This window comes from Hakea prostrata, chromosome 4 (genome assembly GCF_041222555.1).
Source record: "Hakea prostrata isolate BN-2017 chromosome 4, UWA_Hpros_2, whole genome shotgun sequence".
In the NCBI taxonomy this organism is placed as follows: Eukaryota; Viridiplantae; Streptophyta; class Magnoliopsida; order Proteales; family Proteaceae; genus Hakea; species Hakea prostrata.
Genome location: NC_142603.1, coordinates 6,644,793 through 6,753,820, shown reverse-complemented (window position 1 = coordinate 6,753,820; position 109,028 = coordinate 6,644,793). Strand labels below are relative to the sequence as shown.

The 109,028-nt window shown below is 38.5% G+C and overlaps 13 protein-coding genes, 2 non-coding genes and 1 pseudogene across 17 annotated transcripts in view; 7 read left to right on the top strand and 9 right to left on the bottom strand.

The window, feature by feature from the left end:
• The window catches only part of LOC149017456 (plastid developmental protein DAG), a 4,409-nt gene extending 1,368 nt beyond the window's left edge, over positions 1–3,041 (bottom strand). Inside the window, exons 1-3 of one of the 2 annotated variants that reach the window (XM_089151793.1) lie at positions 2,618–3,041; positions 2,265–2,362; positions 2,111–2,176 (exon numbers count right to left, since the gene is read on the bottom strand). In XM_089151793.1, coding sequence (XP_089007919.1) covers positions 2,111–2,176; positions 2,265–2,362; positions 2,618–2,922 — 469 coding nt within the window. In that variant the 5' untranslated portion in view covers positions 2,923–3,041. The remainder of the gene's footprint in view (positions 1–2,110; positions 2,177–2,264; positions 2,363–2,617) is intronic. The other variant, XM_089151794.1, reaches the window with a different exon arrangement.
• Positions 3,042–18,208: 15,167 nt separating this feature from the next.
• LOC149017455 (serine/threonine-protein kinase STY46-like) lies at positions 18,209–38,624 on the top strand. The gene is made up of 17 exons (XM_089151792.1): positions 18,209–18,780; positions 19,364–19,478; positions 21,602–21,696; positions 21,921–22,040; positions 28,158–28,212; positions 29,163–29,273; positions 29,575–29,625; positions 30,287–30,462; positions 30,838–30,945; positions 33,982–34,055; positions 34,215–34,390; positions 34,755–34,850; positions 36,879–36,959; positions 37,152–37,205; positions 37,355–37,489; positions 37,582–37,691; positions 37,949–38,624. Exons 1-16 carry the CDS (start codon positions 18,587–18,589, stop codon positions 37,642–37,644), a joined length of 1,704 nt encoding a protein of 567 aa, XP_089007918.1. The 5' UTR covers positions 18,209–18,586; the 3' UTR covers positions 37,645–37,691; positions 37,949–38,624.
• Positions 38,625–41,062: 2,438 nt separating this feature from the next.
• On the top strand, positions 41,063–44,239 carry LOC149017454 (mechanosensitive ion channel protein 6-like). The gene is made up of 5 exons (XM_089152972.1): positions 41,063–42,861; positions 43,033–43,156; positions 43,250–43,543; positions 43,616–43,818; positions 43,939–44,239. The coding sequence occupies exons 1-5, from the start codon at positions 41,063–41,065 to the stop codon at positions 44,237–44,239; spliced, it is 2,721 nt and encodes a 906-aa protein (XP_089009098.1).
• Positions 44,240–45,835: 1,596 nt separating this feature from the next.
• On the top strand, positions 45,836–47,062 carry LOC149017453 (glutathione S-transferase-like). Its single transcript, XM_089151791.1, has 3 exons — positions 45,836–46,151; positions 46,242–46,290; positions 46,400–47,062. Exons 1-3 carry the CDS (start codon positions 45,996–45,998, stop codon positions 46,855–46,857), a joined length of 663 nt encoding a protein of 220 aa, XP_089007917.1. The 5' UTR covers positions 45,836–45,995; the 3' UTR covers positions 46,858–47,062.
• A 1,411-nt stretch (positions 47,063–48,473) lies between these two features.
• Positions 48,474–54,281, bottom strand: LOC149017452 (thiosulfate sulfurtransferase 16, chloroplastic-like). Its single transcript, XM_089151790.1, has 7 exons — positions 53,979–54,281; positions 53,814–53,900; positions 53,529–53,642; positions 53,301–53,374; positions 50,897–50,973; positions 50,757–50,810; positions 48,474–48,979 (listed from the first exon to the last, which is right to left on the bottom strand). Exons 1-7 carry the CDS (start codon positions 54,188–54,190, stop codon positions 48,902–48,904), a joined length of 696 nt encoding a protein of 231 aa, XP_089007916.1. The 5' UTR covers positions 54,191–54,281; the 3' UTR covers positions 48,474–48,901.
• A 1,491-nt stretch (positions 54,282–55,772) lies between these two features.
• GGR (geranylgeranyl reductase) lies at positions 55,773–57,402 on the bottom strand. Its single transcript, XM_089151789.1, has 2 exons — positions 56,831–57,402; positions 55,773–56,654 (listed from the first exon to the last, which is right to left on the bottom strand). Exons 1-2 carry the CDS (start codon positions 57,170–57,172, stop codon positions 55,941–55,943), a joined length of 1,056 nt encoding a protein of 351 aa, XP_089007915.1. The 5' UTR covers positions 57,173–57,402; the 3' UTR covers positions 55,773–55,940.
• Positions 57,403–60,750: 3,348 nt separating this feature from the next.
• Positions 60,751–63,573, bottom strand: LOC149017450 (high mobility group B protein 9-like). 2 transcript variants are annotated; one of them, XM_089154174.1, is made up of 6 exons: positions 62,881–63,573; positions 62,714–62,792; positions 62,453–62,594; positions 62,173–62,316; positions 61,289–61,659; positions 60,751–61,193 (listed from the first exon to the last, which is right to left on the bottom strand). In XM_089154174.1, exons 1-6 carry the CDS (start codon positions 63,042–63,044, stop codon positions 61,062–61,064), a joined length of 1,032 nt encoding a protein of 343 aa, XP_089010300.1. In that variant the 5' UTR covers positions 63,045–63,573; the 3' UTR covers positions 60,751–61,061. The 2 variants fall into 2 exon arrangements, with proteins under 2 accessions (XP_089010300.1, XP_089010299.1); XM_089154173.1 differs by having other exon boundaries at positions 60,758–61,193; positions 62,432–62,594.
• Positions 63,574–64,462: 889 nt separating this feature from the next.
• On the bottom strand, positions 64,463–66,613 carry LOC149017449 (Tetratricopeptide repeat (TPR)-like superfamily protein). The gene has a single exon (XM_089154172.1). It carries the CDS (start codon positions 66,487–66,489, stop codon positions 64,591–64,593), a length of 1,899 nt encoding a protein of 632 aa, XP_089010298.1. The 5' UTR covers positions 66,490–66,613; the 3' UTR covers positions 64,463–64,590.
• A 27-nt stretch (positions 66,614–66,640) lies between these two features.
• LOC149017448 (U4 spliceosomal RNA) lies at positions 66,641–66,792 on the top strand. Its single transcript, XR_016173316.1, has one exon. It is a non-coding gene; the product is annotated as a U4 spliceosomal RNA (small nuclear RNA).
• A 3,216-nt stretch (positions 66,793–70,008) lies between these two features.
• LOC149017447 (uncharacterized) lies at positions 70,009–71,290 on the bottom strand. Its single transcript, XM_089151786.1, has 3 exons — positions 71,110–71,290; positions 70,725–70,989; positions 70,009–70,627 (listed from the first exon to the last, which is right to left on the bottom strand). The coding sequence occupies exons 1-3, from the start codon at positions 71,192–71,194 to the stop codon at positions 70,408–70,410; spliced, it is 570 nt and encodes a 189-aa protein (XP_089007912.1). The 5' UTR covers positions 71,195–71,290; the 3' UTR covers positions 70,009–70,407.
• Positions 71,291–75,281: 3,991 nt separating this feature from the next.
• LOC149017445 (acetylserotonin O-methyltransferase-like) lies at positions 75,282–82,594 on the bottom strand. Its single transcript, XM_089151787.1, has 3 exons — positions 82,418–82,594; positions 76,892–77,519; positions 75,282–75,767 (listed from the first exon to the last, which is right to left on the bottom strand). The coding sequence occupies exons 1-3, from the start codon at positions 82,570–82,572 to the stop codon at positions 75,471–75,473; spliced, it is 1,080 nt and encodes a 359-aa protein (XP_089007913.1). The 5' UTR covers positions 82,573–82,594; the 3' UTR covers positions 75,282–75,470.
• TRNAG-GCC (transfer RNA glycine (anticodon GCC)) lies at positions 75,854–75,924 on the top strand. Its single transcript has one exon. It is a non-coding gene; the product is annotated as a tRNA-Gly (tRNA).
• Positions 82,595–83,808: 1,214 nt separating the features above from the next.
• LOC149017444 (acetylserotonin O-methyltransferase pseudogene) lies at positions 83,809–87,810 on the bottom strand (annotated as a pseudogene).
• Positions 87,811–88,566: 756 nt separating this feature from the next.
• On the top strand, positions 88,567–94,391 carry LOC149017443 (F-box protein SKIP23-like). Its single transcript, XM_089151785.1, is given in 3 exon segments — positions 88,567–89,392; positions 89,394–89,927; positions 93,421–94,391. Coding segments are annotated over 3 exon segments (1,230 nt in total). The 5' UTR covers positions 88,567–88,729; the 3' UTR covers positions 93,454–94,391.
• Positions 94,392–97,417: 3,026 nt separating this feature from the next.
• LOC149017442 (diphthamide biosynthesis protein 3-like) lies at positions 97,418–99,711 on the top strand. The gene has a single exon (XM_089151784.1). It carries the CDS (start codon positions 97,532–97,534, stop codon positions 97,778–97,780), a length of 249 nt encoding a protein of 82 aa, XP_089007910.1. The 5' UTR covers positions 97,418–97,531; the 3' UTR covers positions 97,781–99,711.
• A 903-nt stretch (positions 99,712–100,614) lies between these two features.
• LOC149017441 (uncharacterized) lies at positions 100,615–105,358 on the bottom strand. Its single transcript, XM_089151783.1, has 2 exons — positions 103,895–105,358; positions 100,615–103,806 (listed from the first exon to the last, which is right to left on the bottom strand). Exons 1-2 carry the CDS (start codon positions 105,229–105,231, stop codon positions 103,515–103,517), a joined length of 1,629 nt encoding a protein of 542 aa, XP_089007909.1. The 5' UTR covers positions 105,232–105,358; the 3' UTR covers positions 100,615–103,514.
• Between the last annotated feature and the right edge of the window lie 3,670 nt (positions 105,359–109,028).

The following is a 109,028-nucleotide window of genomic DNA, read 5'->3' as shown; positions in this document are numbered from 1 at the left end:
AGCGAGGAAGGCCCTGTCAATCTCCAGTAGGACTAGTTGGCTGTCTTCCACCCCTAGAATCTTGGAGCTGATCGCCAAGATACCTTGTGTTTTGCTGGTGTTTCTCAATGAATTTCAGTTTACCAAAAAAAAAAAACAAAAGGATCTGTAACATCTGTGAGACAAGACAAATCCATCTCAAAGGTAGAGAAGTCACATTTTTGTCCTGACATTGGGGTTCACAATAGATAAGAGCCAAATTTAGGATTTGATTTATCAGTGGAAAAATGGTTAGGGTGAAAACTTTCAGCATCAATTAACACAAAAGAGTCAATATGGCTTCAGGAAGCTACAATGGAATTATGACTCCTCAACAATCCCTACCGCTTTTTGCAAAAACAAGCCTCAAAGCCATAAACCACCATCAAGTTACATTTCAAAGATCAATCTATCTAACCCAACAAGCTTTCAGCCGTTTTCCTTCTTAGCCCTATATAAAGTTGGGCATGTAATATCAATAAATAGCTTAAAGTACATACGAATAGGCAACCTAGTGTTGCCACTGTCAAAGCCAGTGTATTAGGAGGATATCTTTCACAACTAGGAATGATAAAATCTTCAATTCATTCATGAATCAGGAACTTTCTTTCAACAAAAATTTTCAGCCTCTGAAAGGACCCTGGAAGCTTAGGAAGACAACTGTAGATGAGTGGCACCCCAATGCCATCAATCCCAAGGGATACTACATAAAGAAATTATCATAATTCTACAGTAAAAACTTCTGCTGTCTATTACACTTGGAATCTTCATGGTTAATGACCTTAGCAAGACCCTTCGTTATGATATAGTGCAATCATAACAACAGTTAATGTACTACTACTAGTAAATGGGATCCTTAGCATTCTTTCTACTTCTAACTAGAATTTATCACTTCTAGTCTCATCACCAAATGAGTACACAATGTGACACTTCAACAGTGCAACCTATACTTGTCTAGCCTCATCCATAACTTTGAAAAGGTGCATGCTTAAAGTCCCCTGAGGATGCAAAAAGATAAGAAATCACCCATCCCTCTAGTACAGTACAACCTTTTAAATTTAAACACCAACTAACCGTCATACATATTGTTAAATTTACAATAACATATCTACTTGAAAAACATTTCTCTGCATAAACCCATCAAGTAATATATTTTGGTACCCAATAATATATGCCTCGGGTGTAAGGAAAGAATATGCAACTATTTCTCTTCACAAAGGTCCAATCACCGACCTACATATAATAGACCCAATCCAATTTTCTGATACTCCAATTCCACGAGTCTAAGAATAGCTTACAAGTTAATTGAAAATCAGGTCAACTTCCAACATATTCCAGGTGTACAGATGGACGACAATGCACAACTTTACTCCCTCCAAGAATCTAGCATTCTCATAATTTAACCAAACAGTATAAAAAACCAAGATTATCCAACAATCCTCCTTTCCAGGAAACAAAGCTCAATTGGGACTATACTTGTCAAAGTGTCACCTAAGTATCCAAGCTCTTTGTTGGATCCAAGGTGATTGATGTTTGTTATTTCATTTTTACATGAAGATAAATGGATTTTCATTCTATGCAGCATATAAGCATATAATTATATAAAACTATCACTTATATTACATATACTACAAGAATGCACACAGGGCCCCTAGGCAACATTTAGACAGGGTCGCCTAGTCCATCGAACACCCTCCAATGCCTTGGTCGCCTAGCGACCAACTATGATTTTGAATGGAAATTGTTCCAAAGGATTCCACTCTTTTACAGTTAATGATGTTTCATTGACCTCAGTACTACATTTTAAGGAAATAACCATCAGCCATCAGCCTTTTTTCTGTAACTTGCAACTATGAAAAGCCTGTATAGAAGAGAGACACTCCATTATCAGCATCAAACACAACAGCAATTAAGTGAATATTAGCAATGGGTTTCATATGAAAATTCCTCTACAGTTGAAGCTCAGGATATTGAAAATATGTTCGACAGAGTCAACCTTTCAGATGTCAAAAGGAAAGAGCAGTAATAAATTACGAAGAAGTACAGCCTGATATTTTTCTCCACTTGCAATAATGTACAGGAGAAACCCTACCTCCATAGTCATTCTCGTCGGCATTTAGGTAGGAATCGGGTAGAACCCATCTCACATTTGGCAGTGCTGCAGAGTACAATGAAGTTCAGAAAGAATTATCAAAATTCAGTAAAGGATGAGGAGAAAATAGATGTTAGAAAAAAGGATTTCATACATCTGATCTTACAGGTTAGCTTCCCAGGTACTCTGCACCCGAAAGCATAGTAGTACTTTGTAGAAACCGAATAAATAGATTGCTTGGCTGCCTCCACGCTGCTAAATTTATAACTCAAAATCAAACTAAGAATAGATATAACAAATATAAAGACCTTAAGTAAAGCCACTCATAAGAATCAGGATGAGCTTCTATGATTTTTTTTTCAAACTTTTTCTTTGAAAAAAAAAATCCCATTTAAAGCCCATATACAATCTTTAGTGACTCAGAAATTTGAAAACAGAAAATCAGGGGATAACATAAAGAAACAGGAATGCCTCGGCGATTCAATCAGATATTAGTTAGGGTTTTACCTTCCCAAGGCCATGGCGAGAGTTTGAATATAACCTTCAATGATTTCATGTCGAAGTGGGTATCCCTTGGGAGGTTCCATAAGAACGAACCAGTGCTCGTAGTCGCAGCCCTCTGGAAAAGTAGCATTGGACGACGACCCAGTAGGATTCTGAGTCGGCGACGAGTTGTCAAACTCTGGGTCTTTGGAGAAGTATCTAGCAGCTAAAGACGAAGAAGAGGAGAAGGACGGTCGGAGCGAAGGGAAAGCCAATGGGGGAATCGATAGTCTGCAACAACGAAACATCGAAATAAAAGAACCGAACATGAGCTCCTGAGATACCTGATTCTACTTGCTCTCTCAGTCTTAAACTTTCTGAATCAATCAAAGTTGCAATTCTTTCATTTCTCCAAGAAAAATCAAAGTAGTATTTCTATTATCACTGTTTCTCCATAGAAGATTCACAGACTAAAATTTTCAGCTTTGTGTTTGTTCTTCAAACCCATGTGGCTCAGGTGAGACGTGAATCCTTTACTTTAGACACTGACTTGGGCTACTCCGACATGGGCCTTAAAATATTTTGCTTTCTGGATTTGGGCTACTCATACATGGGCCTTTAAAATATTTTGCTTTCTGGATTTGGGCTACTCATACATGGGCCTGGTCTGGGCCTGTGAATCATAGACAAGTTTTTTTTTTTCCATATTCTTGGGCTTTGTATGGAAAATTTGAGCAGCTCTTGTGTAAGAACAAAAATATAAAAAAAAAAAAAAAAAAAAAATTTTTGGTAAAGACAAAAATATAAATTTTGAAATGTTAAAATGGGATCTCATGGTCCCATGGTCTGAGAATAATCGACTTCAAGAGTATTTTTCAAAAGGTCCGATTCGAGCTAGCTGAGTTACCGAGTTCTGTCCCTCGTTGCACTTTGATTTATGCGCTGAGGGCTCCACCGACCAGCCTCTGTTTTTCTCTGGTGTCCAGCAATATCACTGATGACAGACACGTCGCATTTAAAGTTTTCCAGTTCAAATGTACTGGTAAAGCGGTAGGGCAAAGTAGGTATTAAACAAAAGGAGCTTTGAAAATGGTCTGGGCCGTGCCTGCGGACTGAGCCCATCCCAACCCATCCCGGCCCGTATTTTGAACTGATCACCTTATCTCCAGAGTGGTAGTTAGGTTAAACACTGAAGAACTGATAACATACTTATTGCAGGTCCCATTCGACAAGATTATACCAATCCGACGGCTAAAATTTTATATGAGTACAGCACAAGATGCAGATCCTAAGATGCGAGAAGCCACTGTTGATCTCGTGAAATCATTCATTGATCTACGTCCAAACGCTACCTTCCTTCTGGATTGCATGCATGGTTGGTTATAACTTACTCCATCTTCTAATTCTGATTCTCTCTCTTGGGGAGAGAGAGAGAGGGAATATAATTGCAGGTTCCCTTATTTATGTTGTGGTCTGGTTTTCTGGTTTCGTAGCCCTCTCACCTGTCTTTCTGATTTAGTGTATCTGAGAGAAGTAGGGAATATTATGGGTCGGCACCTTATTAATGTTGTTGCCTCTCTTCCTGCACTGCTGGTGGATGGACTCGAAGAAGAGAGAGGGAGAGAGAGAGAGAGAGAGAGAGAGAATATTATGGGTCTTGCATTACTATTAATGCTCTGGCCCGTTTTTCTGGTTTGGTAGTCGAGGGTTTTAAATGCTTTCCAAACCCTCAACCTTCTTAAATTCACTCAAGACATTCTTCACTCTTCCCATCATTCCTCCTTCTAAGCTTCTCTCTCTCTCTCTCTCTCTCTCTCTCTCTCTGGTCTTTGCTATTCTGTTAAAAGAGAGAGTTCCATCTCTGTCTCCGATAGTTTTCTTCCTGGTTTGTTGCTCGGAGATGACTGAAGGTTCACAAGAAGGCTAGGAGATGGGTTGGCTATCGTTATTGAAATAGTTACTGTGATGTTGGCTCGGTTCATTCAGAAAACTATTCTTGACCGGGTCTGGTTCTGATTGAGCCGTGCCAATATCTTAGTGCTCTTTCATTTTCCTTTCCTCCCTTTGCTACCAAGGTTTGCAATCTCCTTACACACTCACACACACACAATCTTCTTGTTCTTGATCTCTTTTTTTTTCTCTCCTTTAAAATGGTTCTTCGTTTTTCTCTCCCAGAAAACCTTTCTCCTGGATAGAATACTATTCCATTGTCTTTAGTAAGAACTGGTCAAACCAGTTTCGTTTTCCCGGCTGACCCACCAAGAAATTATGGATTCTTTCATAAAATTGTTGAGATTAATCAGAACTCTCTACTGACATCAGTAATGCTTTAGGACCTTAGCATAATGGAAAAAACATTTGCTTGCATAACGGGTTTTCCAGAGGAAAAACTACCTTATTGCATAATAGGTTTTCCACAGAAAAAACTCGTTTTTTTAACTCTCAGTCACACATGTGAACCATGAACACAGAGCTATTAAGTATTCAAAATTTCAAGAGTGCAGTGAAGTTCAAAACAACAATGTTCCTGTAATATATTACTTGTTTGTTGATTGTTTGGGTGAAAGGAAACATACTTATAAAAGTGAAGTCTATGGCTGTTTAGGGTTAGTTGAGGAAAGTAAATGTGGGAAAATGGTGGGTGAATGGCACTGATTTAATAATGGTAGTAAATAAAAAATGGCCAGATGAGAAGTAAAAACTATATGCATAATGCGTCTGTGATCCCTCTCCTTTTATTTTGCAGAAAGACAAAGATTCCCTCTTTAATACTTCTCGCGTGCTCCTGCTGCCTATTTACTTTCTACTGCTCATCCTCTTACACTACTGAGCAGTCCTTTCAAATATCATTCAATAGAGTATTTCAATCTCACAAACCAAGAGAGCCTTTTTAAGAGAATCTGTTGTTAGGTTTGAAATATGTGTTCTCTTTACGTCTCTCTATCAGTTGGTTTCAAATATGTGTTCTCTTCACACCTCTCCACCACATATTAAGACAACATGAATCAAATGTAAGACCCAGTAAACTTTATCTTCCTAACATGTGGTGGAGAGGTTTGATGGAGCCTAGATATCCACTCTCATGAATTGAGGATTTGGACTTACTGTAGCCCTTGTATGCAAAGTTTAGATTGTCACGATAATTTACAATACAGGTCAATACGAATTTATATTGGACACAACCAATACAATACATCTCGATAGGTCTCTCTATGAATTGCACTAAATGCATTAGAGAGTATGATACAATACTTGATACGAGAAAATACATCTCTTAAAATCACATATCCGATACGATACTGGATATCAATACTTAAAACATTGTAGTTGTATGGATGTGTGGAATCTAAGTTTCAAACTACAATTTGAAAGGTGACCTTCTTCATAAAGACAAGCCAAGTACTACTAATGATGATTAGATTTCAAGCATAATTGAGAAAGAACAGTACTAAGCCAATGGGGGTTGCTTTTTCACTATACTCTTTAGAGAACCTTTTCAAGTATGTATTCAAGGATTTGTCTTGTGATGGATGTTAAGGTCTAAAATTACATAAAAACTGGATTTTCATGCCTTTTGACATATGAACACTGCCTCTCCATTTATAGATCCTTATCACATAAACAACAAACATGGGAAATGGAAAATTCGTTTATGATTTTCCATTGGAAAATGGATGAAAGATATAAATAGGGTTGAGACAAGTTACATGTGCCAACATTGAATGCAATAGTGAGAATCAAGATTCCCTTCATTTACTGCTGGGATTTGGAGAGAACAGAGGTCATGGCATTATGTTGCAGGAAATTAATGGAGGTTTGGTAGGGCAGGGCGAACAACGAAACAAGAATGTAGCTGTAGGTGTGAGGTTGTGGTACTGCATGCCTTAACACATGTTTGGAAGGTTTTGGAATCTGTTATATTAATTGATCAACACGAACCTTAATTATAATCCATCATTACTTCTTGCTGGAAACTAATCCAAGATTTTTGTGATAATTATAATTTTTTTTTTCTTCCAAATATTTTGTAAACCAAATTTTAACTATTTTTTAATTTTTTCTACTTATTTGCTATCGAACGGCTAATAAAGTGACTCTGGAATCTCACCAAACCAAAGGACTTTGGACAGTTTTCATTATTATTTATGGGCAAGAAGTGCGAATCTCTAGGCATTAAAGCCTGAGCTATCACCATGAATACAAGACCCACTTAACTACTTGGTATCTTTGTAAATAAGGGACTTGGGTCACCCTAGGGGATCAACCGAAATTTATTAGGTCTATTTTTTAGAGGAAATTTCTTTCTGGATGAAAAACACATGTACATTAATTACAACCAGAGGTTAAGATTAAATTAAAATATTTTTTTTATCTTTTAAATCTTATCTTAATCTTTAGATGTGACTGATGAACAAGTGTTATTCATCCAAAGTCTATTTCCGTAATGGACCTTATAAAATTTCGAGAGCTTGCTAATGTTTTGAAGATGGAATTAAAAGTGATTCTCTGTAGCCTTACTCAAGCTGATTGCCATGGTGTGTCGAAGCTGCAAATTCGATCTGACTCCACAATGGCCATTCGAATCGTTATAGAATCGCTAAGCACTCCTTGGGCAGTGCAGGGTATTTTTGATGATATTCAGGAAATCAAACAAAGATTCCACATGGTTGTATTTCTCCATCATATCCGTGAGTCTAACATGTGTGTTGATTTTCTTGCTAGTTTTGTTATGGTTCCTTCGGAAACCCTATTGGACCCCTGTGTAACCTCCCACGTGGCTTGTCCAATCTAGTTTTTGAAGACACTCACTCGCGGGAAACATTATCAGAGTATGTAATCTCTCTTTCTTTCTAGTTTCACATTTTACCAAAAAAAAATTCCAGATCAACCTATGTCACTTTTAGTGGATATATAGGATGGGCTGCTGGGCTTTTCAGTTTAGGAGATGTTGTGAAACCCAGGCCCAACATTAATTTGGGCTTCGCTGGGCTGGGCTTGGATTAGGACCCTAATGCTAACCTACCAAAGACAAGCGTATAGGCAAGAAGCCATCAAATCCATATACTCCAAAAAATGAAAAACTACAAATTTCCTGATAGATAGAGATTCCATTTGACAAGAAAAGAATAAATTTATATGGCCCACTATGAAGCCCACTTGATTCCTTAAATTATTGGTGTCACAAGTCACCCTTACAATACATGTGATGAAAATTGTAGATATTAATTATAGAAAGAAAAGAAGGAAGGCAAAAGAAAAACATTTTTCCTCCTTTGAAAATGTCAATAACATGTAATAATCATGTCAAAATATTTTAAGCGTATCAACTAGCATTAAAATTTATGCTTAAATAGTAATGAAATAATTAAATTTAGAATAATTTATTAAAAGCGTATATAGAGAAAGAGAAAGAGGATATCAAAATTTATATTTAAATATTATTACTTATCAATTAAATATTAATCAAAAGCATGTGTGTTTGTGAGAGAGAGAATATTAAATTATTCCAATAATGCTGTGATAAACATGTAAAATTAGAGATTTAGATGATAATGCATAACACATGCATAAATACAATTATAAAGGAGAACATTGAATATAGAAAGTTTAGTCTCATTAAATTTAACTTCAAGATATACACTTCCTCAACAACTAATGAAAAAATTGAAAATTAAATTCCTTAATTAGAAAAAATATCATCCTTCTTTATTAATTAAAAAAATCTGATAAAAAAAATTATAGACTTCTTTACTCTCAATTTAGTATTCTTGAGGTTCAACCGCTTGACCAATAATTTTCAATATGATTTTGCCTTATCACGTGGATCCCTTCATATGTTTGCTTTTGATAATTCAAAACCTATACACACCAACCATGCACTGCGAGTTTGGAGGCATGTAGGTCGAGGAGGTAGCGAGGATATTAAGCTTTTAATCCACATTTGGACTTCAAATCTGATTCTCGATAAGTGATCAATGATATCAACGGCAAGGCCGTGTTACTTTTCAATTGAATCAATCATCTTAGATATCTATTTATCGAAAGGTCATTTTGATGAATGTAACTTCTCTTCCATTTCCTAGGGAGGAACATGCTATGAATATATTGATATGAATTATATTTTGCCAAAAAAATAATGTTTTTCACATGACTTGAATGAAGTTTCATGAATCCTAAATATGTTGGTCGGTGTAACAAATGATATGAAGTCAACAACAAAAGAGAAAGAGGACCACTATTCCTTCATAATCACTTGTTGAAAATGTCAACAAACATGTAATAATCGTGGCCAAAACATCTTAACTGTATCACCTACCATCAAGACTTATGTTTTATGTAATCACTAATTAATTAATTAATTAATTAAACGCTGATAAAAGATATATCTCAAGCTTATATTATAGGTAAAATTAAAATATCTTTAAGATGAATATATGGATAATATTGAATTATCCCACTAATCTCTGGATATGTATATTAGATGCTCGGATAATAGTATATAAAGAAGAAGTAGAACACTGAATTGATTTTGTCTAATTAAACTCAACTTAAATATAAATTCGAATAATTTATTCTTATCACTTCAATTGGCTATTCCTTCTCACTCCATGCAATGAATCAAATGCCAATGCCAATGTGGTTCACATTCTCAAGTTTCTTAATGGAAGAAATAAGAAATATGCAAATGTTGTACAGGGGTACGTTCATTTAGAATGGCCAAAACGTCCTTTCCTAAATAAACGTGACCTTCCTAACCAAACGGTTAGTCACACTATTACCTAACCTGGAAACATAAGAAAACTTACAGTCCACAAACGACATGCCCAACTGGGTAATGTGTGATACAACCTCTTTTGCTACCACAGCCATCGGTGCACCCATATTAATGAGATTTATGAATTTCAAGTTATCAGACTTAACAACAATGTAGTCGATCCCTTCACCAATGGCCAAGATAAGACTCTCTCTCATTACTAAGGCTTCCGCCAGTAAAACATCACCAAAACAGACTAGAACCATTAGAGTTTAAATTCACAAATGAGTTTAGCTTGAAGTAAAGTTACACTGGGGTCCTCCACTTGGACTCAGTTCCACTTTTCTCGTCTGGACCACTACACTTGGACTTGAGGTTAGGTTGAGTTGTTTGGCCTATGGGAAAGTCTTCCATTCCTGTAATTCTATATGTGTCGTCATATTAGGCTGCAGTGATGACCCATCGAACATGAACCTCATCACTACTATCCTATGTGCTTACATTTGAGAGTCAAATATCATTTGGTATTTTAATTTTTATCTTTTATATGAAATAAAATATCAAACAAAAATAAAAATAAACCCTAACCCCGATAAAATACCATGACTTCTTCAACCAAAATGGTTTGAGGAAAAGGCCTCTTAATAGTTTAAGCTTTCAAGACCCCTAATTAGTCACTTTGAAACTCCAATTAGCGAACTAGTGATTTGGTTATATGGTTAATGCCATTAACTCTCAGAAAGATTCCACTCATAATTTTTGAGACAAGGACTAGGGTTTTTTTATATACACAACCGGATAACTTATGAAAATGAATTGCAGTATAAGAATTTGAGAATGGCTGAATGGAAGTATTTTGTCCTCCTTATTGATCAAAATCCAAAATATTCTCAGGATTATTCCTACAGTTCAAGCTGACCAGCTCTTAGATTAAGGGATATTATTGTCATTGTGATGGAAAAAAATATAGATTGAATAATGTTAATCGATCACGCAATTAGTCATCGATTCTCACTCTTAAAGGATAAATCATCTAACCAACGGGGGTTGGTCCAAGTGGTAAGCAGCTTGGTTCGCTTAAGCAAGATTCCAGTATCGAATCCTTGTGGATGCAAAAAATCCCCGCTGGGAGACTCACCCACCGCAGCCAGGTGTGCGACACGGGTCGAACCACTGGTTTATAAAACCGGGGTTGGCAAAACCAAAAAAAAAAAAAAGGATAAATCATCTCAACACTTTGAAAATGACAAACCACGGTATACACGGTATGATGGTAGTTTCTGATAGCATTATCATTACACTCCTTCACCATGCATTTAAGAGGGAAATCTACTTTGTAACTGTTTAAACGTGGGCCCCACTCCTAAATGTGTGATGAATTTAAATCTCCTACTAGTTACCTGTTAAAAATGATTGCATTATCTTATTTTCAGTTGATACAAACCATCTGATATGACTTAGAGTCTGGATCACCTCTCTGTCAAGGGAGAACAATGTGCTCCCCTGATATTTCACCATTAAACAATATTGGTGGGGCTCATTGGAAACACATATGATTTATTTTATTGATATTTATAGGTGGACCCACTACTATTGTATAATTGTGAAATGTCAAGGGAGTACATATGTTCTCCCCTGACAAAAAGGTGATCCAATCTCTCCAACTCATATGGTTTATGCCATTAGTCTTCAAACAAGATTCCACTCATAATTTTTGAGACGAGGACCTAGGGTTTATTTTATCCACAACCGGACAACAAATGAGAAGAAATAGTAGTATGACGAGATTTTGAGAATGGCTGAATGAAAGTCTCCTAGTCCTCATTGATCAAAATCCAAAACATTCTCCGGATTATTTGTATAGTTCAAGCTTACTAGCTCTTAATTAAGGGATTATCGTCATTTTGATGAAAAAAATAAATATATCGATTGAAGAACATTAATCGATTAAGCAATTAGTGTGAGTGCATCTATTCCCACTTCTAAATCATAAATCATCTAAACACTCTGAAAATGACAAAAATCAATGGTAACACGGATCTGAGTCCGATTTCTAATAGCAGTTGATAAGGGAGAAATAAACTAGCTCCAACCAGTTTGGATAAAACCCAGGTCGGTTAAACCCAGGTCGAACCAGGTCGGTTAAACCCAGGTCGAACCAGGTCGGATACACCCAGGTCAAACAAACCAAGTCAAGGTCGGTTATACAAGCGTAAAGGCAGGATAACAAAGTGAATCCTAGTAAATTGATAACCGAAGACAAAGTATTCGACTGGGACTCAATAACTCATATTTGAGTAGGACTCAATCACTAAAGTTCGTATTGTAGTCCAAGTAATGTTTTAGTTCGAGACGAACTCATACGTGAAAAACCTATAAAAAGGTAAGGGAGCACAAGAGAAAGGTACGCTGAATAGAACTATCACTATTCGAATCATTATTCATTACTTTCTTGTCTTCCTTAGTCGAATTCCTAACTAGATCGTCGGAGGTGAAAACTCGACCTCCACGGTCGAGCTCATTCTTGCAGGTTCAACCGGCTGAATGGACGAACAGGATTGTGCAGCAACAGCAGTACTATTACGCCACTTCATCATACATTTTGAAGGGAAATTTACTTGCAAAATATCTCAACGTGATAAATTAACAATTTCATACGGTCCCTCATGTCGGGTTTTGAAGAACCCACCGAATAGAACAATCAGCAAATAAAAAAAAAAAAAAGAACACAATAATAACAACTAAGAGAAAAAAAAGACACAATAATATATGGGCAAGAGAGAAAATTCCACTATAAATAAAAAAATATCCAAGAGAAAAGATATTTGGGATGATTAAAGAAGAAGGAAGAGGCATTCTTTTATAGCCTCTTCCTCTCCACATATTCCCACATCAGTCGATGTGGGACTAATATTACAACACCTCAAATCTAAATCTTCCACCCACATGAATTGGAATTAACATAAATAAACTTGCAGGTGTTAAACACCGTTAACTATTTTTTTCTAATACAACAATACTAGCTGATTTATTTATGTTAATCTTACTTAGAAAGAAGGATCGCGATTTTCAAAAAAAAAAAACAATTTAAAATTAATTATCTAACTTCAGACATAAGATAAAGATATGGATAACATTAAATTATCCCCATAATCTCTGGATATGTACCCAACATTAGAAGCTCAGATAATAATATATAAACAAGAATATTAAATTAATTTTGTCTAATTAAACTCAACGATATATTTTTTTCTTCACTTCAATCGGCTATTCCTTCTCACACCTGGGAAGCTCACTGTGACCGGTCGCCGCTTACATTATTAAAATCTATTATATATAACTCGTACATGAGAGTCAAATCATTTGGTTTGAAGGAAAAAAAAAATCATTTTGTTTTTTTATTTTTGTCTTTTATATAAAGTAAAATATTAAAGAAGAAAAGAAAAGAAAAGAGGAAGACTAACCCTGAGAAAATACTATAACTTGTTCGCAATACCAAATGATTTTGTTTTTAAAACTTGAAACGGACTCCAAAATATTCTTAATTTACAAAACTAGTATTTACTTACAACCTTATGCTTCATTTCTTATTATCGGTGCATGTCCTCTGGTGCAATAAATGTAGACATAATATTCTTAGCATATCCACACAATAAGATAGTATATCATATTCCATGTTGGCTTTTTTTGGGTGACCATATACCATATTTGTTACTGTAATATGGTTTATGCCATTTAGGCTCCAAAATAGATTCCACTCATAATTTGTGGGACAAGAACCTAGGATTTATTTTATACACAAGCTAGTGAAAGAGAATAGTAGTACGAGACATTGAGAACGGCTAAATGGAAGTTTCTTGGTCCTCCTTATTGATTAAAATCCAAAATATTCTTGGAATCATTCCCAGGGTTTAAGCTGATCAACTCTTAGATTAAGGATTATCGTCATTGTTATTAAAAAAATAGATCAAAGAAGAACATTAATCGAACACGCAATTAGTTTGAGTTTATCGATTCTCACTCTTAAATCATAAATCATCTAACCACTTTGAAAATGACAAACCAATGGTGACACGGTATGAGTTTAGTTTCTAACAACATTACTGTTACGTTTTTTTTACCACACATTTAAGAGGAAGATATACTTTACGAGGTAGGCCATCCTTGTAAATGTGTGATGGATTTAAATTTCATAGCAGTAAGTGCCACTTAAAATTGATTGCATTATATTTTCACTTGATACGACCCATCCAATTTAGGGTACGATCACTTACCCGTCAAGGGAGAATAATGTACTTCCCTTACACTTCTTCACCACACAATAGTGGTGTGAGGTTATGTAAGATCCATGGGGGACATACTTATGATTTATTTTATTACTATTTATAGGTGAACCCCAATACTATTGTGTGATTGTGAAACGTGAAGCAACACATTGTTCTCCCCTGTTAGCGAAGTGATTTAGACTCTCTAAGTCATATGGTTTATGCGATTAGCCTCCAAAAAAGATTCCACTCATAATTTTTCTAGTAAAGTTCTTAGGGTTTATTTTTTACACAATTGGATAATTAATGAAAAGAAATTGTAGTAGGAGAATCTAAGAATGGCTGAAGGAAAATCTCTTTGACCAACTCTAGGTTAAGGGATTATCATCATTGCGATGAAGAAAAATATACATCGAAGAACGCTAATTGATCACGCAATTAGTGTGGGTTCCTTGTCTATTCTCACTATTAAATAATAAATCATCTAACCACCTTGAAAATGACAAAACCCAATAGTAACGCGGATATGAATCTAGTTTATAATAGAATTATTGTTACGCTCATTCACCGTATATTTAAGAGGGAGATCTACTTAATCAATGTTCAAAGGTAAGCTCAACTCTTATATACGGGATGAATTTAAACCTTGTTCCAATAAATACCGAGTAAAATTGACTACTCTGTGATATCGGTTGATACAACCACTTAGACCCTCTCTACTGGGGTGTCTTCAACTAGGATCTCTATGAAAAAATGTACATAATCATCAGGTTGATTTTTCAGCCCCAAATTAAGGAAGATCGATCCAAGTCAACTCCCATAAACTTACCATGCATTCAGAAGATACATTTGCAAAATATCTCCACGTGACAAATTAACAGTGTCTTACGGTTTCTCTGCTCCGCATATGCATGCAGAAAAATAAAAAGTCAACAAAGACAGTTAGAAATTTAGAATTACATAAAATTCCCTGCATGGATTAATCTAGAGTCTTCGAAAGAAATAAAAACCTTCCCCAGTTAGCTTATTCTGTTATTATATCTTATCTTATTGGTTATTATATATTATATCCTATCCATGCATCCATTTAATATAGTCGAGAGTTGCACTAATCTTAGTAATTCCATTGTTTGCAGCCTTACCATCGGGGCCCACTCGGTACAACTGGTATGGTTTTCTTGGTCTCACGTGGCAGTGGCACGGAAAACGGTGCGCCACAAGAAACATTGGCTTTTGGTTGTTACGAAGAGCCGTTTTTGCCATATAAGGAAAGTCCAGCCGTCCAGGAGATCCGTTTATTCGAAATTTCTCCTCCTTCAGTAATACTTATCTTCTTATACTTGTGTTACCAAATCAAACGATTTATAATTCCACTCGAGAATGGAAAAATAATAATAAATAAAGAAAGTTAATCCAATTTCGCGCAGACGTTTTCGAGTCCAGATTCGCAATCACCAAGAAAGTAGGAAGCTTCCTTATTGGCTAGCTGACATGGTGAAATAAAATGGAAATGAAACAAAAACTTAACAAATTTTGCAAATTGAATGTGTTATTGGGCAAATTTAAGAGACATTTTGATTGTTGTTATTGATTTGATATGTTTTTTGGGGGTGTTTGTGTTTTTTATTTATTATTTTATAGTGTTCTTAAAAATTAACGCATCATTGTGGGTTCGGTTTACGGTGGTGACACTTTCATTAAGATAATAGACATGTGTTATAATGTAATATGGGTTATTTCAAGTCTTCTCCATAATGAAAACCCTCTTAAGTTTCTATTGTATTTATTTTACTTTGTTATTGGCGTATGCTAGGATATCCTTGGGTTGCTGAATCTATATCAAATACAAAATCACACACCATATTCACACAAAGAAAATATAGATAATAAAACATAATAGTGTATGGTAACTAGAGTGGAAACATTCAAAATCAATCCACAAAACATAGACATTTCAATGCAATATATTTACACCAAATTAATGCAAATATACTTTTTAGAGCAATTGTGTGCAAATGCTTACACTACTTGCTATTGCACCATGGGTGAGATTCAAGAATCAAGAATAGGATATTGTTACATTGGTGCCATTTTCATCACACATTAAAGAGAGGAGGTCCACCTTAGAACACTGATAAGGTGGACCACTCCTCTTAATGTATAAAAACAAGTAGCGAGAAGTTAGAGCATTGTAAATTTGTTGCAATGTCAAGGTTAGTTTTACTTTTAAAACGGCTCTTGCAATGTCTTGGAAGAAACCGTCTCTTAGTTGGATGTCAATTTGTTGTGATGGTTTCGTGAGGAATGAGATGGATGGCTATGGCACTATAGCCAGGGACTCGCAAGGTCAATGTATTTTTGCTATTTCTGGTTCCTTGGTGGAGGACAATATTATTTTGATGGAACTGCAAGTTATTAGAAAGGGGCTACTACAAGCTATCCAGTTACACATACCCTGAGTGATTATCTGTTCGACTCTGCTACAACAATGGAGATGGTGTTGAGGAAGTCCTCAGTTCCGTGGAAGGTGATAGACATTGTGGAAGACATCAGAGTGATGACGTCGCAATTTCAAGAGTGTTTATTCGAGCATAATTTTCGGGAGGTCAATACTTGTGCTGATTTTTTTGTTGGATTTCTTTCCGTGCCGGGGAGGTGGTTTTTGATTGAATCTTTCTTCCGCCCAGGTTGGCTGAGCTTGTTTATAGTGACGCCTCTACAGAACTTATTACCGTCTGTAATCCCATGTATAGTAGTCTCTTATTTTATTAATATTATCAGCTACTTCTACCAAAAAAAAGAAAAAAGAACATCGTTAGATGATAGAGAATCCAAACTTGAGATTTACAGTTGCATTATATTTGATTTATAAGAATGCATTATGAATCAAGATTGCGCAGCTTGATCTCCACATTAGATAGAGTATTGTTAACTTAAATATTAGATCAAATAAGATTCATCTTTCATCTCTAAATAGAAATACTTAAGAAATCAAATAAAGAACAAACGGATCACCTTAAAAATAAAAATAAGAAAACTTACATGGCAATCAAATCCACTATTTTCATTATCAAGAGAAAATAAGCGTCTTTTTTTTTTCTTAAAAGAAAGGGAAAACTTTTCCCGTTGAAGTCGCACTTAAAAATAACACTCTTTTCCCAACCCAAAAACAAAAATATTGTCTTTCTTTTAACACCTCTCTTTTTTATTTATTTATTTTTTTCTAAAGTTTAATCCTCGAAATCAAATTAGAAATTTCTCTGATTTTAAAACCCTAAACCTTGCAAACACTGAATTAGTTCAGTTGTAATCACAGGTGTCATCATCTTGAATTCTGCTTCTAGCAATTCAGCTCTAACTGACTCTATATTGTGAAACACTGCGGGACCAAACAATACCAAAAATTAGGAATTCCATGGAAATGGGGAAAGTGGAAACTTGAAAATGACAAATCAAAAAAGAAAACAAACAAACCAGATAGATTCCAGAAATAAAAATCACCAATACTTACAAAAAAGATGTAGATCCAACTACCAGCCTTTTTGAGCTGGTATCATAAGTTCCTATAACTTTATTTCTTCTCTTTCATGATTTTCCTTTTTCTTTCCACCAAGATTCATGAGACGTCGCCTTCTTATCACTATGCTCACTCCAATTCATTCTCAGCCCCAAGGGGTTCCATCTGCAATGCATCCCTTTTGAAATTACCCAAATAACCCTTATGTAGTGTCATAATGTGAACATTTACCTTGAACCAGGAACAAGACCAGATCGAATCGAATATGGACAGAAGTCGAAACGGTTTGGATCAAGCTAAAAATAGCATCTGTAACAAGGTTTGAAAAATCGCTTTGTGTCTATGGCTGGCGACACCACCAACCTGCTGACATATCGCGATATGTCGAACAACATTTGGAGGGGTATCGATGAAAATTCAACCCTAGTTTTGAGGGGGTATTTGATGTCATTTTAGTCTGAATTTTGTTATGTAGCCTAACTTGAGATGTCACATAAACTAATGTTCACAATCAACACATGCTCGGCTATATGCGGGCCAAACTGGAAGTCTGAAAACTTGTTGATTTGCATTAAATTCCTTTTGATCGATACAAACAATGTAATAGTCAGCGATAACGAAACAAGACGTATTCGTAAATGTCGAAGCTCCGAGCAAATTAGGGTTAAAATGCAAGAAACAAGAAAAACAACGACATATATTGGTGACATTGACAAAATATCGACCACATTGATGACATATCAGCGATATATTGTGCCGACACTAACTATGATCTGAAATCGTTTATTAGCACTATTTTTAGAATGGAATATTACAACTGTGATACCTTTGTAATATCACAATTCAGGAAAGGATTAGTGATTACTTTCCAGAATTTTCATTAATTAAATAAGATAAATACAAAAGACATAAAAAAGCGAACGAGGTAGGGAATCCACGTCAGCATGAGTCGGTGAGATCTGAGAAGATGGATGCGGACTCCGCCAAGCCTCGTAACGGTCTGCTTGATAAACGGCTTAATAGATGAGCGGCAGCGTACCCTCTCCGACGCCGCTGCCATGTGCTAGTGAGTGTCACACTTGGTGTAGTTAATTGGTGGGGAGTGTTTTTTCCTTTCTCATGCACCTTCAACCACCGGAGGCTAAAAGAAATTATAAATAATTCTTAATTTTCTCTTCGTGTTATTTCCTTCTTTTCCTACTTCCGTCTTTCCACCTTTTCGTTGTCTCTCTGTCTGTGCCGTCGTGGCTTCTCTCTTCGTTGTCTCGTCCTCTATTCTTGAGTTTTATATATAACGGCGAGCCATGAGAAGCAATCGTAGGTTGGCGTTGTTGTTTCTACTTCTCTGGATATAAGATTATGATATGATCGAGTTCAGAAAGAAACTGAGTCCTTGTTCGAGTTTATTCTGTTTAATTTCTTCTTGATTGGTTGGTTATCTTTCCTTTTTTCCTTTAATGGCGATGGACAATAACGAGAGTAGTGGTAGCAGAGCTGTGGAGTCGTCTCCAAAGCATTCTCGTCAGCAGACTCAGAAGATTGAGGTGTATAACGAGGTGCTTCGTCGACTCAAGGAATCTAATCACGAGGAGGCTAATCTTCCTGGTTTTGATGATGAGCTCTGGTCTCATTTCAATCGACTACCGACGAGGTACCCTAACCCTAGATTGTTTCTGCTCCCGTTCAGTTACATTTTTTCCCGCTCTTTTATCATTACCTGTTGTTTGCCAATTCTTTGCCTTGGTTTTGTTTGATGAAGATATATCATTCCTGTGTGGGAAATCGGCGTCGTAACATTTATATTCGAAATGTTGTACTTTTACCAAGCTTTGTTTCTTGGTCTGCGACTTCTCTTCTCTCTCTCTCTCTTTTTTTTTTATTTGATTTTTTTGGCTTTCCTTAAGGTCGTGTTCGTAATGCAGTCCGGTATGTTTCCTTTTCTGATTTAAATACGGTTTTAGCTTCTCTCTCCTTGTCTGCAATTTCAGACTGAGAAATGGAGATGTTGAACACAGCAACTGTATTCACTTATGCTAGTAATAACGCATCTGCGAGGCAATTTGTTATTATGTTTTGTGTCTGAGATGCCTGACGCAATGTTTTAGTATAACGATGCTTGCTGTTACAGCCTGGCTTGCTATGGTTTTGAAAATATTTTTGCTTTAATTACTTTCTTTTTACTGGTTCTGTTTGTTTTGTGGCTGTCTTGAAGGAATTTATTTGCTGCATTGCAGGTACGCTCTGGATGTGAATGCTGAGAGGCCAGGAGATGTTCTCACACACAAAAGATTGCTGCAACTTGCGCATGAGCCTGATAACAGACCAGCATTGGATGTGCGCCTTGTTCAGGTAAGAACAATCCATTTATTTAATCATTTAATTGTTGAACTATTTCATCAGTTAGCGGCTGTTGAGGAATTACCTATCTCAATCATGCTTCAAAGCATATTTCTCATCTTGTAATATCAACAAATAAGTATCAGTGTGTCGGTAGGTTGAAATGGATATGGATTGGTTGTATCTGCCAAAAGTGGTCCATTATTTGGCTTTTTACTGTGGTAATGGTCGACACCGGTATATGGACACGGACACTGATAACCATAAGCTTGATCTCAATGTTTGCCTTGTATTATTTGATTCATTGTTGTTAAATGTATTATAAATAAAGTGATTGTCTACTACTAAACTTGCATTTTAGTCAATTTTTGTTATGACATGAATAAAAATGTCATGTGTATCTCTATGTAGTGGCATATATCTTTGAGACAGCCTTCTGTGCACAAATAGTATTCTTTTTTCTCGATTTACTATTTTCATTTACTGAAATCAGCTCTAATATCTGGAGCAATCTCCAATTATTCAAGTACTGCTACACCAGTCTCTGTATTCAAAATTTTAATGACTCATCGTTCTTTGTTTTACAAATAGGTCGTAAAGAGAGGTTTTTTCTTTCTGTTGGCCATGGTTAGATCTTAATCATGAATTTTCTTTCCAGCAGATGCTTAGACTGGCATCAACTGATGGATTAAAGGAATTAAGGTGGAAGAATGTGAATCATGAGTAATGAAGAAGGATAATCAATGAGTGACACCAGATTTTCTAGACATAGAAGTTCTGGTACATTCTCCCGAATTGCCTTTTATGCAAGCTTGCCAGTGGTTAAATCTAAAAATCACTCCCTCAAATTGCCCAAGTGACAGGGTAATTGGGTTCGTATAACCCTGGCACGAACATCTGTTTGGAATTTACCATCCTTTGGATCTGATATGTAGCCTACATTACTTTCCCAGAAAATGTGAGCTTGACTATAAAATTTGGTTGTCGCCTTGGTTCTTCCATGGCTGCTGGCTATTGCCTTGGTGCCAAGACAACTATGAGTACTAAAAATGACTTGCTTTCTCGGTGCATTTTCTTAGAGCATTTTTAAGTCTGCTTTTGAAGATTATTCATTTGTATTTAATTGAATGAGGATATTCATTTAACAGTAGTCTCTTTTTCTTTTGTATTTTTAGTACACAAGGTCAGTGCCTTGCATTGCTAATGTGGGTGGTGACTTGTGAGGCCACAAACAGTTGATGGCAGAGTGCCAAGAAGATGATCCAAATCCAGCATTTTGCTGTTTGATTAGGGGTGAAACTGAACCTAGTATCGAATGATAATGTCAGATTTTCCCTATGTTGGTACAATTCTGTAGCTTGTAGATTAATTTGATGTAGGTTGGCCTGTTACTGACCTAGATCTGCAAACTGAATGTGAGAATCCTTAATTGGGGAGTTACTGTGGTGCTTGGCATGGTAGATTTGCAGTGGGATTACTTGACTTCTAAGAGGATACGGCGTTCATAATTTTCACTTTAGATCCACCTATTTTGTCACTCATTCCTTGGTTTGTCTCCCCCTAGATTAATTAGTGCCGTTTTATTTGGAACATTCTGTTTTAAACGAGTTGTGTCTTCCCATAATTTCCTTCATTGTCAAAAACTGTTTGGGGTTCCGAAGTTTGGCGCCAAGTTCTGAATTTAGAACCTGGGTGCCATTATTTGAATTTCAGGATTTGGTACTGTATTGTTTTTTTTTTTTGTGGAATCGTACTTAACCTATTATTGTGTTGATTCTTTCTAGTGCTTGTAATTTGCATCTACCTTGTGGATTCAAGGGTGGTTTGCTGTAGAATGCTCTCTAGCTCCCCCACCCCCCTAAAGGAAAAATTTATAAATAGATGAAATAAAAAAAAATTGCTTCTACTCTGGCTTGTTTCATAGGCTGAAAAAGCCGATAGGTTCTTAGTGGATTGGACGGATACAGCCTGATGGGAATAGCCTCTGGTGTGTGTCATTGGTTTTTTCAGATGATTTCATTTTGATAAACATTTTGTGAACTTCGGTTTGACCTGATTTTCAGTTTGGTATTTTTTCCTGGGTCTTGATAGTGGAACTTATATTAGATGCATTTTGTCTATCCTTTCTTGTGAAGGTTGCACATAGTGGGAATTCAGTTGATTCCATTCAATCTAACTCTTCAAGAAGTGAAGATGTTCAGAATTCTTCCATTCAACACACCAGATGGAGGTCAGTTTTCATTTTTCTCTTTATTTTTGAGTATCTTCACAGTTTTTTTCTCTTTATTTTGAGTATCTTCACAGTATGTGGTTGTCTACTTTTATCAATGTTCTCTCTAGGATGCTTTTCTGTGGATGCAAATGCAATGCACTCATGAGATCTTGCTTTAATTTTCATTCATTTCTTTTCACTTTAACTTTTGTTGATTGTTTGTTCTCCTTTGAATTCTTTAGTGTTCATCCGCCTCCTGCATTTGGCTCGTCACCTAATCTAGAAGCCCTTGCACTTGAACCAAGCAAAGAACTTGTTGAAGATGGAGATAAATCTGTACATGGCAATCCACACTTTTCACAGTAAGACAGATGAAAATTATCTTTTTGAAGTTAGCTTATTTATGGGCTCTCTCTCTCTCTCTCTCTCTCTCTCTCTCTCTCTCTCACACACACACACACACACACACACACATTTTTATGGATGTGTGTGCACATTGTAGATCTCCTGTATTGAATGATAAAACAAGGAAATTTCTCAATGTTTGTTTTAGTTGCTATCTAGAAAAGACAGTGAATAATATTGATCAGTATATTTGATAACCTCGTATTTTGTTCACGTATTCTGTTTGACATGCATACTCTTCAGTATGTTGTGGATGCTGTAGAATGGAAACAGTGAAGTTGGGAGATTTGGTGATTACTTCTTGGTTCTGTTCAAGTGATCTATGTATGCAATGGGCATAATCTTCAGTGTTTGATGATCCTTGATAATTGTTTTTTTTGGAAGATATAGTGGCAAATACTTATTGTCCAGCTGATTCCAGCCGAGCTGTCTAATGATATGGTTGATCACATGATAGAAACATGTTTTTGATATGGTTGTTGATGGAAAGAGGTGTGCTTGTGCTAATGAATCATGTAGGAAGTTAGGGATACACTGCACTTTGCTTCACATCTTGGCTATTTTCTTAAGTTCCTTGTTGCGTAGTTTTCTTTGTTTCGGCAATGAATCTGAAGCCTCAGAAAATTCCTCAAGTGAAAAGCTTCTGAATATGATTTAAGTGTATATTGCATTACAAAATCTTTTATCCCCTAATTCTTATTTCTTGTTACGTTTCGTGAAATAAATGAAAGGCTACAAAATCAAGTTCCTTCTATTACATGTTCAAGTCTGAAAAATGTTGTTTTCTCCTGTATGCTTTGTTTATATTTTTAAAGTTTTTATAATTGTTTGGCACATGGTACCATGTTATTCATATGAAACGTATATCATCATTTTCCCACTTTTGTTAACCTTCCAAGATTATTTTCTCCATCTTCCTTATGGAGACCAAGAAAGTGACTCAGATTGACCAGCAGGTACCTGGTCCAAATTCTGGGTTGGCTCGGATCCATTGAATTATGCCTCGGAGAGGGGAATTGTCAAGCAGCTTTAAGGGGGATTTCCACCTGAATTAAAGAGGAGATTGATCGGTTATTTAAGAAGAAAAGTTCTATCATATTTCCTATGATATTGAGCAGTATGTAGTTTTATTTGGAGACTGTCATTTGCAGTTGGTCAGCCTGGCATGGAAGGTTTATTTTTCCAGAATTAAATAGATATTGTTCAGCTCTCTGAGGAGGAGATTTCATGATCATGGGACCCACAGCCAGCTGGCTAGTGAATTCAGATTGAAGAATGAATTTGCTAATCTGTGGAGTTACGGATAGATCCTACCACTGTTTTATAGTTGACTTATATGTGATCTGAAATTATAAGGTTTGTTAGATTTGATTTCTTAGATATGGTGCCCCAGAGCAGGAGGCTTCTGCCATGGGGTCTAGAGGATAATGGCATATGCTGCCTTACTCCTGGTTTTGTTGAGGGGCTATTTCAAGACTCAATCCCATTGCCACTTTGGTCACAATGGAGCATCCTTACTGTTGCACCAAGGCCCACCCTCTATTTAATTTCCTAGACAGATTTTATCAGGCTTTCTTTAGATACGTTTATAATGTCTATTATCTGGGAATGATTGGGATTATTATTATTTGAAGTTTTCTCATGAAGCTGTGCAATTTAGTTGAGGTGAGATGCCTTGAGAAGGTGAAAGGCCTGGGAGGGGGTGATAAACTCAATCCAAACCTGTCCTGTTACCTTACTTTGTTAATTGATTCACTAAGCGAAATCTATGTCATTAATCTATTGCAGTCTGAGATCCATTCGAAGATCTACTTTGGCTACTGCCAATAACATAGTGACCAAGCTATGAATTAGTTCCTAGTTGTGGAGTTATTCTACATTAGAAATTGCAAGTTATTTCACTAATAAATGGAATCCATAAGGGGAGGCCATGGCTAAGGACACATTTTCTTAGTATTTGAATTAATTCAAGATTTTTTGTTTGTAAGTTTAGATGGGGGAAATGAAAGATCCAAGCCTTCTGTCATTTTTCCCTGGGTCCTTATTTTTGAGGAAGAGATTTGTGTGGTGTTGGTGTCTTTTCAGGATATAATTGTCTTGACCTTTGTTAATTATCCTCCCTTTTCTTTATTGAAGAATTTTGTCTTCACTAGAGGATTTTATTATTATTATTTTTTCCCCCTGCTTTTTTTTTTTTTTTTTTTTGGGGGGGGGGGGGTTGCTCCACCATGTTTCAAGGATGAAAGAGGCATTAAAACATTTGGACGGTTTTGTGGATGCAATTAGGAACAGTTCCATCTAGACTTAGATTGAGAGCAAAGCAATGTGCCCACAGGAGATTGTTATGTTTTTATCTTATTGCCACCCAGTTTTGATGTTCAGATTTGCAGATCAGCTGTTGACTGTGTGAAGTTTTGATACAGTGTAGTGCTTAGTGGCTTTGGAGCTTGAATCTGACCTTTTAGACTTGTGTAAAAGCTTTAAGCATAGTTATAAAAAATACTGAAGAGTCTGACATGGCTATGACCATGTTTGTGAAGGATACAAATCTTAGAGCTGGTTAAGCTAACGTACTAAATTTTATTTTTCTTTTTGGCTTTTTTTTTTTTTTTTTTGGGGGGGGGGGGGATTGTTGGTTGGCTGCATCTTCTCATGAAGAACTTTTTTGGATATACTTGTTTTTTTTTTGGGTGAATGAATAATATATTAAAAAACAGCAACGGCACAACAGAAATTAAAGAGCATACAAGAAAGAAGGAAAAAAAGGGGGGAGGGGACTCAAGAGGGGGAGATGAAGGAGCAGCTGAGACCCCAGAAGCTAACAATCAACCTATCTCTGGGGCTGTCATCGACCGGGGGATGGGGGAGGGATAGCAATCTAGAGGAAACATCAAAGAAGATGGCTTTCCAAATCAGATCAAAGGATCGCGATTTGGTGGTCCATCTTCTAAGGTTACGCTCCCACCAAATGTGATGGACGGTGGCACAAAAGACTAGCTTGCCAAGGCGGTCGCAGATGGAGAGACCGGCATAATTCCTTGAAATCCAAAGCCAATCACGATCAAACCCATGTGAACGCCTCGAACGGGGCCAAATGGATGCAAGGGCTCTATCCCAAAGGGGACGAGAGAAGGGACAAGAGAAAAATAGGTGGTCAATGTCCTCAGAACCATTCCAGCAAAGGATGCATCGAGGGTTGGCAGGGATGTGGCGGCTGATGAGGAAGGATTGGGTAGGGAGGGCATTGTTGAAGGCTCTCCAGAGGGTGAGGGAATGACGGGGAATGTGACCTTTGAACCAAACCAAGTGGGACCAGGGGACAGGGGGATGGGGGAAGCGGAGGAGATTCCAAGCGGATGAGGAAGAAAATGCTTTGGAGGGAGATGGGGACCAAATGGATGAGTCCCGGGAAAGGTTAAGGATCGGGGGGAGAGCATTCCAAAAAGGAGAGAGACTAGGGTGGGGGAGAGGAGCCCACTCCCCAAGAGAGATGAAGGAGTCCAGGGAGGTAGATTTGGGGATGCGGGTATCATAGACTGCGCGGGGACCAAGAAGGTTGTAGAGAATGCCCATCGGATGCCAAGGGTCAAGCCAGAAAAGGGTGGAAGAACCATTCGCGACTAGGGTTGAGATGGCAGAGAGAGCACGGGGACGAAGGAGAAGGATTTTCCTCCAGATCCAGGAAGGATTAGAGGGGCAGGAAGCAGTCCAAAGGGAGTCCTGACGGAGAAAGTAAGAGTAGACCCAGGAGACCCAGATGGAGTCATGCTTGGACGCAATTTTCCAAATGAGTTTGAGGAGACAGACCATGTTAACATCAAGGATACGCTGGATACCAAGGCCCCCCTCAGATTGGGACAACAGACAGCTTCCCAGGAGATGGGATGGAGGAATCTGGAGATTTCTTGGCCTTTCCAGAGGAAAGCAGCGAAGAGAGACTCCATGGCCTGGATGATGGATTTGGGGATAGAGAAGATGCCACTCCAATAAAGGTAAGAAGATTGGAGGACAGATTTAATGAGCACCACTCTCCCAGCAAAAGAAAGAAGCTTGCCTTTCCAAAGCTGAAGCTTTTTTCTAATATGGTCGAGCATAGGAGAGCAGTGATGACGAGTGAGCCTTCTGGGGATAAGAGGAAGACCAAGATAGGTCACAGGGAAGGAGCCAGGGCTAAACCCTGAGAGCTGAAGGAGAGAAGCTCGGGTAGCATCCGAGACACCCGAGAGAAAGAGGGTGGATTTGTTGAGGTTGACCCGAAGGCCGGAAAGGGATTCAAACAAAGAGAGGGAGGAGAGGATAGTAGAGATGGATTGGTGGTCAGCTTTGGAGAAGATCATGAGATCATCAGCAAAGGCGAGGTGGGTGAGGTTTGAGGATCTGCACTTAGGAATGGGAGAGATGAGGAGGAGATCCGTATTTGACTGGAGGATCCGGGAGAGGACCTTAAGGGCCAAGGTAAACAGGTAGGGGGAGAGAGGGCAGCCTTGGCGGATTCCCACCCCTGGAGGGAAAGAAGCCACTGGGGAGCCGTTAGTGATGATGGAGAAGTAAGGGGTGGAGATGCAGATCTCAATCCAGTGAACAAATGCAGGGGGGAAACCCAAGGCAGATAGGACCTCACTGATGAAATCCCAGCGGATAGAGTCGAAGGCTTTGTGGAGGTCCACCTTCAGGAGAGCAGCAGGGGAGTGAGAAGACCTGTCAAAGCCTCGAAAGATTTCCGCACATAGGAGAATATTGTCCGAGATGCTTCGACCCGAGATGAAAGCAGACTGGTTGGGACTTACAAGAGAGGGGATAACCTTCTTGATACGGTTGGCAAGTATTTTGGAGATGAATTTGCAGATGACATTGCAGAGGGAAATGGGGCGGAAGTCAGACAGGGAAGAGGCACCGGGCTTCTTAGGAATGAGGCGGAGGAAAGTTTGATTGATGGAAGCGAGCTGGGAGGGATTAAAAAAGAAACTGCAAATGGCATGAATGAGATCGTCCACAATAAAATCCCAGGAAGACAGAAAAAACCCCATACTAAAGTCGTCTGGGCCTGGGGCTCGATTAGCTTTGTGGGACTTGATTGCAAGGAGGATCTCATCAGGGGAGGTGATAGATCGAAGAGAGTCCAGGTCCGAAGGAGAAACAAATTTGTTGAGAAGAGAGGTAGGGAGAGGGGGCCGGGAGGGGAGAGAAGAGGGAGAGAGCAGGTTGGATATACTTGTTTGGTACATTGTTTGTTTATTTTTTTTATCTGGTTATGTTGTTTATATGTTTCTCGTGTTATGGATTTCCAAGATCTTTAAAAAGAATCATATATGCTGATTTTAAGGTGGTGCTAGAATTTGAAACTGCTGAGCACATTCTTCTTGTTCAAGTATTATGACAAAAAGTGTTTGATTACAGTTTGCCCTTTGAATGCAATTTAAGGTGTTTGTGGTTATTACTCTTCCAAGCACCCTTGGCAGCAGAGTTATCCAGCTGTGCATATGTTATGTCTTTTTCTGCTTCTTAGTTAGATATATGATTTTCTTTTTTACCTATTATATAACCTTGCTGTCTTACAGTTGGTTGTTTCCTTATGTTAGATCTTTAGTCTTTTGGTTTCTCCTTGTCTAGTCCTGATAAAATATTTCTATGGTAATATTGATAAAATGGTTCTAATTTTATAATGCTCAAAATTTTTGGTTAGGTTTAAGTAAAAGTTTTTTGAGGTGGCAAGACCACGTTCTGGAGGCTTGTAAATGCCCTTGTAAGGAGAAGCAATTTAATTCAAATTGAAGGAATTAGAAGAATTAGGTGCAGACCTAAGATAACCTTAAGGGAAGTACTGTGAAAGGATATGCATAGCAAGACCTTGTACTCTAGTGTGGCCTCAAACGGAGCTGATTGGGAGGTTAGAATCCATGTAGCTGACCCCATTTTGTTTGGTCAAGGCTTGTTGTGTTGTTTCAGTAAAAGTTGTAATTCTTGGAGGTTTTGTTTTGTTTTTTATTTATTTATTATTATTTTTTAATAGTTCATTCATGTTTCTGCTATTCTGTAGTCTGGAACTCATGGTTTTTGTATATTGGAATATATAGGCCCATGCATGAAATTACTTTCTCGACCGACGATAAGCCAAAACTTCTCAGCCAGGTAATATCACTTAATGATTTGCACAGTTTTAAAGATCTAGGATCGTACAGTTTCAAATCTTGTTGTGCTTGATGAAATAGTATTAGATATAGAGATACTTTGTGCTCTATTGGTATTAATGCAACTTGGGCTTGTTGGGAGCCAACTGAAGCTTAACCTTGACTCTTGACCTGCCAGACTCTGACCTCATTCAGGGAAAAATTTCTGGTTACTAAGATTCAATTGGTAAGCCAGTGTGTGTGTGGGCAAAACAATGCTCCATGAAAAGCAAATACACATCAGTAGCATCTAACCTGATATCTGAAAGGAGTGCATTTCCCAGCCTCCTACTTGGCCTATAGATTCCCTGCCTAGCCACGAAGTGATAATCCAGCATAGTGGTTGGTTGCCATCGGTGTCCACCCGGATACACAATCCTGGAATCAATGGATTCTGTGTGCCAAGTATATGAGTGATTCTCAAAGGCCCATTGTCGTTGGACTGGTGGGGTTGTAGTAGAAGCATAATAGGATTTGTTGGGAACTTTTGACAGGAATATGTTTCCAATACTAATGCTTTCTGTCTTTTCCTCTTTCTCATTTTGCTTCGTAATTTTTTCGGATCATCTCCATTCCTTGCATTTGCAGGGCTTTTCATGCACTCTTCTTGTTTCTTTTTCAAATTGTCCATTTCTTTTTGGCAAAATAATTTTGTTGAAATCAACTCTTATGTGGATACATGGGAAATAAACAAAGCATTTCTATCAAAGGATTATTTTGTTTCTGGCAGTGAGGGCTGGAGTACAAATGCTTGCTCCCCATTTTTTCCCTGTCAGGCTGGATTACTGTTTGTGTTTCTTTCCTAATAATCCTTGTTTCCTTGCCTGCTATACCCCTGTAGGATGTTGTATTGTTATATTTCAATGCTTCTGATTTATGTTTGTCACATTTGCATTTATTTTAAATTTCCAGTTGACTTCATTACTTGCTGAGCTTGGATTGAACATCCATGAGGCACATGTTTTTTCCACAGTAGATGGCTACTCCTTAGATGTCTTCGTTGTTGATGGCTGGCCATATGAGGTACTTACCCCTTCTCACCGTTTTATTATGAGATGAAGACAATTTATTATTATTAAGAAAGCAAATGTAACACTTCTCCTTCGTGTCTTAATATGCCCCCTTGCCTAATATTGCCGCATTATCTTTGTTTTTCTGGGCCATCCTTTTACTGTTAATTTTGAAAAATCTGCATTTTCTCTTGCGTTATCTTTTGGGTCTACTTTGATTTTTTTTCATTGTTGACTTGTATCTATGTTTATTTCTATTCTTTTGCCACTAGTTTGTCCATAAATTGCTGGGCTTATGTTTGTTTGAATTTTAGGAAACTGAGGAGCTTAAACATGCTTTGGAAAGAGAGATTCTAAAGATTGAGGTAATTGTTATTCTTTTACATTTTTCTATGGTTACAATCAAATTGAACAAACTCCGTTTCGATAGCCTACTGTAATGGTGGTCCTTTCAAATTTACAATACAGTTGTTGCTGCTTTCTTGTTGAACTTAAAGGCTCTTGGAATGGATTCTTATTTAATCTATCAAAACTGAGATTTTAGAGCATAGGGATTAATCACATGATGTATCTACGTGTCAGACATGGAATCCATGATTGATTGTGTATTCATACGTGTAAATGGACGAGTGTTGATTGGTAAGACCGATCCAACCCAAGGTTTTGGACTTACATTGCTGGAGTTTCAGGCTTTATCTGTCTATAAAATACTTCACCTTAAGATGAATACTCAATCTGTGTATGATGGAAATAATTGAGCCTACATAAAGAATATGTTCTCCTGAAAGGATTTGCATACAATTTAAAAAGATTTAATAGGCATGAACAAGGTAATAAACTTAGTATAAATTTAAGCACATTCTCAAAAAATAAATCAAATGTGATAATATGCTTAAGGATTACACACTTTCTTCAAATTCTGTTTGATGCTGTGAGCACTGTGAGCTTGTGCCTTTTCCTTTATATTCATTTTCCTCTGTTGGGGACAAGTGCGTTGAAGATGATAATTGAGTATTCCTACTGCAGAAGAAATCTTGGTCGATGTCCCGTACTTTGTCTTCTATCTGCCAGGATGCACAAGCTGCTTCTGATTCCATTACTGATCATGTAAAAATACCTACTGATGGGACTGATGTTTGGGAAATTGATATGTCAATGTTAAAGTTCGGAGATAAAGTGGCATCTGGCACCTATGGTGATCTGTAAGTTCTCATTATTTCAGACCCCATTTCTGATTGTGTATGGATTTTAGTTTTGTCAATTAACAGAATTATGATCTTGAAACTAATATGATTCAATCCTATTAAATTGGATTGGGTTTTGGGCCATTCCTTGTCAGATTTAGTACTTGTGAGCTTCGTTGGGCTTTAGTAGCATGGTTGACTTTTTTCATCCTAGTCAACCAAATGCAATCAGAGTATCATAGGCTTTGTACTCGCATCCAGTATAATGGGGTAACTGATCTTGGATTAAATTCAGATCAAGTAAATATGTAATAGGATGAATACTTAAATCGTATTCAGTCTATTCCATTTATCGAGTCTGATGATGGCGTCTATGTCTCTCAATCTATTCAGGTTTAAAGGTACATTCTGTAGCCAGGAGGTGGCTATTAAAGTCCTAAAGCCTGACCGTGTAAATGAGAATATGCAGCAGGAGTTTGCCCAAGAAGTATATATTATGAGGTATGTTGACTTCATGTGCTGTTTTTTTTTTTTTTTGAGTGGCATGGAATGGTGTATTACTAGTTGATTTGTTTGCATTTGGAATAGTTTGCATGATTTTTTTAGGGCTAGTGTCAAGTCACTCTTTTAACTGGTCTATAGAGATAAACCTACTTCTTTCATGATTTCAAGATTTGACCAACCTGAACGTGCAGTCTAATTTATTGAAAAGATCTGTTTACATGATGGAGTGGATTGGACAACCGTTTCTTTACTTTCAGAGTTGGAATTTAGTCCTAGCAGTGGAAGTAAAGAAACAACATAGGGTTGTAAGAAGAAGTTGGGTTAGGCTTGGAAGAACCTAGGTAGGGTTTGGGTTGGGAGTTCTTAAGCCCTAGCAGGGTTGAGTAAGGTTTTGCGTTTAGGGTTTCAGTTCCTAGTTAGGGTTAGGTTTAGATTGGCCCGATCCAACCCGGCCCATTGACATCCCTACTGGTACATATATGGGTTGGGATGGATTTCCCTTGTAATCAACCAACATAATGGACCTAAAGCATACATACATAATTCTAGCATAAAACTCCCCATACTTAGTTTATTTTTAAGTAATTTAGAGTCTTTTAGTTAATTCTTAAATTCTGCTTCAATTCAGGTTAATGGTTGGTAGAATAGTTTTTAACTTTCCATATTTTTAATATCTTGCACCGCCTCCATGATTTAGTGCACCGATTTCTTGCTTTAGGCGTCCAAGTCCTAAGCCTATAAGAAGTCGTAGTCCTAAGTCCAGCAGGTATTCAAGTCCTATTGCGAAGAGGAATGCAAATGTAAGGCTGATTAACCATCTAGAAACCTGCCATTGATAGGAAGAAAGTACTCTGATTTTTGAATATTGTTTTCAGCTTTTTCTGCTGCTCTTTGAGAATCTGATCTAAACCTAGATTGGATTGATTCCTTGGCAAGTAACATCTGGAGGCCTGGGATCCTTGGTGGGTAATGTCCATGGTGGCTTTTTATCAGGTTTTTGGAGAGTTGTTTCCAAGATCTGGTTGTGGTTGACGGTTCAACCTACACCGGACATTCCTTCCTCCACACTAAGACAAAAGGCCCTTCATCAAGGTGAGTTTGAGGCAGCACCCCATCCCCATTCCTCCCCCCCCCCCCTTCGAACTTTGGAACTCTCTAATAAACCTAAATTTCAAAATCAGATCTACACAGCCATCAAATCTGTCCCTAATGTGCACTGTCATCATGTATACCACCCCCTACCTTCAAATCAACTTACAGCCAAATCATGCTTGTCCCTAAAATCAAGATTCTAGATCTACCCTTAATTTCCCCGTTAGAACATCACCAAAATTTGGGGATCATATCTTTAACTCATTGGGCACACTCCCTCCAAGTTTCAGTTCATCCTGACACCTATAGACCCTAGATTTCTGACTGCAAAAACTCACCCCTTATCACTCAGTAGCTGTGCCTCTAAACCTAAATTAGTTTCAAGCAACAATTCTACTTTCTTTTGTTCATGCTCGATCTTGACTCCTTGAACCCTCAGACCCATCCCATCATTACCTTAAAAGTTCAATTAGAACCAACATCTTAACACCCCATTTGAGATCACCCTGTAGGGACATCCCATTCCATGACAGAATGTCCATAAACCTTCCTTAGTCATCCCACTTGAGCTGCTTCTGTGATGATGATCCTGGCGTTGGCCCTCATACATTCCAACTATCGGTCCCTCAACTCCATCTGATAGATCCCAAGTCAAAGAGGTGGGCCCTCTAATTTGACAGGTTGGATCTGACATTGTAACTTATGTTGTTTCAGAGCACTATTTCTAGAATAAAAATTTGTTTTATCACTCTTTGGACATCTTTAGTAGTTAATGAAGTTCAACACATTATTAAGATTTTCAGCCCTTGAATTATTTATTGGAGCTCTTTGAGTTAGTAATAAATGAACTTGGAAAATTGGTATAAACAGTAAAAATTGTAAAAGCTTCTTGCTTCCCTTGTGTGAAGCTTGGTTCTTTTTTTTTTGTGTTCTTTCCTCTTTCCCCCTGTAGGGTTTTGTGGTAGGTCACTCATACTTTTATATATAGTATATTAGATGAAGATTTAAAAAAAAAAAAAAAAAAAAAAGTGCAGGAAACAGACTGACAATGTAGTTATAATTTGAATGTCAATTTCTGGGGGAAATACAAGGTGGTTGAATCTCAAGACAGGATGTTCATTTGTATAGACTGTAGCTGGCGTCATTTAGTTGGGAAAAGAATTGAGTTTAACGTAATTATATATGTATTAACTAGGAAGGCCATACCTACATAGAAGAACCACTATTTGCTGACTTTCTAAAGTCTAACCTTGCGTTGGATGCTCTTTACCCTCCCCACAATGATGTCTCTGTTGTCTTGGGGAGTGTTGAGGTGCCATGACTAGAAGAGGGATTTTTCGTCTGTCCTGCTTGCCTCTGTTCTCTATGATTAAATTTACTAGTTCTAAAGCACAGGCTACCTGCCCTTCTGAGTTTTGTTGAAAGATATATTCCAATAACTTTGTTTAGTATTGTGATTAAGAACAAAGGACAAAATCAAACATTCAACATTTATTTGAAAGTTCGTATTGAGGAACTAAGCTGACATAATCAACTTATATGACAGTCAGGCTACCTGCCTTCTGACTTTTATTGAAGAGATATGTTCCAATAACTTAGTACAGCATTGTAATTATGAATAAAAGACAAAATGAAACGTTCAACATTTATTGATAGTTTGTATTAGGAACTAAGTTGACACAATCAACTTCCTTGTTCCGTAAATTTCACCATCTTTAAATGTGTAGAAAGTTAACTGATTTGGCCAGTAAGCTTGTTTTGCTGGATTTGTTATGCTATCGTATTCCATTCATTCTTTGCATTATCAAAGATCTATCGGTGGTTATCCCCTTTGTCAATAAACTTCCCTTCCGTTTTAGAGCCAAATAAATTTAAATTCTTTGTGCATTTTTCTTATGTACTTCTCATTCATTTGAACTTTCTTCCTTTGGTTCCTCCTAGGAAGGTTCGCCACAAGAATGTCGTGCAGTTCATTGGTGCATGTACCCGACCTCCAACCTTGTGCATTGTTACAGGTAATAATCCAAGAGTTGAATAACTATTTTTACAATGTATGATGTATGGATTGCTGTGTTCTTTAAGTTTCAATATTATTCTTGAGTGGTCCTCTTCCCACCAGCTCCCTTATGGTTGTTGATATTACTTTTTCTTGCTCATGGCTCTCTCTCATGCAGAATTTATGTCTGGAGGAAGTGTGTTTGATTTTCTGCATAAACAAAAGGGCGTGTTTAAGCTTCCATCCTTACTGAAAGTGGCAATTGATGTTTCCAAGGGAATGAACTACTTGCATCAGAACAATATAATTCACAGAGACTTGAAGGCTGCTAATCTGCTGATGGACGAAAATGATGTAAGAAACACACTCCAACATGCATACGTGTGCAGATCTTACATGAAGAAGATTGTTCTTGGCAGCTTGTATTCAGTACATAACCCTGAAATTCAGTCTAATTGGTGCTGCAGCTTTAGCATAACTAAGATGAAACTGAATTTTATTATTCTTTTCATGTTGTATTTTATAATTTTTTGTTCTCTTGTATTTGGTTCATGGAATATTGTTTCTGAAATAGTACCCTCTTATTTCTGGTCTAAATAGTGGTATATTTTGACAAATATGTATTCAAATAATCAGTTCTGTTTAGGAATGCAAAATACTTGTGCTATTTCTGGTTGTAAATATTTTTGTATAAGCTAATTTAAGTTTTGTGGCTCAGATTGTAAAGGTTGCTGACTTTGGAGTTGCCCGGGTAAAAAATCAGTCTGGAGTGATGACAGCAGAAACTGGAACATATCGTTGGATGTCTCCTGAGGTGAACATTTTGTTGATTTTTTGACATAGGACTATTTTCCTGTTTGCAGCTTTTTGAATCTTTGAATCTCCACACCAAGCATTGAAAATTTTAAGGTTCTCTTTCTCCAGTTACTGTCCACATCTCCATGCCCAATCCTACTCCCACCCAACCCTGACCTCTCTTTTTGGGTGACAGAGATTGGGTATACATTTTTATGTGGTAGAATCCTTGAATCCAATACCTCCAATACTACCATTAATCTCTCCACTCTGTGGACATCTAATTTTCTGCTTTAACTCTTGATATTGGACAGTTATGCATCAGCTGCATGGTTATCACGATTTCTCTTTAATTTGCTGCCTCTAACTGGGATCCTGGATCTCCATTGATGAATATCTTCTGTCAACTCCCCCCCCCCCCCCCAAAAAAAAAAAAAAAAAAAAAGGAGAGAGAAAAACGAAGGAAAACACCCCCATGAAATATTTAATCCTAAAGTTAGGTTTTGTTTAACACAAACCTTGGGCCTCTTTGTTTTAATTGTTGCTAGTTGGTCCATGTGCAAAGTATGGCTTTGGATCTCTTGTGCTATGTAACAAGTTTGCTATTGTTATTGCCCTTAAATTCTTGCTTGGCTCAATGCCTCTTAGGCTGCTTGTTAGTTGAGGCATTTTCTTGCTATATCTGGCTTGTCGGTTGCTTGTTGTTTGTGCTATTGTATATTTTCTCTTTGGTAATGAATTATTTAATCATGCAAAAAAAAAAAGTTCTAGACCAGCTGCTTTGTTGGTATGCTCCAGTTGAGAAAGTTCGTTCTACAAAATTCTTCAAATTAGTTATCATGTGGAGCTTGGACTTTGTTGTTTTGCAGATTATGTGCTAATTATATCTTGTTAATAAGTTTAGTTAATGTTTTTAAAATTTCTGCTCACACCAGCAAGTTGGGCTACTTGTCTTGCAGCTTGCACCTCACTTAGATGGATTGTACATGGTGGGGTTCATGTTACCTCTGTACTGAATTTGGTTTGTTTGTTTGATTTAGCGAAAAGATGTAACACTGTCCTGGTTCAAGGCCTGTCTTAAATTTGGGGCATGGATTTTAGTGCTGGATTGGGCTGGACATTATTTTTGGGTTTGCTGTAATGCAACAAATTTTATCTTATATTATATTATATTCCTTAATTGTCAGTCTTTGATAGGAAAGAGCCTCTCCTCTGAAGCAGGTGATTAAGCTGCATACTGTTTGCCCCTTTGAGCCTGCAGAGGTAGTGGGAGTCTTGTGCACTGGGACATTCTTGCCTCTCTGAATCGTTAAGGCTTTTAGTTTAGGAACTCACTGTTGATTCCAGCTCTTCCAAAAAACAAAAAAGACAGTCTTTGTAGTTCAGTTAATCTAAAAGTTTTTTAATCTATATATGTAAATGATTCCTCTCCCCAGGGAGATATGTCATTTTGGACTAGAAAATTTTGTTCTTCGAATTAGGTGTGCTTAAGCCTCCTCCCTAATCACCCCCTCTCCCTTTGTTTCATTTTCACTCTCTTTTTCTCCCATTGTTTCTCCTTTTGTCTTTACCTTTGAGATGTCTTCTCCCCTGGGCATCCACCATTAGATTCATCAATGTGAATGGTTTAGCAGGTTATCGGTAATTGAATGTTATGAATTATTGATCTTAATGGTAGGTGTGGTATTACAGAAAAAGAGAGGGGGGGGGGTGGGTGGGTTTTGTGACAGTTGAGGTAGGACAATTGGTTCATTTTATCTCTTTCAGGAATGTATTTCTAGTGAAGGTCATTCTTTGTGTGTGTGGTCACTGATTTTAAATCTGTATGTATGTGTGTGTGTCTGTATATTCATAGTATTATATAAAATATTTTTCTCACACTCATTTATTATTTTACTGAATTGGGTGAATATAAACCTGCAATTTCTTCTTACGTACAAGGTGCCTCTTTCATGTTATTCCTTAGTCAATACTCTTTCTGCTTTTGCCTTTTGCTATTAGGTTGTTCCCTTGTCAATTAGCCAATCTTTGCATCTCTGTGTTTTAGGTCATTGAGCACAAGCCATATGATCACAAGGCTGACGTGTTTAGTTTTGGAATTGTGTTATGGGAGCTGCTGACAGGGAAGGTAACCTTTTATTGACTTATAGTGGTTACTAGATGATGCAGAGTCTCATATCTAGTGTTATTTCCTATGCAACAAATAACGTAAGCATTTGCCAAGAAGAAAAATAAAAGAAAATAAATAACCTTAGCAAATGCCATGTCTCTACCGGCCTGTATGAACTATAGAGTTTAATCAGTGTGATTTATTTTTCAGATCCCATACGAGTTCCTAACTCCCTTACAAGCAGCTGTGGGTGTGGTGCAAAAGGTATTCATTTTGCATTCTCATGGCCTCACCAGAATAGATCTGTGTATCATCCACTACTTTTACCATGCTTTGTTGTTCCTTCTTGATTGGCAAGATGAGATATATTCACATCCAAATGCATTACAATTGACTTTTGCTCGTGCTTTCAGGGTCTACGGCCCTTAATTCCAAAGAATACACATCCTAAACTTGTGGAACTGCTTGAGAGATGCTGGCAGCAAGATCCAAGCCTAAGACCAAACTTTTCGGAAATCATTGAAATACTACAGAGAATAGCGAAAGAGGTTGTGCTTTATAGTACCAAAAAGGGTTTGAAAATATCCTTTTTGATTATCTTGTCATCGTAATGAATTAGCTCCGTATATGCTTTTAACAGGTTGGGGTTGATGAAAAGAAATCGGGTGGCTTCTTCTCGGTACTTAAGCGGGGTCACCACTGACGTAGAGCAAAGAGATGGTGCTGTTTATAATGTTTTCGTATGGTCATGTAAGAGAATTTCCATCTAGTTTTGATTTGCATTGTCCAGTAAATATTTATTTATTTTCCGTTGTGAATGATTTGTCCTGGTTACCTTTCTCATTCCTAGTTATTCTTTGGGTGCTTACACTTCACAACTTTCTTTCTCTTGTACATGAGGAGCTATTATTACTCGCCAATTTTCATCCTCAGTTTGTTTGAGTTTCTCAGAACTAGTTCACAGGGATTCCAGTTAGTTATATCAGTTTTTCTCAATTTTGTTGCAGTTGCCAGGGCCCTCTCCGCTCTCCTGTCTTCGCCGTGCGTCTCTAACTGCTTTCTGTTTATGTCTCTCTCTCTCTCTCGTCTGTTTGCGTTCATTACCCATGTGGCTTGTATAGTTATGGTGGTTAAAAGAGGATAATGCTCCATGTTTGTAGCTCCCGACAACAAAAATAGTTTGTGGCTAGCTAGTTACCTAGAACTGCCAGAATTGCCAGAACAATTCTGTTAGCTGACTTTGAAGGAAGCGATTAAATATTAGTCTATTTGAGTATGAAGTTCGATCATTCTTTATTTGTACTTGATGCATTCCGGTGTAGTTTCTAATCGACCCTCGACTAGAGCTCATTGTATAACTGGTGAGGAGTGCTGGTGGTCAACCAGAACCATCCAATCTTGATTTCTGTATTTAACCTCAGTAATCGACTAAAATTTTATTTTGAGTTCAATGGTTATCTGGGCCAATGTTTAGAGAGATTGTGACATTGGTCGGCTAATTGGCTCGGCGTTGTTTCTATCAGGTTTATTTGATTCGGTTCTCAGGTAATGGGAAACCAAACGCTCAAGACTCTTGGACCGATGTAAATGTAAAACAGATGATAACATTTTCACCATTTTAAACGTGTTTTGAAGGTTCACTGGAAAAAAGTTTCTGAAAAATACTACTTTCAATTCCAATTATGTGCCAATTGCCATAGTTTGTCGGTTGTGTTTACAGCAAAACCAAACGATGAACAAGTCTTTTTTGTTCGAGTTTAGACATTATGGGTATTAATTGGTACTTGATGGTTGAGAAAACTTTCACCCGTAATGAAATTAAGGCATATCAAAATCCTGTAACAAACAAGAAACAAGACAAACAAAAGTAGATTTGGATATTTAGGAAGGAAAATTCGTATGCTTATTGGATTTAATCACAGGTTTATCAGAAAAGATGGTGTGGAAGAGGTGGAGTTGGTAGGGGGCATGCAAGTATCGTGCGCGATTACTCAAAAAGGAGATAAAATCATTTCGTTCTGGAAAATATAACAAATTTGTCAATTTAATTGAAGGGAGCACATAGCATCAATATGAACAAAAACGGCCATTTGCAATTTAGTTGATAAATCTCATGTCACAATCTTTTGGAAGAATATCTTAAATTTGGATATGGGGTTTTTATCCTAATGGGTGGAGAATTTTTTTTCTTATGCTTTTTTATTATACATTTAGAAAGGAGATTTACCCCTTTTATCTCAATCATCAATACTTAAAAGTGGATCACATTTTAATTGCCTGATGTGAAGATGTGAAACAAGCTCAACCCTCCACCCAGATGTTAAATTTGGGAAAATTACGTGCCCCCCTTTTTGTTTTTTTTAAAAAAAAAACCCCTCTCTAAAAAAATTCTTTCCCCCCCCCCCCCCGGGGGGTGTTTTTCTCCCCCCTCCCCTCCTTAAAAAAAACCCCCCCTTTTTTCTTTTTTTTTTTTTCCCCCCCTTTCCCCCCCCCCCCCCCAAATTTGAGTTGTCTACCCCCCCCCCGGTCCATTTTTTCAACCTCTCATGTATACCTATTTTTATTTAAAAAACAAAGATTAATCCAACGGCTTAAAATTTCTTAGCATCCAGTTCCTTAGTCCTTACCGTGTAAAAGGATGCTAAGCAGACTCTGAACTCCCAGCCAAAGTTTAAGAACATGTCTTATCAGACCGTACTCCCAGCTAAAGTTTAAAAAGGGCTTTGCAACCTGCTGACTCTGTAACTCCATGGACCTAGATTGGAAAGGCTTATGATGTCTTTGATCGATGAAGACAAAATGGTATTACCGAGTGAGAAGCAGTGAGAGGAATATCTGATACTCCCAAGTCCCGAAGGGTTGGCTAAACAGCAAATTCTAATACTTTATAAAGTGCTAGAATCTTGAGAAGATCATCCCTTGTTGCTATGCAGAATAAGAAAATATGGTGTATGAGAATGTCATAGGTTTAGGTTTATTTGTAGCAGATCTTGGATTATACTCTCTCTGTCCATGAAGTCAAAGACCCTTTATAGTCCATTCACTAGAAATTTACTGCTTAGGATCTGAGTGTGGATCTTCTTTCTCAACAGGTAGAGGATTGTATTTCTCTTACATCTCTTACAATACATTTAGAAAGAAGGTCCACTTTGTCAGTATTTAAAAATATCTTCTTTCTTAAACATCTGGCATAGAATGTAAGGGGAGTATCTAGTTCTCCATTCCGAGGGGTAGAGGATCCCAACTCAAAGGACCCATATAAGAAATCTGTAGTATAGTGGATTCCGTATCAATAGCTTCTATACAAGGACAAGATAAAAAAAATAAAGATGGTTTAAAAATGTGAATTTCATATGAATAAGCTTTTACATCATTATACAAGGATAAATATGAATAGCCTCTATCTTTGTTGAGTCTGATTGTACCTTCCTAGTCTCCATGTTACATAATGTTCTAATCCTTCCCCGTTTTGAGTCCAATGGCCTCGTAGAGGATACTAGAAATGTTTTGTCTAACTCGCACTTTGAAGTCAGCCTTATTCCTAGAGCAGTTAATTTTCTAGTTAATGCTTGCCTTTGGCAAGTAAAACAAATTGGCGTAGTACTACTCAATGGCTTCTTGACTTTTGTATCCTTGATGCTTCTGAGTTTTCTTGTCGTCAGCTTTCAATAAATTTGATTCTTAACCCCCAAAAAAAAGAAAAAAAGTGTTAATCTCTTTTAGCAAAAACGAATTTACTCTACTCTCATAATATAATAACATGTCAAATTCCAATGCCAAATTTTAGAACGTTTCAATGTATATACGCATGCATGAATGCATCCGCAAATGTTCATCCATGTCACATCCCCAGCTTCGCCGCTTATCACGGCTATACGTTAAAAATCCTTACTTTTAACTTATCTCTGCAGTTTTGAGCTTCTATAACTACGCTTCTCTAAATTTCACACACCGTAAATTAAGAACCAAAAAAACTAAATAAACTTACTACTTTGATGATATAGTTCTCACTAGTGTAGGTGGGTGTGACTACCATTGAAGTTTATATGATACTGGCCTGACCTTCCCCATTCATAGATTCCATGAGAAACCCATTCAAATCTAACGGTTCCTACGAAAAAATGTCTTCGCATGAATCTCTTTCTGAAGAGAAACCCATACTTTCAATCTCCAATGACAATGACCATCACATTAAATCCGTCGATCCTTTCCAAGGTGCAGAGTTCGTCGTCAAGATTGATGGCAACAACGACAGTCCAGTTGCAAAACAAGTGTGGAGAGAACCCATAGATGATTTCTGGAAAGAAGGTAGCATGATGGCCAGAGATGGAAGCAATGTAGGTCAATATGAAGTTGGGCAAGATCCGCCATCAAAGTTGATTGGGCAGTTCTTAGATAGGCAGAAAGAATCAGGGGAGATGTTATTGGATATGGATTTGGAGATGGCAGAGCTACAGATTCAGAATGATCGAGGTTTACGACCCATTGCTGAGAGCCCAACAGATCAATTGTCTCGAGACCTCAAGGTTTCTTTCCAAGAACTTTCACGGAATCGCATTGAGATCTCCCCTGATCCTTCTCTGCCATTGTATGAAACAGAGGATGACTCGTCGGAGGATGAGAAGGAGAAGGAGAAGGAGAAGGAGAGGCAACACAATCAACAACTACCTCCACGCCCTCCCAGGTCTTCAGATTTGGATGGAACAAGTGCTGTGTTAAGATGTACTTCCAATGCTTCATATCGTCCAACTTCTGGCATGTTAAGGACCAGAACCAAGTCCAGATTGACTAATCCTGTTGAAGGATCACAACGGAAATCTTTCAGAAGCCCAAGTCCTCAGGTCAAATCAGGAATTTTGAAATCCGGTATTATATCAGGAAAGGTAGGTGATGAAGAAGAAGAAGATCCTTTCTTTCAGGAAGACATTCCTGAAGAATTTAGAAAAGGGAAAGTTAGTATATTAACAATACTGGAATGGATAAGTTTCATCATAATCCTTGCTGTCTTTGTTGCAAGTCTTATAGTTCCATGTTTAAAGAAGCAGCTTTTCTGGGGTCTTCATCTATGGAAATGGGAGATGTTGGTCCTAGTTCTCATCTGTGGAAGATTAGTCTCCGGTTGGGGAATTCATTTCGCTGTGTTCTTCATTGAACGCAATTTCCTGTTGCGCAAAAGGGTTTTGTATTTTGTTTATGGGGTGAAGAAAGCTGTCAGGAATGCCATTTGGCTGGGGCTTGTTCTCATTGTTTGGTATTTAATGTTGGATGCAAAGGTGCAACATGACAAGAAGACTGCCATATTATCGTATGTGACTAAGATTTTGGTTTGCTTCTTGGTGAGTACTATGATATGGTTGGTGAAGACTCTTTTAGTTAAGGTTCTTGCTTCTTCATTTCACATGAGCACTTATTTTGATCGAATTCAAGATTCACTCTTCAATCAGTATGTGATTGAGACACTTTCTGGAGCTCCTTGGATTGAAATTCAACAAACACAAGAAGATAATGAAAGGTGTATAGCAGAGGTTCAGCAGTTACAGGAAGCAGGGGTAACCATTCCGGCTGATCTTAGAGCTGCTTGTACTTCAATTCGAAGTGGTATGGTTAATGGCAGTGGAAGGTTACAGAGGAATTCTCCAAGTCCTGCTAAAAGCTTTAAGTTTTCTGGTCCAGTTTCTAAGAATCTGGATGAGGGGATCACGATTGATCACCTGCATAAATTGAACCAAAAGAACATCTCTGCTTGGAACATGAAGAGATTGATGAATATAGTTCGGGTTGGAGTCTTGTCAACTTTGGATGAAAGGATACAATCAACACATCATGGGACTGAGGAATCAAATACACAGATCAGAAGTGAATGTGAGGCAAAAGTTGCTGCAAAGAAGATTTTCCGAAATGTGGCCAAACGCAACTCCAAGTAAATCTTTTGTTCCTTCCTTCTACTTTTTTTTATTCCTTAGTTTTTTCTGCTCTTGAATTATTCCCATTTTCGCTCCATATATGTATGTTCATCTTCTGCAGATCGTGTATATCTGTCCCTTACCATTGATCTTGAAAAAGCATAGCTCAGGGCCTTTTTCTGTTACAGGTACATTTACCTAGTGGATCTTATGCGTTTCATGAGAGAAGATGAAGCTCTTAAAACCATGAGCCTCTTTGAAGGAGCAAACGATACCAAGAGAATTAGCAAGTTTTCTCTCAAGAACTGGGTGGTAAATTTCTTCTTCCCAACTTGAAACAACTGTAAGTGGATGTTTGAAAGAAAGATCACCAGTGTTAAATGTGTAACATCTGTTGAATCTCAGGTTAATGCCTTCAGAGAAAGAAGAGCTCTTGCCTTGACATTGAATGACACAAAAACTGCTGTAAACAAACTTCATCATATGCTAAATGTCATCGTAGTGATCATCATCATTATTATCTGGCTTCTCATATTGGGAATTGCCACAAGCCATTTTTTCGTCCTGATTAGCTCCCAGGTTCTACTTGTGGTGTTCATCTTTGGAAACACCTGCAAGTCTGTATTCGAATCAATAATTTTCTTATTTGCAATGCACCCATTCGATGTTGGTGATCGTTGTTTGGTGGATGGAGTTCAGGTACGACATCAAACTCAAACTCGTTATGTGTGCTTTTGGAATTCTTATGAACTTCAGCATTTTTGTTTGTAGATGGTAGTAGAAGAGATGAACATCTTAACTACTGTGTTCCTGAGGTATGACAACTTGAAGATCACATACCCAAACACCCAACTTGCTATGTTGCCTATTTGTAACTTCTACCGCAGTCCTGACATGGGAGATAGCATTGATTTCTGTGTTCATGTTTCTACTCCACTCGAGAAAATTGCTATGATGAAACAGAGAATATTAAGGTATAAAGCTCAAAAAACTTCCCCTTTTTCTTTTAATCTTTTTGCAAGTGAAACCTCCCTCTTACATTTTGCTGAAATAGATTTCGATCAAATGGTTCTGTTGGTTGTGTGTTCATTCAGGTATACTGATAAGAAGGAGGACCATTGGTGTCCCGGTTCCATGGTTGTGCTAAGAGATGTTGAGGACATGAACAGACTAAAGATATCAGTATGGGTAACACACAGAATTAATCATCAGGACATGGGAGAACGGTGGTTGAGGAGGGAACCTTTAGTAGAGGAGATCATAAAAACTCTTAAGGAGCTTGACATCGAATACCGAATGCTACCAGTTGATGTCAATCTCAGAAACATGCCCAACATGACTTCTACACGCCTTCCATCTACATGGACTACATGTGGAAACCAAGGCAATTACTGATCTTGTAGCAGCACTGATCATCCTGATATTTATACACTGGGGACAAGAACAACATGCTTTCATATCCAAAGAGGGTCAAGGTTAAATCATATAAAGTACAACACTGGGGAGAGTTTGAGAGCCTGATGAGGATGGGAAAGGGTATCTTGGGTTTCTTTGCTCTGCCTTTCTGAAGGGTTCTTTGCCACTCGCAAATCCAAACACACACCCACTCCTAACTTCCTTTTCTTTCCATTAAAATTGTACATTGCTGTGATTTTTGTGTTTTCTCTGTCACCATAATCTTCTCTCTGTACTAATTTTCTGTGGGATGAGCTCTGATATTTTACTGTTAAAGGAAAATGGCATCTCCAATAGAAAGGTGTCAAAACAAATAAAAATAAAAATTTGTCTAGTTTCAGACCGTTGGATTAGAATCAAACAGAAGTCGGAGCATTTAGCTTAATATTCTTCCCTGCAAAGAAATAATTGGTCAGTCCCCCAAGATTTCAATACCTTTATTTTTTAAACTACACCGTAGACATTCCCTTATTTCCATCCAGCATCTTAAGTCTCCCATTTTTCAAAAAATGTCATTATCTCTTCATCGAACCTTGCAGAATGATTTAACCACAATGGAACTTTACTGAATCGTATGAAATTTGACCCAATTTCAGATAGGTAAAATCTCTCTTCGCTTACAACCAAATTTGACCCAATTTCAAATAGGTAAAATCTCTGTTCGCTTACAACCGGCTCAAAAGAAAAGAGGAATGACCTTTCCTTTCCCTATGGGATAAGAAAATCATGCTCGAAATAGAATAGTCTTATTATTTAGTATTTTTATTTTTCAATCAAGATTATTATACAAAAATTTTTTAAAATAATTATTTTACCATCCATTATTGATCAAATAATCTATTTTTCCATGTTTAAATGATCAATGCTTATATTTTCTTCTTCTTTGATCAGGTGATTCTTTAAATGTGATTCTTTAAATGTGATTCAATAGATCAGGTGATTCTTTAAATGTGATTCTTTAAATGTGATTCAATAGATCACCCAACTTACTGTGATAAAATGGTCACTACGTGATCTACTAGAAGATAATTTGTTATTATGAGGTGAATTTGATGGGTGTGTATCTTTACACCACCCAGGGGAGATTAACACAACAGCTGATTTTTTAGTGAGTCGTGAATACTAAACACAGATTGTGTGTCATGTGAATGTCTACGTGACATTGTAAATGAAGATGCTCGTGAACACGTTTATTATCTTATGTTACTTTTTAATTTTAATATAACATCAAGGTCCTTTTATAATAATAATAATAATAATAATAATAATAATAATAATAATAATAATAATAATAATAATAATAATAATAATAATAATAATAATAATAATAATAATAATAATAACATGATTCAAATAGTGGGGCCCAATCTTGGAATAGGTTGGACGTGGCTTATGGCCCACCACCCAACTCCATCTCCCTCTTGGACCAAGCCCATTATGATGACAACCACGCTTCTCTTGAAACTATCGAGCCCATCTGTCAGAACCATAATTTGTTAAATATTGTCCAGTCTCCCGTAAAATATTAAATAGAAAAACTAGTGTTCGACATATTACTGTTGAAGATAAAGTCTTCTGGATTGGTTCCTTTCCCATCTTTTCCACCCTGCAAGTTAAGGTCAAGCTAAGAACAGATACGCGGAGGATAGATCTTTTGAGGAACCACAAGCAGATCACCGCTTCGCAAGGAGTTCTAATGGCGACGACGCCTGTGAAAGTGTATGGACCACCCATGTCCACAGCCGTGGCGAGAGTTTTGGCTTGTCTCCTCGAGAAAGATGTCCAGTTTCAGCTCATAAACGTCAACATGGCTAAAGGTGAACACAAGAATCCTGGTTACCTCAAGATTCAGGTGCGAGAATGCATCACCAACCAGGATTTTGATTTAGTTTCATTTTTTATCTCCTTTCTCTTATGGGTTTTTTTTGGGTCTGCGTTGCAGCCGTTCGGTCAAGTTCCTGCTTTCCAGGATGAAGACATCTCTCTATTTGGTTTGGCTTCTTTGTCCTCCCTTTTTTTCTAATCTAGTCAATTTCGTCTGAATCTGGAAATGCTAACAAAATTAAGCTTAGGAAATTGATGGTTCTGCTTGGGTCACAGAATCAAGAGCGATATGTCGTTACGTATCTGAAAAGTATTCGAAGCAGGGGAACAAGGGTTTGTTTGGAAACAATCCGCTGGAGAAGGCTTCAATTGATCAGTGGCTGGATGCTGAAGGGCAAAGCTTTCACCCACCGAGCGGTGCTCTGGTGTTCCAACTTGCCTTTGCGCCACGAATGAACATCAAACAAGACGAGAACATTATCAGGCAGAACGAGGCCAAGCTCGCGAAGGTGCTTGATGTATACGAGCAGAGGCTAGGGGAAAGTCGTTTCTTGGCTGGTGATGAGTTCTCCCTTGCTGATCTTTCTCACCTACCCAATGTTCAGTACTTGATAAATACTGAAAAGGGCCAGTTACTTACGGAGAAGGAAAACGTAGGAAGATGGTGGGAGGAGATCTCCGGTAGGGATTCATGGAAGAAAGTGGTTGAGATGCAGAAACCCACCCCTGCTTAAAATGGTGGGTAGAATGGTTTTTTTCCCCTTTTCGCTCAAGTTTTGTACTCTTTATCTTTAACTTGACGGTGTCAGTTCCATTGATCCAATCATTCAAGCCAACTGTTCGACGAAAGTCCTAATTTAGGAATTACTTTACACCCTAATATCTTGTCTGGCCTAGTTTGGTGATGCAATGATGTATTTCGTTATCCTGGTTGATTAATTCGGCTCTTAGCTAACTATTATCCCCAGCATGTCTGCGATTCCCAGTGGTAACTGGGAGAATTCCAATCGGTTGCCACACCTATTGAGGTACAACAAATGTTCAGTGGAGAATTATAGAAACAGCCCAGATAAAGGAAACAGCAACAATAACAACAACGTTTCTAAGTTAGAGAAGTTCACAACTTTTTGTTCAGTGGAGGATTATAGAAGCAGCCCAGATAAAGGAAACAGCAACAATAACAACAACGTTTCTAAGTTAGAAAAGTTTCACAACTTTTTGAACAAAAGAATTGAAGAAGACAGAACGGAAGTGATATTCTTCCATATGGTTTACAAACAAATGTTAAACCCACGAACCAGTGTCTGCAGCTTCACAAAAGTTCGCAAGGCTTGGTATGCTCGTCTCGCCTGTTGATTTTTAGGAAGACAAAAGAATGTTAAAGAATTAATCAAATGAGCTGAACTAGCAATATGTAAGAGTGAAGCAATTAAGAGTTTCGGTTTTTCTTACCAGATGAGCCCTGAAAAAGGCTTGGATCTTGATAGCAGCGAGGTCCTCCTCGATCAGTAATAACTCCTGCATGGATGAAAATGAACCATCACTGGCAGCATCGCCAACGTCGTCATCGTCAACACCAGGAGTAACTTCCTTGGAATTTTTGCTTTGTTCTTTGTCCTTCTTCTCTTTACCTTCATCCTCTTGCTCGTTCAAAATGGTTTCCTTGGTCTTTGTGGGTTCATCTTTGTGCTCGCTCAAAATGGTTTCCTTGATCTTGGTGGGTTCATCTTCGTGCTCGCTCAAAATGGTTTCCTTGATCTTTGTGGGTTCATCGTTTTCCTTGTTCTTGGTGGGGTGGAAAACAATAACTGCAACCTCTTTTGAATCGGGAAGTTGTTCTTTGGTTTTCTCGTTTTCCTCCTCCGGCTCATTCGCGAAGGATTCAGTATCGTTTGTGTGGTTGAAGACAATAATTGTTTCGTTGGAAGATGATTTATGACTCCACCTCCTCTTTACAGCTCCAACCCAATTACACCGTACGCCATTGATGCTGCTAGCTCTCTTAAGAGAATCTGAAGATCTCCCGAACCTGAAACTCCTTCGAACAGCTACAACCCAATTCTTGTGCACATTCATTGCAACACAATTACGACTCAGACGCATCTTTCTTGGTTCTCTGTCTTGCTGTAACTTAATGCAGGGCAGAGAACTAGAGAAAATCGTGTTGAAGGATGGAAATGTGCTCTTCATGTACACAAAGATTGAGTTTATTGTGTGCATCCCTGCTAGACAGGGAGATAAAAGAACGTGATGGGATGTCTTATTTTCCTGTGAGTTTAAGGTATTCCACCACGCAGGGCGGCAGAAGCCATGAAGGCATCATTGAAGCCGACCATTTGAATATTTGAATGAGTGGCCTATCAGCTTTAGCTCCCTTACATTTCATACGATAACACAGTCCTTTTTTTTATTTCTATTTTTCTTATTCCTCTTTTCTTTGACTCTCCCTTTTCTCTCCCTTCTTTGTGGAGAAGCTTCAACAACCAAGGCAAATCAATTCACCTACCTAAGGATTTACAGTAATCAAGGATGGAGGGAAAAAGGCATCTGGTATTCTCTTTAAATACTTCCTTTCTGGTGATTTTTGCTACACCAACTAAATACTCCTATTAAAGATAAGATCTCAAATTCAGAAAGTATCTGAACTTGAACACCGCTGCCCAATAATACTAAGATGTACTCTTCAATCTTCAAGCCTACAGAATTGAAACCGACGTTGTTGTTTTCGAGTGTATTATCCAAATTGCGACTTCTTTTGGGAATTTTCAGAAAGATCAACTATTCTTCGCTTGTAGGTAGCCCACTCTGTACCCATGCAGAATATCCACCACCGACATCAGTGATTCCAGTAAAACCCTGCACACATGAAAATTTACCATCAAATGAAAGAGAAAATCTGAACAAAGAAGTAGGACTAGGAATTAGGTCTTTCATCTTGAAGATATGCAAAATGAAAAGCCTACGCCAGGTCCTCCAACAGGAAGGAACTTGACCGTGAAAAACAAGTGCCATTCAGAACATTATAAATTGAACTCAATCCCCAAGTTTGTATTGTTAGCAACCAGCTTTTTAGTTCCCCAGAAATTCCAAATTGAATGCTACAAACAACATAACTTATGCAGGAAAGGCTGGCCGGCCAGTCCTTCGAGGATTATATGATCTGGCTACATACAAATAGCAACAGATCCTCATTGCTTGCAGTGATAAAAAAATCTGGTTTTCTTTGGTGAAATGTCTTCTGGATAAAATGTTCTCAGGATATTCCCTATTTTTCCAATACAAATCATATCCTGATGTCTTTATGTTTACTACCACTTGAGCATCTCACAGTCAGAAGCAACATGCAACCTAAACCTGCTAGAGTCCACTGCTTCCTTTCACGAACAAGCATTGTATTTAAGCTTCCATTCACGTTAAAGTTTCTAACCTGCCTTCTTCACATGTTTGTTTCAGACTGGTTTAAATCCTTCTGCAGTTACCAAAAAGTTATAGTGATGAATGATCTCTCATCAGAAACCAAAATTTTCTAATGGCCTAAAGCAACCATCCAGTGATCTGCCGATTAAAACTGTCATGAACACTAACCAAAACTGGCCATCACAATTACACAACCCAGACACGTTGGTTGTGGAGTTGACCACCCCACAAACCTGATTAGCTTGAAGCAGCTGGCTAATTTTTTTAACGCGAGAGGTAATGAGAAGAATTATAGAATGGATTGCAATTATGCCTAGATCATGGATAAGTGGAAATTTTATTGGTAAGACCTCTTCAATTGTAGCTAGTATCTTATTATGAATAATTCCAACAAGTGTTTTGGGTCAAGTGAATGTGGACCTAAACACACTTGGTCAACAGGCTTGCTTAGAGTATATAAAGCCACAATCCAGCCCGACCAAACTCTGCAGCCTGATCTCCAGCTCACCTCATTTTCATAATCCCAATTCAATATGTTTTTCTCCCTTCATTTCTTACTGAGGTGAGGGTGAGGGTGGGGTTGGGGGAGGTACATGGAGGTCACAAATTGTAACCTGAGTAATAACTTTGTTGGTACCATAGACCTATATGAGGTTAGCTTTAAAAAAAATATATTTATTCATGAATAGCATGTCCAAAGTTTGACTCTAGGATGCTCACATTCTCCAGAAGCAACCACTTCATATTGAAGGTATGGAAGAAGCAACTAGATTAGATGGGGCCCATTGGGTGGTGTAAGCTGTTACTTGATTTTTTGTTATAATAGCCTGATAAGGAAATTTGATAATCAGAGCACTGTGTCTGACCTGGTTTATTCCTGATCTCATGCATCACAGTACTGCAAGTGTGTGTGGGTTCAATTTTGTGAAATCCATGCAAAACCATAGGATTTGGTTAGATGTCTGTAGGACTGACTGGTGGAGATTTTTCTTGTCTCTAGTATAAATAGAGTTTTTTTTTTTTTGGGTAGAATATTAGTATAACCAGAGTTGCTAGAGTAAAAGAATGTATAGATGTACCAAATAATATGGTTTAACAGTTTGACAACGGAATATAACTTTGGCACAATTGCAATAGAAGTCTGTTTGATAGTTTGACAATGTAGGGTAGGTTTTCCATGAGGAGGGAAAATATTTATGTCAAGATTATTACTTACTGCATTTACAAGTTCAGCAGCAGCCATGAGTGACCGCCTCCCCTTCTGGCATCCCTGTGAAGGAAGCACATTAGCATTACTTTGAAAGCCATTATCCTGAACTTCAAAATATGCATAATACTTCTGGATTTCTGACTTACAACAACAATCTCAGTGTCCTTCCCAAAATTTGAGGATACTTCCGCTACAAATTTCGGGTTTTTTGTCATTTCTGGGTCTACATAGAGACAAGCACTTCATCAGATATTTATCTAGTAATAATTGGAGGGAAATAAATGTTTTGAATAATAAACGAACATATACTGATATGATGTACTATACTTTTCTGATTTGCTCTGTTCAAGGCTTCAAGCAAGGGAATCCTATGTATATATATATGATTTACTTGTCTGGTGTGATCTGTTCAGCAAGGGGTTTGTTCTACTCATACATTTAGGTGGCCATAAAGAAACACCAATAGATGGTGGAAATTTAAATAGACCTTCCCCACCTTTTGTTTATTATCAACAGGAAAATTAGGTCCTTGTCTCTCTTTCTCAATGAACAAAGAAACCTAAAGCAAATTGCTCTGACACCCAAAAACACAGGCATTATTGCATTGACACCCCTTTTTTAAGTTTCAAAAACTTGTGTCCTCTTTTCTTTTAGAATGGCTAGTATTAGAGACAAAAAAACCATTATACCTCTCCACAAACAGTCAGAACTAAAATAAAAAGACCATTATACCCTCCTCTATTTCAGTAGTAATGCTGAAATCCAATCCAATCCAATCCAATCCTGATCTGCCCTGGCTTGATACCCAGCACCTTAGGTATAAGGGAATCTGATGATAAATTTGTATTTGGATTCCCCTTGACAAGTTTAACCAATATGGGCTTCTCATGATCCACAAGATTAAAGCAATCTGCACACTTGAAAATCCCCTTATTTGTGTGACAAACCAGAATAATCTTCTTCAGATATCTTTTTCTTCACCTTTGAAATTTTAAGATCTAAAGACTTGGTTCAAAAAAAACAAAATCGGCATTCTGATTGTTTCACTGCTGCTAAATCTACTAAAAGAATCTTTCACAAAATTCAAGAGTGAAATCAGAGGTTTTCAAAAGGGTTATTGGGGATATTGAAGAACAGAAAGAGAGGGTTTCAATTCTAGTTGCATTCAAGCTATACAATTCTGGAAGCTATGTCCCCATCTTTGCAATGACATCAGAACAGGGATCTTTCACCCTATAAAAAAAATAGTTAGAAGTGCAATTCCCATCAAAGTTTGAAACTCAGCAAAGATTCACATCATCCTCAGCTATACATCTGCTATCCACTACTACAATTTGAAACCCATCAAAGATTCACATCATTCCCAACATACTCATGCTCACTGCAACTGAAGTTAGAAACTGATAAATGTTTATTCTTTTTCCTTTCTTCTTTTCTTGTTCTTGACTTTCTCTTTGTTGAATAGAGTCATTTCATGATTGTTCTCTAACAAGTAAGGGCTGAAGCGATTTCATATCCCTTTTCAGTGCTATTCATTTTTTTCACTTAATCCAAGAGATTTTAGATTCTTCATCTCAGAAGAATTTCCTGGAAACCTAGGTGTTGGATCACTTGGGATCTCATATTCTGAGTCCAGATAATGTTTCTTTCTCTTATGCATTTTATCACTTCTGGGCAGCAAACATTTGCTTCAGAGCTTTGTCAAATTTTTGTTCAATTCCTATCAATCTGCCAGAAGCACAATTCATCAAGGAAAACTATAAATTCTTTAGTTCCATTAAGAAAAAATGTAAAACAGTGATAAATTGGGAAATTGAGGCACTTCTACTGCAAGGTTAGAACAGAGATGCTATAAGTTGATCACAGATTGAAGGAGCAGATTTATCAGTACATGTGAAGGAAATCAACTTAGAACACTTTTGTTGTCACCACGAAAACTGAAATCGGGGAAATGTTACAGTATTGAAGAGGCCATTAGACGAACAAAGTCACATATAACAAAAATGGAAGACAATAGATTAGGGGAAGTCACAATTCCATAGTTTGTTGAGAAGGTTTTATAATTGATAGAAATGAAACTAATGTAAGTTAGGAAATTTCAGAAGCTATTTGAGAAGAACTTGCTTCTTAGCGACAGTTGCAATACTAAGTAAAATAAACATCCAGAGCAAAGAAGCAAATAGAGGAGTATTTTCTATTTAACCCAAAAAAGAAGAAGAAGAAAAAAAGGACCAGTTGCCGCTGCATAATGCCTTGTTATGTTTCTTATTTAGGTCCAGTTTGTCCACCAGAGGCAGAGGGATTAAAATATCAGAAGGATTGATATAGAAAATGCATCATGCTAGAGGAACTAAGCAAGAGATGGAACCCCAGAGATCCAGGAAATATTTAGTAATAGGCATTACCCAACCCGCAAACTTCAACGATTTTTAGATAAAACGGCTTTACATATAAAATGGCAAATTACAAAGGGGAAGCTGATTTCCTGCACCATATTATTCATATTTAAGCTAAAGAACGACTAACGAGAATAATTTAATGGATACTCACCAGCTCCGGCTCTTAACAAGTAGGGCACGTTTACAGCCCCTGAAGGATGACCAGCGCTAAACTCTTCAGAAGTCCTACAAAATCAAAACCCAAACTAACAATTCAACCTCGACATTGAGGCTGTAGGTTCTATCTGTTTTGTTAATGCAGAATCGAACAGGCATATAGAATTTCCAACACTCCTTCGTTAAGAAGTGAGATTTGGTATGAGATTCAATTAGCAGTTACCTGACATCCAAATACCGGTGCCCTGCTTGAAGAAGCTCGTACGCGACACGGACGGGGACAGAATTTGGGACAGCGTTTGATTCTGAATTATTTCTTGCAGCATTTGTAATGAACCTGCGTCGTGAACATCAAAGGAAATAGTTGTTATTCATTTGATTGTTTCAGGGAAGATATATACACTTAGGAGATTGGGAAGAAAGACAAACAACATGCATGCAGATTATCCAAAAACCCTAGGACCACAACATTCACATTCTCGATTTCGTTTGAATCCATTACAAGTACCTGCAAGTAGAGCTCCTGTTTATGATCCCATCGGAGTATATCGTCGGGAAGTGAGACAGAGGAGCTGTGACATCTGAAGACAAGTGGCTGCAAAAGCGTAAGACGTAGAATTAGATTTCAATTACACGATAAACTTGACGTAATGATGATTCAGATGAAGATGACCTGAAATTGAGATTAAGAGGACGAAGAACACGAGGCAATGCAGAGCGAGCATAGCAAGCGATAGCCATTTGTTTGTCGCCTTGCTGTGATGGCTTTCTCTTCTTCTCTCTGAGTTCCGCATTTGAAGGCCGAAATCCGAGCAAATTTAACGATGGATTAGGAATTTGAATTTCCGAACTAGGAAGCTTGAGATTCTGCGTGAAAATCGCCATTAATGTTCTGCCCGCGTTTCTCGACTATGTTGATATGTTCAGTTCAATAACGTTACAACTCACGACAGGATAAAGATTGTTTTTTTAAACCCGTTTTCTGAGAGTGAAGGATTTATATATTTTCGCGATAAGGAAGCTCAACAGTCGACACTTGTGGACGATACGTGTGGTATCCCTATTTCTATCTATCTATATACAAAAAGTATCTTTAAAATTTAACAATTCTGATGCAATAATCATCCAATGTCTATTTATGTTTTAAAAGAATAAATTGCATTGTAACTCGAAAATAGATGTCTTAAAGCATGGATACCCATTTTAAATATAGAGACTTCGAAATTTAATTTTCACTGGATATATTTGTTTAATTTTTCACTATAAACCATTCAAATACTGTTTATTATCGAAATATTTTTTAAATTTAAAGAAAATAAATAATGATTTAACTGTTTTTATTAATAAATTGGACAAATATATCTAATAAACATAAAATGGGGTGTCAGTGCTTTTAAGATGTCCGTCTATATTGGAGTGTTAGTGCAATTTGTTCTTTTTAAAACCACCAAAAGAAAATTAAAGTGCTTTTTTTAATTTTTATTTATTTATTTTTGAAACTGAGGTTCATCCGGACCAGCTTGCACACACCACATATAGATGGTTTTTCTTCACAATTTTGCATAGATCTTCCTTTGGACGGTTATTCTTTGAAGTAGGCTTTTCTTGGGTAATGGAAATGAGATTTCATTGAGTTTCAATCAAGGGCATAATTTTGTAAATTTGAAATCTTAAGACCCTTGAATATAAAACAAAAAGAATAAAATTATAATTATAATTTATCTCTTTGATATAATAAGATCCAAATAGCATACATGGTACAATCTTAACCATTGCACCATAAGGGTATTTTAGTTATCAAAATTATGATTCGTCTTTTTTTTTACCCACACCAAAGGGCGGGAAAAAACGGAAGCAAAGCCAAGGGACCAAAGCGAGCCAGGAGCGGAATGGGCCGGAAGCGGCCACCAACGACGGCCCTCCGGGCGGGCAACAGTGTTCCACCTAGAAACATAAACAAAGGAGCATCAGGAGCACAACATCACCGTGGAGGGGGGAGGATCCCCATAAGTAGTGGACAAGCCGAAGGACCAAATGCCGGCCCCCTCACCAAAGAAAGAAGCCGACGCCCGCCCGGGCCCCCCCAAGAGGGGAAAAAAAAAAACGGGGGCAAACAGGGCCCATGGATCCCTCGACAAACCCAACCCAGAGCGCAGCGGCATCCCAGACGACCGGGGGGGGGAGCGGGGAGGCGAGGTGTTGCTACTGCCAGGGTACCCCAAAGGAGAAGATAACATCAGGTCCTGAGCCCAAAGCCAGCTGTGACCCACCTCAAGGATCCTAGATGCCGCTAAGTTTCATTTCTGGCGCCAAAGGAACCAACCTATAAAGGCATGCCGATTGTACCATCAACTCTCCTAAATTATGATTTGTCCTTCGTTATTTCTAAAAACAACAGGAGCCATATACAAAGAGGAACTTTTTATAGACTAAAAGTGAGATAGACCAAACTTTAGGGTCGAGACCCAAATTTTATCTAGCATAAGGAAAAATATATATATATGACAAAAGGGAAATACGCAACCAAGATTACAAAAATCATTATTCCTTTCATCCAATGCATTTTCATTACCAATTTTTCAATTGCGTCCCCGAAGGACCAATCGTGTAAATGTCCAAATCACACAGTGCAAAACTAGGAAGGAGAAGAAGAAGAAGAAGAAAATGATTTATCGACAGATAGTCTTGAATCTTCAACACCGATGGCGAAATGCCTGTCGACGGCATAATCGACGAAAGTGTACAGCGGCATCACGCCCTCTCCATACTTGGAAAGCGCATCGACCTCCCGTTTTGCTCTTCCTCGAAGCTCTTCGGCCAATTCCAAAGCTCTCTCCGTCCCAAACACGCCGGCATAGCTCTTCCCCTTCTTCTTCCACACTTGTCCTTCTTCCCTGTTCGCCTTCTCTTCAAGAACATCATCCACCACCTGATAAAGAACTCCCACCGCACGCCCGTACCTCCTCAGCCTTTCGATCTCATCTTCCGCCGCTCCACCCAGCAGAGCGCCGCAGACGGCGGAGCATTCTGCCATCTCCCCGAACTTCTTCTCGTGGACGAATTCGATGGAGGCGTCCTCACCTTTCAGATCTAAAAACTGACCCGCCGCCATTCCGGTAGATCCAACGGCGCGGGCGATCTCGGCCACCACACGGAGGAGGCGGTTCTCTGGGACAAGCTCCGGCGGTGTTTGAGAAACGATGTGACGGAACCCCAACGGAAAGAGAGCATCGCCTGCGAGGATCGCCATGTCAACGCCGTAAACTGCGTGGTTTGTTAGCCGGCCTCGGCGGACTAGATCGTCGTCCATGCACGGCAAGTCGTCATGGATCAGAGAAGCAGCGTGAACCTTCAAATTGTTTATTTTTGGTTAGAAAATCAATTCCATGCCTAACAAATTCAAGATATGCAAGTTCTCAAATGAATCACATATTCGAATTTCAAGAAACTTAAATTCAGTAAGGAAACCCTAATTTATAGTTTCTAATTAAGGGAGATGGATTTGAATTCGATTGAGAGGGATACCATCTCTAGGGCACAGGCAGTGGGGAAGGCAGCACGGCGATCACCTCCAAAGAGTTCGCAAACAGCTACACACATGACGGGAGGAGCGCGCTTAGCACCTTCGGCGAGAACTGAGTATCGCATGGACTCGTAGATCTGTTCCGGGTATTTTATTGGGATTGCTTCGTCAAGCTTCGGATTAATCTCCTCGATTAAGTTTGTCCAGTAGCTACGAAGATCAAATTTTGGTGAAGACATCGCGAGCGAGGCAGAGCAGCGAAAGTGCTTTACGCTTGGGCGTTTCTTAGGGATTGTTAGATTTGTAGGAGATGAGGAGACGAAAGTAGATAAGGCCATCATCATCGCTTCCACTTCTCACACTTCTTTTACTTCAAAACCCAGGGTGTCTCAACTGGAATTGGCTTAGAATCTCACAGCGCTAGTTTTCTCTGGATGAAATTGGTTGGTCTCTGTCTATTCGACGAAATGTCTAGCCGAGGTTGAGTGCAAATGTGAACTCACAGTTAAGCGTGAAATGTCCGTAAGGAGAGTCAAGAGTTGAAGAACCTTATAACTACTGCTGCTCCTGTGTGAAGCCTATCTTGGTTGCAGATTTGGGCCCAAGAAAAGACAAAAGATTTACTGTAAATTACGGAAGCTACCAGACCCCTTGTCCGTGCCTTCCCTATTATTAAATACAAATGAAAGCAATATTTGCTACCTAAAAACCAAAGCCGTAGCAGAAATGTTATCATAAAATGGAATACCAATATAACAAAAATGGTAAGTTGGAACCAAAATTCATATATGACATGAAATGTGATGAGATGATTTGATCAATTTGATGTTGATTTTTTCTTTTCTTTTCCGTGGTAGAAAATCTATTAATTCTAATGGAGAGGCCGAGGCTAAAAGAGCAAATATCCCTAAGCCAGAGAGAGAGAGGTGATCTCTGTATTAAAAAATGTTGGGATATGGTTCATAAGATTATGTATTTGTATTTCTTTTCTCTTCTCTTCTGTTTCAAAAAAAGAAAAAAAAATTATTGATTACACCATCTGCTATCATGGTTCAGTGTATGAAAACAAATTGAACCTTACAAGTTATAATGAGCAAAGTGGTGGATAAGGTGATGAATATTCTTAACCGTATGAAGGCCATATAAGGGGGAGTGTATTAGATGTTGACACCAAGAATGAGGTCAAGTGCTTAGTCGCTTGGTTGTAGAGAAGATTGTAAACAATTGGTATCAACTACTTTATAGGGAACTATTATACAGTGAGAGACAACTAGCCCCAAATATCCAGAGAATTCTGTTAGTTGTCAAGTGAGTAGCCATCACATGGTTTTCGAAAGGTGGCTCAATGTTACCCCAGATTAAAAGAAAAAAAGAAAAAAGGTGCTCAAGAACCGTTCCGAATAAAAACAATGATCTTCCTGAGTACAATAATTATCGTCATTTAAAACGAAAAAGTTTGGATTATGAAGCCGAAATTTCGGTCGAGATTTTCATCTCGACCGTTGAATTTTGACGGCTGAGATCAAGATTTCGACCGAAATTCCGATCCCACTGCCCAAGGTGCATGGCTTGATGGTCTTGCGCATTTATGGCGCAGGACCCAAGCAAGGTCCCATTTTAAAGCATCCATGCATCCACATAGTCTTTGGTGTACAAAAAAAAACACAAGATTCTTACACTTTGTCATATGCACCTTCAATCCCTAGTGCTAGTGTAGAGTATAAAAAAACATCCTCTATTGTATATAACAGTGCATTTATATACTGAAAAACAAAAAAATTATAGAACTACTTCAAAATTTTAAATTTTTAAATATTAACCGATTATTTGGCATATATGTGCACAGTTGGAAAATTTTGCAAAAATTGACTAGGGAGGCGACAAAAGAGTGATAAACTGGCCATGGTGAAAAAAAAGAGCCTGAAAAACCTTCCCTTACCATTTTCTAATGCCATTAATAGCATTAAATACTGTTCCTTTTCTCCTCTTACCTTCAAATCTTTTTTTGCCTCTATGACAAATTGACAACCAATAAAATTAGAAAAATTACAAATTTTCAACAACATTGGATTAAAGATCAAACACATTTACTAGGAAAAGCCAGCTAGATAGCACTAGGCAACCCCTATAGTTAAGGATAGCTTCTAGTAAGTTTTAATTTGTTTCTAGACACGGCAACATCATAGCCGATACCTCGAAGGCTGGTGAGCACAAATACATCCGTTTGCCCATCCGCCACTCCCTAAGTTGGGGAGAGTGAAAAAGTAATACCGAAATAAATAAATCACAAAACTAAGTAGGATTGGTTATTTCTTTTAATAGTAAAATAAATGGAAAAAAAAAATCCTCTGCTGTGCACAGCAGTGCAACACCACAATTTGACATGTGGCAAATTCTTAATAAAAGGCTCAAATTAGAAGGCATGATTTTAAATGAATGTGACCCATCTTATGACCCATTTTAACAAAAAAAAACAACAATTTTAAGACCCAGTTCTAAATATGGTTGCCCAAGATTTGTTTCCATTTCCCCCCATCGTTTCCGGGGATGTCAACTCCATCTTCTTCCCTCTTGTTCTTCAATCAATTTTTCTTTGGATCTTCTTTTTGGCCACCCAGATTTTGCAGGTTCTCTTATTTCTCCAACCAGTTCAGGTTTGGCCTGAATCCTAGTGACTTTGGATCAACTTTACCAATCTTGTCTGTTCACTCCAACTGTGGCCATAGCTTCCTGTAAAAATCTTTGTTCTTTTCAATGAAATTATTTTTTTACTTACCCATTTTACTCTGCACTCTCTTCGATCAGTTTGATGTGTTAAGATGCCCCCTGCTGATAGTTAAACATGAATATGTTTTACCCGTCCGGTAGTCTCTTTTGTGCGCTCAACCCACTTTGCCCATGGCTTGCTGAAAAACCCATATGTTTAAACTACAATAACTTTCTGGCTTGTGCTTTTAACTCCAAATTGACGCGCATATGTCTGTGATTTGCTATTCCCTGTTGATAGTTCAACATGAAAATAGTTCATCCATGTATGAGTTTTACTATTGTCTAAAAGCAACAGATCATCTATCAATGAGTGGGATCCAAGAGAACCTGCAAAATCTGGGTTGCCAAAAAGATCCAAAGAAGACCGATTGAATAACATGAGGGCAGAAGATGGAGTCAACATCGCCGAAACGATGGGAGAAAAATGGAAACAAATCTTGGGCAACCATATTTAGAACCGGGTCTTAAAAACAGTTGTTTTTTTTTTGTTAAAATGGGTCATGAAATGGGTCACATTCACTTAAAATCCTACCTTCTAATCTGAGCCTTTATTAAGAATTTGCCACATGTCAAATTCTAGTGCTGCCGCACCAGCAGGGAGATGTGCACAACAGAGGATTTTTTTCCTAAATATCCCAACCAAAGAATGGAGTTTGGCTGTGACCGCAATCAATTAGGCCTTCTGTGCTAGAAAATCAGAAGCTAAAATTATGGTCTCTATTTGTGAAATTGAAATGATAGTATTGGTTATTATTCATGTATACTTTTACTATAAACATCTTTCATAAATCTGTTTTTAAGCATGTAGCTGTTGGAAATAGTCCCAAAATTGATCGATAAATTCTAATGAGTTTCTTCCCAGTGCTAGTCAAGAGTAGGGGTGCAAGTTCGGCCCTGACCTGCCCTAAGCCCGAATAGGGCTTGGGCTCAAGATTTTGGTCCTGAAGGTGGGCTAGGGCCTGGGATTACTCTTGGGCCCGTGAGTCTGTCCCAAACCATCCCTGACCCTAACCCTGAATTTGCCATAATTTTGCCCCTAATGCTCGATCTCTATGAATTAAGAACAAAGACAAGAATAGGGTCAATTAAGGCAGGAGTAGGGTCAAATTGGGCTGATCAAAGCCAAGTATGGGTCCAATTAGAGCCAAGGACCGGAACAAGTATAGGGCCAATTAGGGCGGGAATGGGAGCTTAGATTATAATATGTAAGGCTGGGCTTGAGACTGCAAAATCCCGACCCCAGCCCGGCCCTATTGCAGCTCTAGTCAAGAGGCCTTGTGATTAATGTGTTTTTTCCATCTATTTATAACAAACAATTCCACTTCGTTTACCATTTGAAAATAAAAGCATGGGGGTAAGAAGGGTTACCTTTCTAGTAAATAGTAATTTATACAAGGTCCAAAGAGCAGAACATAAAAGCAATTCCTAGAGATGTACCGAACTCCTTGGCTTTGTTAGTTTTTGTCATTTCAGCTTTTTGACTGGAGGATCAGTTCTTCTAACTTCTATTGGCTCTATAAGCTTCAATCTCTCCTTGTATTCCTTCAATTCTCTCTTGTATCTCTCCTTGTCTTTCAATCCAATGTTCTGATAGACCTGAAAGAACAAAACACAAAGAACCATCCAACTAGTTACAGATACTGTTACATAAGTAAGAAATTTCAATTACCAAACTCCCCTAATGAACTTACAGTTCTCTCTTCTGGGCCGAGTTTACTCCATGATTCTCCAATCATTTTGGTGAACTCTCTTTCCCTTGTAGGATAGAGAGCTTTAAGATTAGAATGCTTCTCAGCAAAGAAGAAGTTGTAACCACTCCTGTTTGGTTTTGGGTGGCTTGGATCTATTCCCCTTCTACCTCTCCTCCTCCTCTTACCCCGACGCCTCGCTGCAGGGATGTATGGAACGATTGAACTCTCAGTCTGGATAGAACTGGAAGATCCTAATGCCTGAGGATAGTATAGAACTCCATGGAGGACATCAGAGCCCAATTTCACAGTGACCAAATAGCCACAGTCAAATTTCCCATTAATGGTTCCCATCACAGGGTGACAAGGAGGATCTGCAGAAAATAGTGACCATGGGTGAACATTAATTAACTACAAACTTGCAACTATAAACAACCAGTAAACAGAGGAGTCATCCTTCATAAGAAAATGACAAGCAGGTGGATTTTTGTTACTCTCACTGTCCCACACAAAGATGATCTTTGCTTGAGGTTTTTTATTCCCCAGAGCAGTGTGTCCATTGTAAAACTAAGGTCAGGTGCTTGCTAGGACCCACAGGCATGACTGTTCACACAGCCGAAGCACACCAGCTGGGTGGGCCTGATGTTCAAAACCAAAGCCAGGACACCAACTGTCAAAAGTAATCCAACGCTGTTGCAGGTATTCTTCTTATAGGGAAGAATACAAGGACCTAGGAAGACTAAGATGAAACCACTCAAAGAAGCAACAGCCCGGCCATGGAAAAGATGCATGATGGATTCACCAAAACAGCCAAAAATGTCTTCTTTCTGTTTCAATTTAGAGTTACTGCAACAGACCCAAACAAAACCTTTTTACAAACAACTTACCTACGGTATCCAAATAAGGCGAGCTTGTTGTCCTTTTATGGGATTGTTGCTGGTTTGACGCATGTTGTGTGGTCTCAGAAGCAGATTCCATGGGATCAGAAACCACAGATCTGGAGGATGGGCTTTTAAGATGCGGCGACATCACTGCAGTCGTACCCAGGAGGAAAAAAGATCAAAATGAAGCCAATATTAAAGCAAAAGAGATATTTAGAAGCGTTTCTAAGAACCAGAAGACGCCCATGAAGAACAGATAAAGCACCAGTAGGAGCGAGCAAGGGACCCTGAAGCTTAAAGAAGTAAACTTGTTCATAGTAGTAGAGGAGACTCATATAATGCTTTCTCAACACATAAGAAGCGCTTGTTGTGGTTGGAGAGAACTTGAAAACTCCACCCACATCCCTCCATTTCTTCTCTCTAACCACCTGCTCGCAACCCCAACCCACCACCAAGAGAAAATAATAAACAAATTAAATTATACAGTTGACACAAAAAAATAAACAGAACTTCCACGACTGAAGGGTTCAAGCCAAGACTATATAACCTTCTGAAAACCTCCTCTCCCAGTAACTTCTACGTACAGAAGATATAAATCCAACTCCTTTCCTCCAATAATCGGAACCCTTGAAAAGACAGACCAGAAATATCTGCATTGAAAACGAAAATCCAAAGAAATAAACTTATAAAAGAGATGGAACTGTAGACACTTACATGAATTTGGTACCGAGCACAGAATGAAATCGCCGGAGGGTTTCCCAGAACACGGTAGGATTCTTAACCACATCGTCATGAGAAGCCAGTGGTGAAGGATAACGTTTATCCACTAACCCCTTCAATGGAAGCACCTCCGTGATTTTATCCTCACTTGACGACATTTCACTCTACCGACGAGTCGACGACAACCACACAACGCGGGAAACCCAAAGAGCAAAAGAGAAAACCAGAGAGGCAGGAAAGGAACCCAGAGAGAATGCAAGATGAAGTAATTAGAGGCACTACAAAATTAATAAATACGGACGAAGAAAAAACAGAGCACAGAGCACAGAGCACAGAGCCCACAGCAGAAGCGAAAGAAGAAAAGTCGAATGGGAAATCAGAAGAAAAGAAAAAACCCAATGGATAAAAGAGTGGGGTGAGGACGTGTGGAACGTAACAGTTATGGACCAATGCAAGATTGCTTTTTTATGGGGGAAGGAATTGGATTTTGGTTCATGGCTTCGTGTTTCAATGCAACTGCAACCGCTCTGCTGCTTCACGGAGATTATTTAATTACCTTTGAACTCATAATTACATTTCCTCCTTTTTGGCAGGTCTTGGCTTGCGCAGCTATGGATTCTGAATCTTTCTCTTCCAGGCTTCCTCTATTCATCTCTCTCTCTCTCTGTACGAACTGACTGTCAGTGTTCCTTCTCCAAATGTCAAATATTCCTTAGATTTCCCACCTAACAAATAAAGCGTATCAGATCGTATCACGGCCGTACATTTCGTATTAAATACGGGCTGATCCTTTACATAAGGAATGGTCAATTGGGATGGAGCGGATGAACCATTTTGTATTTTGGATAGCCCGACCCGATATCTTATCCAATTCTTTTTTTTGGGTAGAAGTATCTTATCCAATTCTCAAGATGAGCAGACCATTAAACATGAATGGATGTCATTTCGGGAGAGAAGCAGAAGCGGACACTTTGAAGATTAAAGAGCCATACCCAAAGAAGCTAAGCATTGGCCTGTTGGGGCCTACCCAGAGGTGACAAATGACAATGGCTTGCTGTGGTTGGTCTTTTACTGTTTGGAACCCTTCCAAGCATATCCATTGTTGGAGGCATGATTCTATGTATAACAGTTTCATATGAAATCAGAAACCAAGAGGCTTGCTTCCTAAGAGCTCATCATAGAGATTTAGGAAAAATTTTCTGATTCCCACGGTTGGGAGTTGAGGGTAGTAGGATCTCAGTAACTCAAAACCCAAAAAAATATTACAGATTTGTTGTAGTTGATTGATCTCTTATTATGGAAAACGTACTTAGTCAGATTTAATCATATCGTCAAGTAGATTAATGACTACAAATGATTTCAAATTTTATTTTTTGAGCGTAAAAATGTCTCTTTCATTGCCTTCAATTGCCCTTGCAACCAAAAGCCTTTGGATCATCATTCATGTCCTGTAATTTCTGATTTATAGGACTTATGGAGTTGGTCTGAGATTTGGGAAATTGAAACAGACTAGTAAACACAGATTTCCACTTCCACACATGTTCCCATGAAATAGGATTCAGCAGAATGACGGATTAGTAATATGTGAAAATCCACAGTGCAATTGTATGAGGAAATTGTAAAAGATTTTGTCCATTGAACATTAAAAGGAAAATTACATTTGATCATTTGTAAATAAATTTAGCTCAAGCAGCAGAACATGGATTACCAATAATCTCCACATGAGCACAATCCATTGGCAAAATGGTGGAACCGTTTTGAATCTCGAATGACAATCACACGGCTCTCTATCATTGAGATGAACTTTGCAGCACTGTGACAATCCCCACAGATTCGAAGGTTCTTAGTTATCATTATAGGTATTCCCTTGCCCTTCACCAAAAGCCCAAATGCGATTGCTAGTTTCTCGCTATGTTTGTTGATCATACCCTCTTTCACTTGCTCATCAACATCATGTAGAACAAATTCAGTGTTGGGAACAAAACCAACTTGATGCATCTTCTCAATTAGTTCTTGTAACTTAGCATGTATCTTCTCAGACTCCTGATGAGACTGATCATCCACTACGAAGCGGTAGATTTTGTTCCCATGCTCAATGAAGCTACACCCAGGGCTCTTTCTGAGTCCCCTATCCTTCATCAAAGCTCTGATCCTAGAGGCATCTGCCCATAAACCTGCTGCAGAATACATATTTGATAGGATGATATAGTTCCTAGGGTCCAAAGGATCACTTCCAAACAATCTCTCTGCAACTTCTTTCCCAAGTTCAATGTTATTGTGCATCCTACAAGCACCCAGCAATGCCCCCCAAACAGCATCATTTGGCTTGATGGGCATACTCTGAATTAGCTCATGTGCTTCCCTTAATAGCCCAAAACGACCAAGTAGATCAACCATGCATGAATAATGATCCACCCTTGGCTCCACTCCAAAAACGTTGGACATAACCTCAAAATATTTCTTGCCCTCTGAAACTAGGCCTGAATGACTACAAGCGCTCAAGACGTGTGTGAAAGTCACATGATCAGGCTTGAAACCTTCCTTAACCATGAGATTGAAGATGTTGATTGTTTCTTTTCCATGACCATGTGTGGCATAGCCTGCAAGCATGGCGGTCCAAGCTATCATATCAGGGTTTTTTAGCTCCTGGAAAACGCAATAACAAGCATCCAATCTCCCTGATTTCGCATATGCAATTATAAGAGCAGTACTGATTGCCACATCTGAATTGAATCCAGAATTCACAATGCAGCCATGAATGGCATGTGCTGTTCTCTCTGCGGTTAAATCTGCACAAGATTGAAGCAAGTTCATGACGGTAACTCGATCCGGATTGACGCTAGCTCTTCTCATCGAATTGAAAAGCTCAATTGCACCCTCCACACATCCATTTTGGGCGTGAAGCATAACCATCGTATTCCACGTTACTAACGTCTTCAACAACAATGCCTGAAACAAACGACAAGCTGCATCCACAGAACCGCATTTCCCATACATGTTAACGAGGGAGTTCACAACCTTAGTCTCTGAGCAAAAACCCAATTTCACAGCGTAACCATGGATGCATTCGCCAGCGTGTATAGCTTGGTTAGCTGCACAAGCTGGAAGGACGGTGAGTAAAGTCACCTCATTGAACTCCAAACCCTCCTCTGATCTCATCCAATGCAAAATATCTAGGACTTCTAACAAGCTCCCTCTCTTTGAAAACACTGAAATCATGGAATTCCATGACACCAAATCCTTGTGCGGTATTTCTTCAAACAAGTTGAGTGCATAATTCAGACAACCAAATTGGGCATAAGAAGCCACCAATCGATCACCAACAAACCCAAAGCTGGAATAGTTTCCTGATTTGATTACCCAGGAATGAATCAACTGGCAATGAGAAATTGAAGAAGGGATTACAGAAGGAAATAATCCCAAGGCAACCGACGTTGGAATCAACTCCGTCGAGAACAGTGGGAGACTCACAGCAGGAATGGAACAGAAGAATCTGCTGCTAAGGGTGAAGTTGCGAAGCAGTAATTTCAGATCCAAATGCTTTTGCTTTGGAATCCTGGGACCAAAGAATAAAGAGAGAAAAGAAGAAGCTCCCGTTATCATCTAAAGATGTTGTCATGAAAGGTCAATGGAGTCGCTCAAACTCTCTCCCCATGCATGGATCCTTACTTGGAGCATAATCCCACACCGGAAAGTAATATGAGTAGAGCAAACGGAGTAGTTATAAAACCAGAAGGGTCTCAGCTATTTAATTATCTTTGCGCTTGGGGCAATGACGCAGCTAGTGAGGTAATAACCGAGGCGCGTCAATTGCTGGTTGAAAACTATTTCCAAACCCCCTCATTGGCCTGGGTTACGCCTTGGCCACTGAGAATTTCTGGAAGGGCTCCCTTAGCGGGTAAAGCCCCACAATTTGAGTTTAAATATTAAGCAGTGTTATGTGTAGTGGTGAAAGCTAGTACAGGGCACCTGTTCTAGTTTGAGCTTAAGATGTATTTTGCAAGGAGGGGTGCAGCTTTCAGAATGTGTCTCGGTTCGAGATTTAAGATCTTAACAGGTAACTCTAAAAATGGTATAGCTTGCTTGGCCTATAGTTTGGTATGGTGATTGTTGTTCATTTAGAGTTGATCTGCATGAATTTTACCACTCAACTCATTGGCCGATTATGAGTTTATTTCTTATATAGACTTTTTTGTTTAGACCCTTTGTTTTACACTTTTTCTTTTTAGCCCATTGTTTTAGTTTTCAATATTTACATTTTAAAATTTTTTATTAATTTATTTGTTAACAATTGTCGAACAATTGTGAATGGGAATGTGCATACTTACAACTTAACTTTTAACTTTAAAGATAAACTTTTCACTTGTTCAAGCTCCAATGTTGTGCATACTTACGACTTAACTTTAAAGATAAACTTTTCACTTGTTCAGCTCCAATGTGACTATCAATTGATGCCATGTTCAATAACTAGATTGAAAATCCAACTAGAAACTCACTCATGATCTTCCCAACTTTTTTCTATTTTCTCCCTTTTTTTTTTTACACTAGCCTAAGAAAAACTTCAAAAAGCTAAAGACAAAAAGTTTATTCCTAAATCTTCTTTACAATTGTGTATTCTTTTTCTTGATTTTTATATATAATTTACTCATATTTTTGTAAGAGTAAAAATGTTATTATTATTGATTTACTTATGTTTTTAATGTGTGGATCCATGTTTAAATATGATAATATAATTTAGAGGTGAGATTTACTATTTGTCCACTATCTTAGAAATTGAAAATCAAGAAAGGCTTTTCGTATTTTTTTCTTTCGAAACTTGCATATAAATAACGTTAATTATCATCGAATGGCAAAAACCCTTAGGTTGCATTTGTTTGCAGGGTTAAAGTGGGGTGGGTAAAAAGGGGTGGGAAAGTTGTACCCGATTATCACAAAACCCCGAATATTTACCTGTTTGGTTGTCCTGGGGTGGGAAACTCAGGCGACAACTTTGGCCACCATGGAATCCCTGTCGGGGCTCATTTTTCCCACCCCAAGCCCTCTCAAAATCCCACGATTTTGATGAGGTTTTGAGGGGAAAATGAGGGAGAGTTGAGAAGCCTAGCGGGAGATCTGCAACTTTGGCGGGAGATTCGGTGGAGATGGAAGATGACGGACGAAGTGGCCGACGGCAGAGGCTGAGTAGAGAGAGAGAAAGAGGGAGCGCAGAGCAGAGAGAGAAAGACAGAGAGAGTAGAGAGAGAAAGACAGAGCGTGCAGAGGAGAGAGAGAGAAAGAGGGAGCGCAAAGCAAAGAGAAAGAGAGAGCGAGCAGAGGAGAGAGAGAAAGAGAGAGCGCCCACCGAAGAAGACGACACAGACGCCCTTTGCAATCGTTGCCATCGTCCGCCGGAGTAATCCGCTTGGATCCATTGTGGCGACTCACCAAAGATAGCGAGAGAGAGAGAGTGCAGCACTCAGAGCACCGCCTTACTCAAACCCTCAGAGCACCTCCCACCTCCCATCTGAGTATTTACCTGTACATGATATACATATACCACCTGTACATGATATACATATACCACCACCCGCACAGTAAATTATAGGGAGAAAAAAAATAATGATAATACATCCTTAATTTAAATTACTTTTACAATCCCACCCCATCCAACCAAACAAGTAATGAAATTGGAAAAATATATTTACCCATTACTTTTCCACACTTTACTATCCTGTTTCCCACCCCACTAACATATGGGACCCACAAGTACAACTTTCCCACCCTTTTTTTTCCAGCAAACAAACGCAGCCTTAGTAAATGAATTTCACTATTTCAAAGAAGATGATGAACTCGGACAGCCGAAGAAATGAGACTACACAGTAACTTCAAACAGTGTGCGTGGAGTCGCATGGAAAAGTGAAGCCACACCCACAATGACTGTTTTTCCTTTCATTTATTTTAATTTTATAGAATAAGGATTTGAGGTGGCATGCCTACAGTCGTACATCTACCATCTCCTAGACTCTTCTAAACCTAACACCCTGAGCGGAGGTGTTACTCACGAAGTTAGAAATCAGACTAAGGGGGGGAAAAAAAAAAAACATAAAATAGGATAATTCTATTAGACCTCTCTTGGCCTCCTTACCTTTTATAGATTTTCTATGATGAGTTTGAGCGAGACTCAAACCCAGTTAGGTTGTGATCGACTAGTCATTGAGTCCACCAAAGACGAGAGTTGAGTCGTGAAACGCTTTGGCTAGAATCTTATTCGGATCTACCTGTTACCATCTCCTTGACTTTGTATCGACCTTGCTGGGCGGCGGGAACCGACGGTTGGTAGTCAGCCAACCGAACAGTGAACAGGCTAGACCAGTTGGGTTTGAACCAAGTTCGTTCAAGCCTGTTTATTCTTTCCTCATCACATACCATTTGTACATCCTTTAATCTTATTGTGATCATTTTCTTGTACATATTCTCACACGTCACCAGTTGCACAAAAAAGTGGCAATGTGAGTGTAATTTTACTTTCTCATGTGACTAATACCATATGAACAGCTCATATTGAACATAAGATTCTAATAAATATAAAATTAAATATTGTTGTAAAGTGATCCAATATACACATCTACATGGGATCATCAAGTGAATGAGAAAGAAAAATAGACTCAAGAATTACACATTTATAGAGACAACGATAGTGTCAATCAAGCCCAAAGGCAAAGCCAATAAGGGCCCAAGGCCATAGCCAACCTGTTCCAACCCGGCTCAATCAGGGACAATCAGGGTGGGAATGGACTTATCTTAGTTTAGAGTAGAGACAATAATGGACAATAAAATTTTTTCCTGAATTACTGTTAGACTGTTAGGTGAAAATGAACTTAAATTAGAATATATAAGATTAAACTTGAGATTGAAAAACACGGCCTAGCCAGGCCTTATTGCAGCCATAATAGTAATACATGCGTTCAGATCATTCAGTTACAACCCAAAATAGTCAACCACCAGCGGCAAATGGAACCCGGGTTTGTATCTTGGTAGGGAAAAATTCTACCACAAGACAAATAGACAATATCAATGCGATTGGGTTTGGTTCACGGTTCTTTACAAGTATTCAACCATTGCATCCGATATATATATAGATATATATATATATTATTTATTTATTTGTTAAAAACTAAAATTTGTATTAATTAAAAGCAGACAACCCAAGCACCTGGTCAATCGACGACCTTCACAAAAGATGCTTGCAGTGGAGAACAAATGGTATTATAAGTTAGCCATTTTCGCCTAGAGCGAATTTTGAAACATGAAAACCTTACAGAAAAAAAAAAATTATATTATTTACTAGGGAATACTATACAAGAGTTGCTTACATTCATGGTTCCATTAGTTAAATCCATCAAACAAGGGATCAGATTTAAGGGCCATGATACTATATGCACAGATTTAGGTAGCAGATCAAGGACCGTTCTCTCATCGCATCGATTTTTTTTTTTTTTTTTTCGATAAGACCAACAAAACGTTGACGCCGAAGATAATGCGCTAGGAGATATACCTCATGGAGTATAGAGAAACGGGAGAGCCCACCGAAGGAGCACCGTACATCCTAGGATGATCACTTTCCAACCCATAGTTCATCATCGGACGGTACTCCAGCTCTTCATCATGATCAAACACGAACTCCGGAATCTCAATTTCGTTCCTCTTCACGTGCTCCCACAGGAACTCCATTCTACTCACGTATTTCACCTTCCCATACAACCTGCAGCAAGAAAGAAAGAAAAAATCCCACAGTCACTAACATGCGCCGTGAATGCGCAAATTAATCTCAATCAGAATGAGAATTCAGATCCATTTACCCTCTGCTGAAGAGGAAACGACCGAATGTGGCGAGAAAAAGCCTGGACTGGAGATCTGGATGAACAAAGTATACCGCTTCAAGATTCTCCCTGACATTGATCGGAATCGCTTCGTAAATCGATCTTAGGCTCGAAACTCCTGAAAAATTCTCCCTCTTCTGCACGTCTGAGTGAAAATAAACCACCGAGAAAGGACGTCCTTCAAGCTTAGGGAAAATCTCCTCCTGCAAATATTTTTTCACAGATTCGCTACTCAAATTCCGTCCTGGCGATGGCAAATCACAGTCAAGAAAGGAAAAGAAACCTAATCAGAATCCATCATTGATAGCGATTCAAGAAAGAAACTAAAAATTCTGGTAAAGAAAATGACAATAAGAAATCTTACCAGATAAGAACTTTCCAATGACACGGAGAATCTTTCGCCCACGCTTGTCCCTTCCCTGGATCTTGAAGATATCTAATTTCTCCATGACTATAGCAGGGATCTATCTGGAGAAGAAGGTTGGTGGTGTTCCTTTGCAGGAGACATGACTTCTTCGTTGGTAGTTTCGCGGAGAAAAGGCGAATCTGGAGGATGGGTTTATATAGTTCTGGAGTAACGGGCAACGCTGAAACACTTATCGGTTAGTGCGAAATTCGAAAAACCGAGGTTTCAGGGAATATTCTGAAGCATCTTCTCTTTTGGACCGTCAGATGAGGTTAAACTGAACGACACGCTGTTATCTTCAGTCCTGAAACATTAGTGAGTTGTCAGCTCTCCGATATTTGTAACCAAATTACCATTATGCCCATACGTTAAATTTTTATGGTTAGACTAACTTATCTAAGATCACACATATCAAGAAATACAATTATTCTTACATTCTTGACCAAAAAACAATTACTTTTACATTGGATGTCTAGACTTCCCCTAAAATTATTTGGGAAAAAAATTGATACTATTAATTATGTTTCGGTTTTGGACTGGTTCTGTCAATAAACCAAAGGAGGAGGGTTGCATTCTTAAGTCTCTATTATTTATCCTTAAATTAGAAGGTGGGTTAAGATTTCGACCTTCTAAAAATACGTAATTAAGCATTTAGTTATGGTTAGGGTATTAAAACGGAGAAAAAAAAATCCCATTTGACCGGATAGTATGAAAAACGAAGGTTTCGTATTTGGAATAGCTTAGTTCCCATGCTCCCTCAACCTTTTGTCACTGAGGCACATTGGCAATGATAGGAACAGGTTTTTGGGTTGACCCATTGGGTTCTGACAGTTTGAAGTCACAGCATCCCTAAGGATTTATACAAATTATGACATACATTCTCCCACTTGGGGAAATGTTAGGCTAACACCCCTCCCAAGTGCAATAGAGGTCATCAACCTAAGCCATGGGCTATTTTAATTTTAATTTTTTATTTTTAGAAAAAAACTATATTAAGAGTTAAGTTGTTTTACATTTACATATTGTGATAGACTCATAATATTTGTGTCATTTATCAATTTCTACTTTCAAGAACCATTGCTTGATTCGGTAGGATTTTTTTTTTTTTTGGTAAATAAAGAGGGGATGCAGTAGCGGCGACCTAGCGCCCCCCGCTACGCAATGTTCGGACTTTTTATCGAGTGGGACCTATGCAAGCATTAGCCCTGTGAGTGGGACCTATGCAAGCATTAGCCCTGTGCACTACCAGCGCAAGCACTGGCCCCGTCACGGAGACCCCACCGGAGGCCTAATATAATCCACAGAAGCCGGTAGCACTCACGCCTAGGCCAAAGAGCACACAACTGTCCAATGCAAGAAACAGAGGAGCAGAGGGGATTGGAGCAGGCCAAACGGACCGATTCGGCTCGGAAACTGGGATCCGAATCCGAATGGATTAGCAAACCACGATCCGAATCCGGCAAAAAAGAGAAGGCACGAAGAGAAACACGGAAGAAAAATCCGATCCGATAAAATATCCGATATTTATTGATATTGCTTTTACAGTTTATAAAAAAACCGGGGAGACGGAGAAGAAACCAAAGAAAAAGAACACGGAAAAAGGAAAGACGAAGAACGAATCCAACCGGAAGACGGAACGGAATTTTCCGGTAAGAAAATTTTCGGAACAGATGAAGTTTCAACCGGACGGTGTTCAAGGTTGATTGCAGAGGTCTTGGAACATGTCTGAAGTTGATCAGCCAAGCTGGAGACTTAGTTTGAGAAGCCAAATTTGGTTCCAATTTCTTTTTAAGATGAAGTGATAAGTTATTCAACACCAGGTTGTTTTTAAGCTTGATTTCATAAGATATTCTACAATCTGCTGTCTTTGATCCATTGGAAAATACGCGGAGAATACACATCAGTTGATGGGCCTTTTGCAACATATCCTTTCAAACCAATGGGCCTTATTGATCACCCATCGACCCACCCACATTCGAGAAGATATACATATCTACAGTTACCTGACTTTGACTTTATTTATATGCATCAATACTTTTATCCCTTTATTATATAGACGATGTGGGATTTAAAGCTCCCACCTTCATCGGTATCTGCCTTTGAGTTTGTAGATCGAGGACAGATTACAGAGTTATATCAAACGATTAAAACCACATGAGTGGAAATAGACACAGATCAATCACGCTCCCATGCGACATAACTCTCTAGCTATCTTACCAACCACAATTTTTTTTCAAAATTTTTTTTGTCAAAAGTTTAAACATTTCATTCATAATTGAAATAAAACACAGACATAAACACCGAACAAAAGGAAAAAAAAAAAGAACTAAGGGATGGGCCGAGCCCAATAAACCCTCAGAATACTGGTTGTGACAACCACGCCAGAAAAACATAATGAGAATGATAAACATAATCACCACCACTGCCTGCGGAGACACACTACAAAGGTGGACACTGACGCAGACATAACCACCCCACAAGGATTTACATACCACACGCCTCATAGGCAAAGATAGAACACACCACAAGGACCGACAAAATACACGCCCCAAGGGCTTACATACCACATGCCACAAGGGCAACAACAGAGCACGCCACAAAGGCGAAGACAGAACATGCCACAAAGGCGCCAACTCAGTTTTTGAAGCAAAAAGCATCTGATCTTGTTTCTAAACTCCCATCTTGAAATCGCAACCCAGAATACCACCCACAGCAGAAAACGAACAAAAAACAGCAAAACAAACTCCAAAACCGCAGAAATCTCACCCAAAACTTGCATCAACCATCCAGTTTGCTTTCTTTTCTATTTTTTTTTTACTCGGAAGCTTTGAAACAGAGTAGTGAAGCGAGGTCCACTAAGAATAAAATGAAAACTGAAAAACCTGAGAAAGATGAGAAGGTAGACTGAGAATCGGTCATGGGAGAGAGGGAGATGGAGAAGACATATAGAGGGAAAATAGAGAAAGAGAGAGTTGGAGAGAACGGAAAAACAAAAGAAAAAAAAAAAGAGTCGGAGAGAAGAGAAAAACAGAGAAAGAGAGAGTTGGAGAGAACAGTTAAATAGAGAAAGAGAGAGTCGGAGAGAGTCGGAGAGAGGGAGGGGAGCAACAGTGAAAAAAACCAGAGAAAAAAAACAAAGAGGCGGAGAGAGGGAGAGGAAGCCAGGAGGGGATGAGAGATGAAGTGAAAAGAGGACCTCAAAACGTTGCGGCGGCAAACGGAGGCTTCAAGTCGCTAGGGTTTTTGCCCACTTTTCAAATTTATGGACATAGAAGAAATCCCAATTTCACCATGACACATTGCTGGTTGCCTACTTATTGTGACATTCCTTAGGCACGTTTGGTTTTTTGATGGGAATGAGAATATTAATGTCGCCAAATAGGTGTAAACTCAAGACCTTCCGGTGGAAGGTTGGACCTTTAACCGCTTTACTAACCCACCATTGGTAAAGATTATTTGTGTAGGAGGCACCGTTTGTGTGTTAGAATAAAGGTGGAGTTATTTGGAAAAAATGGGTGAAAAAAATTTGAAAAAGCAAAATTGTTTATAAAATTCAAAATATGATTTGTTTGGTTTACTGAAGTGAAAAAGTTAACATATAAACTTTCTTAAATTAAAAAAAAAAAACTTGTCTCTTAATTTTCTCACCCTATACCTTATCAAAATCCTACAAAATAGATAGAATTTTTTGAAAATTTGTGGAAAATAATAAAGTGAGATCCACATTTAATATTTTCCACAAGATCATTTCTTTTCTTTTTTCATTTTTTTCTCATCCCGTTACATATAAGGCTCAAGAATGCATCCTCTGTTGTGCGCAGCACTCTACTGGCTAAGAAAGCAAAAAAATTACAAAACTATTTAAAATTTTTTTAATTTGAAATCAAGCTTTAAATTTCAGCCTATTATTTGGTATTTTTTTTTTTGGTAAACATTATTTGGGTGCACAACAACAAAAGGATTTTCTTTTAAGCCGACATTTTTATTTTCCCACTCATTTTTTTCACTCTATATTTACAAACAAACACAAACTTAAGGAACAACGTTACTTTTCATTTTTTCCCCTTCTAAAAAGGACTTCTATCACAAAGCTTCAGAGTGACAAAAGAGTGTGGATGTTGGTTAAGACATTCGTTTAGGTTATGGATATAGAAGAGCATCTCAATCTTAAATCTTAAAAGAGTGTGGATATTGGTACAAGTGGACTATCAAACTAGAAATTGACAAATTGTATCACCCAGAAACTGAATGACATTTTATTCCTAGAAACTGTAAAGAGAGAAAAAGAAAACACATCACAATGAGAGAAAAGTCATTCATTAAGGATAGGCTTGGATGATGGATTGAACGGCTGGAATAGTAGTGAAAGTATGGCCCCTAAAACCAGCTTTGTCAAGAATGTAAGTCCACTCCTCTTTGGTTCTTTCCTTTCCATTAGTTGTATGTGCCATCATAATCATGTCTAGCATCAATCCTACGCCCTTGTATTTGTACTCTTTGTCATCTTCGATCACGGCCTCAACAATCATAACCATTCCTTTTTCTCCATCAACTGTTTCTCTACATTTCTTTAAGATCTCAACACATTCCTCATCTCCCCAATCATGTAATACCCACTGCACACAACATACCATGAAATAGAAATTCATTAATTCATTTACATCAGTAAGTAAACAAATTGGGAATATGCTCCCATCTCCGAGCACCAGTGGTCTAGTGGTAGAATAGTACCCTGCCACGGTACAGACCCGGGTTCGATTCCCGGCTGGTGCATTCTTGATGTTTTATATTATTTTTTTAACCTTGCTAAGGCATATTATCACCCGATTAATAAAAAATAAATGAAGCCCACCAAAAAAAAAAATAAAAAAAAGAGTCTCACCAAAAAATAAAATAAAAAAAAATAAAAAAAAATAAATGAAGTCCTTTCCACCAAAAAAAATAAAATAAAAAATAAATGAAGTCCTTTCTACCAAAAAAAATAAAATAATCACTAGAGATGCCCAAGGAACGGAACGAGGAACGAAGTAGGTTCGAGGAGCGAACCACTAGAGATACCCAAGGAACGGAACGAGGAACGAAGTAGGTTCAAGGAACGGAACGAGGAACGAAGTAGGTTCGCTGGTTAGCGACCCAAGTAACGAAACGAGGAACGAAGGAAGAACGAAGTAGGTTCGCTGGTTAGCGACAGCGCCGAGATTTCCCTGGTTTTTCAAAATTCAAAAATCAAAATAAGTCTGCGGTACAATTATCCACGTAACATAAATATAAAATTGATAAAAATAATATAAAAAATAATTACAAAAGGTGCGAGCATCTATGTAATAAATGTAAAGTTGAAAAAGTATAAAAATAACATAAAAAATTCTTACAAAAAGTAGAAAACGTCATTCAGTCATGTAAAAGTAATAATATAATACTTTTTTTTAAACGAAAATCTGTCTTTAACTCTCTCTCTCACCTTCGTCACTCGTTCGTCGTTGCTAACATCTCCCATTATCCTCTGCAAGTATTTTTTCCCCAAGGGCAAGCTTTCTCTCTCTCATTTTCTCTTTCTTTCTCACGGCGACGCACGAGACGGCCGATGTCGATAATTGACGGAATCTAACTCATCTCATTTCGGAGCAACTTTCGGTTCGCTCAGTAGCAAAACTAGTGAATTTTGCCGAAAAATAATTCCACGGAGATACCAAACATATATATTGAATGTATACCTAAAACTTGAGTATACAAAAATTACCATGATAAAGGCAGCATCAGCTTTGGGAATAGAATGAAACATGTCACCTCCAATATGTTCAACCCTGTCACGTGGAAGCGCGGTTGACACAACATGTGGGAGGTCAAAATTGATGCCTCTAAGCCATGGAAAGGCCTTCACCAGCAACTGTAGTGTCGTGCCATCTCCTCCACCTACATCAACCACCGTTTCAACCCCCTCGAACAGCTTCGGACAACCTTCTACAATGGCAGGCACCACCACCCTAGCATCACAAGCCATGGCATCATTGATGAGCTTGGAGTGATCTGGGTGACTTGCAGCATACTCCCAAACATCATTCCCATGAATCGCCTCAAAAGCTGCCAACTTGCCATCCTCACGCACGCGCCTAGCAAGAGCCAGCCATGGGGCTAGCATCACTGCGCTGCTCTCTAGCAGTAGAAAGGCTGCCATGCTACGTTCTCCATTCTTGGTTAAGCGGCGAGAGATGGCCGTGAGGGCGTAACCTGTTGTTTCCTCTTGGTTTCCAGTTTCTGCAATTGTTTTCTCTTTGAAAACTCCACGATGAGCCAAGAAGCGTAGTATGCGATAGAGTGGAGCTGCGGGGCAGCCAAGAGCGGCAGAAAGCTGAGCCAACGTCATGGGTTGGTGTAAGAGAATCTGTGACTCAGAAACTCATAACTCAGTAGTTACCCATCTTGACTCGGGAGTCAACTCAGTAGTTACCCACCTTGACTCAGCAGCCAACTCAGTGTTAGCAATTAGTGCGTTTACTAGTTTCTATAAAACTGTATGACTTGAATATCTTTCTGAATACGAAATTCTAGTTTCATCATGGTATCAGGTTCATAACAGGGCCTCTGCCCTTTTCTTTTTCTTTTCGATCTTGGTTGGTTTTATCATCTCCGTGATGTCTTCGTCGCCTGATATGCTTCCGGCGTCTTCGCAATTGGTTTTGTTACCGAATTTGTCATCGGCGCTTCCGATTAAGCTGAATGATTCCAATTTTCCTTTGTGGAGAGCACAATTTCTCCCTTTTCTCATTGGGTATGATCTGCTGAGGTATGTTGATGGGTCGTTTCCTTGTCCCTCTCTTCCAGCCACTGATTCGTCTCCAGAGGTTCTTGCATCTGGTTCTTCGACGATTTCTCTTTGGAAGCGACAAGATCAATTGGTGTTAGGATGGCTAATTGCATCGTTGTCTGAGGGCACTCTGCCTCACATCGTTTCTGCTAAAACCTCGTCTGAAGCGTGGGAAACATTGAACACAGTATATGCATCACGCTCCAAAGCTAGGGTTCTTGATTTGAAAGAACGGTTGTTTCGTGTGCAGCGTGGCTCTTCTTCTATCTCTGATTATATTCTTCAGATTCGAAGTCTTGGTGATGCCCTAGCAGCAGCTGATACACCTGCTTCTGATGTTGATTTAGTTCTTGCCACTTTGAGGGGTCTTGGTGAATCTTTTGAAAGTTTTTCAACGTCTGTAAGACTTCGTGCAGATCCTATTTCGTTTGCAAATCTTTGTGGTCTTTTGTTAACTCATGAGTTGCATCTGAGTTCTTCGGCCTCTGCTTCTGTTAGTTCTATTTTAACTGCAAATATTGCTGCTACGAATGCCTCTGTTGATGGGAGATCTCGACCTTCTGCGAGTCGAAATGGTATGTCAACTTCTGATTTTCGGTCTGGTAGGGGAAGAAGACCTTGGTTTCGTCGTTCGTATGGCAGAAATTCCGGTCGCTTTATAGGTGGTCGATCTGCGGGAAGATCTGTTTCTTTCTCTGATTCTTCTAGTGCAAATGGTTCTAGTTCTGGTGAGAATTTTTCTCCCTCTTTTTTACATGAGCATCGGCCAGTATGTCAGTTGTGTCGAACACCTGGTCACTTGTGTGCCCAATGTCCTCAACGCTTTAATCATGCATTTGTTGGTGAGTTTTGTTGTGCTTCTACCATTTCTTCATCAAAATTGCTCAGTACTGGTTCTGCTAAGAATTTTTCTTTCAATTCTTTGACATGGATTTTGGATACTGGGTCTAATAGTCACATGACTGCAGATCTTGCTCATTTGGCCATTCGTGAGCCTTACACTGGTGCAGAGAGTGTTTTTGTAGGTAATGGTTGTCCAATTCTGATATCTCATATTGGTAGTTCAGTAGTTGCAGCTTCAGGACATCAGTTTCTTTTGTCAAATGTGCCGTGTGTTCCTGATATTAAATATAATTTGCTATCTGTCTCAAAGTTCTCACTGGATAACAATGTATGCTTTGAATTTTTCTCCAATTCTTTTGTAATCAAGGACAAGAGGACACATTCGGTGCTGTTGAAGGGGATTGCTATTAATGGTCTCTTCACTGTGCTCTTTTCAAGTGTTGATCAACAACCATTCTCCAAGTCTTCTGTGCAACAAACTGTTAACAATTTTACTAGTCTTGCTGTGTCTACTGTTGATTGGCATCGGCGGCTAGGACACCCAGCACCTCCAAGAACTAAACAAGTTATGCAACAACTTGGTTTGCCAGCGTCGTTTTCCTAGTTGTGATGCTTGCAAGTGTTCTCATAGTCATAGACTACCATTTTTGTTGTCTTCTTCTGTTAGTCGTAGACCACTTGACCTCATTCACACAGATCTATGGGGACCTGCCCCAATCATCTCTTTTGATAAGTTCAGATATTATGTGGTGTTTGTTGATGATTTTACCAGGTATACATGGTTGTATACTCTACGGAATAAATCTGATTTGTGTGATGTCTTTTTGCGGTTTAAAGGCCTGGTTGAGAATTATTTTTCTTTGAATATCTGTTGTTTACAAAGTGATGGGGGCACTGAGTTTCAATCTCTCTCTCGGGTGTTAGTAAATAGTGGCATCACTCATCGTGTCTCTTGTCCATATACACCGCCACAAAATGGTGTTGCCGAGCGCAAACATCGCCATATTTTGGAGTCTGGTTTGGCATTGATGTTTCAAGCTTCTTTACCTCAGAATTTATGGACTGCTTGTGTTAGAACAGCTGTATATCTTCTTAATAGATTGCCATTGGATAAGTTTGGCACTAAGTCTTCTCTTGAGGTTCTATTTCAGAAAAAGCCTGCTTACAATGAATTAAAAGTATTCGGATGTCTCTGTTATCCTTGGCTTCGGCCCTATACAGCTTCAAAGCTTGAACCTCGTTCCAAGCCATGCGTCTTTCTTGGGTATCATTCTTCATATAAAGGCTATTTATGCCTAGACCCCACAACTGGGCGAATCTATACATCCCGGCATGTTCAGTTTGACGAGAATATTTTTCCTTATAGAGAGCTTGTAAATTCTTGTTCATTGCCTTCTGCACCTGAGTGGCTTTCGGTTGTCTCACCCACACTAATACCTTGTAATTCCAATTGTAATTCTGTAACTGAAAAGTCATTTTGTTGTAATGGGTCAAATCCTTTGGCTGGGCCTTCTATTTGTAATCCATATGATGTATTTTCCCCAATCCCATTACATATTAGTGAAAATACCCCAACCCCACTTGTTGTTGGGCCTCCAGCTGCTGATGGGCCTACTGTTGGCTTTCCAGTGGGCTGTCGAGAGGTATCTCTGCCTAGTCCGAGCATGGTTGAAGTTGGCCAAAGTAATGCTAATCCTAGTCACATTTTGACTAGTGGGCCTCATTCCACACCACTTGATTTAGTCAATAATCATGTGGATTCTTCAAATACTCAAGATATTCCCACGGGTCCTTCTACTACAAACAATGATCCAGTTGTCTCCTCTCACGTTCCACTTATTCCATCTAGTTCTATGAGTAATTTGGATTCAGTTCATTCAATGACTACTAGATCTAAGACTGGGTCGCTCAAACCGAAAGTCAATTTTAGTCTTGCTGCCACGGTTCAAGACTTGGAAGTACCCACTTGCTACTCAAAGGCTGCTTTATCTCATCATTGGCGACATGCCATGCACGAAGAACTTCATGCACTTGTTCAAAATGGAACATGGATTCTTGTTCCCTCAACACCCTCTCAAAATGTCATTGGTTGTAAATGGGTGTTTCGTGTTAAGAGAAAGCCTGATGGGTCCATTGAGCGTTATAAAGCTCGTCTTGTTGCCAAGGGATATCACCAACGTCCGGGCTATGAATTTGGGGATACATTTAGTCCTGTTGTGAAGCATACAACCATTCGTCTTATCTTATCCATGGCTATTCAACATAATTGGCCTATAAGACAATTGGATGTTTCTAACGCTTTCCTGCATGGCAATCTTGATGAAACTGTCTTTATGGCACAACCTCCTGGATTTGTTGATTCCGCTTATCCATCACATGTTTGTCAACTTAAAAGTCCTTATATGGCAAACAGCACCTCGAGCTTGGTATCATCGGTTGACTTCGTTGTTCTTCTCACGGGTTTAGTGGAAGTAAGACGATACTTCATTGTTTTATTACAAGACTGATTCCGTTACCATCTATTTTCTTGTTTACGTGGATGACATCATTATCACAGGGAATGACATGTCTGCTATTTCTTCTTTGATAAAGGCTCTTGCAACAGAATTTGCCATCAAAGATTTGGGAGACTTACATTATTTTCTTGGGATAGAAGTGACTCGTCTCCGAGGGTTTGTTTATGTCTCAAAGAAAATACATTACTGATTTGCTTGCACATACTAGCATGGGTTTGGCCAAGTCAGTCTCTACTCCTATTGCATCAGGTGTTAGCCTTTCTTTAAGTGATGGGACATATTATCCGATGGGACCGAGTATCGTCATACGGTTGGGTCATTACAATATCTTGCTAATACCCGTCCGGATATTGGTTTTGCGGTCAATCGCGTGGCTCAATTTATGCATGCTCCACGGATACTCATTGGAGTGCCGTAAAGCGGATTTTCGTTATCTTAGTGGTACTTCTACTATGGGGATCTTTTCTCGAAATCTCTATGTCTTATCTGCATATTCCGATGCCGATTCGGGTGTCCGATGATCGGCGGTCACCACGGGATTTTCGTTCTTGGCTCTCATCTTATTTCCGTCCTCCCAAACAACGCACAGTTTAGATCTCTACTGAAGCTGAATATCGTGCCATAGCATCGTGTCACCGAGTTGATTTGGATTCGTTCCTTACTTGGTGAGATTGGAGCGTTCTCCATCTGCCCTCAAGTTTGGTGTGATAATATTGGAGCCACTTACATGACCTCTAATCCATCTTTCATGCCCACTAAGCAGGGAGATCGATTTATTTTGTTCGTGATCCGTTCGCACATCGTCCGATACATTTCTACTATGATCGTGCGATCTCTCACAAGGGACTCCTCGTCCAGTTACTTTCTCGTGACAAGCTCACGGTGATTGATCCGTTACGCTTGAGGGGGTGTGTAAGAGAATCTGTGACTCAGAAACTCATAACTCAGTAGTTACCCATCTTGACTCGGGAGTCAACTCAGTAGTTACCCACCTTGACTCAGCAGCCAACTCAGTGTTAGCAATTAGTGCGTTTACTAGTTTCTATAAAACTGTATGACTTGAATATCTTTCTGAATACGAAATTCTAGTTTCATCAGTTGGCCACCATGAGCATCCAAGGCATCTGCTATGCCTAGTTCGATAGCACACTTCACCACTCCCATTTCAACAAACCCAAATACGTATCTCCATATCTCCACCTCTGCTTCTGCATCTTCTTCCTCTATCTTCAGCATTTCTCCTCTACTTGCATTCATTTTGATTTCCAAAATCCCTCTAGATTCTATCCATAACTAAGTATACTTCTTTTTCATTATTGGGTAGACATTAATCATGTGAATGAAGCTTTTAATAATTTTCATACACGACAATTGTACAAAAAGTTTTGCTGAATGTTAGTTGAGTCACTGTATTGAAACCACATTTATTAGGTGAACTGTTACATGTTAATCATGTTTTTTTTTTGTTTTTTTTATTTATTTTTTAAGATTAACTTTACTCATTGAAATTTGAAGAGATACAAAGAGAGAATTTCATGAAAAGGTTTGCATATGAAAATTCGATACTGAGGAGAGATATAAGTAAACTGTCATGCATATATCAGATGGACATCCACGCTAAGATATGGATCAATTCTGACTTTATAAAAAATATATTTTATAGAAATGGTGGAAATCCAGGTGGTTTTGGCATTTTTATACATATAAAAGTCCGTAAGTAAGGGAACAGACAAAGCTTGCCTTAGTAGTGCTTGAAAAGTAGAGGAGCTGAAATAATGAAGCATACCTTTACTTACAAGTGGCTTCATTAAAAAATTCAAATTGTCCTGTAACGGGACATGAGAAGTCCATTTTATTTTATTCAAGTAAATTAACGGTTAGAAAATTTTAACATCCAATTTGTTAGATTTTTATTAAAATATATTTCATATTATGTTTCAAAATTATTTTTTGTATTTTTTTAAATTTTAATTGTTTTGTTAATGTATCGGATCCATGAATTAAGGGTGGTAATGAGGCACCCATGAATAAAGGAGGTCATTCATGATCTTGATTATGAGGCTTTTCATACCATTGATTATGGGGTATGAAATGATTATAAATATCAATTGCAATTGATATGAAAATCTTAAAGGCATTGATCATGGTGATTAGATAGGCATACTTGTAGGATGAAATTTACTCAATTTCAAGTCATTAGCCTTAAATTTTTATTGTACATTTATAAGCATTCATGGTCATTACCATGAGTGGGGTTAAGACTGTTGAATGAATTAACTCTAATTCATGCAAAAAAGGTAAATATGAGAATTAATCTCCATTTAGTGGGAAGGTTAGGTCACTGTGTTATTTCCATTAGTGGAGAATGGACAAGTCCATTGATTCTCCGTTAGTAAAAAATTGATTCTCCATTTTGTGAGGGAGGCTACTTATTATGATTCAATGCTAATTTGTTACTTTGAAAATTTCAAGGGTGTAAGTTGTAATTTGGGCCTACTTGTATTTGTTCTCTTTGTCGTCTTTAATCACGGTCTCAATAATCACCACCATTCCTTTTTCTTCATCAATTGCTTCTCTACATTTCTTTAGGATCTCAACGCATTCCTCATCTCCCCAGTCATGTAACACCGACTACACACATGAAAAGTTATTCATTCATTTAAAAATAGTTGAGTAATGAATTGGACTGGTAGTCATCTCTCAACACCGGTGGTCTAATGGTAGAATAGTATCCTACCACTATACAAACCCGGGTTTGATTTCTGACTGATGCTTTCTGTTGTATTGTACTTTTCTTTTTTCTACATAGGGGTTTTTGGGAGTTCAGATCTTCTCCACCAAAGCATGTTATCCCCCAATTCTTCCAACCCTCACGTTAATGGGCTAACACAAGACTGACCATGGTATACAGGCAGGCTCATCTGTGAGGTGGCGGGAGAGGTGGGGGCCGGGGAGATGAGATTATAGGCAGTTGGGTGGAGAAGATCTGCGCTTGATTTTTAGACTTTATAAAATTCGTACACATATGAACATGCCTATACTTAGTCTATGTCTTTATGACCAATTATGTTGAGTGGTGACCAAACTACTTGTATTGTTTGATCAAGAATTGTTGTAGTAATCCTACCAAAAAAAAAAAAAATTGTTGTAGTAATTAATTAATTATGAATGTTAGCATTAGACTTAAATAAAAGGACAATAAAGTTTGGATCCTTCACTGCAATCTCTCCTTACATTTCTCCATCACACAACAGGGATGTGATTAACATCTTAGTGCTTACAAAATAAATCAGGGATGGGTCTCTTAGTAGGTCTTATATAGCCGTCATCCCTATTATATGATTGAAAAGTATATATGAGGAGAGCACATACTTATACGGATCAGATAGAAGATCTAGAGTCCGAGTTGTGAATCTCGTAATAGGGGAAGGAATAAAATATTAAGTTTGATTAACCAACCATGATAAAGGCAGCATCAGCTTTGGGGATAGAATGGAACATGTCACCTCCGATGTGTTCAACCCCGTGGAATGGAAGCGCGGTGGACACATGTGGGAGGTCGAAATTGATGCCTCTAAGCCATGCAACGCCATGCCATCTCCTCCACCTACATCAACCACCGTTTCAATCCCCTCAAACCGCTTGGGACAACCCTCCACAATGGTAGGCACCACCACCCTAGCGATGCAAGTCATGGCATCATTGATGAGCTTGGAATGATCGAGGTGCCTTGCAGCATATTCCCAAAGATCATTGCCATGGGTCGCCTCAAAAGCTGCCAACTTACCCATCCTCACGCACACGGCTAGCAAGAGCCAACCATGGGGCCAGCATCACTGTGCTGCTCTCTAGCAGTAGTAAGGCTGCCATGCTACGAACTCCATCCTTGATCAAGCGCCGAGAGATGGGCGTTAGGGCGTAGCCCATTGTCTCCTCTTGGTTTCTAGTTTCTGCAATTGTGTTCTCTTTGAAACTCCACGATGAGCCAAGAAGCATAGTATGCAGTAGAGTGGAGCTGCCGGACAGCCTAGAGCAGCAGAAAGCTGAGCCAGTGTCATGGGTTGGCCACCATGAACATTTAAGGCATCTGCTATACCCAGTTCAATAGCACACTTCATCACTCCCAGCTCCACGAACCCAAATACGTATCTCCATATCTCCACTGCTGCTTCTTCTGCATCTTCTTCTCTATCTTTGAAATCTCTCCTCTTCTTGCATCCATTTTGATTTCCCAAATCCCTCTATGGACACACTTTATTGATTCTATCCATCTCTATATATACTCCTAATCAATTATTGGTCTGAAGTTATTAATAATTTCATACATGAAACTGTACAAAAAGTTTTGGAGAATGCTAGTTGAGTTACTCTATTGAACGAATAATGATAGAAATTATGAGGATAATAACACATTTAGGCAAACTGTTACATGTTAATCATGCGTTTGAGCTTTAATGATCTTCGTTCCCAATTAAAAAAAAAAAGTCTTCCTTTCAGATCGAACGGACATCGGAGCCGAACCGAAACACCGACCGAACCGGCAAAAGGGATCCGCGAAACTTACGGATATCCGTAACCGATCCGAAAAAATCCGATTATGATGATAATTGTCACTTTACATTTTTATTAAAATTTCATCCTCGCATCCGAACCGAACCGATCCGATATCATCTATTTTAAAGAAAAGGTTAAATACTCTCTCCGGATAAAAATATCCGGATATATCCGACCGATAAGCAATTATCCGATCCGATCCGGCGTAGCGGAGGATCGGATTTTCGTAATAAAATTTTCGGATGATACCCTACGAATCGAATGCGAATTGGAGGCGGTTTCGTATCCATTTCGGGTATACTTGATTCTGTATTATAGAAATTACTATGTGGCTAGGCATAGTTTTTATTTTATTTTATTTATTAATATGAGGCAAATTGGAATATTCAGTAGTTATTATTGTTATTACTATTTTGGTTGATAGAAATTACTTCATTCATTGAAATTTGAAGAGATACAACGAGATAATTTCATGAAACTTGAATATAAAAATTGATATCAAGGAGAGAAAATTTGAGAAAACCTGTAAAATATAAACATGGCCAATGAGAGAATTTATTTATTTATTATTATTTTTTAAGACCTGTAAATGGATAGCATTCGTATTTGTTTAAGGGTGTTCATATCCGGAAATTTTATTACAAAAAAATATACGTCTACTAAGCAACTGAATTCGATTTGGATAATTCCTTATTAGATCGGGTAATATCCGAATAAAAATTTATCCGGATAGAGTAAAGTATTAAATATTTTTTTCTCTGAAAATAGATAATAATCGGATTTGGAAACCGGAATTGGTAATTGAATAATCAGAAATCGAAAATTATCTGATTAGAATAAAATATTAAACACTTCTCTCCAAAAAAGGGCTAATAATCGAATTTGGAAACCAGTAATTGGTAACCATAAATTGGAAATCGGAAATCAAAATATAAAAAAAATAACAATCACCAATCAATAATCGGATAGTTGATCGAATAAGATTATCATCGGATATCTGATTAAGTTCTTGATTCGAATTTGAATGTCTTCTTTAAATTTTTGTCGGATTCGAATAGCGGTTTTGCTAATCAACTTGGAACGGGCTTCATAAGAGAATTCCCTCGTAGTCTCGTACCTAAAGCAATAATTGATTGGGCCACACTTAGTACTCAAATTGATTGAAAATTTACTCATTATAAACATGGGAAATTTTTTTTTTTTTTTTGGTGAAATGAAAATTTATATTGGACTCTCAAGACAAACGGCTCGGTTTCTAACATTTCTTTTTAGGTTGGATGCATTTGGATCCTCTGCTGATGAGGTTTGTGCTCCCTTTTACTCCTCTCCAAGACACATTAGCAGTGAGAGGTCAGGTGCACTAACTGTAAAGGATTTGGATTCCTTGTTAGTTGTTAACCACCATAAATGCATAAAAGGGAACTAACCGTGATTCAGTTCAAAGGCTCCTGTCCCAAAACATTGTACAAAAATAAACCTCCTAAATCTAATCCAATCTATCGGGTGAGAAAATTGTATTTTTATTTTTTATTTTTTGAGTTTTTTTATGTGGGGTCCTCTTAGTGGATGGTGCGGAGAAAATTAAACCGAATCGCCTTAAGGCCCGGTTGAACCATGATCAAGACCAGTCTTGACCTAGTCTTTACGATCATAAAGGAAAAGCCATCTGACGATTATAAGTCACGAACGTGATCCCGAATCTTGCAAGATACTTAACCAAGTTATAGGAGGTAACTATCATTGAGGCGAAGAGGGGAATCGTGCTAAGATTGGTAACTAATCATGATCCCGAATATCTAAGGTAAAACCCTATGATCGGACGGCCACCGACGAGGATCATGAAATCGTCCAACGATCGAGAATCACTGGTATAATCTATATAAACAAGTAGCCAACGCCCAGACGAGGTATCTGAATCATTTCCTTTACAATTACGTTCATTTTTACTCTGCAACTAGTCAAAGTTGTGTGATCAGTTCATCTACTGACTTAGCCTTCGAAGGTGGCTTCCCGACCCCCATGGTCGAGCCATTCTTAACATTGTTTTGCAGATCATCTTCGTAGATCTCAGGGCTAAACAGATTTTGGACGCATTAGTGGACCACAAATTAATGTTGAGTCCCCTTAATGCAATATATTACGTATAGGTGTAATATATTACATGTGGGCTTTAACTAGACTAACACCATTAGTCGCGTTAAGTATATTCAAATTTCAAACATGAAAGGACCAAAATGTCTTTCAAATTATTTAATATTTTGTGTTATTATATATATAAACCTCCTTACTAAGATGTTGGTTTCACCATCTAGAACAATTCTACATTGGCCAATTATCTTATTTTAAAAATATATATTAACACAATGTATTAAATAATCATAAGAGCACTTTAGTTTCCTCATGTTTGCTTGGGACCCAATATTAGCTTTTTTGGGCCAAATTTAACTTATTTGTTTTACAGAGACCCACATTACATCCTCAAATTAATTACAAAAAGACCTCCCGGGGAGGGAGTCCCCTTTATTAACCCATCATTAGCAACCCATTAGCAACCCAATATTAGCTTATGGTCATCTAACGAGACCCATGTTTAAAAAACTTTTATTTTTTTAATACATAAATTCTTATAGAATTATAAAATAATCCGATTCCAACTGGAATTAGTATCAACAAAGACCATGTTTCATGAATAAGATATCAAAACCAGAACTTTCCTCAATTAGAAGATGCTTTCATTAGTACCACCTGTTCCGTGCTCCTCTCCTTCCTTCGACGCTGGGGTCTTCCTGTGTTTCCGTATTATCCCTTCATTTCTTGATTCGTTTTCATTTCTCTGATCATTCCTTGCAAGAGAAGCATCATGCCGGAATGGTCTCAGCTTCCGGGCGACGTACTGGGGGAAATAGCGAGTCGACTAACGACCTACTTTGATATCATTCGATTTCGCTCCGTCTGTTCTTCATGGCGATCGGCTGTTGCAGAAAAACCTCGCCGCTTCCCTTGCCGTTTTCCAATTGTGACTAACGAGGGTTTCGTCGAAACCACCTGCGGTTTCTATCTCTCCAAGCGAACGATTTATCGTCTCGGATTGCCGGAAAATCGTATTCGAACGTGCATCGGCTCCAGCGAAGCTTCCGATGGATGGCTGATTAAGGTCGAAGAACATGTTCCCGACATGATGCATCTCTTGAATCCTCTCACCGAGGCCCAAATCAAGCCTTTACCTTCCATATTCCCCAAGGTATTGGATCTATCGAATCTTCGTATCTCTGAATTGGGCCAAGAATATGTTCTTCAGTACATTAATTACCGTCCCTTTGCCAATTCTTCCGTCGATGCTGCTAATTTGTATATGGAGAAAGTCGCCTTCTTCTCTTCGAGTTCCGATAGTTTTGCCCTCTTGACGATTCACGTCTCTGGAAAATTGGCCATGTTTAAGTCAGGAGACGTGAGATGGACTGTCATAGAAGACCTACGCTCTCCCTACGACGACGTGATATGCTTCAAGGGAAAATTTTATGCCTGTTGATAGCGCGGGAAGCACTGTTATTGTTGAGTCTTCTGCGACTGTGACCTTAATTGCGTTCCCTGTATTTGGCGGTGATAAGAAGTATTTGGTGGAATCTGAGGGTGACTTACTATTGGTTGATCTTTATCTCAGCATGGGCCCTGGAGACGATCCACATGTCGAGAACCTTTACATCGATTTCTATGAACATATTGAATCCTACATGGAGAAAACAGTCCGCTTTAAAGTTTTCAAGCTCTATGAAGACGGGCAGAAGTGGGTTGAAATGCAATCCTTGGGTGACCGGCTGTTGTTCTTGGGTGACAGTTGCTCATTTTCTGCCTCGGCCTCTGATTTCCCTGGTTGTAAAGGGAGCCACATCTACTTTACGGATGCTTTTAACTGTTCGAATGATGTAGATAACTTTCACTTCAAGGATATAGGAGTATTCAACTTAGAAGATGGTTGTATCGGACCTTTAGCTTCTTTTCCAGACTATTCCAAGTTATTCTGGCCTCCTCCATCTTGGGCTGCAGCCCCTGCGCTAGAAGTGAGCAATCATCTGTCATGATCATTTCTTTTATTTGTTTTCTTTATTTTTCTTTGACATGGTTTTAGCTGAGTCATGCCATTGCGTTATCTTAGTTTATCATAACCTTGATCTTGAAATTTACGATTTTAACACAGCTATTGGTAAGGTTCATCTTTTGAGTACATTTGATGATAGGAGTTAAGACTTATTTTAATCGAATGTAGAATTGCCTTTCAAAGAACATTTGATCAGCTGTTGTCTATAGACAAGTTTATAGAGATAAAGCATTCCTACCCTTCTTCTCTCCCAAAACCAATAAACATGTATTGATTTAATTAATAGTCTTATGATAGGTTGACTCTTAATTACGTAAAAAGATGCATGGACAAGAAAACCTGGAGCATTACTATTCATAACCCTAGAACTAGATAAGCCAGAACTTCCAACCAATGTAGTATGGGTATATAGACAATTTTGATCTTTCAAACACTTTGAATCAATCACCTATGTCATAATTTAGGCTGACTCTTTGCAGTTTCCTGATCCCTAGATATATTGCATGGGTTAGTGAAAGTTCTAATTCCATAGTCCTCAAAATTTAGCTCTGGATCAAAATGATCAAGATGTTGTCTGAAGTGGTTTGCCAACTGAATGTATACATCTAAATACAGGGTCCTGTTAATGTTCATAAAGCTTGGTGAAATTAATCATCTCCTTGAGTACTTTATGGGCTTAAGTTAAACATAGAAGGATTTAAATGATGGATAACCATTGTAACTTTACTCCAAGTCAGGACACGAGCCCAAAAGGCTTGGGCCTGAGGGTTGAACATGGGCATTTTAGGTCTCATCTTCTTTTATTTGATGAATTTATAGCTCTAACAGTCACCCCAACTGATTCCAAGACAAACTCATTCAGTCCAGATTGAAGCATGTATCTAAATGATGGATGCGATATGGGCATAGTCCATTAGAATTCACTATCAACTCTCTTAGTTGGGATAAGAGAGGAGACCCCCCAGAGCGACCATAATTCAAGTTTTAGTATAGGTGAACTAGGAATGTGGTTGGTCACTGATGGAGTTTAGGAAAGGTTTGGGATGCTTTTTGAAGCTTCTTGCAGCATCTAAAGTTTATTGGTTTAGTGATTTGGAATATCTGAGGAAATTGTGGATCCATTTGTAGTTCTATTTTCATTATTCTTGTTGGATTCTTATTTGAACAACATTTGTTCAACATTTTTTTTGTCTTCTGGTTCAATAAGTATGTGTCTCTGGTGCTTTGTGAAAATAAATTAGTATTTGTAGTTTACGCTTGCTAATGTAAAGTCAAAGCAAGGATGACTTAGCTCCATTTACCCACAATCAGAGTGTTAGAAATAGGGATGGAAATCAGTAACTTAATGTCTGAAACAATTCATCCAAAATAAACTTATCCGGCTGATTGGCTCCAATTTGGATCAAATGGAGGTGAGACCATGCTGCAAATTAAAGACGGTTTTGATGGCTAGAACTTCAGTTATGAAGGTAGACTGAAATTAGAAATTTTATGCGTAATGAAGTAACAGGGTAATAGATAGTTGGAGTGATGGATGGAATGATTGGTCCAGCAGCAACTGTAACACTGCATTTTGAATAATAGATATTCTCAGTTGATGGTCTTAGCAGCAGCACTTCAAGAGCAGTAATAGCAGACTCAAAACAAGAGAAAATGAGGCAAAGATAGGTGGATTTAGGTCTTGACAGCAAGGCTCCTTCAGCCCTAGATGTTTAGCTCCCACAGAAAGGCGCTAGCCCTTCGTATCACTCACAACGGAAAAGAGGACACAACTATTCACTGAGTTGACTGAGTTAGATGGGTGTCTGATTCATTCATTTTTAAGCTGGAATACTCTCGATAAATTCCAAGCCAGTTTCTGTTTATTTAATAGTAATCCCAGTTGAATTAGGAGTAAGAATACTCCTACAGCCCAGCATGGGGATGCTTTTTGTTTTTTCTAGGTGAATAGCATGGGGATAGTTTTGGATATTTTTTTTTGTTTTAAATTCCTTCTGTGAATAGATTTGTTTCCTATTGGGTGCTGTTATCCTTTGTTCATTGTGATACAAGGTGACAAATTCTATAATCTATATAATCGTGCAAGGCCTGGTTCCTTGCACATTGATTTTATTATGAACAATGCATGGCTTTTGATTTTCCTCTTCTGTGAGATTCAGTTACTCCATTGGTAAGATACCAATACCACAGGGGATCCAGATCCTCTTCACCTAGGCAGGCTGTCCCTCCATACCCCCACCCTCACAAAGGGCCTGACAAATTACTATGGGCAGGCTCAGATGTGAGGGGGGAGAGATGGGGGGACAGGCAGTTGGGTGGAGAGTATCTGTGCAGTAACACTGGTGGGATTCTAGTACGACTAGGTGAGATGCCTGGTCTTATCTGCTTGTACCATGGGCAGGCTCATATTTTTTTTTGGTTGGGGTGGGGGGGGGGGGGGGGGGGGAGATGGAAGGACGGGCAACTTTGCTGGCAGATCTTAAACAGGTCAATAAATGCAATTCAGCTAACAGATCGTACCAACCAATCTTGACGCTCTGCAGAATTCTCCAAAAAAAAAAAAAAAAAATCTATTTTAACTGGACTGCTTTGTAGGATTTCCAGTCAGCAGGAATGGCAGTGGCTTCTCCACACCTTGGACATCAACAGGTCATGGACTTTTAAGCATATGGTTCCTGTTTTGAATGATCTTCAACAGGTTTTTCAGATTTCAGAGTAGCATCTCACGAAGAAACTGATTGAGAACAAAGAAAGGATGGATGATGTCTCTCACTCTTCTCTTGGGCCTCTCACCCAACCTTGTCTAATTGACATACTAAATACTTTTAGAAAAGATAACTAATAGTTATAAAAAACAACTTAGAAAAGAAACTACCCTTTTGCTAATAAACACCCCATGTGATGACTATATTTCCCCTAATATTTTGTCCGTTGCAAACTGGAAAAGATCTTCCAGGCCTCATCATCTGTTGGGCTACTTTACATCTGGCTGGTCAATTGCTAGATTCGGGCAGATTATATGCTGGCTCAACGGGCTTTGATAGATCAAGAATACCAGTTAAATACATGCTGTCTCAATGGACTTCTTTTAACTTGTAAGATGGACCAAATATGAGCCAATATTGAAGCCCACCTGATGGACTTATATGCGGCTTCATTAGTTATTCTTTGTCTTGCCCTCCACATACTATAATTCTGGAGTATTTCAGTTTCTTGCATATCACTGTTGATAATTCAATCCAAATCTCATGTTTTACAAGCAGACTATTCTTGACTATCCATGGTTTTACCTGCAGAATCTGACTTTAGATTATTGAAATCCTGCTACCACTAGGATTTCTGATATCTTAGATTTTCTTCTTAAATATCAAGTCCATGTTATTGATCTCTGTTACACTTTTTAGTTCTGATTATTGTTCTGGTAATTTTGTTGCTAATATTTGTTTTCTGTTTAGATCCTTTCAGTTACTGCTGATATCAAATCTTAGTTGGAAAGTCTTATCTGAAGTAAGACTCTTATAAAACTTGAGATCAGACCCTCATCAAGTTCAATTTTTGATAATTTGTTCTTGTATCCGAATGTAGTGATCCATTTGGAATTTGATTTAAGCTTGATATCCAGATTACTGTTATACACTTACTCTTTGATCCTTATTTGTTCACTGTAATTTTCTTTTATTTATTTCCTGGCATTCTAGTTTACTGCTGTTATAATCCTAAACCTATACGCTTCTACAAACCCATCAATTGTTTCTGAGTTTCCAGGTTTGAAGTGTGTGCTTTTTTCACAACCTTCATGGAACAGTGTCACAATCTTCTTCTTTTCTCTCTTTTTTTTTTTTTTTTTTTTTGCCTACATCTCCTGCAAGTGAACAGTATTTTGATATGGCCTAATTGGCAAAGGACCTTTTGGATGGATGACTTTTTTACATGTTCTAAAACATGAATAGTGCCATGATAGAAACATTTCACCAACTTTCTGAGCACAGGTTATATAGCCTTCCAAAACATCATCATAACTAATCCTCATCATGATTGCAGTAAGATTTATGTTTGTTCAAGCATTTTTTTTTCTCTCTTTTTTCCCCGACTCAGACCTTGTATTATAAATGCAGCAATTGCAGAACCAACAACTGGAAGATTAAACCTTGTGAAGTGAGGCGATTGCAGTGAGCCTGAAGGGTTTGTGGATAGGAATCTCTGGGGATATCACCAACAAAAATAGGGAGTCCTCAGCGAGTATTTACAAATGGGCTAGGATTGCGCACTGGTCGTGGGAAAATCTGTTCCGTTGCTGAATTAAATATGTCCTGGCTAGGCTTTTTGAGAGCAAGGGACGTCAAAGTTTCAAATTTCGCATGCCTTGAGGTAATGTATATATACTATTGAAAAAAGCTGTTCCAGTTGACTCTTTCTGGTTTACCACTAGGAAAAGGAGGAAAAAAAAAGTTGATTCTGTCTGGTGGCATGGCACTGGTATTGTATGAATGCCTTGAGGTAATGTATATATACTACGGAAAAACGCTGTTCCAGTTGACTCTTTCTGGTTTACCACAAAAGGAAAAGGAAAACAAAAAAAATAGTTGACTCTGTCTGGTGGCATGGCACTGTTATTGTATGACTTGCCAGTGTTAACCAATTGATAAGAGATTCTGGTTTATGATCTAATAGTTTATCCATGTCAGGTTTCTGGTATGAAGCTTGTACAAGCCTCCAAAAATAAATTGTTGACATCGATGAGGGGTATGTATAGAAAACTAGTCTTGTGTATATATATCCAAATCTTGAGTGAGTCTACTGAAAAACAAGGTCTTAATTTCTCCTGCAACCGTATGGATTTCTACGAGCAAGACAAAAGAAAAAAGGAAAATGGAGAATGGTTTTCCACCATGATAAACACTCGACCAGCACTTCAAGCACAGTCAGTGGTTCAGCTGCTGCATGAGTGGACTACATGAACTCATATCGGTTAGCTCGGTGTCAAGGAGGTGTATTCCTTTAAACTGAACTGGTAGTTGAATTTTGATTGAAACAATTATAATAACAAATTCCCATTGGCCAGCTCCTTTGAAAATTGGTTGCATTGGACAGGCCAGAAGTTGAATCAATCCCAAAAGCAAAAGCCAACACGAACCCAAAAAGAAAAGGGTTTTGTTTTTCAAAAGATGATGAAGCGCCGCGGTTTCCCGGGCGTGGGATCACATGGAGCAACCTACACTTGAATAAGAAGTTGGGAAAAGAATATGTTAGAATTTAAGCCTGACAGGGCTATGGAAAACTTTGACGGGCTCCTTTGCTTTTTCTAAAGCAGTTGTATATGTGGAGATAGCAATAGCTTTTGACCATGAACTTTTATATATTGGCACAAATGAAAGACCAAGTCGGGGCCAAGGCCCTTTGGATTTGAAACAACTGGGGTTAAAGAACCCCTCATGTGAAGGAGTTATAAGGGTAGGTTGGTTGAAGAAAGAAGAACCACCATAACTTCTATGTTCTTTAAGAAAGAAATTTTCATGGTGCCAAGAAGATTTGCAAAAATAGAACCGTGAATGTTTTGGCGATCCTCAATAAAAAAATTCAAAAAATTCAAAAGGATCTTGCAAAGCTTCAGGGGCTGTCCAGTGAAGGGGAAACTCAATGAAAGGAAAATTAGTTATCAGAAGAACTGGAGCATCTACTTAATTCCAAGGAAACCTTTTGGAGACAGAAGTCAAGAATAAAGTGGTTGCAAGAAGGTGAGAAGAATACCAATTAATCTTTTTTCCATGCAAGTATAGTGGCTAGAATGAGACATAACCAGGTATTTCAAAATATGAGATACAAGTACAACTGGTGCACGGTGCTCGGTGCTCGGATGGGGATGGGATTTATGAACTATTTGAAAGATACTATGCTGAATTATTCACATTAGAGGAAATTGAGGACCAACACTTGAAGGAGATGCTTCAAGGAGGGAAGGTGGTTTTCCCAAGAGCAAAATGACAAAATTGCCCAACCTTGTATGGAGGAAGTCAAGGAAGCACTATTTGCTACTAAAAGCTCATGTGTGGATAGATTCCTCTCTTTATTCTTTCAAAGATCTTGGGATCTAACCTTGAAAGATGTTCAAATTTGTATCTAGCTTCTTTGCTACAGATTTCCTCCCAAAAGGTAGTAATGACACTCTCATAAGCTTAATCGCCAAAAAGGAAAGCCCGAAAATGGTGGAAGACTTTCAGCTGATTAGTCTATGTGGGGTGGCTATGAAAATCTTGGTAACGAGATTACACTTGCTACTCCCATCTATTGTATCGAGTTCCCAATTAGTTTTTGTCAAAGGGAGACTAATCTCAAACAATGTGTATAAGGTCCATGAAGCTTTTGATTAACTAAAAGGCAAGAAGAAAGGAACAAAGGCATTTGTGGCACTCAAATTGGATATGAAGAGAATTTATGACATATTGGAGTGAAGATTTATTATCGCCATGCTATCTAAATTGGGATTCGAGCTGAAATTTGTAGATATGGTTCTCAATATCCTCTCTTCAGTGAAATATTCCTCCATTATAAATGTTTCAAAAGGTTTAGTGTTATTTTAAAAAGAGGTATCTGCCAAGGTGATCCACTCTCCCCTGCTCTATTTGTTATTTGCTCCCATGGCCTAACAAACTTGATTGACAGGCAGCATCTAAGGAGGTATCAGGGATAAGGATTAGAAACATATAAGAGTAGTTAGCGAACTTGACATCTGCACATGATTGTATTTTGTTTCAAAAGCAAGACTAGGTAGTATCTACTTGCTCACCGGATGTATTGAACCCTATTGCAAGGCATATGAACAAGCTATAAATTATAAGAAATCAAGTCTGCTTCAGCCCCAATGGTCACACTAGAATCAAGAGGTGGTTTTAAAAGATTTTGAAGGTAAAATACAGAGATGGACCACAAAAGTAATGGGGGGTCTACCTACAGACTTTGGAGTCAAAAGTAAGCCTCTTCCATTCATTAAGTGACAAAGTGGTGCATACTTTGGTGTATCATCTAATCAACAACATGGTTTGCTTCTCACCCGAATATTTTTAATTTCAATATTAGACAAGGAAACATCAAACAACCATTAAAGGGTTGCTTCATTAGTAATGATCGACACCTCTTACTAAAGAGATCATGGATTCGATGTTTCCCTGTGGTATGATAATTCTCGGTGGCTATCCATTCTAAAATAATAATAATAAATAAATAAATAAACTACATAAAAAATCAACACGACTGAAGAGGGGAATTTCCTTCCGAGTGAGCCGAGTAAAAGATTGAAACCGGCTCAGCCCGATTTAAACCGAATTGTATCCATGACACCACCCCAAAGGGCCGAAACTCAGGCGGCGCCGCGGAAGATTCACGCGATTTCGTTGTTGTGATGCTGCGTGCCGCTTTAAAAGCCAAACACTCCCATACAGAAGACTTCTTCTGGGATATTATTGCAAGCGAAAACCCTAATTTAAGCGAAATCGTTCGCACCCTAATTTCCGTTTGGGTTCCTCAATCGAATTTCATCATCCTTCAATTCAACGAAAGGGAAGGACAAGGATGTCGTACGATGATGTAGAAATCGAAGACATGGAATGGAACGAAGGGATTCAAGCTTTCACCTATCCGTGTCCATGTGGAGATTTGTTTCAGATCACCAAGGAGGAGCTAAGGTTTGGGGAAGAAATTGCTCGTTGCCCAAGCTGTTCTCTTTACATAACCGTCATATATAACATGGAAGATTTCATGGGTGAATCCAAGAAGAACAATCCTGAGTCTTCGAAACAGCAGCCCGTTGCCGTGGCTTAGAAATTCTGGTCAGAATTTTGTTCGCTCTTGGAATTTATTCTTCTTGTTACCTTGATGAGTTGTTGATGCCATTCAATCATTAGTTTCAGAGAATATTGTTCTAAGTTTTGTAGTTTGGTTCTGTACACTAATTTGAGCGAGAATTTAATACAGCATTCATATATTACTGTTTTATACGGATTTCCGCCTAAAATTATTCATTTTGACGTGTGTTAATGAAATTCCTTAATTTTTGCCTTTTCCGGAGACACATACGCGTCCAACTTTAATTAAATCTGCAACGCTCTCCCTGATGTGGTGTTTCTTCTACTTAGAGTGATTCTTCAATTGGATACAGATCAAACATTTATTCCCAAATATTAATGGGTGGTTGGTCACAAGAATCAAGACTCATGAGACAGCTCTCTGCACTCATTCTGACTTATTTGTATCTTTGTTTAAATCTCAGGCGATGAATGAAAAAGAAGCGAAATTAGAAGAGAAATCCATACCCCCCTCCCCACCCCACCTCACCAAGAGAGAGAGAGTGTGTGTTACAGAAAGTTAAGAGAAGCATAAGATTCAATCATGTGTTTAATTCAAGATTAGGGCAAATTCAGTGTCTTTGGATTAAAATATTTATACATGCTGAATCCTATCACTTATTGGGCACCCGTTTGGAGCCAAAGAGAAGCATCACCATTCCACTGCTTTGGCCATGCAAAATGATGGTATTCTCTTTTAGATGGGGATCTTCTTTTTTTAAATATTGAATCTCGGTCACAAGGTCAGTCTTTCTGAAGTTACCAGTGGTGCGCCATTGTTGTTATTCTGTATTGTAGAAAAAGAGAAGTTGAATTGCTGTTGTAAGTTTGTCTTATTAGTTTGTTCTTTTTTTTCCTTGCTGCTGTTATATCTGTTCTGTGGCTTGATTTATTCATCCTGAATTAGTTTTCATCTGTCGTCCTCATTGTTTGTTTTGAGGGGTGGATGAAAAGCTGGCCTCCCCTTTTTATCATTGCATAGGTCATTTTTTGGAGGCAAAACAGACACTATCTTATTAGAAAGTTCATTTTGTGTTCTGGTTAAGCTTGAGGGATTGGGTGTGAACTTATCGGTTACATATAATGCTTTTATGATGGGAACTACAATATGGGAGAGGTTTTATCTGTTATCTGAATTAAGGGGTTTGCATCGGAGTCAATAGAGGAATTTGATGAGAAGAGAGTGCATATGAGAATCATTTTCCATTGCAAGTTTAACTATGCTTTTCTTTGTGCAAGAGAAGAAATTTTATGAACTATTGAAACAGGAAGCTTGCTTCATCATTAAATACATACATACAGCTTCTTAGATCTGACCTGACAAGCTAGATTGTGTGTGATCCTAGTAGGACTTCTCTCCATCTCTTGAATACAAAACAAGTTGGGAGTTTTAATAGAAGAATTCACACCGAAAGGAATTGCTCCCTTGGACATGAATGGGCAAACGAATTAGTCAATCACTGCACTGGATCTGTGGAGTCGCTATAGAGTTAAAGAGTTTTTAGGGACCTAGTGATGATGCTTTCTTGTTATCCTTTTTTGTATTACCTTGGTTCAGCCTTTTGGGCTGTGTCCCTGTTTAGTGTCGAAGATTAAAATAGGCCTGGAATTTGAATTTTGTAGTATAAAAATGGTTTCCCACCTTGCCTTTCTTTTGTGATTGGATCAAAGCTGCGATGTGTGCTGATAGGGTTTGCAATGAATATGAGAGAGGACTCCTGGTTATCAGAGAGGGAAGAGGGTGTTTGATTTTTGCAGGCATCAGAAGATGACACATTTCCAGGGAGGTAATTAGCGGTTGTGATTAATTTGATTTGGTTCAACTTCGAAATTGCCGTTCCTTCCAATTGCCATGTTTGTATTTTCCATCTAGAAGAAAAGATTCTCGTTCGCACACTTCATTAACTCTCGCCATTTTCTTTTTTCTTAAATCAGTTTGTATCCTTTTCGTTTGATGGTGTTCATCTTTGTTATTGTTGAGATTCAAGATTGGGATTCCAGGGTTTGATGTGAATTTTCTTTCTCATCCAGAGTTCTCTCTTCTGTAGGAAACTATGGTTAAACTTGCTTCATATTGAAACCAATGTAAGTGACCTCTTGATATCTAAATCAAATCGATGTACCAACAGACAATCACCATCTTCATTCCTTTCATTGCAAGTAAAAGAAAGGAAAGCCAATCACTCAGAGCTTTTTCTGATCCCAAGTCCAAACCCTAGGATTGTTTCTTCTCTAGTTCAGAGTTAAGAAGCCCTCTAAAATCCTTTGTTTGGGTGGGCAGTAGAGAGGGTGGCCATGGTTTTTGCCCTCATAGTTATCCATGCCACTGATTTGCATAGAGTCCTGCAATGATGCCTTAATCATCTTTGATAACATTTATTGTGTTTCATCTTTTTTGTTTTGAAACCCATGGGTCTGCAAATCCAAAAATGCAGTACCTCCAACAACGGTGATGTGGAATGGGGTTGCAATGGGCAGGTAATGAGGGCATACTCGAGTGCTGCAGGGCTGGTGTTGTATGGCGAAGTAAATGTTTGGATTGTCATTACTACGTTCTCTGTCCTTTTTTCAGAAGAAGGTTTGTAGATTTTCTGTTGTTGAGGAGGAAGATAGAAAGTTGGCAAACTGTTGAGGTTAAAATGAAAATACTCAATGGAAAAAACCAAAATATAGCCAATGGTATCAAGCAGTTAATAATCCAACTTTTCATAGGAAGGTTTTAGGTTCGCACCCATCCGACAGCACATATATACACCCATAATATCAACTCGCCAGCTCAAAAAAAAAAAAAAAAAAAAAAAAAAAAAACTATAGCGATTAATTTTTATATTATAGTAGACAGATTAAGAATTTTGGAAAAGAAGCAGATGCTGAGTCATCGTTTAATTTCGTTATTTTAACCGCAAACATAAGGAGTGTCAATACAGTTGAATAAAAGAAAATTTCATACGATGTCACCTATACTTTGTGTATTCAACAACCACAAAGACTATTTATATAACTAAAACTCCCTTAAGACCTTTAATAATTTATTTTCTTAATTTTGCTCAAATCTTGAATAAATATATCAAGCATCATAAATTGATATTATAGTGTTTGAACCCAAAAAATAAAATAAATGGTATTGTAGTGATTTTCTAAAAATGGTACCACTTGAAGAAAGGCAGTTGACAAAGGCCTTTCGGTAATACAAATAATGACAAGGGCTTAATTGATCCTTTTTGAACACCACACAAGAGGCAAATGTAATAATACCATTTTTCTTAATTAAAAAATAAAAATGACCCTAGAAGAGTCCACCAAATTACCACCTCCTCCAAGCACATGGAAGTCCTGCCTCTTGTTGGAGGGAATGTTCCCAAATGTTACTGGATTAAGACTTTTAAGACTAGAAACAATTGAATTGGAGAACACTGTAGGGAGCACAAAATGACCAATATAACCTTACAATTTCAACATGGTGGAGTAGAGCATTATATAAACAAAGAAATTCTTTACCCTACAATTTCCCATGGCTATGCACAACAAATTTAAAAAGACAACTTTGAATTTTTCCATTCTAATCCCTAATGAGGTCAAACCTCACCATATGCTTGATGGTAAAGAAAATCTCAGCACATAAGTATCACACCTTCAATCTAACTTCTCCCTGTGAAGATGATTTCCACTCAAAAGCTTTATGCTATCCTATGAGCTTACCTTCTATATTGGAATCATTAACATTTAAATAGGTTTCATTATTTAAAGAAATGGAACAAACTTCTCATGCAATGTGTTCAATTGATGCCCATCAATCACCTTTCAATTTTCCTACTGTTTCAATGCTTCCATCTTTCACCTATAAGAATCTTTTCACAAGACCATATTGGCCCATAATCAACTAATAATCTTCCAAAGCTCTTACTTGAAAAATAAAGCAGCTAGCTTGATAAAGTAAAAAGCTCAAAACTCTCTATCATAAACGACTTGCAAACAGCAGAGAGAATATGAGCTACGGATTTTTAGTGCAAGTCCAGTGCCATATCTCCATATTAAAAAAGAAAAAATAAAAAATTCATGAACCCACACACAAACATAAAACAAAAATCATCATGCATGGAAACACATAATCAGGACAATTACCGTTTTATGGGATGAATCCCTGAAAACTTGGATTAGGAGTATCATGCCATACCCCACAACATGGAGAAAGAATTTGCACAGAGCATAAACAATAGACAGTGAAGTTCAACTTCAAAATGGGACAAAATGGCTTTTCCTGTAAAACAAAATCTAGCATTTTCCAGAAGCATTCAATTATAAATAAGAAATTGTCACAAAGATACAGGATAGTATTGGCTTATCAGGCCATCTGCATAATGATTTTCAAGAAGACTACCAATGTGCCAATTAATTGATCGGTAACAGTATCAATTGTATCATCTCATGGAGTAAGTTTCTGATATTGTATAATGTTTCGTTTCAAATCAAGCTGGGCTTTTTGCATAGGCTCTCTGGGACCTGTCAAGCTGGTACCTCGCAGGGGATTTAACTAGTAACAACCAGCAGTTCCATTGAAGAATGGTCAGTTCACAAAACAGTCATTATGCTCTCATATAACTCTACCCACCATCTCTTTAATCAAAATCAGTATAACATCTTACAGGATTCTGCAAGGAGATCGCCAAGTTATTCATTTCAACTACAAATTAAGCCTCTCTCATTGGTGGTGCAAGCAAGCAAGCAAAACAATTTTGACTTCACCCAAGATCATTTCAACATAGTGGAACAATATAAAAAAAAAATGAAACCCTTCCCTTGCAATTTCAGTCCCCTGGGAATGCCAGTACAGAACAAATTAGAAGACCGAAGAGAAGTTTAAATTTGCATTCTATCCCTTGAGGTGGTCAAACCGCACGTCTGATAGTACCAATGATCGCAGCACAAATATGATTATATTCCATGCTAAACTTCTCCCAGTGAACCTGATTTCCATTTGAAAGTTGTATGCTATATGCTACACTATGAACTTTCTATCATTGTAGTGATAAATGATTAAATAATCTTCATAATTTGAAAAAATGGAACAAATTTCTCTTGCAATGTTGTTCTCCCACCATCACAAATCTTTTAATGCCTATAAGCATCTTTCCCAAAGACAGTAACTGAATTTGATATATTGAAAACCATCCAGAACCCTATGGTATAAAGGAATACTTTTAATAAAAATCTAAAGCTCAAAAAATCAAGCATCTTGATAAAGTAAATAGTTTGATACTCGTATTCACTTTATAATTAGCAGGGAAAATATAAGCCGCCAGGTTTTAAGTTAAAATCCAAATCTATACCTCAAAATTGAAAGATAAAAAACTAATTAACACACACAACCACAAAATAGTGATCCACACGCACATAAACATTGATAATTAGAACAACTACCATTTATGGAATGCATCAGTGAAAAGTTGAATTGGCAGTATATTATGGCATACCATAAAAATTTGAGTGAAGTTCAACATTGAGATGGGGCCAAATAGCTTTCCTGTATAATAAAGCCCACATTTGAATTTCTGTTATAGATGACTTGGCATCTTCTAAATAAAGCAAAGATGCATGCATCATCAATAGAACAACTATTGCCTCCAAAAAGAAGAACTCAAGAACATTGGGTTATGATACTCACCAAAAATCTAAGCAAGAATCTTACAAAAAGATTAGACGACCCGTTCCCCTCAAGGGACTTCTGTCTTGGAGCAGGTTTCCTCCGCAGCAACAAAACATAAATCAGAATAATTACGGTGGTTCAGTGAATGCAACCACAGGGCCACAACTCCCTCCTTCTTTTCTGTTGATCCAATGTGGGGGTATATCTCCTTCATTTTAAATTCTTCTGCTTCAGCAGCATAAGCTTCCATGTTCAACGCTTCATGCGTGTCTTTCCATTTCTGGTTGTAGGAAGTGAACAGACACTCTTCAAGGTACAGACCAACCTCTGGAGCTGTAGGCACAGTAATGTTTATATCCCTGAATCATACGACTGAATTGTTAGATAAAAACCCATAATAGCATCCAAACAACAAAGTAATCCAAAGAAACTAACTATAAGAATTACTTTTGCAGAGCAACGTCCAGTAAAGACTCAGGAGCACAATTCCTCATCACAGCTACTGCAAGCCCAACCATCTTCCGAATCTGATGCAGCATAAAGCTCTGGCCTACAACCTCGCACTTGATAAAATCCACTCCTTCAACATTAACAACATGATTTGCAACAAACGACACAATGAAACGCTGGGCTGAAGGATCCTCAGCTTTGGTTCTGGTGGTGAAATTATGAAAATTATGAGTTCCCTCATAATGCTTCAGAATTCTGTTGAACCTCTCCCTCTGCTTCTCGTCGTAACAAAAAGAAGTGGCCTTCTCAATTGTGTCCTCCCCATTAGAACTCCTAACTAAATCAGGTTCACGGTTTTCTTCCTCCATAGAAGTCTTTGGCCCTTCTGCTATCACAGAATGAGAAACACAAAAACCACTATCTGCAGACACCTTATCCTCTACCTCGAGTGCAGCAGTAACACTCTCGTCAGAAGAAATAACGGACTCCACTGTGGTCTCACCAACTGAAACAGAATAAGGTAGGTCCGAAGAAACCCTAGACTCCACCACTGGTTCAGTGTGCGAAACAGTGGAAACACCATTCTCACAGGTAATCCTAGACTCCATTAATTCTTCTTTATCAGTAACAACATTCCCACCATTTTCTGCAGTCTTTGTTTCAGAGTTGCGTCGGCCCATAATACCTACAACCTTACGCCCTCTCTCCGAGCATTCTGAGCACTTAGAAAGCTCATTCCCCGATCCCAAACTAGCCAAAACAGTCTCTCTATCGGGATGTGAAGTGGGATCAAGTGCAAAAACTGGAAGAAGATAAACATACCTCCGTCGATCGCAGAACTTTTTGGCACTGAAGGAATTTGTAACACGCTTAAAACCGAAGATACGAATCTGAGGAGAGAGAATGGAATTGAGGCGATCAACGAAGCCAGGTGGGTCAATGTAGAAACGCCCCGAAACGACCTGTCCGACGGCGCTAACACCCTTATCAGTGCGAGCAGAACGAGCCCAATCATATCGCGGTGGTTTGCCTATGTCGTTTTCAGAGATAGCGCTGGAGACTGCGAAAGCTTGTTCGAGGTCGCCTTCGATGGTTTTGGCTCCGGGATTCCTCTGCATACCCTGATAACCAACGCCGCAGTAGGCGAGGAATATGGCGATTTTCCGGCGTTTGAATCTGAACTTCTTTTCGGTTGAAGGGATTGAACTGGGGACGGTTGAGTCAGGTACGATGTCCTCGTTGTCGTCATCGGAGGTAGAAGACATTTTCAGTTTCTTCGGTTCTGGGCCTTCTGGTTCTGGCGGCTGCAAAGGAGAAGTAGAAGTGGAATCCATCTTCTGAAAGCCAGAAGTGAAGCTATTGATAAATCTACTCGTGCTTTCTCACCAGATGAGATGACTAACTGAGATTTGAAACCGAGAGGAGAACCTAAAACCCTAGCGAGACAACAACTTGTCCTGTTTTCTGTACAACAGAACGTGGAGTTCCTTGATGAATCACCAAATACCGATACTGATTTTACGGCACATGTTTCTCTGGCTTTCCTAAGACTGCGGCTCATGGATTGGAGTTGCATGTCTTTATTCTAATCCAACGGCGATTAGGGGCAGCTTCACATGATGGACATGTCTACACGATCGAAGTTATGGCGGAAATCGGGCTCCACAACTCCCTAAACAGAAAACCTCTGATCTCCCTAGCGTAGCGGGACCACGGATTTAGGTATTCGAATCCGTATTGGATCCACCCATGTCTTTAACACCCGTATGAACTAACCTGCCTTTTGTTGGATGACCCGATCCGAATACCTAAAGCCATCGGGGCGGTCGGACCAACAATCTTTTTCTGTTTATATTTTATCAAAAGAAATTTTTGAACAGCAGAAATTCAAATTTACAACCGGACTTAATTTTCCCGCCTTTTTATTTCTCCTTCACCTCCTCCTATTCAGCATTTTCAGAGATTTGCTTGAAGTTCTTCTTCACCTCTCTTTGCCGCACGGATGTCTTCTTCTTGAAGCACAGGGTAATTAATTCATGGTATTTGTTTTTTAATAATCGAAATTGGTCTATCAAGATATTAGTTTGTCAATTTCTGTTAATGCTTAGAGTTCTGGAGAGTGGGGGGAAGATGTGACGGATCTGAAACCAGGAGACCGTCTCATCTCAGTGTTCAGAGAGGAATGCAAGGAGTGTATTCTCAATTGTGGTATCTCTAGGAGTTGGAGGGGAAACTAATACGAGCTTAATGATCAAACCTATCTTTTATTAGATCTGCTTCCTTGTTAATTATTTTTTCCTGTTTAAGGTCTTGGCTAAATTTTGAGTGATGCAAAACTGGAAAAGGATTCAACTTTGGATGTCTTTAGATACGGTAAAATATTTTCTTTGTTCCTGCAATTGCCATTTATGAAGAATCCTGCAATGTCTTGCGGTGTGATTACACTCTAGAAGGAGGCCAGGATAGCTGGAGTCACCTAGGATTATTGGTATTGGAATTAACTTCAACAGATTTGATTTAGGTTATTGTGTACTCGACTGGTGATTTGGATCTGTGCATCTTCCCCCCTTTTAAAATTTTACACCAATGAAGATTGGACTTTTTTCCTTCTGAATGACAAATAAGTTTGGTGTTGGTGAGTCCGTAAATCCTAAATAGTATGACACACCAATTGAAAAGTCCTTTTTCTGACACATGTTTTTTTACATATCCCCTTTCCCTAATGAAGAACCATGTTTTCCTATTTAGTTGATTGAATATGAGCATGCAGTTTAAATTTTGTTTAACAATTTTGTGTACCAATTGTCTGAATGAGGTTGTTCTTAAACTATGTCATCAGGATCCTTGGTGGGTTGACCAAGGAGGAGTCCACTGAAGCAAAAAGAATGTAAAGGAGATATTGCTGTCATGTTGTCTGCATTTGAATGTCTTTATGCTGTATATCTTTTATTCCCTTTTTTCATTTTATCAACTTATCTAAACCATTGAACGCATCTAGGTTTACCATAAAATCTACAGTTTTTTATATTTGATTGTTTCATTTTAATCAACAACATCGAAATCTTTTCTCTTAGGGTTGGGGAGTAACTGTATTTGTGGGTGCTCCAAGCAATGGAGCTGTTTCCAAGACCCACATTGTGAACTTTTTGAATGGAAAGATTCTCAAGGGGAACCTGCCATCAGTCATAGAGAAATACATTCACATGGCAATCTTGATAAGATTAAGCCACTATCTATTCCCACAAAACTTTTCCAGGATGCCTACCAAAAAGTTGTTGCTCGAGACTTATTATTTGAAAGGAAGTATGGAAAAGAATAATTTGGATTCTTGTTGTCTTTCGTTCAGGAAATTGAGCTGGAGAAGTTCATCACCCATTAAATTACATTCTCAGATATTAATCAGGCTTTTGACCACATGCTTAAAGGAGGAGAAAGCCTTGGATTCATCATTACATGGAAGAGTAAAACTAAGAGGGAGTTTGTATTTCATGCAAGTAATCTAAAAACTAATCCACATATGATCAGAAAAGAAGTGTCTGCGTGTGTGGAGTTTGGGAATATTATCCTTGGTGACCCTATGCAAACATAAATAAAGAGTTAACCTTTTTGACATTTTAATACCAACCCTCACTTCTATTAGTTTCTTCAAACATCATAAGGTTGCACTTCTTTATGCACAGGTCCCAGAACTCCCATGCTTAAATCTGCTCTGGTGGGTGATTAGTGCATCCTTTGAGTCAATCAGGTCTAATATAACTAGAGTAAAGTGTGCCCTTCTCTGTACAAATTGAGGGGTAGGGATTTCAGAGGCAGAAATCAATTCCTTCATGAAGGCTTTTGACGTGTCTACACATGGATCAAATTAGAAGTGGTTTCCCCCTCTCTCCCCCCCCCCCCCCCCCTCTTTTCTTGAACTAATTGGAGGGAGCCCAAACTCTGTTTCAGTGTTTGAGTAGGTTTACTATTATTAAAAGTTTTTAAATACATCTATGTAACAAATGAATGGATGGATTGGAATGAAAAGTTTCAGTAGATAGCATTGGCTACCATAAGATGTCATTGTGGTATTCTTAGTCTCCTCTTCTTTGAAATATCTACTCATTTCAGGTACAGCTGATCCACATTGGTACCTTTATTGCTTCCTAATTCTTCTGTTCAGCTTAATTTTTCTTTTTTAGTTACATTTCCTGCTGGCCTACTCTGCTTGGGCAGTACTTGACAACTTGTAGCCCATCTAACTTGAATTTAGCTCCTGCTGCATCCTTTCCATCTGATAATTGGTGGTTTTGGCCACAAATCCCTCAAAGAATTATTCCCACGTGTACAATTTTGGGTTGACAGGATAAACTCCATTGTGGGATCCCAACCAAAAAATCCAAGCCTGTTTTAAAGGTTACTGCAACACCAGGCTGCAGTCCATTTTGATTGCTTTCTTATTTGCTTTTCCAGCTCAAACTTGTCCTGCCTGGGAGATGTAGTAGCAAGGAACTTAATCCCCAAAATCTTATGTTCAAGAGGTTCCAGAGAAGGAAGATCCCATCTTCTAATGGCTGTATATTGCAGCTGGTCTGCTATTGACTAAAGGTTGAAGATGGCACAATGTAGAAGTCAGTTCTACTGAGATCGACTCTACTATAGGATCATCATTATATATCCATATCAGTTGGCTACAACAATGCAATCAGCAACAGAAATGAACAAAATAAAGCTGAATTTACGAGCAGAAGAATTAGTAACTCAGATGGAGCTGGGGGACCAATTAAAGGTCAGCCTTAATGACAGTAAATAGAACCCCCATCCTTAGCTGATTCTGACCAGCAGTTGTGGAGATATGGAGACCTAAAATCGGATTGGAGTCTGAGCAAAAAACCCAAATCACAGCAATGTAGCAGTTAATCTATTGACTGTGAGCAACAGCAGCAAGTCTTTGAGGATGATTAAGAGTTGAGTTGGGTCTTCAGGAGGTGCAATTGCAGTCTCACAGTAGCAGCAGAAGCAGAGATCAAATGTTGGGTGAAGAAGCAGTTTGAAGGGATGAGTAATGTCTGGATGACTATGATAGAAATATATCAATCTCCCAACAAGGCACTGATAGCCCACTGTATCCACTTGTTCTCCATTTCTCATCTTC

Coding starts and splice junctions, on each gene's coding strand:
- LOC149017455 (XM_089151792.1), top strand. CDS start 18,587: ATGGCGATGGACAATAACGAGAGTAGTGGTAGCAGAGCTGTGGAGTCG. Junction 34,391..34,754: donor TGCTGATGGACGAAAATGAT/GTAAGAAACACA, acceptor TTTGTGGCTCAG/ATTGTAAAGGTTGCTGACTT. Junction 37,490..37,581: donor TACAGAGAATAGCGAAAGAG/GTTGTGCTTTAT, acceptor TGCTTTTAACAG/GTTGGGGTTGATGAAAAGAA.
- LOC149017454 (XM_089152972.1), top strand. CDS start 41,063: ATGTCTTCGCATGAATCTCTTTCTGAAGAGAAACCCATACTTTCAATC. Junction 43,157..43,249: donor TTTCTCTCAAGAACTGGGTG/GTAAATTTCTTC, acceptor GTTGAATCTCAG/GTTAATGCCTTCAGAGAAAG. Junction 43,819..43,938: donor ATGAAACAGAGAATATTAAG/GTATAAAGCTCA, acceptor GTGTTCATTCAG/GTATACTGATAAGAAGGAGG.
- LOC149017453 (XM_089151791.1), top strand. CDS start 45,996: ATGGCGACGACGCCTGTGAAAGTGTATGGACCACCCATGTCCACAGCC. Junction 46,152..46,241: donor CTGGTTACCTCAAGATTCAG/GTGCGAGAATGC, acceptor TCTGCGTTGCAG/CCGTTCGGTCAAGTTCCTGC. Junction 46,291..46,399: donor TGAAGACATCTCTCTATTTG/GTTTGGCTTCTT, acceptor CTTGGGTCACAG/AATCAAGAGCGATATGTCGT.
- LOC149017452 (XM_089151790.1), bottom strand. CDS start 54,190: ATGGCGATTTTCACGCAGAATCTCAAGCTTCCTAGTTCGGAAATTCAA. Junction 53,375..53,528: donor CACCGGTATTTGGATGTCAG/GTAACTGCTAAT, acceptor TTGATTTTGTAG/GACTTCTGAAGAGTTTAGCG. Junction 50,974..53,300: donor CTTGTTAAGAGCCGGAGCTG/GTGAGTATCCAT, acceptor GTCTCTATGTAG/ACCCAGAAATGACAAAAAAC.
- GGR (XM_089151789.1), bottom strand. CDS start 57,172: ATGATGATGGCCTTATCTACTTTCGTCTCCTCATCTCCTACAAATCTA. Junction 56,655..56,830: donor CTGCCTGTGCCCTAGAGATG/GTATCCCTCTCA, acceptor AACAATTTGAAG/GTTCACGCTGCTTCTCTGAT.
- LOC149017450 (XM_089154173.1), bottom strand. CDS start 63,044: ATGTCGTCAAGTGAGGATAAAATCACGGAGGTGCTTCCATTGAAGGGG. Junction 62,595..62,713: donor GGAGAGGAGGTTTTCAGAAG/GTTATATAGTCT, acceptor GGTTGCGAGCAG/GTGGTTAGAGAGAAGAAATG. Junction 61,194..61,288: donor TCGGCCCAGAAGAGAGAACT/GTAAGTTCATTA, acceptor TTGTTCTTTCAG/GTCTATCAGAACATTGGATT.
- LOC149017449 (XM_089154172.1), bottom strand. CDS start 66,489: ATGATAACGGGAGCTTCTTCTTTTCTCTCTTTATTCTTTGGTCCCAGG.
- LOC149017447 (XM_089151786.1), bottom strand. CDS start 71,194: ATGGAGAAATTAGATATCTTCAAGATCCAGGGAAGGGACAAGCGTGGG. Junction 70,990..71,109: donor CATTGGAAAGTTCTTATCTG/GTAAGATTTCTT, acceptor TGCCATCGCCAG/GACGGAATTTGAGTAGCGAA. Junction 70,628..70,724: donor CGTTTCCTCTTCAGCAGAGG/GTAAATGGATCT, acceptor TTCTTGCTGCAG/GTTGTATGGGAAGGTGAAAT.
- LOC149017445 (XM_089151787.1), bottom strand. CDS start 82,572: ATGAATGCAAGTAGAGGAGAAATGCTGAAGATAGAGGAAGAAGATGCA. Junction 77,520..82,417: donor GCCTTGGATGCTCATGGTGG/CCAACTGATGAA, acceptor TCTCTTACACCA/ACCCATGACGTTGGCTCAGC. Junction 75,768..76,891: donor CTGATGCTGCCTTTATCATG/GTAATTTTTGTA, acceptor TGTTGTGTGCAG/TGGGTATTACATGATTGGGG.
- LOC149017442 (XM_089151784.1), top strand. CDS start 97,532: ATGTCGTACGATGATGTAGAAATCGAAGACATGGAATGGAACGAAGGG.
- LOC149017441 (XM_089151783.1), bottom strand. CDS start 105,231: ATGGATTCCACTTCTACTTCTCCTTTGCAGCCGCCAGAACCAGAAGGC. Junction 103,807..103,894: donor CTGGACGTTGCTCTGCAAAA/GTAATTCTTATA, acceptor CGTATGATTCAG/GGATATAAACATTACTGTGC.